General features: G+C 45.4%; 3 protein-coding genes and 1 pseudogene across 4 annotated transcripts; 3 read left to right on the forward strand and 1 right to left on the reverse strand.

Annotated features, from left to right (window-relative positions):
* Positions 1–337: 337 nt before the first annotated feature.
* TMC7 (transmembrane channel like 7) lies at positions 338–48,648 on the forward strand (the record flags this gene model as incomplete). Its single annotated transcript, XM_082857445.1, has 16 exons — positions 338–419; positions 14,329–14,572; positions 15,422–15,570; positions 19,219–19,386; positions 22,955–23,037; positions 26,616–26,761; positions 30,387–30,534; positions 31,691–31,864; positions 33,108–33,265; positions 37,104–37,221; positions 37,526–37,623; positions 39,270–39,456; positions 41,386–41,516; positions 44,944–45,099; positions 47,632–47,710; positions 48,574–48,648. The coding sequence occupies exons 1-16, from the start codon at positions 353–355 to the stop codon at positions 48,646–48,648; spliced, it is 2,181 nt and encodes a 726-aa protein (XP_082713571.1). The 5' UTR covers positions 338–352.
* LOC309973818 (mitochondrial fission factor-like) lies at positions 34,637–35,329 on the reverse strand (annotated as a pseudogene). The gene has a single exon. The product of its transcript is annotated as a mitochondrial fission factor-like (transcript).
* Positions 48,649–56,230: 7,582 nt separating the features above from the next.
* On the forward strand, positions 56,231–65,877 carry COQ7 (coenzyme Q7, hydroxylase). The gene is made up of 6 exons (XM_082857606.1): positions 56,231–56,336; positions 62,050–62,228; positions 63,383–63,497; positions 64,366–64,505; positions 65,144–65,212; positions 65,646–65,877. Exons 1-6 carry the CDS (start codon positions 56,264–56,266, stop codon positions 65,721–65,723), a joined length of 654 nt encoding a protein of 217 aa, XP_082713732.1. The 5' UTR covers positions 56,231–56,263; the 3' UTR covers positions 65,724–65,877.
* A 27,120-nt stretch (positions 65,878–92,997) lies between these two features.
* ITPRIPL2 (ITPRIP like 2) lies at positions 92,998–95,143 on the forward strand (the record flags this gene model as incomplete). The annotated part of the gene is made up of 1 exon (XM_082856407.1): positions 92,998–95,143. The coding sequence occupies one exon, from the start codon at positions 92,998–93,000 to the stop codon at positions 94,594–94,596; it is 1,599 nt and encodes a 532-aa protein (XP_082712533.1). The 3' UTR covers positions 94,597–95,143.
* Between the last annotated feature and the right edge of the window lie 14,922 nt (positions 95,144–110,065).

Raw genomic sequence — 110,065 nt, forward strand, 5'->3', positions numbered from 1 at the left:
TTTTATCACACTTTTTAAAATCTGGGAGGTCTCCCCTCCTCGCGGCCGCTGGACGGAGCTGTCCCGGGTCTCTCCGGCTCTCCAGCCGCGCCTCATGGGTCCCCGACGCGGCGGAGCCGCACCCTCCCACTGCCTCCTGGCTACACCTCGCCTCCCAGCGCAGGGCTGCTCGGGTGGTCCAGCGGGGTCGGGCGTGGGAAGGGCCACCGGGACGCCCCGCCCCCGCCCCCGCCCCGCCTCTGTGACGTCGGCCCCGGAATCTGGAATCCCGGCTCCGGGAGGGAAGGCCGGGAGGCGACGGCGGCGGCCGGAGCGGGTCTCCGGCGGCATTTCGGGGGCGCGCGGCGCAGCCATGAGCGAGTCCCGTGCCAGTACGCTCCCGCCCGGCAGGCCCAGCAGGCAGGCCTTCATCCACCAAGGTAGGGCGGCGCGGACCCGGCTCCAGGCGGCCGGCGGGTGCAAGCGGCCGCGAGGTGCTGGGAGCTCGGCGCGGGCCCGGCCCCCTCCCCACCTCCCGGCTTGGGGGAAAGCGGATCTTTCTTATTGCTGGTCTCCCTCCTCCAACCCATCCTCACCCAATTCAGAGAGCCCATGCCCTACCAAAAGGAGCACTAGAATGGGAGTCTCGACAGTGGTGAGTTTGCCTTCCCAAAGCTGGTCGAGGGATCCTGGGCAAGTCTCAAAATAATCTTAGATGTTAAATGAAAAGATTGTGAGATCCCTGTCAGCCCTAACATTCTGATACCAGGTGCCTGCCTCCCAAACATACGAGGCTTTACAATTAGATGGACTTAGAACTGAATTCTGCCTCGGCTATTTATTGCTGTGTGATCTTTGGTAAGTGACTTGCCCTCTCTGAACCTTAGGTTCTTCAGCAGTAAAATGGGAATAAGATGGTGGTGGGATTAGTTGAGAGAAAAATGTGTGAAGTGCCTAGCACAGTGCTTGATACAGAAAAGGTACTATCAGTGGTAGCCAGACAAGTATATGCTTTTCCCTTTTTTTATTGGGTAAAACTTAAGAGTGAAGTGTACAGCTCTGTGAATTTTAACATAAATGTGTACAACCGCTACTCAGTCAAGATAGAAAAGTTGCCAGTACCCAGGCAGGCTTCCTTGCAGCATTCATATCTTATATTTGCCCTTAAGAAAACACAAGACCCCACTGTGAGGTTTTGTGTGTGTGTGTGTGTGTGTGTGTGTGTGTGTGGACAATGCTTCCAATACCTAGTACCTTGGCTTCAACTTCCCCACTGTGAGTTTTATCTGCAGCGTTTTTTCTATTTCAATTTGAGAATAGAGATTTTGTTACAAGGATCTACAGTAAAGCATGAGTGTAGATTTGGGCTTTGGGCCCCTCTGATTGGATTGATCTCAACATCTAGAAGAAGAAAAAGAGAAAAACATCTAGAGAGACTCAAACTCTGGGAACTTGCTCGGGAATCAGAAAAAAGACTGGGTTTGATGCTAATTATTTTCTAATGCAGTATTAATAGTGCTGGCCTCAGCTCAATTTCAGCCTTTCAGTAGTAGCTATTCAAGTCTTTTCCACATGATTTTTTATCTTTCTCTTATTTAATCACACTTCATCACATTTAAGATGCCAACCCTGGTTTCCCATACAGAAGGCAAGGAGATTCCTCTTCCTTGGATCTTTGCTGGGTGTTCAAGGGGATCTCTAAGCATCTTTTTATGAGTATTGTAACTAGCGCCTCTAATCAAAAGGTTCTCCCTGTCCCTTGGACAGATGATATTTTATGACCTTGTACCCACCAGCATGAGTGGAAGGCTCAGAAGGGACTGTGTTTATAACTTTGCAGCAGTTTGTAAACCATGACGCACTGTATGAGCATCTCGGGAGGACAGCTGGAGGGGGTCAGGAGACACAGGGCGTCTAGTTTACAGAATTGGGAAATGTGTATCCTTCTTAATGATAAAACAGATCACAACATTTGCCTTCTTTTTTTTTTTCTTTTCCATGATGGTTTATTACAGGATATTGAATATAGTTCCCTGTGCTATACAGTAGGACCTTGTTGTTTATTCATTCTGTATATAATGGTTTGCATCTGCTAGTCCCAAACTCCCAATCCATCCCTCCCTCAACCCCCCTTCCCCTTGGCAACCACAAGTCTGTTCTCTGTATCTGTGAATCTGTTTCTGTTTCGCAGATAAGTTCACTTGTGTCATATTTTAGATTCCACAGGTAAGTGACAGCGTATGGCATTTGTCTTTCTCTTTCTGACTTACTTCACTTAGTGTGGTAATCTCAAGGTCCATACATGTTGCTGCAAATAGCACTATTTCATTCGTTTTTATGGCTGAATAGACAATAATTGCCTTCTTAATTAAAACTTTTCAGTGGCTTCCCACTGCTCTGAGAACAAGCTCCAGGCCCTAACAAGGCCAGCAAGGACCCCAGCCCACCTCTGCAGGCTCTCATCACCTACAGCCTTACCTTAGCCCATGCTGCTCCAGCTACACTGACTGCCTTCTCATTCCTCCAACATATCAAGGTCATTTCTGCCTCAGGGCCTTTGCACCTGCTGTTCTCGTTGCCTGGAGTGCATTTCTCTTTGATCTTCATATGGCAGCCTCTTTCTGCTCCTGTCAGGTCTCTGCTCAAATGTCACTTCAGAGAGGCAGACCTCTGGAGTCATCTTGTTTGGAGAAGTACCCCCCTATCTCTTACCCTGACCTTGCTTATTCCTTCAAAGCACTTAGCACCATCTGAAGTCATGTGGTTTGATCATTTCCTGGTTTATTAGCTATGTCTCTTTCTAGAATGTGGGTGCCATGAAAGTCAGGGGCTTTTTCTTGTTCCCCTAGGACCTAGAACAGTGTCCGGCACGTGGTAGGTACTAAACCTGTGATGAATGAATGAATGATGGAGTATACCCACAGCCATGCTGGCAGCTATAGTGTAGTGGTTTCAAGTCTAGACTCTGGATTCTCAGATGCAAATCCTCTTTTTCCCATTCACTGGTTTTGTCTTTGGGAAAGGCAGTTAAGTGCCTGGTTTCCTTATGTATTAAATAAGGTATTTAAATAAGGTATTTCCTTATGTATTAAATAACGAAAGTACCTACTTCAGGAGGTCATTATGAGGATTCAGATAATTTATATAAATAACTTACTTACATAAATAAACTCATAACTTACTTATATAAATAAGTAGATGCTTAAGTTAGTTATCTGTGCCTTGGAACAAATTATCCCAAAATTTAGAGGCTTAGAACCCACTTACCTCAAGGTTTCTGTGGGTCAGGAATTGGGGAGTGACCTATCTAGGCTTTTCTGGCTCAGTCTGTCTTACAAAATTGCAGTCATGGTGTCAGCCAGCCATGCAGTCATTCAAAGGCTTGCCTGGAGCTGGAGGATCCCTTCCAAGATGACTCGCTCACATGGATGGCGAGTTGACACTGGCTGTTGACAGGAAGCCTCAGTTCCTCTCCATGTGGACTTCCCAGAGGGCTGCTTAAGTGTCCTCGAGACGTGGTGGCTGGCTTCTCTCAGAGCAGATGATCCAAGACAGAGGAAGGCGGAAGCTGTAGTGTCTTTTATGAGCTGGTCTTAGAAATCACACTGTGTTGTTTTTATTGTTCACATGGGTCAGCTCTGTTCAGTGTGGATGGGGCCTGTATAGAGGCGTGAATATTAGGAGGGGAGGGTCACAGGGGGCCATCCTGGGGAGTGGCTGCCATGGCCCATGTAAGTGTTAACAGTTGTTATGATGTCTCTGCTCTCCTATTAGATGGTAAGCTCCAGCAGGGCAGGGCCTGGGCCTGTTTGGCTCACCATGGCATCCCCCTGCTTAGCCCAGTGCTTGGTGTATAGGAGGCCTTCAGTAAACACTAGTTGAAAGGATGCCCTTAGTGATTTGGTCCCCATCTTAGCTCCCATCTCCACACACACACCCCACCCCCGCCTGACGGTTCCCATGCTACTTTTTGAGCCTGAGAAGCTTCTGCTGTTCCCTCTACCATGAGGCTATTACTTTACTTCCTTTTAAGGCATACTATTTTTCTCATCTTTCAGTCTGGTGTCACTTCCTCCTGGAAGCCTTCCCTGACTACCTCCCCTCCCACAGGCTAGACTGTGTCTCGTCTCTGTACCCACAGAGTCTGCTAGCCTCACCCTGTCAAAGTATCCCTTGAACTGTATTCTCACTTCTCTTGAGTTGTATCATTTTTAAGAGCAGGGATTTTGGAATTAAGCAGACCCAGGTTCAGACACCGACTTGGCCTCTTATAAACTGTGTAGCTTTGAGCAAGTTACTGCCCTTTCTGAGCTTCCGTTTCCTCATCTATAAAGTGGAGATTCTGAAAGGAATGGAAGCCGGAGGACCGCCTTGTTCCAGGGCCTCTCCACCTGCTCCCCACCCCTCCCAGGCCCCAGAGCTTCCCTCCAGGTCTTTGCAGCCTCTGTTCCCTCTAGCCGGCACACCCTTCCCCCTGCTCTTCCCAGGGCCAGCTCCTCACACTTCTGCTCTCAGCTGGAATGTCCCCTCCTCCCAAGAGGCAACGCCTCCCCACCCCCTGACCATGAGGCATTTTGCCCTCTTCCAGGGCTTTTCGCCCCTCAGCCCCATCGTACCTGGCACGTTCTGTGTTTATTGAATGGAGTGACTCTGCACGGTTTTTTCCCTTTGTCCAATATTTACCATATTCCAGTCTGTCAGTACTTCATACCAGTCAGTAAATGTATGTGTACAGGATGTGTAGTATAACTACAGGCTCATTCCTGTCAGGAGTCCTTCGGCTAGCATGCATGCAGTGACTTTTTGGGGGCGGAGATCGAGGCATAATTCACATAACAAAATCAACCATTTAAAAGTGTACAGCATTTAGTGCGTTCACAATATGGTACAACCATCCCCTCTACCTAGTTCCAAAATATTTTCACATACCCCCATCTGCTAGGGTCACTGAAAGGATTTAATGAGATAAGCACGTCAAGAATCTGGCACCTTGTGGGCAGGCACTGTGCACTTGAATGGTAGCTCTTGGTATTATTATGATTATGATTATTAGGGCCTTTTCTAGCCCCAGTATTATCAGGTTTGATGACTGCATGTGCTCTGTGCCTATACTCTCTGAAGGTATCTGTTAGATACTTATGTAGTTAAACAACTATTCCGTGGGCTATTTTAGTCTGACCGATTTTAGGAAATTTGAAGACAAGTAACCGTTTGACCTGCAGTGTTTTTTTTTTTTTTTAACTTTATCTGCTAAGTCCATTCATCCAGGTTACTCATCAAAGGTGTCCTGGGTGGGAGGGCTGTTGTGCAGGCCTGGACACAGGCCACAGTGAGCCAGCCTTCTGACCTGAGTTATTTTTTTCCCCTCCGTCTGGAAGAGGCCGAGCTCTGTCTGCCCAGCAATTCAGGACCGGATTAGGCCCAAAGGCCAGAGGCCGTGAGTGGCTTTTTTGTTTGGTTTTTTCTTCAGGAAGTGAAGAATTTAAGGGATAAAAGGGGGAAATGACTTTTCAGTGTTGTTAACTTTGTTGCAATCTGGCTGCTTTGTAAAAGAGCATTGTTTGGCTGTGGGACCACCCAGCCCTTCTGTGTTTTCCCACTCCCACCAGGAGAAGGTGGGGAACTGATCCTGGGCCAAAAGCGTGCACCAGGCGAGGGGCCTAGGGACGAAAGAGGCAGGCAAGGGACGTGCTTTCACAAAGCTTCTAGTCCAGCAGGGGAGACCCTAAACAGGTGGAGGGAAATGGGTCAGAGACAGCTAGGCATAGGTGCTGAGAAGGAGATAAGCAGGTGATGAGATAGAGAGGGGGAGCGGCCCGCCTGGACAGCCCTCCCAGGAGGGGACCGCTGAGCCGAGGCCCAAGGATGTAGAGGAGCCAGCGCAGGTGAATGGGAAGCCCCGGTGGGAAGAGTGTTCGGAGGGGCTACAGGAAGAGCAAAGGGCAGAGGTGGGAATGGCCTCCATGTATCTGAGGAGGCCTTGGGCTGGAGCTTGGAGAGGAGATGGGACGAGGTCAGCTAGCAGGAGCTGGTCCCTGAGGGTCAGAAGGCTCCGTCAGCAATTTGATTTGGGACTCAAGTGGGTAACTTTCTTTAATTCCTCAGAGCAACTCAGTGTAGTAGGTGTTATTTGCTCATTTTATCCCCCTGGAAACTGAGGCCCTGAGATGTTACTTGACAAGCTGCTGCAACAGAAGGATGTTAATGTTGTGAATAGAGCTACCGTGTCCGTGTATTAATTTGACATGTTTTTTGAGTCCCTGTTATGTGCCAGCCCCATGCTAATCACTAGGGGTGTAAGAGTGAGTAAGACATGCTGAGGTCATTGCCCTCATGGTTCAGACCTTAACTTGACCTTGGAAAAAGGTCCTGTCTTCTCTGAACTTTCCATATTGCAAAATAAGGGTAATACATAAGAAGGGCCCATCCTGAGGCTCACAGGAGATAGCTAGGTGAAGGATTTGACATCATCATGGCACACGGTAAATGCTCAGTAAGGGCGAATTTTTGGTTATTGTCACCTCCAGGAAAGTTGGAAGCCTTTTTTGGAGAGGTCCTAGCCAAGGAAGATGAACACTCCACATAGGGAGTAGCTTGGTTCTTAGCAAGAGGACACCCCCTCCTCCCCCTTGCCACTGCAGATTTAAATCTTCATGTACATTAAGTTCATCAATAAATAATCAGAGTCCTGGCTTCAAGTAGGTAGCACGATGTGCCAGGCACTGCCCTAAGCCAGGGGTCTGCAAACTACAGCCCATGGGCCAAATCTGGGCCACCATGTATTTTTATAAAGTTTCATTAGGAAACAGTCATGCATTACGGTTGCTTTCCTACTGCAGTGGCAGGTTGAATAGTTGTGACAGAGACCGTGTGGTAAATAGTATTTACTATCTGGCTCTTTACAGAAAAGCTTTGCTGCCCTCTTTTCTAAGCACTTGACATACAGTAGCCATCTAATAGCCTTAGGATGGCTGTGCGAGGTGGGAACTACTACCCCTATTTTACAGGTGGGAAAACTGAGGCACAGAATGGTCAAGAAACTTGCCAGGTCACACGGGTAGCAAGTGGAGCCGGGGTTAGGATCCAGGCAGCGGGCTTGGGAGCCCGTGCTCTTAACCACGTGTCGTGTCACCTCCTCAGACAGACAGAATCACCGTAACAGCTCCATGGACAGTCCACCGGATGCTCTACTGGCTTCGAAACCAGGAGGCCTGGGTTCTGGGCTCAGCATAGATCTGATTGCTCAGTTAGTCACTGCTCCTGACGGCTGTTTGCTTGTCTCGTCATAAAGCCTTGGGACCCAGTCGTTCCCCAGGCCCCACCCAGGTGCCAGGTGGTGTGACTCACGCAGGTCCCCCCAGCCCTGCGATTCTGAAGTCTGGCAGATGGAGGAGGCTCCCAAGGCCCTGGCTCCTCCCCTCTCAGACTAGGTTCTGGGTTCCTGAGGAAAAGGCCCCTCTGTGTTGTCCAGTACAGTAGCCACTAGCCACCCGTGGCTGTAAGATGTAAATTGAATAAAGTCTGATAAAATTAAAAATTCATTTCCTTAGTCTTACCAGCCACATTTCAGTAACCCAGTAGCCACAAGTGGCTAGTGGTCACCATGTTAAATAGTACAATTATAGAACATTTCCGTCATTGCAGGATGGTGCCCCTTGACACATGATGCCCTGCCATGGGCTGTAGCCATGCCGACCTGCGTAGCTCAAGGACAAAAATTGCCACATGGCTGCCCAGAGAGATCCTGTTAAATCTGAGTCAGATCGTTCTCTGCTGAGCACCCCCCTTGGTTCCCACCTTACCCAAGCAAGGTAACAACATGGCCCACAGGCCCCATGTGGCCTGGCCTGTTTCTCCCCGACCTCCTACCCTGCTGACTCTCCTTCAGCCACACGGGCCTTCTTGTTCCTTGAACTGACCAGGCACAGTCCTGCCTCAGGGCCTTTGCACTTGCTCTTCTCTGTCTCTACCTTGCTCATCTCTATCTTCTGTTGGATGCTCTTCCTCCAGATAACCACGTGGCTCTTTCCCTCCCTCCCTTCAGGCTTTGCTCAAATACACCCCTGCTTTATTTTTCTCCAGACATCTATCATCATTTGAAATATATTGTTCTTACTTGTCTATTGTCTGTCTCCTCCAGAGGCAGAGGGAGTTTGTGTGTCGTATTCAAGGCTGTGTCCCAGTCCTAGAACAGTGCATGGCACGTAGCAGTTGCTCAGTAAATCTTTTCAAGTGAATGGGTGAATGAATGGGTGGGTGGTTGGGTGGTCCTGCCAGGAGTAGGGCCTTGATGAGTCCCCTGGCCTCAGAGGTTTTTGAGCACTTGGTAGAAATGTCATAGAAGCTTTAACCAGATCCCCTGCACTGGGAGCTCCTTGGTTAAGACCCTTTGGCAGCTGTGAGCAGAAATTATTCAGGTGCCCCAGCTCCAGTTAGCATCCAAAATCAAAACAATGTCACACACACAGACATGAGTGGAAAGAAGTCTAAGAGGCTCTGAAATCGATGTCTACATTGTCTTATTGGTAACGTCAAACTGGGTGTACGTGCATGTGTCTAATAGGGCTGCCTTCTGTAAAGTACCTGAAGTAGAAAGGCTGTAATATACAGTCAACATCCCAATCAGTATTTTTTTGCCAGCTTTTTCAATTGTGAAATAAAAAGTCACCCCTAAAGAATAGAGTAATATTAAATGCTTAAATTCCTTACATCTTCTCATTTTTTTGGTGCCCCTCTTTTGCTGGTGTGCTAAACATATACTTTGGTCTCCCTGGTGGGTGAGCCAATGTTGCCTGTATCCTCAGCACGAAATTCATTTATTCACAGTTCATTCATGCATGCGTTCATTCACTTAACAAGTTTTTATTAAGCATCCGCCATGTGCCAGGCTCTGTCTTACAGCCTGAGGACTCCGTGGTGAAGGAGAGAGATGGGGTCCCTTTCCTCATGGAGGTCACAGTCTAATGGGGGAGGGAGACGGTCAGAGTCAATACGCAGGTAAACACATAGGGAGGAGGATGGGCTGATGACAGGGATGCAGTGGGCTGGGCACTTGGGAGATAAGTGCTGGTTGGACGAGGCAGGGGTAAACTCTTCGAGGCGGGAAGCAAGTCTGTAAACCTTCGTCGTCTCCAGAGCCCCTGCCCCCAGCCCAGAGTCCCACGCAGAGATGGACTCCATGCAAGGTATCAAACAGAGCTCATTGCCACAGCAGCTGGCCAGTTGCCTGGACCAGATGACCCAGAAGGTCCCTTCTTCCCCAGAGTTTCCATGATTCTGTGAGTGGGAAGAAAAACCCTGGAGTGAAGCCGGCACCAAATACGGTCAGGCTAGGTTCTCGGCAAGCCCCTGAGGGAGGCTGGCGGTGGTTTTGGTGCCATTTAGGTCACAGTTGGCCTGTGTCCACATTCTGGGAATGTTTGTGCTCGTTGGTAGGATTTGGTGTCCTGTGGAAAGAGCTGCCCAGCAAGTTGGGACGTCAGGATGCTCTCCAGATGTGCCTGCCTCTGCCCATTCATTCATCCATTCATTCATTCTCCAGATGGAGAGGTTTCTGTGAGCAAGGCACCGCTCTAAGCCTCAGAGAGACTAACTTTTTCCTTAACCTGGAAGAACAGCAGATACCAGAAGAAGTAGTTACCCCTGCCCCTGTCCCCATATCTCCTGTAATAATTACCCAGTCATCCTCCCACCTAAGTAACCTCCTGCTTGCTGAAATCTGACTCCAGTGGCCAACAGATTCTAGGCCTTCCTAGGTGGAGGCAGCCCAGTATCTGAGACCTGCTCCAGCCTCCCATGCACATGGTCATCAAGCAGCCTACACACCACAGGCTTAAATGATCAACTCAGGAGAACGTCCGACAGTAACTCTAGCGAGCCATTCTTATCCTCTCAGGATGAGAAAACCAAGGCTAGGAGAGGTGATGCCACCTGCCTTTCTAAGAATCGGTAGAACCAGGAGTCTGTCTTGACATCAAAGCCTTGGGCAAGCCGCCATCTCTCCAGACCTCGGGTTCCCTGTTGAAAAGCCAGGGCAGCAAAGCCTTCCCAGCACGGTGGTGTGAGAAATTCGGTGATGTCATGCTTTGAAAAGTGTGTGGTCCTATATGCAAAGGGTTGGAAGTGTACCAGCTACAAAAATAATGGTGCTTGTGTTCAAGGGTATAGTTGTGATTTTTCTTTTAACTTGAAGATGGAGAACTTCCCAAGGATGTCTGAAAAGGAAAAAGCATTCCTCTTCAGTGATGGCCATTTTGAAAATAGAGTTTTCCATCAGAGGCGGTTCCTGGGAAATGTGAATAGGATGTATCCTTCCTGTGGTGTGGCTGCAAGAACAATCAGATGATTAGTTTGTGTGGCATTTTATTGTTTACAAAGCACTTGCAAATCCATGGCCCACCGAGTGGTCTCATAGTAAAGACTACAGCTTTGGCATCTGACAGACCTGTGATAGGTTCCTAGTTCCAGCACTTCCTAGCTGTGTGAGTGGGCAAAGCACCTAACCTCTCCGAGCCTCACTTTCTTCATCTGTAAAATGGGATAATTCTGTTCAATGAGTAGCTCACAGAATTGCGTGTGGTGATGCATATCGTGTACTTCAAATAGCCTGGCGCAAGGTGTGCTCCCCAATTCCCAGCCAGTATTATTTATGTTGTTGGTACATTTGTCCTCACGATCACGCTGCTGAGGTCATGGTATTATATCCACTGTTCCTGAGATGAGAAACGTGTGACTCAGAGATGGTCTTTGTTTCTCCTGGGGTGGCCTGGCTAGTGGGTGACAAGCCAGCCCGTCTCCAGCTCCGGCCCTGGATCCCGCAGCTGCTGAATATTCAGTGGGTCAGTGCCGCTCCATATTCAAAGGCCTTTGTTCTGGTTCATAATAGCCCTTTGTTGCTGGCCAGAGGGAGGAGCGGTGGGCTTTGAGCCTCTAGCCTTCAGCCTCCACCCCAACCCCGGACCCCCGTGCTTGCTTAGGGAGCCATGTTACTAATGGAAGTGTGTCATGCCCTCGGGGGGGGGGGGCGGGGGGGGGCTGGGGCCGGGAGTAAAGGTTGAGCCGGGTTTGTTGGCTTGCGCTTGGTGACTGGCAGGGCTCCAGACGCGTGTCCGTGTCATCAGCAGTGGGACAGCTGTTCTGCTATGTGAACTTGCCCATCGGAGAGGCAAGGATTACAGTTCTGCACCATCAGACTCCAGCTCGGATCAAGGCCTTGGCCGGTCCCCTCCCCCCGGCGCGCCCTCGCTGTTAGCTGTAAGTACATTTACAGAGCCCACTGCGTGCAGGGCTGTGCTCAGTGTTTCTGCCTGCATGATCGCCTTTGATTCTCACAAGCTGGCACTCCTGTGATGGATCTCGTCTTTAGCCCTGAAGCCTGCAGAGTGATCCTTTGAAACGTGCTCCGATCACGACACGCTTTGGCCTAGAGCCCCGGGTGGCTGCCCGTCTGCCACATTGAAGGGTCATAGCACAGCCCACAGAGTCTGACCTGGTTTGTCCTGGCCACCTCTCTGATCCCTGCCTTCCATTCTTCCTGTCCCAGCTCCCTGTTGCTGCTTGATCGATTGCTCCAAATGTGATGACTTAAGCCATTTTATTGTTTCTGCTGATCCTGTGCACCAGGAAATGAGCAGGCTACAGAGGAGACGGTTTGCTCAGCTCTGTGTCCTATCTGCTGGGTCTGAGCATCCAGTGGCCTTTTCGTGCCCATGGTGGGGCCTGGCGAGGATGAGCAGCGTGGCTGGGGACCGGCTGCAACGGCCTGCTGGGGTCATAAGCCGGGACCTTGATCCTTACTGTCAGCCGGTTCCTTGGTTGTCCTCCTTGGAGCCTTGGGGCCTCTTTCTCTCCACGTGGTTGTGTCAGCAGCATCGCTGGACTTCTAACACAGCAGCCCCAGGCTCCCAACAGCACAGAGTAGAAGCTTCCTGGCCCTTTTAAGGCTTGGATCTGGAACTGGCAGAGTATCAGTTCTCTCGCGACCTTTGTTTAAAAACAAGTCATGGGTCCAGCCCGGATTCAAGGGGGGGAGACCACAGAGGGCTGGTGTGGCTCTTTGGGGGCCACCAACAAAAGAGCCTTCGAGGCTCCCATTCATTCACTCTTCCCCACTCACCTAGGCCTCCATGCTCTTCTTCAAGCATGCTGTGCATGCCCCTGCCTCAGGGCCTTTGCACTTGCTGTTTCCGTCTCCCAGGATGCCCTTCCCCAAATATCCACAGGGCTCACACACCCCCTCTATTTAGCCTCAGTGCCATGTGAGTAGGGTATTTACTTTGTTCACTGTAGTATCCCTAGCTCCAGCTCTGACACATGATAGGTATATTTGGTGAATGAATGAGTTTTTGAGATGAGGAAACAAGCTCAGAGAGGTTAAGTAATTTCCCCAAAGACACACAGCTGGTAATCGACAGACCCCAGATTCAAACCCAAGCAAGCTTTGCTGCCTGGAGGGGTAATTGCTTAGGTTATCACAGCTGCCTCCTACCTCCTCCTTCCATGTCCTGCCTCCACTCAGGATGGTCTTCCCAAACTAAAATCGGATCAGGTATAAAATACATCCTGAAAGTGGCATTCGTTCCTCACCTTCAACAGAAAGCTCTCCCTCCTCGGACCTCTGCACAAGGCACAGCAAAACTTGGCCTCCAGCTGTGGTCTGATGTAGCAGAGTGAATATTCTTTTTTTTAATTTTTATTTTTATTGAAGTATAGTTAATAGAGATTCTTGAGTTGGCAGACCTGGCTCTGTTTCCAATGCCCCCACCCCCAGGCTCTCTAAGCACGGGAAAATTACGAATGTCATCCACTTATCCATCTATCCAATAAGTATTTATTGAACTACTCTGAGCCAGGGATGCTGCTGGGTTCTGGGTTGCAATGGTGAGGAAATCTTCACAGTCCCTGCCCTCCGAGAACTTACAGTCCACTGGGTAAGACAGACATACTCACATGGTCACACAAAGAAATATAAGGTTATAGATTGTGATAAGTGCTGTGAAGGACTTACTGTGTGGGGGAAAATGTGTAACAAGACACCTACAGGGCTTCCCTGGTGGCGCAGTGGTTGAGAGTCCGCCTGCCGATGCAGGGGACACGGGTTCGTGACCTGGTCAGGGAAGATCCCACATGCCGCGGAGCGGCTGGGCCCGAGAGCCATGGCTGCTGAGCCTGCGCGTCCGGAGCCTGTGCTCCGCAACGGGAGAGGCCACAACAGTGAGAGGCCCACGTACCGCAAACAAACAAACAAACAAACAAACAAAAGACACCTACAATAGTGCAGTGAGGCAGGGTTGGTTTCCTTGAGGAAGTGGCATTCAAGTAGGAGCTAAGAAGTTCACTCCAGGCAGAGGGAACAGCAACGCAAAGGCTCTGAGGAGGAGGGAACACAGGCCCATTTTAGTATATGAAGGATCCTAAGAAATGTAGGTTGGAGGTCAGAGAGCCTGAGGAGCTGGAGAGGTGGGCAGGAGTCAGATCATGCAGGGCTTCGAGGGCTTGGGCAAGGGGTTGGAGAACCCATGAATGACTTTATTTTCTCATCTGTAAAATGGGGATGATAATAGTACCTACCTCAGTACGTGTGAGCATCTGTGGTCAGTTGGGCAACAGCTGGGCTGTAGGCTGGCCTGGGATGGTCTCGGTTGGGGTGATCATCCCTGCTCTACCTGGTCTCATCCTCCAGCAGGTTAGCTTGGGCTTGTTCACAAGGCAGCAGCTGGCGTCCAAAGAACAGCAGAAGCTGGCAAGGCCTCCTGAGGCTAGGCTCAGAACTGGCACAGCATCACTTCTGTTGCATTCTGTTGGTCCAAGCAGATCATAAGGCCAGCCCACATCCCATGAGTGGTCATGAAGCTCTTAACAGAGTGCCTGGTGCAAAGGAAGTGCTCCGTAAACGCCATTATTATTATTGTCGTTGATGATGTTGTTATCGCTATGCATTTGCAAAGCAGTTTATGCTTTTCAGAGCTTTATCCCATACAGTGGATACCCTACACTGTGTGAGGATAGTTGGGGCAAATGTCACTAGCCCTATTTGCCAAATGAAAAACAGAGGTTAGATTACTCAAAGCCACACACCTAGCAAGTGGCTGCAGCCAGACACTAGAATGCAGGCATCATGTAACTTAAAACACATCTGCTGAAAGTGAACCCTTTTGCAGATGATTTCATTGTCCTGAGCACCATCCTGGTAAATGAAATAATTAAGATACAAATACTTCTGTCAGTGGCCCAGGCTCCTGACTGTGAGGTTTAGTTAGGGTCTCTGAGATCTAAGTCTCCTACATAAGTTTTGGGTTTTGGTCCCCAAGTTCACTGGGGTGAATGGTGGTTTTCTTCTTTCTTACCCAGAGAGCCTCTCTTTGGACTCCAGTTGCTTTTCTTCTCCACCTGTGACTTTCCTTCAAGAATTGCCAAGCTACCGGTCTATTGCTCGTAAGAGGACGACCATCCTTTCCCGGGACAAGCAAAGTGGCACTTTGCTGAAGCCAACAGACTCTTACAGCTCCCAGTTGGAGGGAGAAATCACTGAAAACCTTGACAACCAATCCATTCGGAAATACGCACTGAACATCTCTGAGAAGCGGAGACTAAGGTTTGTCCAGCAGCCATCTGGAAGGCATATGGTGTATGTTTTGGGAAGAGGTGCTTTTTATGCATGGAATGCATTTCCTGAAGAGTTCACATAATTAAAAGTTTATTACTTAGGATAAGCTAAGCTGCTGTGACAAAGATACCTGCACAGGTAAAATCTCAGTATATTAGAAGTTCATTTCTTGCTCACATAAAAGTCCTGGGTTGAGGTCAAGGGGGAACTTTGCAGTCACCCAGGGACCCAGGCTGCTTCCATCTTGTGGCTCTGCAACCCCCAAAGCCTCATCGTTGTCTGTAGTCACTCTGTTCCCCTTCCCCCCAGCACCTGCCAACCATTAATCTACTCTCCGTCTCTATAGATTTGCCATTCTGGACATTTCATGTACATGGAATCATCCATGTGTCTGACTTCTTTCACTTAACTTCATGTTTTCAAGATTCATGTAAGTTGTAGAATGTATCAGTACTTCCGTCCTTTTTGTGGCTGAATAACATTCTACTGTGTGGATAGAGCACAGTTTATCCTTTGATGGCGATTTGGGTTGTTGACACATTTTGCCTATTGTGATTAATGCTGCGTTGAACATTTGTGTACAAGTTTTTGTTTGAGACCCTGTTTTCAATTCTTTTGGAGTATCTACCTACGAGTGGAATTGCCGGGTCATATGGTAATTCTGCGTTTAACTTTCTGAGGAACTGCTGAACTTCTTCCTAGTGGCCACACCATTTTCCATTCCCACCAGGGGTGCATGAGGGCTCCAGGTTTTCCACATCCTCTCGGCTGGGGTTTTATTTGGTGCTGAGGTTGATGACCCTGCCTTGTCATTGTCATGCTTGTTTCTCAATGCAGGGACATTCAGGAGACCCAAATGAAGTACTTATCTGAGTGGGACCAGTGGAAACGGTATAGCAGCAAGTCTTGGGAGAGGTTCATAGAGAAGGCTCGCGAGATGACAACCTACCTGGAGCTGTGGCGGAAGGACATTCGCAGCATAGAAGGTACACACCCCACACTGCACGTGTTCCTCCATAGAAGTCTCCTGCGCCTGAGGAAAGGACAGCTTTGTTTTCACTCACCCCCCAGCTGAAATGTAGCATTTCCTTCCGTGATGAACGCGAGCAACTAGCCACAGTTAGGATTAATAGAGCCTGTGTCTTCGTCACCAGGAACATCACAGATGTCTTCCTGTTCCTTCCAGTTGTTGCAGTTGTCTGGGAATAGCATCTGCGCTCATCACGACTTTGAAATTACAGCGGTGATTAGATCTGCCACTAGACCTTGTTATTTAATATGTTAATGAAAATGCTCATGTATTAATCTATCACAAATTTAGTTTATACAATAATGTTTTGATCATCATACGACCATTTGTATTTTGTGCGTTTAAAAATGTTATTCCAAGATGGGGCTCAATAAGCCTCATCAGACTGCCAAAGACACGCATCGCCCTGAAAATATTAATAATCCTGCTTTCCCGTAATGGTGAGAATTGGGATGAAGTACAGGCAGACCTAGGAGATACTGAGGGTTTGGTTCTAGACTACCGCAATAAAGCGAGTCACACGAATTTTTTGGTTTCCCAGTGCGTATAAAAGTTGTGTTTGCACGATACCATAGTCTATTAAGTGTGCAATAGCATTATGTCTAAAAAGTAGTGTACATAACTTAATTAAAAAGTACTTTATTGCTAAAAAATGCTAACCATCATCTGAGCCTTCAGTGAGTTGTAATCTTTTTGCTGGTGGAGGGTTTGAAGTATTGCGAGAATTACCAAAATGCGACACAGAGACAGGAAGTGAGCAAATGCTCTGGAAAAATGGTGCTGATGGACTTGCTTGATGCAGGGTTGCCACAGACCTTCAATGTATGAAAAACAAAATATCTGTAAAGTGCAATAAAGCAAAGCACAATAAAAGGTATGCCTGTCATAACAAAATCCATAGACTGGGTGACTTAAAGAATAGAAATTTATTTTCTTACAGTCCTGGAGACTGGAAGTTTGATATCCGGCCACCTTGTCACTCTGTCCTCAAATGACCTCCTCTTTGTGTGTGCTTAGGGAGAGAGAGCACGCTTTGTTGCTTTTTCTTCTAAGGGGACTAACCCATCATGAGGGCCCCACTTTCCTGACCTTACTTAGCCATGTTACCTCCCCAAGGCCTGTTTCCAGATACCATCACACTGAGGGTTTGAGTTCCAACATATAAATTTGCAGGGGGTGGGGGGAACAATATACAATTCAGTCCACAGCAGGTACACAAAAATTGGAAGTTATGACAAAATGTAAAATCAGAAAAAAAAAATTAAACATTTGGGTGACATAACTGAGCCAGGGGGAAAATACCTTTTAGGATTACCCGGTTTCTACTAGAAAGCAAAACAATTTACAAGCTTCTCCTCAAAACTGCTGAAATGGAAATTTTGTGATGTTTGTAAGGACCATGGCAGGATATGTGAAAAAATGTATTGCCCCCATTATTACTATTTTAAAACCTATAAAGTACCAGTGGTAATCTATTCAATGAACTTTTTTAGTTGTTTTATTGGGAGAATGTAAACTTATTTCCGGGGGGGGATTCATTAGAAACTTAGAACTTCAACCATCCACTTTAGAAGTTTAAGTGAACATCATCTTTGGAGCAAAAAAGTAATAAAAGCTAACCTTTATTGAGCCTTCACTGTGAACTGGGCACTGTGTTCAACATTTTACTCATATGATCTCCGTTGATCCTCACCAGAACCCATTTTTCACATAGGCATTTATCATGTACGTGGTTCAGAGAGATTAAAACACTTGCCCAAGTTCATTGGCTAGAACAAGGCAGACCCAGAATTTGAACCCAGGCAGTCAAGCTTCAGAACCCAAGGTTTTAGCCACCATGCCCAGATTCCTCTCTTGTTAAGTGGTGGCTTTTATGAAGATTTTCATTCATAAAGTGGCTTATGTGTTGGAAGGTAGTTTCTCCCCATGGAACTGGGCCCTTGATTTTCTCTTCAGTGACTCCAGTCCTGTGATTTCTTGGCTGACTAGGTACTCATCTGGCAGGAAGTGAAGGATTGATAGTTAAGCTCCTTACCTCCGTCAAGGAGAGAAGAAAAGATTGTGGGTCTCACATCTTCAGTCTCAGAATATAAGTTCTTTGCCCGCACCAAGACATCCTTATTCTTTGAGTGCTTTCTGTCTGTCCTTAGTAATTTAATCATTATTTGGTGGAAGGTTTGTTTTCTATTTGAAAAATCAATGAATGTAATTCACTGCCTTAACAGAATAAAGGAAAAAAATTATATGATTAACCCAACGGATGCAGAAAAAGCATTGGTAAAATTCGGTTCTCATTCTCAGCAAATAAGAAATAGATGGGAGCCTTCTTTTTTTTGTTGTTTGTTTTTGTTTTGTTTTTTTGGCCGCACTGTGTGGCTTGTGGGATCTTAGTTCCCCAACCAGGGATTGAACCCAGGCCACCACAATGTGAAAGAGCTAAGTCCTAACCACTGGACCGCCAGGGAATTCCCAGGAGCTTTCTTAATCTGGGAAAAAATATCTATAAACATTGTATAGCACACATCATACTTAATGGTGAAATATTGAAAGCTTTTCTTCTAAGATTGAGAATGAGGAAAAGACTTCTAATTATCACAGATTCTATTCAGCATTGTCCTGGAAGTCCTAGCCAATGTACAATGATGGGAAAAAAAGGGTCAATGACCAGAAAGGAAGACATAAGTTGTCTCTTTTTTTTTGCAGATGACATGATTTATTTGTAGAAAACAAAAAAGACAAACTATTAGAATTGAGGTAACTTTGGCAAGGTTGCTAGATATAAGATCTATATATAAAACCAACTGTATTTCTGTATACCAGCAACAAACATTTAAAAAATAAGTTATACAGTAGTATCATTGCACCTAGGAATATAACTAAAGAACTATGTGAAATGATTCTGCACAGAAAACTATAAAATATTGTTGAGAGAAATTAAAGAACCTAAATATACCATGTTCACGGATCAGAGACTCAATATTGTAAAGATGTCACTTGTTCTCAAACTGACCTATATATTCCATGTAATCCCAGTCCGAATCTCAGCACATTTTGCACATGCATGCATGTGTTTATGTGTGAAAATGAATATGCTGATTCTAAAATTTATATAGAAATGCAGAGGACCAAGGATGCCTGAGGAAGAAGAAAGCCTAAAGACTTAGAGCACCATATATCAAGTATTATTGTATCTGCAATAATGAGACAGTTCTGGTATTGGTGCAAAGATAGACAAATAGACCCATAGAACAGAAGAGGGAATTCAGAAACAGGTCCTTAAATATACAGTCAATTACAAAAGCACTATTGCAATTAACTAGGGAAAGGATAGCCTTTTCAATAAATGGTGCTGAGTCCATTAGATATTCCTATGAGAATACTGAGCCCTCTCTCACACCATCTCAAATTATTGATTTAAGAGTGATTGTAGATTTACATGTGAAAGTTTAAACTTAATAATTTCAAGTAGAGCCTTGAAATTATTCTTCCTCCCTCCCCCACTAAGAGCCTCCAATTTCAGTTCAGCCCTCTGTGGCTGATTGAACCTACAGTGGGTACTGTATCAATACTCCTGGTCAGTGATGTCTGGATTTCTTTTTTCCAGGGAAATTCGGCACTGGAATTCAGTCCTACTTCTCCTTCTTACGGTTTCTGGTATTGCTGAATTTGGTGATATTTCTGATCATCTTTATGCTGGTTTTGCTCCCAGTCTTGCTCACCAGATACAAGATCACCAACAGCAGCTTTGTGCTCATTCCATCCAAAGGCGCGGGTGAGTGTAAGGCCTGATTTGCCATGAGGAGTGTTCTTTTCATTGTGTACCTAGCTACAATGCTTCTTTCTCTAGCAATCTTTATAATCTAAGTCTTGGGTGACTGTATTAGTCAGGATAGGCTAGGTTATGCTGCAGAAACAAATGACCCCATAACTCAGCACCCAGTAACCACAAAGGTTTCTTTCTTGCTCACACTGTATGTCCATCAGTGTTTGGTGGTGGCTTTGTTCCATGTTGTCTTCACTCTGGAGCCCAAGCTGAGGGAGCAGCCTCTCTCTGCCCATTGATAGTCACGATGGCCAAAGGAAAAAGAGCCATGGCAAACACGTGCTGGCTTCTAATGCTTCTGCCTGGAGATGACACACATCCTTTTCGCCACACCTTACTAGCCAGTGCAAGTCACTTGCCACTCCTGGGTTCAGCAAGGCGTTTGGGAGGAGCAATGGGGGGTGGGGAAGTGGACTATTCAGTAAACATAATACAGTCGACTCCAGTGACTTCATTTCAAGCTTTTATTTCAAGGCTTTTATCTCCGATAATGGTGATGCTCAGGCTGCTGTTTATTAAACCTCAGTCATCTGCCAGACGCTATGGCAGGTAATGGACCTGTGTTTTCCTACTGAATTCTCAGTGTAAGTCAGGTCTGGGCATCCTGTTTTTTCAAATGGGGATAATTTCTGTCATTCCAGAGATGTTTATTTACCACCCTCTAGTACCAGGCTCTGTGCTAGGAGCTGGAAGTGGAAACCTCCTGCTTCTATCACATGACTCCTTTCCCCAGAAGAATGCCCCGTCTGCAGTCACTTCTGTGGCTCTAAACATTCCTCCTCATCATATTTGTTTTTGTTTTAATTCTATTACACTTAAAAATCAAATAAGAATAACGTGGAAACGCTGACTTTTTGAGTGCCTACTGCCTGCCCGATGCTGCATTCTCATTTCTAATATGTCCATGTCACAGATAAATATCTCCTGCTGCTGTGTGAAAACGCTGGGTTCGGTTTCAAGGCCCAGCTCTGTTAGTTGATTAGATTTTGTGAGCCTCATTTTCCTTATCCGTAGAATGAAGGTGATGATTTAACTAGTGAGACAATTGTTTTCATTATTCAAATAATGTTGTACTACACTATTTAATACTTAGCTCATTAAAAGATAATAAATACTTATTATTTAAAGTACAAATAATTGAAAACAATAATATAAATTCTATATTATTTAATACAGAAAACTTAAGTAATGATTAAGCGCTACTCATAATTTTTCAATGAATATTAACTAAGATAATACAGTGCTTTGCCCATGGAAAGTGCTCAATAAATGCAGCTTTTTTTTTTTTTTTTTTTAGTATTATTTCTTTCTAGAAGAACTGAATGCTATTCTGTCTCACTAGACACCACTGCCTGTTCAGTTCTCCCTTTAGCCGTGAGCAGGGCCTTGGGCGGAGGGAGGCCACGCTCTTGGAGGAAATGAAGCTGGACTCTGAGCGTGGACACCACGCATCTCTTCTTTTTCCTCATTATTTCCTCTGACTGCATCGTCCTCCTGCACATGCTTTTTTTTTCGACTTACCTAGTAAACTTTGTCCCTTAAGATAAGGGTCAGAAGTCCCTTTCTTCCTCTTCTCACTTCCCTTCTCCGTTCCTTCAACAAGTGTTTATTGAGCACCTGCTGTGTGCTGGGCCCTGAGCCAGGCCCTGGGGCTACAGCAGGGACCGCCACAGGGTACTGCACTATAGCAGAGGATGGACGTTAGGAAGGGACCACACGAAGAGGTATATAAGCTATGAATTTGCCTCTGGGGGAGGGGAAAGGATAAGGTGCTGAGAGGTCAGACACCAGGACACTGGAGGCTGAGGGGTGCCCCAAGCCCTCTGTGAAGGCAGGGATATGTCAGGTGAGCCCAGGAGGACAAGGAGAAGGCAGCTGTTGGAGAGCTCGGGGAAGCTTCTTCATGCAGAGGAACAGCATCTGCAAAGGTTCAGAGCTGGGAATAACTCAGCATATTAGAGAAATGAAAAGCCAGGTGTGGCTGGTGGACACGTTCCTGGAAAGGGCCAGATAGTCAATATTTTAGGCTTGGCAGGCCATATGGTCTCTGTTGCAGCTATTCAGTACTGCCGTTGTGGCACAAAAGTGACCACGGAGAAACGTCCCAAATGGGCATAGCTGTGTTCCGATAACACAGTATTAACAAAAAAAGGCAGCTGGCCAGATTTGGCACAAGGGCCATAGTTTGCCGACCTCTAGGCTTGAGGACAGTGAGTGAGGAGCAGAGTGGCAGCTGTCTCTTTCCATCTTCCTGACTCTGCTCCAAACAGTGACCGTCTCCCTCCTCTTTGCCTCTAATACTGTGTTCATACAACCATTTGAGCACCTTATATACACCTAACTCCTAATTATCGTTTCTACCACTTGATGGTGAGCTTTTCAAAGGCAGGAACTATTTCTTACTCATCATTTTATCTCCAGCATGTACCTGGTGCATAGTAATTAAGAAGTGTTTGTTGAATGAATAAGTGAACACACATGTTAGGATTATAAAATGGCAGAGCTGGAATTGGCCTTGGAGGAACTGGTTCAACTCTCTTATTTTAACAAAGGGGAAACTAAGGTCCAGAGAAGGGGTAGTACATTGGATTATTTTCCCCAGTTTGTCACTCCCCTGTAATTGTAACTTTGCAAAGCTTCCCACTGTGAGCAGAGAATACTTTCTGCCCCCATCGATATTGCTCTTGGCCATGTGACTTCTTTTGTCTAGTGGAGTATTAGTTTGAAATGGCTTTACGTGGTTGGCCTGCCTTATGAGAAGAGCCATGAGGAGAGCATCCCCCCCAGGTAGCCACTGCCTCTCCAGTCTGGTCCCAGAGTGAAATCATGTAGAGCAGACCCCAGCCCAACTGGGAGCCTGGTGTCCATCCTGGCTTAGCCTGAATCAGCTGAGTGAACTCAAACTGTAGATCCATGAAGGAGAAAATAAATGTTTGGAGGTTAAATAATTTGAGACTTTAAGGTTGTTACACAGCAATAGCTGACTGATACAGAGGAAGTGAATTAGTTGTTCTAGCATAATGTAGTGTCACTAAAATTGCTGTTCAAAAATTTTCTTGGTCAATTATATGTAGGTAAACATATGTTTTTTTTTTAAGTGAAACTGCTTGTTAATTTACACACATGTAGAGATCTTTTAAAACTGGATTGCTTAAAATGGAATAATAATTATATCGACCACATCTTCCAAAACATGTGCAAACATGAACCCCAAAACGTAAAATACCAATACAATCAGAAAGCCTGTGCTGTTATTAGACCCCTATACGAAACGTATAGAAAAAACATATATCCCCAGGTATTTAGAGAATAGTGAAAGGGGAAAATGGTACTGTACTTGGTGCACTGGCGTTTAGATTGCAAATAGAAAATCACAGATTCACAAACATATCCATATATAATTGTATATGACATCTAAATGTATATACATATACAAGCATATATACACAAATTATGATAGACAAGTTATAGAGACTGAAGCTATTTCTACTGATGTTCTTGTCTTTGTTTTTTACAGATATTCAGTGCACAGTGTATCCAATAAGTAGTTCTGGACTCATTTACTTTTACAGTTATATCATAGACTTGCTTTCTGGCACTGTAAGTATTTAACATAATTCTGGATTTGGACCCTTAATGCTGAAATAGGTTAATTTAAAGACCAGGTTCCTGAATGTCTGCAGTGAGAATCAAAAACGAGTGTTGACACAGGTACCAGTGAAAGAAAACAGGATTTGCAGTGACCTTATCGGCAAGGATAATGTTCGTCCACCCCTGCTAAGATATACAGGAAATGTATTTTGTCACTTTCAGCCTTTGGCCTTTTCCTGATTCCTGCCACCTTTGTATTGACCTGCAACAAGATCTGAGTTCCCCTGTAGAAAGAAGTTTCCGTGAAAATAAACCCAGATAGAATTTATTTAACTTGTCTGACATTGAAAGACCTTAACATATTGTAATCCTAGACCACCCGGATGAAAGCTGTGACTCCTCTTCCCAGCAATTACGCATGCAGGTGTGCGTGGTACACACGTGCATACATGCCCTTACATGTGCACATGCACACACCGCACTTGTGCACACACATACGCAGTCCCTGAAATCCCTTAAAAGTCTATTAATCCCAAGTTAACCCTGCTGCTCTAAAGTAGAATTAATCTCATCCTTCCTATAGTAGTTCCAAACGTTTTTAATTCTTCTTTATTCTAAAAAATGTTTTTGTGTGCTTTCATTTTTTTTATCCCACTTTTTTCCAGCAAATAAGATTGCAGCTATGAAAAGTGGTGTCTCTGCCTTCTAGACTAGGGTTTCTCAACCTTGGACCTGACGCTCCTTTGCTGTGGGCCTGTCCTGTGCACTGGAGGGTGTTTACAGCATCCCTGGCCTCCATCCACTAGATGCCAGTAGCAGCCCCACTGCTGTGACAAGCAAACATGTCTCCAGACATGCCAGATGTTTCCTGGGGAACAAAATTATCCCAGGTTGAGAACCCCTCCTTTAGATGTTTTAAAAAATACAAGTATATAAAAATACCTTTCTGAAAGTTACTGGTATTAAAATGCCATGCTATTGAACATTTCTGAATCGATAGATAGAAAGCATCGAATTTGTCCACTGCATTTGGTTTTGAAAAAGTGGATTTTACGTCTCTGATCTCATGTTTTCCTCAGAACAACTGAGAGGAATCGTCAGGTGGGTGTTAAAATGTCCACTATACAAATGAGAAAACTGAAGCTTGCAAACTATGCAAGGAGAAAAGAAAGCCAGTGACTCACCCAAGGTCACATGCTAGTGAGATCAAATCCCAGAACTGCTGCTAGCCCCATTTCTTTAGGTCACATCCCATGAGAGAAGTTCCTTGTTGTAGGTCACCACACACCATGATCTTCTTCGTTATAGGAAAGATTTCACAGGAGACTTAGATGCACTTGATCATAAATGTTCAATAAACTATGCATGATAAAAAACAGCCCTGCCCCAAAGAATGAATTTTCTACAGTGATAAAAATGTTCTGGATCTGTGCTGTGAAATTCGACAGCCACTAACTCTTAAGCACTTGAAATGTGGCTAATGTGACCAAGAAACTGAATTTTAATTTAATTTAATTGTTGTTAATTTCAATTTATTTGTTTTCAATATGTGTTTTTAAAACCATTCTACATGCATTACAGAATGGCCATCATGTACATTCCCTGTAATATCACTGTTCTCACCCATGCAAGCAAGTAGCAGCCTTACACATATTTTTCATGTGTTTTTAAACACTTCTGTTCATGTTTATAGAATGAACAAAACAGCCACTCGCTGAACAGGGTTTTCTATGTAGCAAGCAAATACCACTTCAGCATATGTCTTACAAGTGTTTTTAAACATTTCTCTATGTATTACAAAATGACTGTCACATCCATTCATGGAAATAGCAGGGTTCTGTTCTCCATGTGGGTTGCAAGTCTGTAGCAGTCTTACAACTTCTCTCTCACACTGAATTTTAAAAACTTTTCTACACACATTACAGAATCGACATCCCATGCATTGACTAAAATAAAAGTATTCTGAACATATTGAGCAAGTAGCACTTTTACAACCATCTTTTTTCCTGTTTTTAAAATCTTCACTAATGCATTACAGTATGCGTATCACATTTATGCACTGAAAAACAGTCCTCAACCTAGCAAGTAAGTAGCATTCTTACATCTTTTACATGTGTGTTTTTTTAAAAAATTGAGATGTGATTGACATATAACACTGTATACATTTGAGGATGTACATGTTGGTTTGATACCTTTATATATTGTAATATGATTACTATAGTAGTTTTAGCTAATAACCTTTATCATGTCACATATAAATTTTAATGATAGGCCCAAGAGGGAGCTGGCCAGAGAGATTAAGCAGTGGCTTGTCTTTGCTGAAAACAATTGAGGCAAGCTCATGATCGTATCAGAGAAGTTATTTTCCAGGCCAGTGGACCTTTGTCCTGTAATGTAACTTTATTTTGTAGGAGAGATTGATGACAGTCCTGACGCCAACCTGGGGCAATAAAAACATGTTTTGTACAGTTGGGCAAGTTTTATGGCCTGTGTGCCCCAGCTTCAGGAGGGTTAAAGAAAAGATGGAGTCTTCTGTTTCTACATGTTTGTTTTTCTATTAAAAATTTACTTAAGTACTCAGTATAAGAATACAGGGTTATCATAAAAATATAAGACTTATAGAGTAAAAAATAAAATTACCTCTTCCCAGAGACCACCAATCCTTTAACACCATGGTTCATATCTTTCTCAACCTTTCTTGTGCACTTATATGGACTTCTTTTTTTTTTTTTTGCGGTATGTGGGCCTCTCACTGTTGTGGCCTCTCCCATTGCGGAGCACAGGCTCCAGACACACAGGCTCAGCGGCCATGGCTCACGGGCCCAGCCGCTCCGCGGCATGTGGGACAGGGGCACTGCTGTGCCACCAGGGAAGCCCCTCCTGTGTATTTTTAATGCTCAGGCTTTATCTGTGCTTTATTCCCCAAACTCTAGTTGAGCACCTCATATATCTATGGATTTTTTTTTCATTTTTTAAAATTGGGCTAAATTATTTTTAAAATTAATTTATTTTTTTAAATTGAAGTATAGTTGATTTACAGTGCTGTGTTAATTACTGCTGTAGGGCAAAGTGATTCAGATATATATACACATATATATACACACACACGTATATGCCCTTTTTTTATATATTCTTTTCCATTATGGTTTTTCATAGGATATTGAATATAGTTCTCTGTGCTATACAGTAGGACCTTGTTGTTTATCTATTCTATATGTAATAGTTTGCATCTGCTAACCCAGCCTTCCACTCCGTCCCTCTCCCAACCTCCTCCTCCTTGGCAACCACCTGTCTGTTCTCTATGTCCACGACTCTATTTCTGTTTCATAAATAGGTTCATTTGTGTCATATTTTAGATGTCACATATGTGATATCATGTGGTATTTATCTTTCTCTGTCTGACTTCAATTAGCATGATAATCTCTAGTTGTATCCATGTTGCTGCAAATCTGGAATTTTTCCAGCCTCTGGGGAATTCAGGGATGAACAGTGACACTGGAATGTGAGTTCCTTGAGGCAGAGACTGGTTTCCTGGTTCCCTGCAGTCAACTCACTAATCTGACCTCATGCCCTTGGCTTTGTTTCAGGGTTTCCTGGAGGACACCTGCCTCTTTTATGGACATTACACCATTGACGGGGTGAAATTTCAGAACTTCATCTATGATCTGCCTCTGGCTTATGTGTTAAGCACAGTTGCCTACCTGGCCCTGAGCCTTCTTTGGATAGTGAAAAGGTAAAGTTTATCTTGTCATTGTGTTCTCTTTGAATTATTCTTGATGGCTGGAGTCTCGTGGAGGTCCGTGGACTCCAAGAGCCATTGCCCAAAGGATGAGCAGAGTGCAGGGCTGAGCTCTGTGGAAAAAGGTTTGTGAGTGTGTTGGAGGCTGTGGACACCTGGAGGATGGGGCCAGCATCTGGGAGCTGGAGTAGCAGCCCAGAGTCTTCAGTCAATCATCAGTGAACACATTTGCCAGTACCATTCTGCCGACCTTATCTTTGTTTTTTCTTTTTAAATCTATCAAGCCTAAGCCCTTTATTTTTTAAAATTTATTATTTATTTATTTATATTTGGCTGCATTGGGTCTTAGTTGCTGTGCACAGGCTTTCTCTAGTTGCGGCGAGTGGGGGCTACTCTTTGTTGCAGTGCGTGGGCTTCCCATTGTGGTGGCTTCTCCTGTTGCGGAGCACAGGCTCTAGGTGCGTGGGCTTCAGTAGTTGTGGCACGTGGGCTCAGTAGTTGTGGCTCGTGGACTCTAGAGCACAGGCTCAGTAGTTGTGGCACACGGGCCCAGCTGCTCCGCGGCATGTGGGATCTTCCCGGACCAGGGCTTGAACCCGTGTCCCCTGCATTGGCAAGCGGACTCTCAACTACTGCACCACCAGGGAAGTCCCACCCACCTTATCTTTGATCCGGTATATATGTTAACCAGGTCTCTACTGGGTTGCGAGTGGCAGAAACCCAGCTCTGACTAACTGGGCTAAAGGGGAATTGAGTGGCTGAGAGAACCAAGGAAGGGAGGAAACTCCAAATTACAGGAAGGACAAGGATATAGGAATGGATTCAAAACAACCCAAAGCAAGGGCTCCTGCATCTCTGATTCTTCTGGTGGCAGCTTCCTTATGTGTACTCCCAGGGTCACAGGCTCAGAAATCCTTTGAAGAGACTTGCTGGCTCTGCTTCATTCAGGTACCCAATTCCGACCCTTCAGTTGTGGCCAGTGGGTTAAGGTCATATGCGAACGTGGCATTTCACATGGTAGACAGACATTTTAGTGGGAGGTGCCAATTCCCAAGAAAAGTGAGGATTATTAATTACTTTAACAAACAACTATCCCCTAAAGTACAGTGGCCCAACACGATAGAAGTTGTGTATCTTTCTCCCATGAAGTTCTTAGTGGGCCGCAGGTTAGTGTGGAAGACTCCTTCTCAGTCCTGCTGGGACTCAGGTTGACTGCAGCTCAGCCATCAGCATGTGGCTTTTTAAGCTGTTCCTCTTGAGGGCTGGAAGGGAAAACGACCTTGGAGGAGTATCACGTGGTAAGTGTTTCTGGGCCCAGCCTAAGAGGGATGAACGTCACTCACGTTCCATCAGCTATAGCTTAGTCACGTGACCACGGCTCACTGAAAGGGAGGCTGGGAAATGTTGTTCTTGGCTGGCAGCCGCTTCCCAGCACTAACGCTACACTATGAAAGGAGAACCACCCATTCCTGATGGACGGCTTACTGTCTCTGCCCCAAGGGGAATGCTTGGATGGGCACCTCTCTTACCCACTTCATTGTGCCTGTGAGAGCCGGGCAGTGCTATAAGCCATGGGGCTGTGAAGCTCCTTATCACAGGTGTAGAAGAGACCAGGGTTTTGGCGTCTGAGTCTGTCCTCCACGGAGACCAGGGTTCACCACCACAGAGAAAACCCCAGAGCCCAGCTGGGCACTCGTATCCTGAGTCAGGATCTGTGAGATGAAAATGAACTGGTGTGTGTCCATCCCCCACAGAAACGGGCAGCATACTGGCAAGGAGGAGCAGTGGCTCATCTTGAGGGCCGAGAGATGCTCGGTAAAGAACTGTTGGTTGATTGGGGTTCTGGCTTTGCTGTTGTGTGCTCACGGCAAGGGCAGATCCAAGTTTTACGGACCGGCAGTGTAGACCGTATGGAGGGGCCGTCTGTAAGACAAAGAACATGAAAGTATCTTTTGTAAATGATAAAAAATCAAAACAAGACCATAGGAACACATTGCTAGAGGCGCTCCGGGGGCCTTGGAAGGGGCCCTGAAGAAGAAGCTTTATCAGCTGAACGGTGAAGCCGCCTCCGGGTCCTGCTCAAGCTTCTGCACCTCCGGGCCTTGACTGCTTCGTGGGGAAGCCTGCAGGGAGGGTGGCTGTGAAGCAATGGGGAGCGACCTACCCGGAGAGGAGGAAGCGCTACAGGGTGGCAATGGGGGTGGACTTAGGGGTCAAGAGACCAAGGTTCAAATGTGGCTTGACCTCGGTGAACCTCATTTTCTTTGTCTGTGAAATGCACACACCTAGAAGGGTTGTTGGGAGGATTAACCGAAACAAGGCAGATGAAGAACTTAGTACTGGGCCTGGCACTTAGACGTTTATTAAATTAAAATCATCATCGTCATCATCATCATTGTACTAGCCCCAGTTCTGCCACTAGCTCTTTGGATCTAGGGAAATACTTTTTCCCTTCTCTAGATCTTAGCTTTCTCAGACCATTCAATTGGGGTGAGACCTCAGAATCACCATGGAGCTTTATAAATAGCATATTTCTGGACCCCCCCCCCCGCCATGAGACCTACTGAATTAAAAATCTCAGGATATGAAATCACCTGGGAGTCTGCATTTTGGAAAAGCACCCCAGCTGGATCTGACATAAATTCTTTGCTGTGAACCTTTGGCAGAACAACTGATTGCTCTAATTCCTTTCATTTCTATTGTCTTCACAACTCAGTAGCAAATCCTAAAAATACCCTGGTTTGTCTACAGAGTGTGTGGCATTTGACGTTTTTATGTCAAGTGCCAGAGTGTATTTTTTTCCAGGAAAGCATTTGAATGAGTAATGATTATGAACCTGTGCAACAGAGTGGCATCTGACCAAAACAGGTGCTCGCTAAATATTTGGTTATTTTACTATTTAAGTCATTTATTCATGCATGTATCCATGTATCCAGTATCCATGGTTAGTGGCCATATTTATATCCAGGCATTCCAGATGTAAAGGTGGGAAGACAGCCAGGGTACCTGCCCTCAAGGAGTTTAAAATTTAGTCAGGGTAAGGGGCTACAAGCAGTAAACACATAAATGAGATGATTGGAGATTAGGTTATTGCTGTGAAGGAAATTAAAGAGACTGGCTGGAAGCAGGAGTCACAACTTTAGATGGGATGGTGGGGAATCTGTGGAGGGGATATTTGAGTGAAACCTGAGGGATAAGAAGGAGGCAGCCATGGGAAGAGGAGAGGGCAGAGGGAACTGCAAGTGCAAAGACCCTGAGGCTGGAGGAGAGGTTCGTGTGTTTATGGATAGGAAAAAAGCCTTTGTCATTGCAGCAGAGTGGCCCTATGGGAGGAAAGATGGCGCCGTGCAGGGTCACGCAGGACCTCTAGGGTGTATTAAAAGAGTTTGGATTTTATTCCAGCTGTGAAAGAAGCCACTGAATGGATGAAAGGAAGTGATTTTCAACAATGAGATGCCTGGTTAGCTGCCACATATTTAGAACGATCCAAAACTTGACCAAGCATGTCAAAATGGGTGGAAGATGCAGCTATGTGTAACTTTTTAATTTTAGACAAAGCATATCCGTGGGCCTGTATTTTGTTGTTCTTATAAGAACGATAAACGTGTTTTGGGGTCAGGTCGGTGGAAGGGTTCAAAAGTAATCTGATCCGGAGCGAGGAGCACTTCCAGAGTTACTGCAACAAGATCTTTGCGGGCTGGGACTTCTGCATCACCAGCCGCAGCGTGGCGGACCTGAAGCACAGCAGCCTGCGCTACGAGCTCCGCGTGAGTGCCACTCAGTTTTCTCTTGGTGGGAGGCGGGGTTACAGCTTGCAAAGGAGCTGGTGGGGGCCAGGCTGTCCCCAGTGCTTAGCTGTGTAGCCCTATGTAGTTTTCAAGAGCTTTTTGCAGAGAACCACTTCCTGGGGTTGATCACCTGAGCCCCAAGCATGAAGCTGGTGAACTGGGGCTGGGAAAAGAGGTGGTATCTTCCCTTCTCCCCCATCACCTTGTACTATTTTTTGTTTTTGTTTTAATTTAGAAAATTAAAACAAAATTTAGAAATTTTAAATTTCTAAAATTTCTAAATTTTAATTTCTAAAATTTCTTTAATTTCTAAAATTAGAAATTTTAATTTCTAAATTTTAAATTTCTAAAATTTCTAAATTTTAATTTAGAAAACTTATTTTAATCCTAGTTGAAGAAAACTGTTATTCTTTTTTTTTTTAATTTTACTGGAGTATAGTTGATTTACCATATTGTGTTAGTTTCAGGTGTGTGGCAAAGTGATTCAGTTGTACATATACATATATTCATTCTTTTTTAGATTCTTTTCTCATACAGGTTATCACAGAATATTGAGTAGAGTTCCCTGTCCTATACAGTAGGTCCTTGTTGGTTTGGACGGTTATTTTTCTGCTTGATGAGAACCTGTCATAAACATCTCTTAAACCAGGAGAAATAGGACTAAGAATGCTATGGTAATAAGGTGGAGTGGAGAGAATATGAAAAAGCGGAATTTCCAAATTAATCAGGAGAAAAGGAGTAACAGATAGCATCTTGATCAAACCCACCGAAAAAAGGAGGAGACAATGATATCAAAAGTTTAATGAAGTGAGATGGAAGGAATCAAATGAAGTGTATTATCTGTTTAAAGAAATAACATATTGGTAATAGTAACATATAGGTAATGTCCTGAATAGGTTATAGTTCTGTTTTCACATTTATTGTGGAGTTTCATTTCAATCTTAAATAGAAGGTCTGCCTTCATGTAGGAGACATGGAAACTGGTTGGGCTTGGTCCAGGAGGGTATCCCTGGGGGAGATGAATATTTAGGAAACTTTAAAGATCCAGAGGGAGAGTATGACGGTGAGTCCCAGTTTCCACCCCTAAATATCCCTTCATCGCAGTGCTCACAAATGAGCTTTCTTTTGTTCTCAGGCAGATCTGGAGGAAGAAAGAATACGGCAGAAAATAGCAGAAAGGACCTCAGAAGAAACGATACGGATTTACTCTTTGAGACTGTTTTTGAACTGCATCGTGCTGGCCGTTTTAGCGGCATGCTTTTATGCAATCTATAGAGCGACTATATTCTCTCAAGAACACATGAAAAAAGTAAGTGCTCCGTGAAAGTCAATTTAACTTTTAGTCCCGTTGGACGTTATGTATGCTAAGTGTATCGCAAACCTCTCAGGTGGATACTATCATCATTCTGTTTTACATATGGGGATATAAGTTTGGCTGATATGACAGAGAACCTAAAATCAGAGTGACTAGTTTCCACTTGCAATAGAAAAAAAAAACAAAACATCCAAAATAGAGTGTTTGGGGTTCCTCCTCCTCCTGGAGTTTACAATGTTCAAATCCAGGCTGGACTGCCTGGATCTAACCCCCAACTGCACAGCTTACTATCTGGGGCCTCAGTTTACCTAAAATAACAGTGGTTTTAAAAATCCAAGTTGGGGACTTCCCTGGCAGTCCAGTGGTTGAGATTCCACGCTTCCACTGCAGAGGGCACGGATTCAGTCCCTGGTTGGGATATTAAGATCCCGCATCCTGCAGCACAGCCGAAACAAACAAATAAATAAATAAATAAAAATCCAGGTTGGTCTAGTGGCTCTGCTTCATGAAATCAATCATCAGGGGCCCAAGTTCCTTCCATCTTGCAGCTCTGCCACCCTTAGAATGTGGTCTTCTTCTGTATGGTACCAGGTAGCTCACCACATTCACATTCTAGCCAATGGGAAGGAAGTGAAGGGGATGAGAGCACACCCCTTCCCTTCAAGGGCAGGACCTGGAGGTTGCACTTAACACTTCCTCTTATATCCCTTTGGTCAGAATTTAGTCAGAGAGCCATTTACCTAGGAAGACAGTCAAATTACTTAGGAAATTTAGTTTTATCTCAGATAGCCATATATGTGACTAAATAATCTGTAATTATGAAAGGAGGACAGAATGGCTGTTCCAAGTCAATTAGTTCAGCCTTGAAAATGCTTTCAGTTGCCCATTGATACAGAATACATGGATTTTTTATATTTCACCTTAATAAATCCAGTAGAGCTCAGTTTTCTTCTAGTATGGTACTAGATCATGGTTCCTCCGTTTGAACACCCAAGGAAGGAGATGACTTAGTTTTAGGTGCCATGTTGAATGAAACAAATGTTTTGTTTTGTTTGCTAAACATGTTTGGGGTTGTTTTCTCCCTTACAGTTCTAATGAAATATAATTGACATACAATACTGTATAAGTTTAAAGTGTTCAGCATATGACTTGACATACATACAGTTGAGTTCTTTTAAGGTCAGTTTATTTGTGATGCAAATTATTATACTCCTGACCAGTTCTGTTATCTTCATAGGAAATTGACAAGATGGTTTTTGGAGAGAACCTCCTGATACTGTACCTGCCTTCTATTGTGATCACGCTGGCCAATTTTATCACCCCAATAATCTTTGCCAAGATCATCCACTATGAGGATTATTCCCCAGGCTTTGAGATCCGGCTGACAATCCTTAGGTAATGCCTAGACATGCGAAGCACGTCACCACTTGTCCCCTCCCCTGCCCACAGCAGACATGGCTAATCCATTGTGGTACCTTTCCCTGCTGAGCCAAGAATCCTCTTCAGCCTTCAGACAGCCCCCATGAATGAATCAGAGTTTGCATATGCAGGGAAATCTCTTTGACTTGAGCGTCTATATTTTTTTCATGTATTAGCACATCGACAGCTGAGGGCATAGGGTGGGGCCCTTGGAAGAAATGTTGCTCTTAAGATATTAGAAAGACAAGTGTATACCAGCAGGAGAGTGAGGAAGTGAGAGAGAGAAGGGAAGGCACCTTATAAAGGGTATGTTATTTGGCAAGTTGCAACTGGGGCTCAGTCCTATGGGACATCTCTGGGAGTTTGCGTGGAAAATATCTTAGACTTTTCCTATGCAGGAGTGTTTGTCCTCCAGCAAGTATTTGGCCTCCCCTGCCTAAGGGTGGCTGGCTCCCAGGGGCATTAACTCCCTCACACTTCTACCCCACTAGGCCCATGCGTGGCCTTGGGACGAGAGTTACAGTAGGAACTTGCAGTAGGAACCTGAGACTTTTGCTGGAGTGAGTGCTGAGAAAAATGTGGCCCAGTCACCGACTGTGTGTGCTACCATTGACTCTTTTTTTTTTGGTTGACAGTTTATTAAATACACTACATTTGTACCTTATTCTGTAGTTTTTTAAGTCATTCACACATGGACTTAGTAAAAATGTACTTTATAGAAAACCATCTGCAAAACTAAAATAAAAATGCACATTTTGCTCACATCTTAGATAAACTGCTGAAAATGTTAGGAATTATTTTATTGAAGGTGATCATGAAACATGAGGTGGCTTGAGTTTAGTAAATCTGACACCAGACCATGACTTCAGTAGTGTTAATGTTGAAATGTGGATGCAAAAATGTCTATTAACTAAACTGTTTAATCTAACAGTGTTTGAGAAACAGGACAAAATAAAGTATTATTTTTCCTTTACAGACACTTCTCTAAATCCAATTCCTATACACTTTTTTCTCTCCCATTCATAGAATTAGCTCTGCAGATTGATGAGGCAAAAAAAATTCCTTAAATAAAACCGAAACAAACTAGATCCTATTTACAAAACATGAAAAGGGAGAATTTTAAGTAGGTCTTATGGCAAAACTGGTTAAAACTATATACAGTCAAGGGACAGAATATACCTTTACTTCTGCAAATATAAATCTTTCCCCACCTCCTTTCTGGGAGAAATACATTTTCAGGGCATGGACTGTAAAACGGCATACAATGCAAAGACAGAAACAGAGAAGTTTGCGAATTCTTTTTATTTCCAGCTGTTGAAGCAGTATTTTTGAGAGTTGGCGTTACCTCTAGCGGTGAAACCAGAGCCAGCTATTAAGCAGGCAGAATGCTACAGTAATTGAATACATGACCATTTCTCTTTTAGCACGTTCTTTGTTCTCCTCTTCCAGAAGTTGTAGACGTCTATCTAGTTTGATTATCTTTCATCTTAATGAAGCTGCCTCTACAACGGTCATGTCGTCTGAGGTTCCTTCAATCGTTGTATCTGTATTTGAAATGCCGTACATGGAGTCAGTCCTGACCAGCTGTCCGTTTAGGCGAACAGCATTTTCACTCATAGAGCGCTCTCTTTTTAGCCTGCCAACTGCGTGGATTTCTTCATTTTGAAGGGTTGGAGGAAGTCTTTCTAAATCCAGAAAATCTAGTGGTCTTTCACTTAGCGTAAGCACGCGAGGTGGTGTTTTTAGTGCCAGAGGTTTGAAGGGAGTTGACTGTATAAGGTCAGGATCTGCTGGTCTTGAAAATGGAATGTCTTCATTATTTCCTGCTGCAACAATTCTCTCTGGCACCTGCATAATCACACTAACATTTGAAACTCCTTCTTGGAATCCTTGTTCCAGGTCAGCACTTGGTGGTGCCCCCTTTAATTTTTCCGAGACCCTCATTCTCTGACTAATAATACCTTCGGTGTATTCCATTTCATCCTGAGCTCGACTGATTTCCGCCATCTCAGCAGCAGTGGGAGAAGGAAATGCTGCCCCACTCACTAAATGTGTCCCAACTACTGCTTGCTTTTCGGCTATCTGCTTCTGTGCTTCATATTAAATCCTTTCACTTGCTTCAATGTGCACGTGCTGGATTTAGAGCCATGCTTGTCCCCCTGGGCCTGCTGGAGGGTCCCCGGCGAGGACTGCTGCCCGCCGGCTCCCGGGGCCCTCGCGTGGGCGCTGTCAGAGGCCGTGGGCCAAGCTCATGGAGGCACGCGGGCAAATCACCAGCCTGAGAGGCCCGCAGCGGGCTACCACTGACTCTTTATAATTTGTTGTAATGTCTCTTCTCATACTAAACAAATATTCAGTTTCCTAAAAAAATAAAATAAAAAATAAAGAAATGGCAGGTGTAAAGCTGGGCCCAGGGAGTTAACACACATGAGTTAAGGAGGACCAGGTGGGGACTGTGTGACACTGGAATGTTTTCTGTCTGCTTCTCAAATGCCTCAGATGGCATTTGCATCTTTGTTTAAACAAATCTTTTTATTTTGGAAATTTTCAAACAGGACAGTATAATGAACCCCCATGTGTACCCATCACTTAGTTTCAACTATTTACCAACGTTTTGCTAGTCTTGTTTCATGCGGTCCCCCCCACTCTGCTGGATTATTTTCAGCAAATCTCAGGCAACATGTCATTTCACCTGTAAACAGCTCAGTATATCTCTAAGTGACAAGAACTTTTCTTTTTAAACATAATCGTCATCACACCTCACACAATTAAGTCAGTCCCCTGATGGAGTTGCAGAGGGCTTTCTATGGTTGGTTTATTCAAACCAAGACCCAAAGAAAGGCAGCATGCTGTGTTGGATTGTTATGTCTCTTAAGTCCCCTTTATTCTTTCAAGAATTCCCCCATTGTATTATGCTGTTGATTTGTGGGAGAAGCTGAGGTGTTTGTCCTATAGAATGTTCTCTACTTTGGCTTTAGTTCATTGCTTCGTCATGGTGTCTTTTGTTTTCCTGTATCCCTCCTCAAATGTAGATTCAGACTTTTTATTAGATTCCGTTTCAGTTTTTAGTTATGGAAACCTCTTCGGTGGTGGTAGGGACTCACGTCCGCCCCGAGGGAGGCCCAGTACGTCAGGTGGATGGGTGGGTTTGCTCCCCTACCCACACACTTTTTAATGTTTCTATATCATTTCTTTTTTTTATTACAAACCAAACAATAGATGAAGCATCTTCAAAAAAAAAAAAAAAATGAGCCCTCTGCCCTCCTCTCTTGAATCCATTTTCCCCCAGCAGCCCTCATCTTCACGGTTCCTATTGTTCATGCCAACGTTCACATGTTTTGTTTTTTTTAAAAATAGGATTGTATCTACGTGAAACTCTGCAGTGTAGTTTTTTCACTTCTCAGTGTATCAGCCATCTCTCAAAGCTGATACTTAGAAGATTCAATTAGTTCTTTCCAGGAATTGTTCTCAGCGTGGCTACGTCATCTTGGATTCAGGAGTTCCCAGCTTTCTGATCTGTTTTTTTCTCTGCCATTTAAAAATTATTGTGGTAAAATACATATAACATGAAATTTACCATCTTAGTCACTTTTAAGTGTACGATTCAGTGGCGTTAAGTACATGCTCAGTGTTGTGCCACCATTGCCACTGTTTGGTTCCAGAATTTGCTCATCATCCCAAACAGAAACTCTGTGCCCATTTGTAGGTTTGCTGTTAAGAAAGGCAGCTTCTCTGCACCCCAGCCCTGTTCCAAGGGGCCCGCCTGCCCTGAGCCCTCCTCTTCCCATCCTATCTCCTACCCTCTTCCCTGCAGGTGTGTTTTTATGCGGCTGGCCACCATCTGTGTGTTGGTGTTCACTCTGGACTCCAAGATTACATCCTGCGATAACTACCCGTGTGAGCTCTGTGGCTACAACCAGAAACTCTACCCGGTGAGGCTGCGGGGATGGGCATCCTGCTCGGTGGGTCATTTGGGGGTGGTAGCATTAGGGTCGAGAGAACAGCCCGTGAAGCCAAGGGTTTGAATCCCAGTCGATCCTCATTCTTGCTGTGTAGCAGAGTCTGGCATGCCAGGCACTTCTAATTCTAAGGGCTGGAAAACCAAAGTCTGTGCTGGAGCTCAGAGGAGCATCCGCTGATGCCTTCCAGAGGCAGCAGGATCGGGGGCTGGAGATGGCATTGGGAGAACCTGGCTTTTTCTGCTCCAAGTCAGGCTCGTTTCTCTCTGGGTTTCAGTGCTGGGAGACCCAAGTTGGGCAGGAAATGTACAAGCTGATGATCTTTGACCTCATCATCATCTTGGCTGTGACCCTTTTTGTGGATTTTCCTAGAAAGTAAGTGTGAGGGGTACCCCTCTTTTCTTCCCCTACCCCCTCACCCTTTCCCTCATCCCCACCACAGATTCCCATCACAGCTGCTCTTCACTAAGTGCTGGGTGATTCTGCATCCTGGGAACCACTGACAGCCATTGGTGACTTTGAAAAAGCTCCAGGCCATCGCCTCCCCCTGGTCCATGATGTGCCCCATGGAAAGGCAGCACGAAGCAGAAACGGTGCTGCTTTCTGCGGGGCTGCCGTGGGGTGACGTCTTGCCAGCCCCTCCGGGCTGCAGTGGATGCCACATTTCCTAGTCTGGGTTCAAGACCGCTTCCTAGTCATGTGACTGAGGGCAAGTTATTTAAGCTCTGTGCCTGTTTTCCTACCTGTGAAATGGGAATAGTAGCAGTGCCCACCTCATAGCACTGTTGTGAGGATTAAATGACAAAATGCAGATAAAAGTACTAAGAACACTCCACGCCACAGAACTCAACAAAACATTAACTATCACCATCAGGATTGTCATTACTATGCTGTCATTAAAAAAGAAAATTATTCTCAGCATCTCCTTGAGCCTTAATTGAAACCCTGTTCACTTAGTCACTTTTATACCCACATGTACAAATTCTCCTGGTATATGCCAGAAGTCCAGTAAGCCCTTAAAAGTCAACATTAAAAAAGAAACTGTCCTTTTAAAAAATTACACAAATATGAAGTGAACATGTGCCTATTAAAGTTTTTTTAATATTTAAACTTAAATAAATACAGAGATCCAGAGAATAGTGAGAATTGTCTTTTGTTACCTTACCCCTACTTCCCAATCCCACCCCACTCCACGGAGGTGACCCTTGTTCACACTTTGGGGTAGATCCAGCAGTCCTTAAAACTAAAGGCACACATTTGTATAAATACATGTGTAAGTAAACACACAGTCTTGCTGGAAGTGTTCTTTTTTGCCCCACAGATGGGATCGTGGTACATCCACATGGGTCCGCAGCTTGCGTTTTCTCCCCCATACAAACAAACTACCGTGAACAACTTTCCCTGTCAAGGCACGTGGACTTTCCTCTCTCGCTTTAAGGACTGTATGTTATTCCACTGTACCCATGGCTTCTGATTTGTCGATGCAGCCCCTACTGCTGGGCCTTTAGGTTGTTTCCAGTAGTTTTGCTAATATGTGGTCATGTTACAGTGAACAGCTATGTGTGTTTATCTCAGGCCCCTGGTCCTAGGGTTTTTGTAGAGAGCTTCTAGGATTCCAGGGAGTAGCGTGCAGGGTGGTAGGTCCCCATAAGCCACTTTCTGTGCGGATGCACAGTAGCTCAATACTTTTTGGGTTGAGTGGCAAACTAGAGCACAGAGACTGCCCGTGTCATTTACTGTCAACTGCAACGCAGTGAAGTAGGCTGCATTATAATGCCCTCACATTCCAGATGAGAAAAATGAGCCTTATCTAACGTTGTTTGGCCGATAAGCTGTAGATCTGAGACTTGGACCCTGGTGTTAATGATTCCAGAGTTCACTGCATTCTGCATCTTCTAGACATATGACTCACCAGTTTCCATAAGAAGTATGTGTGGAAACAGCCCTGATTTTGTGGATGTGGTTCTGTGGCCTTGGCAGACACTGTAGTCCAGGTGATAAATGGTCCTGTTTGTTTCCAGGATCCTCGTGACCTACTGTTCCTCTTGGAAGCTGTTTCAGTGCTGGGGACAGCAGGAGTTTGCTATCCCTGATAATGTTCTAGGGATCGTTTATGGGCAAACCATTTGCTGGATTGGAGCCTTCTTCTCACCCCTTCTTCCTGCAGTTGCAACCTTGAAGTTCATTATCATCTTTTACGTGAAAGAGGTAAGGAGAGGTGGGGTTGAGGGGTCAGTAACTGAGACCATCCTTGACCTTGCAAGACCTTCGGCACACATGCTTGGAGCCCACCCACATCCCATTAGATGTATCAAAATTGCATCCCTTATTTGATACATATTTTTATTCTGGAAAAAAGGCTAATGGATTTTCGCACTTTTGTCATTTTGAGAGTTTTGTTAAGAATGATTTTGCTCCTGTGATTTTAAAAAATGTTTTTTGTATGTAACTACGAGTTGCGTTGCAGTTGATCAATCAGTTGACGGTGGTTCATTTTGGTGATGTTTAACAAAAGGTTTATTAACTAAAGTTTTGTAGTTTTCTGTTTGGATTTTGGAGCTGGTGCATTTATTTTCAGTTCTCAATTATTTGTGTAGCTCCTCAAACGGCTCACAGGCCCTAGGCATTGTACCTGAACTAAGTGCTTAATGGGTGAAGTAGCTCTATAGACGACTAACTTATCTGGGCTTATTAACCAAACTTTTTCTTTATTGTAGAGGCAATATATGTTCACTATTAAACATTTAAACAATACAGATATGTATTCCATCCCTTCTTCCAGAGGTAGCCTCTGTTAATAACCCCTGACATTATTGATCACCTATTATGCCAAGCCCTGAGGATTCATAAATGGAAGTAATGATAGTAGTCATAACAATAACAACGATACACCCTTTGAAGTAGGCACTGCTAGTAACCATATTTTATAAATTAGGAAGCTGAAGTTTAGAGAGGTTAAGTAACTGGTCCAAGCTCACACAGCTTATAAATGACTCCTGGGATTTGAACCCAGGTTTACCTCACTCCAGAGCCTAAGCTCTTAATCCAGTAGGCAGGGCCTTGAATTGGGTCATACTTTCTACCTGGGTGTTTTGGCCTTTGAAGAATGTTCTGATGCTTTCATTTGGAAACTTAAATTGGCTGAAGTCACCAAGGGAGAGATGGATGCGAGAAAGCTCAGAGGAGCTTGTTCTTCCAGAAAATAGGTTAGGCAGTGGTTTCCTAGCGTGTAGCCCAGGATAGACAGCGTAGGGGTAATGGAATGGGTCACAGGTACTGGACTTAGTTCTGACACCCCAGTCTGACTGGCCACCTGCCCCCAGACACCCTAACAGGACACGAAGGGTCCCTGGTGCTCAGTGCCCTCGGCTCACAAGATGTTCCAGCTGCTGCAGTCACAGGAACTTGATGCCCCTTCCCGAGGCTGTACCTTTCTAGAATGTTAAGGAGGAATTGGATGCCTGTTACTGTACCCCTCTCCCCGTCCCCACCTGATTCCTCCTTCAAGTCTTTTTTCCCTCAGTGGAAATATTTATTTTTAATATATAGGAAAAATACATATGCTTGTACAATTCAAGCAAATATCTCCTGTTTTGGTGTGTATATATTTAGTACCTGTTTAAACCCCTGTAGAGAATAAATACTTTTCGAATTCTTTCAAATCATCACATTGTATGCTCTTAAGTAGCTTACCATTTTATTTGTCAATTATACCTCAGTAAAGCTAAAAAAAGAAAGAAATTTACAGTAAAATGTTTAAAAAAATACTAAAAAAAAAACTTAAACAAGATCATACAGTACAGAGTTTTGGAATCTACCCTTTTCATTTCACAGTGCCGTGTAGGATATAAAGCTTTTCTAAGGGCTATGTGATTTTCCATTGTGTAGATGCACTTTAACCTTTAAGGGACCCCTTGGGTAGCTACTTAGGTTGCTTTCAGTTATTCCCTGTTATTAACAACCGTAGCAGTAAATATCCATATACTTATTTTTTGACCCATTTTTAAAATTTTGGTCTATTCTGCTGACTACTCTAGAAAGATTATACCGATTTACATTCTATAATACATGACTGTGCTCATTTATCCTCAAGGAAGCTGTGCTCTTAATTTTTCCTCTTTCTTCCTCTCCCCTTAGATAAGTCTTCTTTACACCTGCAGACCCTCTCCGAGGCAGTTCAGAGCATCTAATTCTAATTTCTTCTTCCTGTTGGTGTTACTGATTGGGCTGTGCTTGGCAATAATACCTCTGACAATCAGCATTGCACGGTAAATATGACTTTGTCTTCTAGAACATTCCCTCCTTGACATGTCCGTCTTTTATGTTAAAGGCTTCATTGCATTCTTTATTGGCTTTCCTCATAGTGCTCCACCCGCAGAGGTCAGTAAGTCACTCCTGGCTCAGCCAGGCCCACCTTTGTTTCGGAATATCTTGGGTCACTTCTGAACTTGGGCTTGCAGGGTTCTCACTGTGTTTGAGAGTGTCGGTTGGCTCTATTCTACCCAGATCCCTTTTCCTAGTATCTCTCTTCTAGTCCCCTTTGGGATTGTTTCTTTGTTTCTGATTATGAAGTTAATACGTGGTCACTGAGAAGACTTGGAGTGTCTTTATTGCCAAGCACTGTGCTAGCTGCTAGGGGTATAAAGACAATTCAGACATGGCACAAGGAATGTAGTGTCTAGTGTGGAATTTGGAAAAAGCAGAAATGCTCAGTCCTGAGGATGGGAAGTTGAGGGTTCAAATCCCAGTGATGCCACCCCCTAGTGTTCTAACCATTTATACCAGAGGCTGGAAAGAGAGTAAATGATTTAGGTTTTCTGGGCCGTATGGTTTCTATAGCAACTATTCAGCTCAACTGTTTACATATCATCTATGTTGCAGCCATAGATGATATATGAACTAACAGGCATGACTGTGTTCCAGTAAAACTTCATTTATAAAAATTAGGCTTGGGACTTCCCTGGTGGTGCAGTGGGTAAGACTCTGCGCGCCCAGTGCAGGGGGCCCAGGTGCAATCCCTGGTCAGGGAACTAGATCCCACATGCATGCCTCAGCTAAGGAGCCCACGTGTGGCAACAAAGACCAGGTGCAACTAAATAAATATGAAAAAAAAAACAAAAATAGGCTGTGGGCCAGATTTGGCCTGTGGGTTGTAGTTTGCCAACCCTTGACTTACAGTCTCATGGAATTCCATTTCTTCATCTTTATTGTATTTTATCTTATTTTTTTCCATTTCTTAATCTTTAAATGAAAAGTCTAGAACTTTGAATTCCTCTCTCAGGTTTTATTATTTTTTAAACTAAATTGAGTCTATATATTTTTATTGTAATAGTGGTATGTTACATATATTGAAAAATTCAAGCAGTACAGAAAAGGGTATAAATTAAAGAGAAAATACTACTCCCCATTCCCACCTCTTAGTCCTACTCTAAGAGGTGACCACTGTTAACATTTTATGAACCCTTCCAGAAAGTTATTATGAAAAATGTATCTTTAATGCATCTGGAATAATACTGTTTGGCAGCTTAAATTTTTTTTTCAGTTTATATTGTGCCCTTTTCCAGGCCAGCACATAGAGAGCTCTCATTCTTTTAAAGTAATTTTTAGCTTTGATTTTTTTAATAAGAAATACATTCACATGGAACAGAACTCAAAAAGTATAAAAGAGGGCTTCCCTGGTGGCGCAGTGGTTGAGAGTCCGCCTGCTGATGCAGGGGACGCGGGTTCGTGCCCTGGTCCGGGAGGATCCCGCGTACCGCGGAGCAGCTGGGCCCGTGAGCCATGGCCGCTGAGCCTGCGCGTCCGGAGCCTGTGCTCCGCAATGGGAGAGGCCACAACAGTGAGAGGCCCGCGTACCAAAAAAAAAAAAAAAAAAGTATAAAAGAGTATATGGCGGAAGTTCATTCTCCAATTCTATTTCCTAACTACTTAGTTTCTGTCTAAGGCAGTTATATCTGTATGTGTTTGTCTCTCTCTCAGTGGTTCTTTATTCTCTTGTATGAATGGATCATAAATTGTTCATCCATTGCCTTAAACAACATTTAGGTTGTTTCCAGGAATCTATTTTTATCCCTAAAATAGAGCTGCAGTGGAAAATTTCCTACATAGAACTTTATGATAAGAATGTAGGCAATTCCTGTAAGCCTTAATTTAATTTTTTCCATTGTAATTTTATTTTTCCCTGCTTTTTATTTTGAAAAATTTTAATCTATAGAAAAGTTGAAAAAAGCAACAATGAAAATTTATATACCCTTTACCTGGCTGTCCCAGCTGTTAACATTCTGCTACGTTTGTTTTCTCTCTGTATATACATACGTTTTTTGTGTGTGTGATGATGAACCATTTGAAATTAAGCTGTAGGCACCATGACATTTCATTCCTAAATACTTGAACATGCAGTTCCTAAAAATAAGGACATTCTCCCTTCTATATATCCACAATAACATTATCACACCTAAGAAAATTAATGCCAATATCATATTCCTGCCATTTTCAAATTTCTCCAGTCCCAAGATAGTCTTTTATAGCTTTATTTTTTAAATGAAGATCTTTCAAGTTTTGCCCATTACTTTCGATTGTGATGTCTCCTTAGTCTTTGATTCTTCACACAGTTTCCTCACCACTAAATTAAGAGACTGAAGGGCAGACTCCCCACATTCTGGAGTTGTCTGATTGCTTTCTCACAGTGTCATTTAACTTGACCTTCTTCTTCTTTTTTAAATTTCTGGTGCTCAATTTATTGTTGTTCTAAAATATCACCAGAGTAGCTATCTTCAAGTAACAGGTTCTTTTTTCTTTTTGAAGTATAGTTGATTTACGATGTTGTGTTAGTTTCAGGTGTACAGCAAAGTGATTCAGCCGTATATATATGGCTTTTTCTTTTTCACATTCTTTTCCCTTTTAGGTTATTACAAAATATTGAGTATAGTTCCCTGTGCTATACAGTAGGTCTTTGTTGGTTATCTGTTTTACATATAGTAGTGTGTATCCCAAACTCCTAATTTATCCCTACCCCCCGGCCTTCGCCTTTGGTAACCATAAGTTAGTTTTCTATGTCTGTGGGTCTATTTCTGTATTGTAAATAAGTTCATTTGTATCTTTTTTTTAGATTGCACATATAAGCAATATCATATGATATTTGTCTTTCTCTGTCTGGCTTACTTCACTTAGTATGATAATCTCTAGGTCCATCCATGTTGCTGCAAATCGCATTATTTCATTCTTTTTTATGGCTGAGTAATATTCCATTGTGTGTGTGTGTGTGTGTGTGTGTGTGTGTGTGTGTGTGTGTGTGCGCGCGCGCTTCCTATCCATTCATCTGTTGATGTATACTTAGATTGCTTCCACGTCCTGGCTACTGTAAATAGTACTGCTATGAACATGGGTGTGCATGTATCTTTGTGAATTAGAGTTTGCTCCAGGTATATGCCCAGGAGTGGGATTGCAGGATCATATGGTAACTCTTATTTTTAAACTTGACCTTCTGTCCTGAATTTCCTATAAACTGGAAGTCAGGTCTAGAGACTTGATGAGATTTCAGGGTAAGCATTTTTGACCAGAATATTCCAGAAGGCTCATGAGGTCAGGCGGATCCTTGTGGGGCACTGTTAACAAAGCTTTGTGGGTACGCAGAGGAGGGATGCGCAGCCTGTGCTGCAGGCCTGGCCCTGAGCCCCGTGCTCTGTGTCCTGGTAGCATCCCTTCCTCCAAAGCCTGTGGGCCCTTCACCAACTTCAACACCACCTGGGAGGTGGTCCCCAAGATGGTGAGCACCTTCCCCAGCTCGCTGCAGTCTCTGGTCCATGGCATCGCGTCGGAAGCCTTCGCAGTGCCTTTCTTCATGATCCTCTGGTGAGTGAGAACCACCTGGATTCTGCAGGTATTTTCCACTGTGGCTGGTGGGCTCCTCTCCGCTGGAAAATGGAGCTCACCCGCGCCTCTTGATATGGTACCAAACCTCTCTGAGCCACACTTTTCCATCTCTAAGATGTCAAAATAAGACCAGTAGTAATTCTTTCAGAGGGTCACTGAGCAGGTTCAGGGAGATCCCACTTGTAATGGGGATCTGTACTTAGCCAGAAGCCTGAGTTATAAAATATAACCCAAGAAATGTTGCCTATTATTATATTACTGATTATTCACAAACTTAGTTGCTCTTTGGAAAAGGAACTGATAACTGGGCTGAGAGAAGAGCACCAGACTAGAAGCATGCACTTGAACCCTGGCTCTACCACTTACAAGCTGTGTGGCCTCAGGTCATCACATACCCTCTCTGAGCCTCGATTTCCTCACCTGGAAAATGGGAATAAGAATGGCACACACCTCATAGGGCTGTGAGAAGAAGGACACATGGTGAAGTGCTTAGCAGAGGACCTGGCCTTTAGTGAAGGCTCGATAAATGACAAGTGTCGGGTGCAGGGGCGACGAGGGTTTTTGTGCAGTGATTCACTTTGAGTGTAATTCTAATCACAAATATCTATTGAGGACTTACTTTGTACTAGGCATTGTTCTAATTATAGCCCATTCTCATTATGCATAAATTCCGTAATTTTTTTCTGTATTGCAAATGTGCTTACTAGCTAAAATATTTTTGTAACCCCAAAATCAGTACTAATGGTGTTGTTTTTGGTGATTATTTGTAGACATGCATAGAGTAGTAAAAAATTTGAGTTGCCTGATGCACAGTGTCTCAGTGCCTTTGGGCTGCCATAGTGAAATATCATAGACTGGGTGGCCCAACAACAGAAGTTTATTTCTTACGGTTCTGGAGGCTGGAAGTCCAAGATCAAAGTGCCAGCATGGTCGGATGAAGATCCTCGTCCTGCTTACAGACTTCGTGTATTCTCATATGGCAGAAGGGACTAGGGTGCTCTCTGGAGTCGCTTTTATAAGGGCACTAATCCCATTTGTGAGGGCTCCTCATGACCTAATCACCTCCCAAAGGCCCCACGTTCTAATATCATCACCTTGGGATAAGGATTTCACAACATATGAATTTGAGGGGGACACAAATATTCAAACCATAGCTCAGACTGTAACTTAAGTGTCCTTTTTGTGATCCATTTAGTGCGATGTTTCTTGCATTTTGTGCTTTTGGTTGGTGATTTCACTGTTCACGCGTAGAGCTGAAGTGCTGTCTAGGGTTCCTAAGTGCAAGAAGGCTGGGATGGGTTTTATGAAGAAAATATGTGTGTTAGATAAGCTTCATTCAGGCACGTGTCATGGTGCTGTTGGCTGTGAGTTCAGTGATATTAAATAAGGTGTCTTGAAACAGAAACAGGGTTATGTATTAATAACCTTCTCTCTCAAGAAACATAAAACACGGTATTGATCAGTTGACAAAAATGTTGTGACCAGGGGCATAAAGGAACCTATTCTGTATTTCCCCCTGGGGCACTGGTTCAGTGTTCCTGGAGACTATAGAACAGAAGAGAAGTACCACAAATCACTGGAATTGATTGTAGCTTACATGTATTAACTCATGCAATCAGCACAGTTATCCTACGATATAGATATTATTAGAGGAAAACCCCACCATAATGCAAGAAAGTGGTTAAAGAATTCATTTGTTAAAGGCAAATGATATTCGTAAAATGATGTGGGGTTGCAGCCAGTTAGCCTGGAACTGCAAGGATCCCAGAGTCCAGCGGTTCCATCCTAATCGATTCACCCCAGCTGTGGCTTGGCTGGCACCATCTGGTGGTGGTTACCTGATCTGGCTTCCACATCTTCGGGGGTCATTCTTGTCCTTGGCCATGAGGACTTCCAGAAGAGAAGACTGACATCACTGATTCCCGTGGCCCTCAGCCCTCTCTGGGGAGACTGGACAGGCAGCCACCTCCCCTGCACAGAAAACAGGAACCAGTTGCCAGTTGCTTTTATTCAAAATGGTATTATCTTAGGCTTGTTATCACTGGATTTTCCTCTATTATCCCCATTTTATAGATGAGGAAACTGAGGCCAGGGAGGTTCCACAGTGATCATCCACAGCCAGTTCTTTCTGTGCTGAGCTGGCCTTCTGGCCCGTCTCCTCCTCTCTCCCCTCTCGTGTGTGTGCCAGGGGAGCCTCAGCAGCTTTTAATATTAACTCTAGAAAGCAAGGCAGGAATCAGTCTCTGCTGCCGCTGCCCAATAAAACCCCTCTGGCTGTTTCATTTTTTCTTTTCTTTTCTTTTTGTTGGAGTATAGTTGGTTTACAATGTTGTGCTAGTTTCAGATGTATACCTCTGGCTGTTTCTGATGCCCTCTGCTTGGGAGACGTGAGGGTTTTCTTTCTTTTTTTCTAACAAAAGTAAAACTGTTCCAGGCGAAGTGTGTCGGGTTGTTTTCCAGTGGCCTTCAGATGGTACAAACTCCCTAGTGACCTCTCGCCTTTTGTTGCAGTCTCGTTATGTTCTACTTCATCGCCCTAGCAGGAGCGCACAAGCGGGTGGTTGTCCAGCTCCGAGAGCAGCTGTCCCTGGTAAGGAAGCACCGGTCCCAGGGGCAAGGCTGGGACATTTACCCAGGACACTGAAAGGAATGGGGAGCTCTTCCCAGGGAGAGGGTGGGATTTCCCATCACCACTCCCCCAGAACCCTGCCTTCAGGCTCGGCCTCCTCCAGCCCCATTCATTCCCTGACTCATCCATTCCCTCAACGTTTGTATCCTCATACTGTGCTGGGATACACAGGTGAAGAAGAGGGACAAGGCTGCTTAGTAGTTAAAGAAAAGAGATAAATTTCAATTGCGATAACTGGTATGACGATGATACAGAGAGGTAGTTAGAGTGGTGGGTGGACCGTCTGCTGCTGAGATGGTGGCCATGGAAGGCCTCTTTGGAGGCGGCGATGGTGGAGCTGAGACTCGAATGATGAGAGGAGCCAATTATGGGAGGTCTTGGGCATGAGAGTAACAGGCAGAGGGTGCATCGAGGAGTGAGCCGGGCACTGCTGGGCCCAGGGGGAAGGGCGGTGTGGCTGGAGGGTGCAGGATGATGGGGAGAGGCAAGGCGATGCTAGAGTCACAGCATAGCTGGGGTCACAGCATCACCTGAGGGCTCTGGTGGGAAGTTTGGGTTTAATTCTGAGTGTGATGGGAAGCCATTGGAGGGTGGAGGGTGGTAAGTAAAAGTCTGATGTTCATTTTTAAAGGAACATTTTTACAAGGCGGCTTTGTGGACGAGGGGCTGGGGAGGGAGGAAGAGTGAAAGAGGCAATTTGGAGGTCATTGCCATGGTCCAGTGGTTATTACCTACCAAGTCTGATAGGTAATTTCTTAGGTCGAAATAATGATATTTGTTTCCAAATATATTGAATGTGCTCTTGAACCTGTCTGTGTTTTTAGGAAAGTCGTGACAAGCGTTATCTAATCCAGAAACTCACAGAAGCCCAGAGGGATATGAGGAACCGGCTAGACTGACGGGGAGATGCTGCAGCGTGCGGTTTACAGGCTGGCCTGGTGACCTGCCAGCCTACACCATCTACCTGAGATTTTAGCAGAAATTTTTAAATATATTTTTCTGGAATTTGGGCCTTTCCTGCAAGTGGCTCCATACGTGCAGCTCCAGTGCCTGTGTTTACATAACCCAGCCCCTGTTTAATGCTTTAGGGACTTAGAAAAGTAGGTTTGCCTGAGGCCCAGCAGCTCAGGCTCAACCAAAACGCTGAAGCCATTGAAGGTTTTCAACCAAAATTGCGGAGAGACCATTTATAGTTCTACAAGCTTATTTGTATTGTCTTTTAAAGTTAACTGTAGAGGTCATCTATCCATGAGCCTGGGTTAGTTCTTTGGAGCCAGGTTCTGGGGGTTTAGGCTGAGAAGTGTTCCTTAAGAAGTAGTGACTCTCTAGGATGGTTCTGTAGACTTAGAATGGAGACTCGATTTTTTTGAAATGGAGAAACCCTTGAATTGTGATGTTTGGACCAGATGGTGGGAGCATGAAGAGGATGGTTATGTAATTTCAGCTACATGAGAATATGTAATATGAGAATAATATTATAGGAGAGAAAAGCCCTTCCTGCTGTGCGAAGGAACAAGGCCCCGAGTGCCCTGGATTGAGCCCTATGAGGAGGGGAACAGCGGCAGGATGGCAGCCTGGATTTCGTAGCTTCCTGGGCATTTTGCCACAGCTTTGTTACTCAGGGCAAACTGCCTTTAAGGGCCTGGATATCCACAAAATTTCCGTCCCTCTAGTCCTGGGTTTGGGGACTTGGCAGAGTGCCATCCATATGGAGAGGCAAAGTTTGTCTCTCAGTCTTCCAAAAGCCGTTTCCCTTCCTGCACTGAGGTCTCTCAATCACACTTCATGGTTCGGAGCCAGGCTGGAAAGGACCGTTGGGTCTTTGAGTGTTTCGGCGTGTGGGTTGCAGCATCAGGCCAGCCTGTGCCGGTGTACCAAACTAGCTGAATGCTGGCGTCTTAAATGTACGTATTCATATTTGTAAGGGCTGTTGTTTCTCTTGTGCTTAAAATTTTTAATTTTATTTTACAAAACATGCAGAGTATCTCTTCAGATTTCCGTTACCATAAAAACCGTCTGCGATAAATACCTCATCACTGAAACTGATAGCTTTAAACCTTTTAATATAAGCCTAGATTATGGTGGGTTTTTTTTTAGATTATGGTTTAATGTAAGCAGTTTTCATTCTAATACCTTCAGAATCTTTTTCAAAGTACTGTAGTTTTGTAACGACCGTGTGTACCTTCCTTCTATGGTGTTCCTTCCTTTCACTGGCTCTAAACCTTTCCTGGGGGTAGCCTGGAATTTAAAGGTGGGTGCAGGTTTTAGAAAGCTGCTGCTGTGAAGCATATTTCCCCCCCTCCCCCCATTACTCAAAAATGATTGACTCCTTGCTCTGAGAAGCAAAACAAGCTCACCATAGTTAACATACTTCTGTGTACTTGTCCCTTTGCCAAAGTTTTTTTTTTTCTGCTCTTCTACAGGTAGTATTAACACAGGATATTTTTATACCTATAAAACTGATGAGGTTTTCTTTTCTTATCTTGTTAAGGTTTATGAATTTTTAAGTCTAATAACTAGTATCATGGAATTTTGAGCAAACGGAAGTTCATTCCATCCTCACTTTTAAAAAATTCTAAATTGTTGGCATTTTTGCCTAGAGAATTTATATGTATAACATTCTTGCCTTCACCATGCTTCTGAAAACAGTCAAGTTTTCTGTGGGGTGTGTGTGTGTGTGTGTGTGTGTGTGTGTGTGTGTGTGTGTGTGTGTGTGAGTGAGTGAGATGGAAGCTCTGTTTTCTTTCCCTATTATTATACTGAAATATGCTAATATATTCATTTTAGTTAAATGCTGCTAATTTGCATACTTCTTACTTGAATGTTTTTATATATTTTGATAACTTTAATAACTGCAGATGATGTCTGTATAATTGTTAAAGTGCAGCTCTCGCTAACAAATGTGCATTACAACTACTGATTAAACTATGTCTTGAAGGTTTTAAAATGTGATTCTGTGTATTTGAATTCTTGGAGGCGTCTTGTTAGCAGTCAAGTGATCATGAAAGCTCTAACAGTTTGTAAAGTTGCTCTTTACCTTTTCCTAGAATCAGAAGGAAGAAGTGTTTAATTATAGAAAATCATCAAATGAGTGCTTTTAAGACTTGCTTTTAAGCCAAGGAGGGATGTGTGTGTGTGTGTGTGTGTGTGTGTGTGTTTTAAACTTAAAAGACATAGAGTTATTTCAAGACTCCCCATCCCACCTCCCAGAGGGAAACACTGCTAATAATGCTTATTTTATTCTCCCAGAAAATTATATATTCAAGCAGATATGTATCTGTAGTTGTATGTGTGATATTTATTTATTTATGAGCTTTTCCATTTTTTCTCCTTAATAACATCTTGAAGATCTTTATATGGAGAGTAGCTACTCATTCTTTTTAATGACTACAGGGTATTCTTCCATTGTGTCAGTGTATACTTTCATAATCATTCACCAATACTGGATACTTAGTTTTCAGTCACTCCCTCCTCCCATCCCCCTGCCCCGGACCCCACACACACCTCATTACAAGTACTCGGAGCTGGAATTTTGAAAGTACATGCAAACATTTCTCTTTTCTCTGTTCTATCCCATTGGCTTCAGGTTCTTGTTCTTTATCAAGGTGGCCTTGCACTTTCTTGCAATCACAAAATATTCTAATTCCAGCAAAGAGAAGAATCCAGTTTGGCAAGTCTTTAGTTTGCATTAACTCTTAAGTTAGCAAAGTAAATTCTTGCAGCTACATATCTGATTGTAGATACCCACTTGAGTAAGTATTGGAGAAGAAAGGAATTAATTTCCTGGGATGGCACTGCAAGGTCTGATCCCTAGGAAGATAGAACTTCTGAATGTGTCTTCTTTATATAGGGTGTTGCTTTATTAGTAAATTCCATTTGGTGTATTGTCTTTCCAATGCATGGGATGTGCTGGGGACATAGAATGGCTTTGTACTTTGTGTAATTTTGTACAGGTGTCTTTACCACTGTGAGATAAAGATCCCTTATCTTTAAAATGGAAAAATAGGGCTTCCTTGGTGGCGCAGTGGTTGAGAGTCCGCCTGCCGATGCAGGGGACATGGGTTCGTGCCCCGGTCCGGGAAGATCCCACATGCCGCAGAGCGGCTGGGCCCGTGAGCCATGGCCGCTGAGCCTGCGCGTCTGGAGCCTGTGCTCCGCAACGGGAGAGGCCACAACAGTGAGAGGCCCGCGTACCGCAAAAAAAAAAAAGGAATAATAAGCCTTTTCTTTATGAAATTTTGTATTCTCGTTACAAAAATACTTGTTTATTATAGAAAATAAAGGGAACGTTGAAAGCTACAGAGAAAACAAAAGTAAAAATCATGTATGAGCAATATGTGTGGACATCCACTGTTAGTCTTGGCAAATTCCCTTTAAGGTAGAAAGAACAGAGTGAGGGAGGGAGGATGAAAAGAAGAGAAAGAAAAAAATTGGTATTCTCATTTCTTTTTCATAAGTGTTTTCTCATCTTATCCAAAGTTCTTTATAAGCATTTCAGTAGGTTACATAACATCATACAGATGGATCACAATTTTTTTAAAAGTTTTTGGCCGTACCCCACGGCATGTGGGATCTTAGTTCCCCAACCAGGGATCGAACCCACACCTCCTGCATTGGAAGGCAGAGTCTTACCACTGGGCCACTGGGGAAGTCCCCACATTTTTTTTAACATTCCCTTGCTGCTTAACATTTTGTTTTCAAATGTCCCTGACAATAAATGAGACACACAAATCTTTTACGCGGGCCTCTCACTGTTGTGGCCTCTCCCGTTGCGGAGCACAGGCTCCGGACGCGCAGGCTCAGCGGCCATGGCTCACGGGCCCAGCCGCTCCGCGGCATGTGGGATCTTCCCGGACCGGGGCACGAACCCGTGTCCCCTGCATCGGCAGGCGGACTCTCAACCACTGCGCCACCAGGGAAGCCCGAGACACACAAATCTTTGTCAATATATATATTTTTTTTTCTTTTGAGACAGAGACCTGGAAATGGGATTACGGCCAAGATTTTAAGGCTTTTGAGAGCTAGATTTATACTCAAAAGCTTTACATGAGAATGTTACAACACCCTCACTTTCACCAACTATTTGGATTTAAAAAGGTATATAATAGTCAATCATAATTTTAAATTACTGCAGTGTGTTAATTTGAAAACAATTAGGAACACTATTTTTACAATGGCAGTGTATCTTAAATATTTTATAGTAACGGGTAATTGAAACACAAAAGACCCTGAATAGCCAAAGCAATCTTTTTATTTATTTATTTATTTATGGCTGCGTTGGGCCTTCGTTGCTGTGCGTGGGCTTCCTCTAGTTGTGGTGAGTGGCGGCTACTCTTTGCTGCAGTGCGCGGGCTTCTCATTGCGTTGGCTTCTCGTTGTGGAGCACAGGCTCTAGGCGTGTGGGCTTCAGTAGTTGCAGCGTGCGGGTTCAGTAGTTGTGGCTCGCAGGCTCTAGAGCGCAGGCTCAGTAGTTGTGGCGCACGGGCTTAGTTGCTCTGTGGCATGTGAGATCTTCCCAGATCAGGGCTTGAACCTGTGTCCCCTGCATTGGTAGGAGGATTCTTAACCACTGCGCCACCAGGGAAGCCCATAGCCAAAGAAATCTTGAGAAAGAAAAACGGAGTTGGAGGAATCAGGTTCCCTGACTTCAAACTATACTACAAAGCTACAGTAATCAAGACTGTATGGTGCTGGCACAAATACAGAAATATAGATCAATGGTACAGGATAGAAAGCCCAGAGATAAACCCACACACATATGGTCACCTAATTTATGACAAAGGAGGCAAGAACATACAATGGAGCAAAGATAGCCTCTTCAGTAAGTGGTGCTGGGAAAATAGGACAGCTACATGTAAAAGAATGAAATTAGAACACTCCCTAACACCATACACAAAAATAAACTCAAAATGGATTAAAGACCTAAATGTAAGACAGGACACTGTAAAATTCTTAGAGGAAAACATAGGAAAAACACTCTTTGACATAAACCACAGCAAGATCTTTTTTGAACCACCTCCTCGAGTAATGAAAATAAAAATAAACAAATGGGACCTAATAAAACTTAAAAGCTTTTGCACAGCAAAGGAAACCATAAACAAGATGAAAAGACAACCCTTAGAATGGGAGAAAATATTTGCAAATGAAACAACGGACAAAGGATTAATCTCCAAAATATACAAACAGCTCATGGAGCTCAATATCAAAACAAACAATCCAACTAAAAAATGGGCGGAAGACCTAAAGAGACATTTCACCAAAAAAGACATACAGATGGCCAAAAGGCACATGAAAAGATGCTCAACATCACTAATCATTAGAGAAATGCAAATCAAAACTACAATGAGGTATCACCTCACGCCAGTCAGAATGGCCATTATCAAAAAATCTAGAAATAGGGCTTCCCTGGTAGCGCAGTGGTTAAGAATCCGCCTGCCAATGCAGGGGACATGGGTTCGAGCCCTGGTCCGGGAAGATCCCACATGCCGCAGGGCAACTGGGCCCATGAGCCACAACTACTGAGCCTGCGTGTCTGGAGCCTGTGCTCCGCAACGAGAGGCCGCGACAGTGAGAGGCCTGCGCACCGCGATGAAGAGTGGGCCCTGCTCGCCGCAACTAGAGAAAGCCCTCGCACAGAAACGAAGACCCAACACAGCCAAAAATAAATAAATAAAAATTTATATTAAAAAAAATCTAGAAATAATAAATACTAGAGAGGGTGTGGTGAAAAGGGAACTTTCCTGCACTGTTGGTGGGGATGTACGTTAATACAACCACTATGGAGAACAGTATGGAGGTTCCTTAAAAAACTAAAAATAGAACTACCATATGACCCAGCAATCCCACTATTGAGCATGTACCCTGAGAAAACCATAAATCCAAAAGAGACATGTACCACAATGTTCACTGTAGCACTATTTACAATAGCCAGGACATGGAAGTAACCTAAATGTCCATCAACAGATGAATGGATAAAGATGCGGCACATATATTACTCAGCCATAAAAAGAAACAAAATTGAGTTATTTGTAGTGAGGTAGATGGACCTAGAGTCTGTCATACAGAGTGAAGTAAGTTAGAAAGAAAAACAAATACCGTATACTAACCCATATGCATGGAATTTAAAAAAAATGGTAGTGATGAACCTAGTGGCAGGGCAGGAATAAAGACGCAGACATAGAGAATGGACTTGAGGACGGGGGGGGGGGGGGGGGGGGGCTGGGGGAGGGGGAAGCTGGGGTGAAGTGAGAGTAGCGTCGACACATATACACTTCCAAACGTAAGATAGCTAGTGGGAAGCAGCTGCATAGCACAGGGAGATCTGCTCAGTGATTTGCGACGACCTAGAGGGGTGGAATAGGGAGGGTGGGAGGGAGGGGATATGGGGATATATGTATGCATATGGCTGATTCACTTTGTTGTACAACAGAAATTAACACAGCATTGTGAAGCAATTATACTCCAATAAAGATATATATATATATATATATATATATATATATATTCCAAGGGTGTAAAGTAAAAAATGAAAGCCCCCTTCTCACTATCCCAACCCCTTGAAGTTACCATTATTAAACGTTTTGCTGTACATCCTTTCAGGTATGCACCTTGCCCTCATATACATTACACATTCGAAAAATTATTTCTGTTCCATAGATTCCTAGAAGTAGGATTGGTGTATCAGTGGATATGCATTTTTTAAAGTGTCCAAATTTTTTTTTCTTAAGACTTTATTTTTTTTACAGCAGTTTTAGGTTCACAGCAAAATTGAGGAAGGTACAGAGATTTCTCATATACCCCCTGCCTCCACACATGCACCGAATCCCCCACCAGAGTGATACATTTGTTACAATTTATGAGTCTACATTGTCAGATTGGATATAGACTTAAAAGTAAGAAATATGTTGCTAAACCTTCCCTTCCCAACCCTCCCCTTAAGAAACCAATTTGCGCCAATGTACGTTCTCACTAACAGTAAAGTGGAAATAATAATAGCAATAATAAATGTTCTCCGTAGAAAAACTAAAAATAGAGAAAAGGAGTAGGAAGAAATTTAGTATGTCAACCCCAATACCTAGAGATAACACTAATGACCATGTGGTGAATTTCAGAACGTAATTTCTACTATTTTAAAGTGGTTACAAATAGAGAAAAATCTCCTATATTGGTAAAGCATAAAACACAATGGCTATGCCAGTAAACAATTCCTTCCTGGTCCTCCTTCCCAGGAACTGAGTAGAGAAATCTTTACCCCGTCGGGATCTTTGAAAGAACAATTTCGCATTCTCATCTCCGTGGCAACCCTTTACCCGGTCGGTCTGAGTGATTGATAGTGATCTCATCCAATAGAATCTTTTCATTTGACGTTTCCAACCAATCGGGTAGAAGCAGGTGGCCCAGGGCGTTTCCACCGAGGCAAGAGCGGGTCTTAAATGCCTTACGTCGGTCGAGCGTCATCAGTCTGCGACAAGGGCACGGTTGCTCTGTTCAAGAAGTGGTTCCGCTGTTGCGGCAATGAGCTGCACCCGGGCGGCGGCGGCTTGCTGTCTGTGGCAGCTGCGCACGGGCGCCCCGAGATCCCTCTCAGGTAAAGGGGGAGCATTACCGTGGCCCCGCCCCGTGCCGGCGAGCCAGGGAATTTTCTCCTGAGGCTTGGGTCGGAGAGGTCACGGGGAGGACGTTCACTACGTCACAGGGCTGCGACGGAGCGCGACTGAGCGGCTGGAAAAGCGGGGCTAGGCCAGTAGTGCGCCGCGGGTCCGCTGGGCGGGAAGTGGGGTGGTTTTCCGCAGTAACCGTCTGGAGCGCCGGTTCCGGGTCGGCGCATTGGGGATGACCTAATTGCGCACCTGTTACGTGACGTCACTGCAGGTGTGGTCGGCGTTCCGGACTGAGGACAGTTGGCGACCTTAAAAGTTTAGCGTCCCGGGGACGGGGGGGTGGGGGGTGTCCTCCTCGTAGCCTTTGCTCAGGGCCTCGTAGGTAGTCCTACGACCATCAGCGTCCGCTTGCCCCCGACACCTCCACCCCTCACCCCGGAGCTTGTTAGAAACGCGGATTCTCAGGTCCTTCCCCTGACCTACTGGATCGCTATGTCAGTATTTTAACAAGACCTTCGAATGATTCGTGTGCATTTGCAAGTTTGAGAGGCACCGGGGTATTAGAAGGAGTATCGAATTGGGAGTAGGGAGACTTAGGCCTGGCTCCTGGCTCCTCCTTTCCTCATTTCATCCGAGCTGCCTCAGAAAATTGTGAGGTCATTTTCTCAAAGTTACATCATTCGTGTACCACCTTGACGACTTTTGCCTTATAGCAATACCACTTGTATTTTGATTACTAAAGGTTTTTTTTTTCCCTAAACTGTGTCCCATTTTAAATTAAGTAATTTCACGGAAACTAGATTCTTATGGTAAACAGAAAACCAGTATCGCCTGTCCCAAGAAAAGTAATCATAAAAAATAAATACGCTGAAAACAAGAAGTTATTGTGTTAGATACTGTTGCCTACCAAGGCTTGAACCCAAGATCATCTTTCTTTCTGGTAAGAAAGGGAGGTTAGCAAGTGTTAGGAAGACGTTTAAGATGTGTCAGCTGTAAACTGAGACCATCTCCTTGATGAAGACAAAAAAATTGGAAGAGAATAACTCTTGCTGAAAAACATGGGTGTTATTTAATGCATGTTCATAGCCACTTAAGGTCTTCCTATAAACCACATGAAACCTCCTAGGTACCATCATAGGTATGTGTTTCACATTTTGGGAAAACATGAATATAAAGTGATGCATTTGAGAGCTTCTAGCACTGGGCCTCAATTTTATATATTATTTCTCAGTTTTATTTTAAAGTGTGTGACAGTGCAGGCAAAACTCAGAGGACTGTTGAACATGATTTTTAATGCTCCTTAGCTGAGCCAATACCAGAATAAGAATCATTGTTTTTCATTTAAAGAGTTACTTTGCTTCCTGTGTCTCATTTTACCTTCATGATAACTCATTAAGAAAGGTTTTATTATTGCGTGTTTTCCCTTAAAAAGGAAATAACCTGATCATTCCCAATTTTATATGTAAGAAATGGAAATTCTGAATTGTCTAAGTCTGTGTTAGAGACAGGATATGTATTTTCTGGCTCTAACTCTGTGCCCCATCTGTGATCCATACTGTAGAAATATGTTGCTAAATCTTCCCTTCCCAACCCTCCCCTTAAGAAACCAATTTGCACCAATGTACGTTCTCACTAACAGTAAAGTGGAAATAATAATAGCAATAATGTTCTCTGTAGAAAAACTAAAAATAGAGAAAAGGAGTAGGAAGAAATTTAGTATGTCAACCCCAATACCTAGAGATAACACTAATGACCATGTGGTGAATTTCAGAATGTAATTTCTACTATTTTAAAGTGGTTACAAATAGAGAAAAATCTCCTATATTGGTAAAGGAGATTTTTAGAAATAATGTTTTGCCAATCTGTGATCCATACTGTACTTTTTTTTTCCTTTTCCATTATGGTTTATTACAGGATATTGAATATAGTTCCTTGTGCTATATAGTAGGACCTTGTTGTTTATTTTATATATAGTAGTTTGTATCTGCTAATCCCAAACTCCTAATTTATCCCGCCCCCACCCCCTTTCCCCTTTGGTCACCATAAGTTTGTTTTCTATGTCTGTGAGTTTGTTTCTTAAGTTCATTTGTTAATTTCTTAATAATTTCACATTTTAGATTCCACATATAAGTGATATCATATGGTATTTGTCTTTCTCTGTCTTACATCACTTAGTATGATAATCTCTAGGTCCATCCATGTTGCTACAGATGGCATTATTTCACTCTTTTATGGCTGAAGAGTATTCCATTGTGTGTGTGTGTGTGTGTGTGTGTATAGGTAGATAGACCACATCTTCTTTATCCATTCATCTGTCGATGGGCATTTAGGTTGCTTCCATGTCTTGGCTATTGTAAATAGTGCTGCTGTGAACATTGGGGTGCATGTATCTTTTCGAATTAGAGTTTTGTCCAGATATATGCCCAGGAGTGGGATTGCTGGATCATATGGCAACTCTGTTTTTAGTTTTTTGAGGAACCTCCATATTGTTCTCCATAGTGGCCGCACCAGTTTACATTCCCACCAACAGTGTAGGAGGGTTCCCTTTTCTCCACACCCTCTCCAGCATTTGTTATTTGTAGACTTTTTTTTTTTTTTTTTTTGTGGTACGCGGGCCTCTCACTATTGTGGCCTCTTCTGTTGCAGAGCACAGGCTCCGGACGCACAGGCTCAGCAGCCATGGCTCACAGGCCTAGCCGCTCCGCGGCATGTGGGATCTTCCCGGACCGGGGCACGAACCCGTGTCCCCCACATCGGCAGGCGGACTCTCAACCACTGCGCCACCAGGGAAGCCCATTTGTAGACTTTTTAATGGCCATTCTGACGGGTGTAAGGTGGTACCTCATTGTAGTTTTGATTTGCATTTTTCTAATTAGCAATGTTGAGCACCTTTTCATGTGTCTGTTGGCCATCTGTTTGTCTTCTTTGGAGAAATGTCTGTTTAAGTCTTCCACCCATTTTTTGATTGGGTTGTTTGTTTTTTTGTTATTGAGCTGTATGAACTGTTTGTGTATTTTGGAAATTAAGCCCTTGTGGGTTGCATCGTTTGCAAATATTTTCTCCCAGTCCGTAGGTTGTCTTTTCATTTTGTTTATGGTTTCCTTTGCTGTGCAAAAGCTTATAAGTTTGATTAGGTCCCATTGTTTATTTTTGCTTTTATTTCTATTGCCTTGGGAGACTGACCTAAGAAAACATTGGTGTGATTTATGTCTGGGAATGTTTTGCCTATGTTCTCTTCTAGGAGTTTTATGGTGTCATGTCTTAATATGTAAGTTTTTAAGCCAGTTTGAGTTGGTTTTTGTGTATGGTGTAAGGGTGTGTTCTAAATGCATTGATTTACATTTGGCTGTCCAGCTTTCCCAACACCAGTTGCTGAAGAGACTGTCTTTTCTCCATTGTGTATTAATTGGCAAAGATTAATTGGCCATAGGTGTGTGGGTTTATTTCTGGGCTCTCTATTCTATTCCATTGATCCATATGTCTGTTTTTGTGCCAGTACCACACTGTTTTGATTACTGTAGCCTTGTAATATTGTCTGAAGTCTGGGAGGGTTATGCCACCAGCTTTGTCCTTTTTCCTCAGGATTGCTTTGGCAATTCTGGGTCGTTTATGGTTCCATATAAATTTTAGGATTATTCGTTCTAGTTCTGTGAAAATGGCCGTGGGTAATTTGATAGGGATCACATTAAGTCTGTAGATTGTTCTGGGTAGTTTGGCCATTTAAATAATATTAATTTTTCCAATCCAGGAGTATCCATCCCATACTTTTTAAAGAGACCTTGCAGAGATTATGAAAAGATAGAAATAGCAAATATTACAATACCCCACCCTCCACACATACTCCCAAAAAGCATTTATTAGGTGCCTGAATCTGGAAGAGTGTTGCAGTGCTAGGGAAAATTCAAGTATGTTTTTAATAGAAATATAATTCTACCCATCAGAAGTCAGATGTGCGTTTGAACTCACCCTCATCCTATGCACTCAGCCCCTTGCTATTTCTCAGTAAGTGGTTTCTTAAAAATGAGTATTGAGGGATTTCCCAATGGTCCAATGGTTAGGACTTGGCACTTTCACTGCCGAGGGCCTGGGTTCAATCCCTGGTCGGGGAACTAAGATCCCGCAAGCCATGGGGAGCGGCCAAAAAAAAGAGTATTGAGTTGTCTTTAAAGTTCTTTCCCATTAACACGTTTCTGGATGGGAGTAACAAAAGAAAAGAACAAGCAAACAAGATTACTTTAAAAAATAGAGTCTTCTCATCGTTTTCAATTTTAATTGGGCCCCATCTTTCTATAAGGAGGCCAGACCGATGGAAGCACAAGTCCTTGGACTTGGAGGCAAAAACTTGAGACAGGTTACCTTGACTTTGTCAAATGTCTCAAATTATTCTCCACATAAAAACATGGCCACGGACCACAGTGACCCACTGTCTGATGGCACAGATCTGAGTGGTACCTTACATCTGGCAGAACTTGGGCTCCATCCAGTTTCTTGAGTCAGATATGCTCGGTGAGATGGAGCAGGTTATATGTGGAAGACTGGATCACAGCGGGTCACCATGCTTCGGACCCCTAATATCCACTGCTCCTTTGTTTAGTCATTTAAAATCCCCTGCCTGAAAAGTTCAAATGCAGAACCCCCTCATATTTCATCAGGCCTACCCCATCACTGTGTCCAAAGCACTCAAGCCTTTTTTAATGGAAAAACAAACAAACAAACTATAGATGTATCCAAAGGAAACTTTCTGCACATTGTGTGGGTGTTCAAGTTAGCCTAAATGAAAAGAAGTATCTATTAAACACACAGTAGTCATACATAATAGCCTTGAAACACATCTCAAGATGATATCAATACAGGTCAAAGGTCACATTCCAGACTAAATGGTCTCTCCGAGTCTCTATTTCCATATCTTCAAAATGAGTTGATAACACCTTATACATCTAAACATGTTACAAAACTCTTCTCTTAGGGGAGAGAACTTTGGGAATGCCCTAATATAAGCCTCAGAGATTACAGTCAAGGTGTTGCTGTTTGGAGATTTTTTTAAAAGACAAAATCTAATCTATCCTGAAGAATTTATATTTTGAAAGCAAGAAGAGTTCAGTTGAATTAAGTACCATAATGAGATGAAACCTAAGCTCTAAGGCTAAATTCTCAAAGTCAGATGCCCACGGGTGCAGATATTTTTAGGAGAAATTAAATCTACAGTTCGTAACCTTGGCTGCAGAGAGGATTTGTGCACAGAACTTTTCAAAAACATCTGTGTCCCCTCCCAGAGATCAACTGGGGAGGAGCATCCGTGCTTTTGAGAGCTCCCTAGGGGTTCTGTGCAGCCAGGGTTGGGAACAGAGCAAGCTGGCACGAGTGGGTGGACTGGAGAACCGTGCCCATCTAGAGGCAGCTACCACGTTAACTGCCTGGTGAGAAGGCAGGATCAGTATTTCTAGATCATCGTACACTTAGATTGAAGCCAGAGTCCAGATCTTTAGTTAAAATCTTCTATGTTTTAAATATTGGTAACTAATTTACTTCAAAAAACAAAACAAAAACCATTGCAGGTTAAACAGAATACACCCGTGGGCGTACCCCACCTATGGGGAGCTTATTTGTGACCTTTGCTCTAAGGTGCCTCTTTCTTCTGTCTATGAAGGAAACAACTCAGTTTTACCCGAGAGTAATGGAGAATAAACACTTGCGTTGCAGCTTATGGAAGAAGAAGCAGTGTCAGATTTTGCAGTTCGGGAGTGACCTTAGACAGTATCAGTCGGGCAGCTGTGGATCGAATAATCCGGGTGGATCATGCAGGTGAATATGGAGCGAACCGCATCTATGCAGGGCAGATGGCCATCCTGGGTCGGACGAGCGTCGGGCCGGTCATTCAGGTGGGCGCCTCTTTATCTGAGTAATGAATCGCATTGGGTCATGCCTTCTCAAGGGAGATACTGTTGTCCCCAGGCAAGCAAGAATTGGTTGTGCGGGTGGGGATGGAGCAGTAAAAAGCTTATTATTATTTTTTTATCAAGCACATACATTTAGTACATAAACACATACAGTATATCTGTAGTATTAAAATGTCTTGGTGGGGGGGCGGTGTGGGTGATAAAAAAGGGCTGAGAGTCAGCGTTAAGTAAAAGCGCCAGTTGTGAGACGTTGTGGTCCCGCCCATAGTGGAGACCAGTGGAGACATTTTATATTGAGAGGCAGACGGTCGGGCCTGGGCTTTGTAGTCACACAGACTATAAAGGTTCACATTCCAGCTCTCTCCCGGTGTGACCTGGGGGAAGTCACATGACCTCTCCATTTCCATATCTGCAAAATGAGCTGTTAACACCTCATTAGGTTTTGGTGAAGAATAAATGAGCTGGTGTAGAGCGGCTAATACCATGCCTGGCATGTAATAGACACTTAGCGCATGTTAAATTGCCTGCTCTGAGCCCTTGCAAGTTACTTAACCTCTCTGTGCCTCACTTTCTTCGTCTGTAAAATGAGGATAATAACAGTTTGTCCTTCACAAAGCAGTTGTGCAGATTAAGTTAATTACGTATGTAAAGCTATTTGACAGTACTTGGCTATAGGACATACTCTTAAGTGTTAGCTCTTATAATCATTCTCCCTTTTTTCTTTGATGTAAATGATACATTTCTGGCTCTCTGAAAGGAACTTATATAAAATGTAATATTCTGCCCTTCTGATTTTGAAATGGGCTACACATCTCATTTCTTTTGGGTGCGCACTCTTGTCCCTGAATAGGCGCGTTGTGGGTCGGAGGAGCTGCTTCTGGCACCATGGTTCGGGGTCCGCTTCTCTGGAATTAAGATTACAGATGCTTCTTTTGGTTTGCTGTCACTCTCTTCTCCGTAGCCTGATGTTTAGGGTTTTTCTTCGACAATTCAAGGGGAATGGGAGAAATAGCAGTTCTCATCATTTTGCCCGTTTTGCTTCCTTTACCGCACATGGACGGGCATTAGTTTCCTTGCTATATAGCAGGCGGTCTCTGTGGAATGCTTGCATGTCTTTGTTTTTATGTTTCTTACAGAAAATGTGGGATCAAGAAAAGGACCACTTGAAAAAGTTCAATGAGTTGATGGTTGCATTCAGGGTGCGGCCAACCATTCTGATGCCCTTTTGGAATGTGCTGGGCTTTGCACTGGGTATGTGTCTGTCCAGAAGAGCCTGTGTGAGCTTAGGGATCTGGGGTGATTGAATCATTAAATAACCACTTCTACAATTCTTGCTGTGTTCTCTTACAACCTTTTAATTCACTTAATATTTTTCTGAAGTTAAATTGACTTTTTTTTGCTTACATTTATTTAAGATAGAATCTTAAAATCAGAACTTTTATAAATAGAGGGTACAGTGAAAATAAATACAACAGAGACGAAAAAAGCTAGAGCAATTCAATTGTAGCCAGATGGTGTTCCCTGATGAAGGTTCTAAACCTGAGATCTGCTCACTCTTAAAAAGGGAGAGTCAGGGAATTCCCTGGCGGTCCAGTGGTTAGGACTCGGCGCTTTCACTGCCTGGGTTCCATCCCTGGTCGGGGAACTAAGATCCCGCAAGCCACGAGACACGGCCAAAAAAAGAAGGGTGGCGGGGGGAATCAGTGGTATAGAGGAACCCAAAACACACTCACCCTCAGTGAAGACTCACTCCTGCCATAATCGGAAGGTTAGAAAAAGCATTGAAAAAAGAACATTCTTACTATGTGATTCAGGGTTTAACACTGTGATCTGGTACCACCTAAAACCGTGGTTTTCAAGGGGAGCAAGTTGCTCCTGAGGATGCTTGGCAACATCTAAAGACATTTTTGGTTGTCACAACTGGGGATGCCACTGGCACCTAGTGGGTAAAGGCCAAGGGTGCTGCTAAACAGCCCACAGTGTTCAGGACATTCCCCCGTAACAAGGAATTATCCAGCCCCAGAGTCCAGGGTGCCAAGGTGACAAACCCTGGCCTCAGCTGATCTCCATCCCCAGTGGTATCAGCCCCATCTTTGCCTTCTGGGTCTGACAATTCCAGGTGCGGGAACTGCCCTGCTTGGGAAGGAGGGCGCAATGGCCTGCACAGTTGCTGTGGAAGAGTCCATAGCACACCACTACAACAACCAGATCAGGATGCTGATGGAGAAGGAGCCTGAAAAGTATGAAGAGCTTCTTCAGGTATTTGACTGGCTCTGGAAGGGGCTGCTGCGGGGGAAGGGCAGATATGCAGTTTGGTAAGAGGAACAAAATAGAGTGTTAGGGAATTGCGATGCCTCAGAAACCTAGGGCAGCACCTCATTTTAAAAGCAAGCAAACCGAGGCCGCTGAAGCCGTATGCCCTGTCACGTGCTTGGGCAGAGCTGGGACTGAAACCCGTGTTTCCTGAGCCCAGACCTGTATTCTCTCTGCTTCTGGATCATTGATAGATTCTGAGCAAATGCCATGAGTACAAACCCTTCAGATTAAATAAATAAATATCCTCAGAAATTTTCTACAGCAAATAAGGGAACTGTTTAATTTTTTTTGAAGCTAAGTCAGTGGCCAACCACCTGTTTCTGTAAATAAAGTTTTGTTGGAACACAGCTGCACCCATCTGTCTACATGTCCATGGCTGCTGTCCCCTCTACGATGGAAGAGTTGAGTTGTGACAGGGACCTTACAGCCCCAAAAGCTTGAAGTACTGACTCTGGCCCTTTGTAGGAAAAGTTTGCCTACCTGTGTCTTAGATGATAATATGAGGCTTTAGTCTCCAAAATAAGTCAGAACAGCAGGGAGCTGGTAGGCTGACTTGCTTCCATTTCTTTTTCCTTAATCAGGTGATAAGGAAATTTCGGGATGAAGAGCTTGAGCACCATGACATAGGCCTGGAACACGATGCAGAACTGGTGGGGACCCCCCTTTACTGTTTGCTTGTGGTGACCTTATTTGGAAGGATGAGGGGTGGGAAGGTTTCTGTTCCCAGAAAGATACAAAGTGGCTGTCAGACAAAGAGAACCAATACATTGCCTGACAGAAAGCCAGCAAATGCCTTTCTCCCAACTGGGAATCTTATTTCTTGCTTCTCTTCCTTATCCTTTTACCCAGCACTTTCTCCCTCTCGGGTGAGAAACCAGTTGGGTCAAACGTTTTGGATGCAGCAGAGGCATTCCAATCTTTTGAATAGGTTTTTTTTTCCCCCCAATTAAAATAAGTTGTTTCTTAGATCTTATTACTTATCCAGAGAAGTCCCAACCCTGCCATGCCAGGCCTGTACCTTACAACTGACGGTGAACATAGAGCAGGTTTCTTTGGGTTGCTTATTGTTGTTGTTTTTAACAGGCTCCAGCGTACGCTGTTCTGAAGAGCGTTATCCAGGCTGGATGCAGCGTGGCAATATATTTATCAGAAAGACTGTAAAGTATGTCCACTTTTCCTTGTGTATAAACGATGATAGTAATTTAACAAATGACAATAGCAGAAAAGGAAACGTACAGTTACTGTTCTGTGAATTTGTTAATAAACTGCGAGAGGTTTTTTTGTTAATAAAATTCTCCAGTGTTGATTTTTCTTTTTTTTTGCGGTACGCGGGCCTCTCACTGCTGTGGCCTCTCCCGTTGCGGAGCACAGGCTCCGAACGCACAGGTCCAGTGGCCATGGCTCACGGGCCCAGCCGCTCCGCAGCATGTGGGATCTTCCCGGACTGGGGCACGAACCCGTGTCCCCTGCATCGGCAGGCGGACTCTCAACCACTGCGCCACCAGGGGAGCCCCTCCAGTGTTGATTTTTCTCTGTGCTGCTTTAATGCCATAAGGCTGACAGTTCACCAGGTGCATTCAGATTATAGCAAAATAAGCTGGTCCTTGTTTGGTCTGTAGTTAATTTTTTCATAAAGCATTAAGAATGAATCATTAAGAAAGTAACAGAAATCTTCAAGAGAAAAAAAAAAGAGTTTACTGGTAACACAAAGTAATTTAAAACACAATGATGTTTAAGATTGACCAAGCAAGACTGCTGAGCCCATCAGGTAAGCGGAAGACTGACATTGTTTTGTTTTGTTTTGTTTTTTTTAACATCTTTATTGGGGTATAATTGCTTTACAGTGGTGTGTTAGTTTCTGCTTTATAACAAAGTGAATCAGTTATACATATACACATGTTCCCATATCTCTTCCCCGCCGCGTCTCCCTCCCTCCCACCCTCCCCATCCCACCCCTCCAGGCGGTCACAAAGCACCGAGCCGATATCCCTGTGCCATGTGGCTGCTTCCCACTAGCTATCTACCTTACGTTTGTTGGTGTATATATGTCCATGACTCTCTCTCGCCCTGTCACAGCTCACCCTTCCCCTTCCCCATATCCTCAAGTCCGTTCTCCAGTAGGTCTGTGTCTTTATTCCTGTCTTACCCCTAGGTTCTTCGTGACATTTTTTTTTCTTAAATTCCATATATATGTGTTAGCATACAGTATTTGTCTTTTTCTTTCTGACTTACTTCACTCAGTATGACAGACTCTAGGTCTATCCACCTCATTACAAATAGCTCAATTTCGTTTCTTTTTATGGCTGAGTAATATTCCATTGTATATATGTGCTACATCTTCTTTATCCATTCATCCGATGATGGGCACTTAGGTTGTTTCCATCTCCGGGCTATTGTAAATAGAGCTGCAATGAACATTTTGGTACATGACTCTTTTTGAATTTTGGTTTTCTCAGGGTATATGCCCAGTAGTGGGATTGCTGCGTCATATGGTAGTTCTATTTGTAGTTTTTTAAGGAACCTCCATACTGTTCTCCATAGTGGCTGAACCAATTCACATTCCCACCAGCAGTGCAAGAGTGTTCCCTTTTCTCCACACCCTCTCCAGCATTTATTGTTTCTAGATTTTTTGATGATGGCCATTCTGACTGGTGTGAGATGATATCTCATTGTAGTTTTGATTTGCATTTCTGTAATGATTAATGATGTTGAGCATTCTTTCATGTGTTTGTTGGCAGTCTGTATATCTTCTTTGGAGAATTGTCTGTTTAGGTCTTCTGCCCATTTTTGGATTGGGTTGTTTGTTTTTTTGTTATTGAGCTGCATGAGCTGCTGTAAATTTTGGAGATTAATCCTTTGTCGACTGACATTGTTTTTATTGTGAATTGTGGGTTTAGAGCAGGTTGCTTCCATCAGAGAATATACTAAATTGTGGATTATTTGTGAAGTTGAATTATAATCATTTCCTTTAGGTCTGTTCCCAAAAGAATGGGCCAAAACGGACTATAATTTTCATACTTTGTTGAAATCGTCTATGATTTTCAAATTGTTAAATTTATGAAAAAACCTAGATCAGTGGTATTCTTTTCTCTGGCTGCACATTAGAATGTCCTGAAGAGCATTTTAGAATTTTTCAGGTTGTGAAGAAAAAATTCTGACTGAATTAGGGTGGGGCCCAGGATCAGAATGGTTTCGAAAGCTCCCAGGTGATTCTGGGGTGGGTCAGGGCTGGGGACCCCTGGACTAGATTGTCAGCTCTCGTGGAGAAGAATCACATCACTGGGTCTTTGCCTCCCACCTAGCGCCCTGTGTTTAATCAGTACCTCGTGATGGGCCGACTCGCCACAGTGGGTCCTGTTTTGAAGGACTGTGACACCAGGATAGTGTGGACTAGTCCTCTACAACCTCTTTTTTCCTAAACAGAACATGAATTTAATCTTATGGGATCAAGTGAATCAATCTTCTGATAATAATTAAACATGGGAGGGAAGCGCTGAAGACAACTGAATTCCCAACTCTTGTGCTAGGTTACAAACAGATGTCTGTAGTATAGTTAGTGTAGTTGGTTAACAACTGAAAAGCCAAGTTTCCTACTCAGTTATTGCCTATATCTCCATTATTTTATAAATGTGCATTTTATGTCTTTCCTGTAAAGACTATGAGTTTATTGAGGGCTAAACATCTTTTCCGGTTCCTGGTACATAGTAGGTACCCATTTAAAGGGAGGGAGGGACAAAACGTACATAAGTAGCTACCAGACTGGTAGGAAAATGGCCTCCATGGCTGTTCCTCTTCTCTGGATCTCAGTGCCAGAGTTTCCCAGAGTGTGGTCCCTGGCTGTGTTCTGTCCATCATCTTTTTCTTGGTATCTCATCCTGCCTGTGGCTGACTCCTTCACAGTTGTATCTCCAGTCCAGGTTTCTCATTTTCAAATATCCATCTGCCTACAAGATCCCTCCACTTGGAAGTCAAGAGAATCCCAAGCTCCACACACCCCAAGCTGAGCTCCCTGCCTCCCCTCCCCCAGTCCTGCTTCCCCAGTGGCCTCCCCATCACAGGGAATGGCAACTCCATCCTTCTGGTCCTCAGGCCAAAAGCTCTACAGTCACCTTTGACACCTGCCTCTATTACAGTCCCATCAACCAGGACATTCTTCAGGTTCTACCACATCTTCTTCACTGTCTCAACTGCTGCCACTCAGGTCCCTCCCACCCCATCTCTTACCTAGATTATTTTAGAAGCACTCTAACTGTTCTTCTTACCCTTGTCCTCCCACAGTCCATTCTCAACCCAGCAGACGGAATGACCCTTTGAACCGTAAGTCAGATCACAATACTGCTCAGCTTAGAACCTCCCAGTGGCTTTCCCCAGTTACCACAGAATAAAAGTCACAGTCCCTAAAATGGTGTACAAGACCTACGTGATCTGGCCTTCTCTGACCAGTTGCCCTTCCTCAATCTGCTCTGGTCATGCCGGCCCCCTTCCTGTTCCTTGAAATGCCAAGGCATGCTTCGGCCTTGTGGCCTTTGCAGTGGCTGTTCCCTCTGCCTGGAATCCTTTCCCCCAGATATCTGCATGGTCAAATCCCTCACTAACTCCTAATATTTTGTTCAAATGTCACTTTTGAAAGGACCCCTTTTTCAAAATTGCAGACCCCACCCCGCCACATGCCTCATCCCCCTTGCTCTGCTCTGCTCTGCACTTTTCCCCCACAGCACTTACTGCCTTCTAGCATATTATATAATGTACTTGCTATGTTTTTTTGTCTGTTTCTCCCCAAAAGAATGTAAGCTCTGTAGGGCAGAAATCTCCGTTTTAATCACTGACACATAATGGGCACTCAATAACTAGTTGTTGATGGGATTGAATGAAGAAATTGCTCTCCCTTATTAGAAGTCATTTTTAGATAACTAGTAATTCAGAACTACTCCTGTGTGCATGTCAGCAAAATTCAGTGGAGATTTATTGAGAAGATGCTGAGCTGGGCCCCTGGCCCCCTGGTCTGTACAAATTGTTTTGCTGTAAAACAGAATCTTTCAGCTGGGTGGTGGGGCCGGGGGTTGGGGGGAAATGCTACCAGGAAACCAAAGGAAGGCCATTCTCTACGTTTCCTGCTGATGATTTCAAAATTAGAGGCTGGAGTTTTGCATGTGAATCCACATGCAAAAGAATGAATTTAGAGCTGTACTTCACAGCATATAGAAAAATTAACTCAAAATGGACCACTAAATCTCTAAAGCTCTTAGACGAAAACATAAGGGTAAATCTTTGTGACCTTGGATTAGGCAACAGTTCTCTAGATATGACACCAAAAGCACAGGCAATGAAAGAAAAAAATAAAGTGGACTTCATCAAAATAAAAACTTTTGTTTTTGGAAGAACACTATCATGAAAGTGAGAAGACCACCAACAGAACAGGAGAGGATATTTGCAAATCATATATCTGATAAGGGATTTGTATCTAGAATATATAAAGAACTCTTACAACTCAACAATAAGACAGATAGTCTAATTAAAAATAGGCAAATGGACATGTTTCCAAAGAAGATACACAAATGGCCAATAAGCATTTGAAAAACATGCTCAACATCATTACAGAAAACCACAATGAGATACCACTTTACACCCACTAGGATGGCTACTGTCAAAAAGATGGAAAGTAACAAGTGTCGGTGAGGACGTGGGGAAATTGGAGCTCTCATGCACTGTTGATGGGAATGTAAAATGGTGCAACCCCTTTGGAAAATAGTCCGGCATTCCTCAGTTAGTTACACATAGAATTACCATGGTACAGTTAACTCCTCTCCTAGGTATAAACTCAAAAGAGATGAAAATGTGTTCAAATAGGTAGTGGTACATGAATATTCACAGTAACATTGTTCATAATAGCCAGAAAGTAGAAACAACCCAAATGTCCATTAGCTGATGAATCAATAAACTAAATGTGGTATATTCATACGATGGAATATTCATCCATAAGAAGGAAGGAAGTACTGATACATGCTGTAACATTGAGTATATGCTGAGTATATCAGCATGTACTGATACATGCTGTAACATTGAGGAACTTTAAAAACATGATGTTTGGTTACAAAGTTTCAGTATGGAAGGTGAAAATAGTTCTGGAGATGGATGGTGGCCATAGTTATGCAACAATGTGAATGTGCTTAATGCCACTGAACTCTACACATGAAAATGGTAAGACAGTAAATGTTATGTATATTTTACAGTAATAATTTTTTAAAAACATGCTAAGTGAAGGGAGCTGGACACAAAAGGCCATATATTGTATGAGTCCATTTATATGAAATGTCCAGAACAGGCAAATCCAGAGACAGAAAATAAACTAGTGGTGGCCTAGGACTTCAAGAGATGGGGGGAATGGGGAGGAACTGCTAATGGATTTTGGGTTTCTTTTTGGGGTGATGAATGTTCTAGAATTAGATGGTGGTGATAGACCTGTGAATATACTAAAAACCACTGGAACGTAGGCTTTTAAATGGTGGATTTTATGGTATGAATGATAGCAATAAAAAAAAATACAGGATTTGTAGTTTCATGCTATATTTGAAAGGAAATTCAGTCCAGGCTGTTGAATGGGGAAACAATTTCTTTAACGTACAGCCTTCAAGCCAGCAGAGCATGTGGAAGCCTTGATCTTCTGAGGTGCTGGTGCTGTTTCTTGCCTTCCTGTATCAAAGCTCATTTTGTAAGTATTGCAGTCAGGAGTCTTAGTCCTATGAAGGGACTTTGTTCAACCCTTATTAAAAGCCCAGATTTGCTGCTGTGTGCTTGGCATCCCCTTCAGAATTGATGTCTGATGTTTTATGCTTCTGAAATCTTCTAGAACAAGGCCAGAGAGATTTTCTGAATCCCTCTTTGATTGTTTTTAATTCCATTACAGCTTGTCCTCGTGTATTAACAAGGTAATCTTGTCTTTCTCTTACTTTACTGCTCTGATCTTTCAGAGGAAATGTGGTTTTAAAATGGGACACCATCCAAAGATCATGCCAGGATGACAAAGGATATTATTCATGCAAGCAGTGCAATTCCAAAGATGTGATCTGAGCTATAGTTCTTTGCATGTTTTTGATTCCCTTTCTACTCAGAAGTGGTCCACAGGGCTTCCCTGGTGGCGCAGTGGTTAAGAATCCACCTGCCGGGCTTCCCTGGTGGCGCAGTGGTTGGGAGTCTGCCTGCCGATGCAGGGGACGCGGGTTCGTGCCCCGGTCCGGGAGGATCCCGCATGCCGCGGAGCGGCTGGGCCTGTGGGCCGTGGCCGCTGAGCCTGCGCGTCCGGAGCCTGTGCTCCACAACGGGAGAGGCCACAGCGGTGAGAGGCCCGCGTACCGCAAAAAAAAAAGAAATCCACCTGCCAATGCAGGGGACACGGGTTCGAGCCCTGGTCCAGGAAGATCCCACATGCCACAGAGCAACGAAGCCCGTGCACCACAGCTACTGAGCCTGCGCTCTAGAGCCCAGGAGCCACAACTACTGAAGCCCACGTGCCACAACTACTGAAGCCCACGCGCCTAGAGCCCGTGCTCTGCAACAAGAGAAGCCACTGCAATGAGAAGCCCGTGTACCGCAACGAAGAGCAGCCCCGACTCGCCGCAACTAGAGAAAGCCCACGCACAGCAACAAAGGCCCAACGCAGCCAAAATTAAATTAAATTAAATTAAAAAATAGAAGTGGCCCACAGACCAATAGCAGTGGTATCACCTGGGAGCATGTTAGAAATGCAGAATTTAGGGCTTCTCCCCAAACCTACCTAATCAGAATCTGCATTTTAACAAGATGTGGTGGTTTTAAAGTATGTCCACACATTCCTTGATATTCCTCTGTTTGGTGGAGCCTAATTCCCCTTATCTTGAGTGTGGGCTGTCCTTAGTGACTTGTTTATAACAAACCATGAGGCAGAGATGGTGGAGTGTGACCTCCAAGGCAGCTAAGTCATAAAAGACCTCTCTCTAGGATCTCTCCTCCTTGGGGAAGCCAGAGTTGCCATGTGGTGAGAACACTCAAGCAGTTAATCTGTGGAGAGGGTCACATGGCCAAGAACTGAGGCCCCCTGCCAACAATCATGTTGCACAACATCTCAGAAGTGAATCCTCAGCCTTGGTCAAGACTTCAGACGACATAACTGCAGCCAACATCCAGCCTGCAACCTTATGAAGACCCAGAGCCAGACCCACGCAGCTGAGTCACTCCTGAGCTCCTGACTCTCAGCAGCTATGTTAGATGATAAATGTTCGTTGTTTTCAACTGCTGGGTTTTGAGGTGAATTGTTATACAGAAATAACCAATACACAACACTTCCAGGTGATTTGGAAGCACATTACAGTTTGAGAAGCACCGAACTAGACCATGAACTCCAGGAAGGTAGAGACCACTTAGGCATTTCCTTATCTTTAGGGCTTGGTACAGTGCCTGACACTCAGTGAATTTTTGTTGGGCTAAATACAAGGTTAAATTGCCCTGTATTTTTAAAAATTAAAACTATTTTTGTAATAAATAGTGGATGTATGCACATGGTGAAATATTCCAAGAGTTAAAGGGTATTTACAGTGACAAGCATATCTCCCTGTTTGTTGATTACCAGGAAACTGAGACCACTTGCCTTACCTTGTGATTAACTATTAGCAATCTGCGACATTCCCTTTCCCCCTCACTTCCAAAAGTAACACTTGCCTCAAAAACAATATAAACTAAACTAAAACAAAACAAAACCCAAAAACCAACAATATAAACTGCCTGTACATTAAAAAGAAAAAGAAAAAAAAAAGCACCCCTTTCAAACTTATTCCCTAAAAGTAACCACTATTAATAGTCACTGTGTTCATTTCCAGACTCAAATCAAAAAGTCTATCCATACGTATGCAGTTTGGGGTTTGTATTGTTCCCCAAACGGAGTAATACTGGGCATCTTGCCTTGACACGTGCGTTTTCCACTTCGTGACCGATATTGGCCACCTTTTCAAGTCAGCCCCTGCGATCCACCTCGCCCCGCCGGCTGGCTGCTGCCTTGCCTTAGGGCCACCTCCGTCACGCGGCCCTGCGCCAGCGCTACCCACAGGCCCACCTGCACTGCCCTACAGCTGCACCCGGCGGCTCCCACACCGCCCCACCCAGCGCAGCTCTCCCGACCTCCGCGCCGCACAGGAGGAAACGCTAGGTGCTGGAGAGGCTAGAACTTAACCACGAAGCCCCTCCGCCTCTTACGTACTCTCGACCCCCAGCGGTGGGCATTTGGGGTTATTAACACAGAACTGGGGGACCTCTAATGCTTCAGGGACCACCTCTGAACACAGTCTGTATGGAATTTCCAGAGCAGGGACCCCTTGGGGTGTTTAACCTTTCTGGAGATCCCAGACTTCTTTGACCATATAATAAAAGCTCTGGATCGTCACCCCTGGGCCTCCTTAAGGTCTCTTGATCCGGGTGATTTGGGGAGAAGAAAACGTGACCTTTCCCAACCGCGAGGAACAAAAGAAACCTTTCCTCAAAATCGCTCTCTCTGGCTCTGCAGGAGCACAAAGCACTTTTCTACTGAATATGTTTTCAAAGGTTTAAAAGGCTCCTTTTGCCTTCGGGGACGTGCTTCCTCCCACTCCCGTTACCGAAATGGCAGCCCGGCAGGGCTGTGACTGAACCCCACGGGCCTTTGATCCGGATCCTGTAGGTAGATCTGCTCCCGGGCGCGCCAAGGTTGAGGAAGGTCTCGGGCTTTCCGGCGCCCGCCCGCCGCCATCACCAGAGGGCGCCCTCGCGCCGGCATTCCGAGTCCGCGGCCGGCCGCCGACCCGCCAGGCCCTGCCAGACGTCACGGGGACACGCCCGGCGGGCGAGACCAGGTCATTGCTAGGAGTGCTGATAATCCGGCCTCCGGATCTCCGCTGTAGGACGGGAGTGGAACGTCTCGTTCACACACTGCGAGATGCGGCGGGCTCACCTGGCTGCTCCTGTCTGCGCGGGCCCACTGACTTTAGCGTCCTTAACAGGGAGGACGCAATTTCTTTTTCAGAAAAGGGAGAGGAAAACACAGGGGAGGTCGATTAGTCTCCCTCTAGGGGTACCACACGATGAAACCGGCTTCAAGCGTCAAGCAGTGTCCGAGGAGTCTCACTGAATGTTTATTCATTAGGTCGTGCTGCTCCCTGGACACACGCCTTCCTCCCACCCACGTGCTCAGCGCTTTGCCTGATGAAGGCTATTTGCCCTTCTAAACCCCCAGCTCATAGGGGAAGTCATACCACACCGCATCTCCCATCCCCCATCCCTCAGCTTCTTGCATTTGTATTGCATCCCGTCATTACCTGCTTTCCTACCATCTCTCCAAGCTGGCAGCGAGCTTCTCAAAAGTCAAGGGCTGTCCTTACACCTGGAGCTTAGCAGGCCCTCAGCTGACGTTTGATAAACTAATCTACGCTAAAAAATCACGTGGACTCATAGAATGGAGCAAAAGTACTTACAAGTAGTAACACGATCCTCCTGATCTCAGTATGAGCACACCTAGAAACTTCTGGACGTAAGTATGAAGTGGGGAGGGAGGGTCAACCTTGTGAGTGCCCTTCAGTCCTCTTGTCCATCTGCACCCCAAAGCCTGGCAAACACGTAACACATGACCATGTCTCTACTCTTGTCCTTTGAAACGCTTTTTATTCATTGCTGCTGTGGTTTTTGTTTGTTTATTTTATTTATTTATTTTTGGCTGCGTTGGGTCTTCATTGCTGCACGCGGGCTTTCTCTAGTTGCGGCGAGCAGGGGCTACTCTTTGTTTTGGTGCGCAGGCCTCTCATTGCGGTGGCTTCTCTCGTTGTGGAGCACGGGCTCTAGGCGCGTGGGATTCAGTAGTTGTGGCGCGCGTGCTCAGTAGCTGTGGCTCATGGGCTCTAGAGTGCAGGCTCAGTAGTTGTGGCACACGGGCTCTAGGCACGTGGGATTCAGTAGTTGTGGTGCGTGGGCTCAGTAGTTGTGGCTCGTGGACTCAGTAGTTGTGGCTCGTGGGCTCTAGAGCACAGGCTCAGTAGTTGTGGCACACGGGCTTAGTTGCTCCGTGGCATGTGGGATCTTCCCGGACCGGGGATTGAACCCTTGTCCCCTGCATCGGCAGATTCTTAACCACTGCGCCACCAGGGAAGCCCTGTGTTTTGTTTTTTGAGAATTTCTTTTCATGATGCTTTCTTCCTTTTTTTTTTTTTTTTTTGTTAACCTCAGCATTTCCAAGGTTATACAGAATTTCATACTGCTTCCTCCTGGAGTTCCTAACTGGGCATGCACATCGGAATAAACTCTTGAGATTTAAAAAAAATTTACAGATGCTCCCACTCCACTCAGTCCTAGTGAAGCAGAAGCTTCTGGGCGGGGCCTAAGGTAGGAATATAATTTAAAAACGCATACAGCGGCTCTGATGTGCAGCCATGGTTAAGAATCAACGGTATAATTCCACAAGGACTTTATTTTAAACCTGCCTCCAAATGGATGCCTTTACCCTGCTTTACATCCTATTTTTCTGGGCTGATTTAAGATTTCCACGCTGCACCACTTCTCCGGCACTGCCTTCTGCTAAGATGTGACTTGTAGTTCCAGTTTTCTCCAGCCCATTCAGTGCCATGACAGCTGGAAACATATTCCAGACCAAGTTGTCTTCATCAGGTGGGAGCAGTGGTGAACAGCAGTGCTCCCTGTACTGCTGGGCAAGCAGCCTTTGTGCGGTATTTTCCATGCCTAACTTCCGACTGGCTTTACTGAAACAATAAAAAATTGCCTGGAGATGCCACCTGTTGCACTTACTTCCTGTATGTGTGCTTAAATAAGACAACATGGGCATTAAAAAGAATAATTATCTCAGTCCTCTGGATGCTTTAAGGTAGCATATTATTCTAAGTACTGTGGAATAAAGGAATTTTAGGACATGAAATTCACACTCCTCTTTTTATATTATTTAGAAGAGACACAACACAACATCTCACCTTTGCTTTAATAGGAAGTTGTTAGTTCTGCTAAATGAAACATCCATAGGGTGTTCTTCAGGTATGGTTTGATCCAGGAGCTCAAACTAAACACTTGGCTTCTCTCTCTCCTCTCTTTGCTTTCCACAGGGTTGATATTAGGCTCATGGTGGCCCCCAAGTCCCTCAAGTATGGCCACATAATTATTGTTATGCAGTGTTTCCATACATCACCTCCTAGCATTCCTCCATCCAAAAGAAGGATGAGGGTCTTTTCCTCTAGCTTCTGCAGAAGAAAGAGAAAATTTTGTTTGCCCAGAATCCAAAATACAGCCCTCCTCCACCTCTAGCTTCATTTTCCTCCAATCAGATCACATTCCTGGCCCTCAACCTGGCCTGGAGGATTGAGACTAATCTCATTGGCCATGCCTGGTTACGTGGTTGCTCCTGAAGTGGGTGGAGTGGGGACGACTCCACCCAAGCCACATGGGTCAAGAGTGGGGTAAGGTGGTTCCCCCAAAGGAAGCCAGAGTCCTCTTACCAGAAGGGAGAACAGATGTCGGGCAGATCAAAAGGCCTGATATCCCCTGAGCCCAGGAAGTCGTGATGGGACAAGACTTGAGTGGATGCAAGTGGGGCCGTGGGTTCCAGATGGGCTGGAAGACTGAGACCAGGGGGGACATTACTGTAGCCTCCCCTGATGTTGGATGACGACCTGGGTGGGGACTCTGGGTTGACAGGCAGCATAACAAGATGGTCTACACCACCTGGGTCTGAATTCTTGCTCTGCCACTTACCAGGTGTTGCCTAACCTCTCTGTGCCTTAATTTCCCCACTTGTAAAAAGATGGCACCAGGGCTGTCATGGATGAACCCGAAAACAATAAGCCAAGTGGAAGGAGCCGATCGCAAAGGCCACATAACGTATGACCCACTTACGTGAAATGTCCAGAACAGGCACATCTATAGAGACAGAGGGTAGATTAGTGATTGCCTGGGGCTGGGAGGAGTGCAGGGGGGGGGGTAATGAAAATGTTCTAAAACTGACCCTGGTGATAGTTGCACAACTGTGAATATACCAACAGCCATTGAACTGTACACTTTATATCTGTGAATTCTATGGTATGTGAATTAGGCCGTGGAGGTTTTTCAAGGTAGTGTGTGGCAAGTGCTTTGAGCCGTGCCCGGCACTTCGGGCTTTCCCAGGCCCTTGGGGCTTCACCATCTTGAGTTCTGAATAATCCCACCATTCACCTCCCTTCCGTTACCCCTTGCTGCGTGTCCCTCTCTCTCCTGCCGGGATACTGACTGCATAGGAAGCTCCTCTCCAGAAGAAGAGCTGGACTTGTTGGCTAATCAGAAAGGACTCCTGCTGGTCAATCTTATGTGTCCACTTGATCGGGTCTCGGGGTGCCCAGACCTTTGGTCAAACATGATTCTGGGTGTTTCTGTGAGGGTGTTTTTTATTGAGATTAGCATTTGACTCCGTGGACTGAGTGAGCAGGTGCCCTCCCCAAGGTGGGTGAGCCTCATCCAGTCAGCTGAAGGCCTGAATAGAACAAAAGGCTGACTCTCCTGAGTGAAGACTCCTCCTGCCTGGCTGCTGAGCTGGGACAACAAGCTTTTCCCGCCTTTGGACTCGAATGGAAAACACTGGACCTTCTTGGGTCTGAAGCCACCAGCTTCTACACGGGAACCACACCATCGGCTCTCCCAGGTCTCTGACTTGCTGACTGCAGATCCTGGCCCTTGTCAGCCTCCCTCATCACATGAGTCTCTTCCTTTCTCTCTACACTTCCTCTTGGTTCTCCTTCTCTGGAGAACCCTGACTAATACAGAACCTAAAAGAAAGATGAGTCAATGATGAGTTTCAGGCTGAATGACTAGGAAAACAATCAGAACGTAGGACAGAAATACGGGAATCAAATCAAGGAAGTGACTGGTTTGGGGGGTCTTTTTCCTTCACAAATACGTACTTAACATCTGCCCTGTGCCTGATAAAGTGCCAGTTGTGGGAGGTTAAAAGATCTACCAGTTGCCTAAACTAGAGGCCAGATCCATCCTTGCCTCTGTCTTTAGCCTCACCCTCAACATGGAATAATTCTTAAGATCTATAATTTCATCCCCTTGAATTTCTCTCAACTCCATTTCCTTGGCAGGTAGAAAGGGCTCTCGGTGAAATCACCATCCCCCACCCACCCTTTAAGAGCCACAACATTTAGTAATGATTTCACTTAAGGTTCAGGAGGACCATGGAAATATTTGAGGTATTTGAAGAGTTACTATATGTGAAATTAAGAAATAGAAAGTTATTGGTATTCATCAAAGTAAAGGGACATAAAGCATATTTTGCAATTCCAAGCTACTTAAGGTGATAAGGATGTTACTAACAGTGTTAAGTGTTTGCTGGGGGGATGAGATATTGTCCAAAGGAAAATTATCTGCACATTTTCAATTTAATGCCATCAATTAAAGCCCAGCCTAAAGTATAGGAAAGATGGGAGGGGGAGAGAGGAGAAAAAGACACCCGTCCTGGGTGGCAGCTAAGGCTGAGAGCCCGTCGTCCTGAGAGTCACTTCATACCTCTTACTTTATTCCCATCTGAGGGAAGGGGACCTTAAGAAAGCCACACAAAGGGGCTTCCCTGGTGGTGCAGTAGTTAAGAATCCACCTGCTAACGCAGGGGACACATGTTCAAGCCCTGGTCCGGGAAGATCCCACATGCTGCAGAGCAACTAAGCCCGTGCACCACAACTACTGAGCCCACATGCCACAACTACTAAAGCCCGCGCGCCTAGAGCCCGAGCTCTGCCACAGAAGCCACCGCAATGAGAAGCCCGCGCACCGCGTCGAAGAGTAGCCCCCACTCGCTGCAACTAGAGAAAGGCTACGCGCAGCAATGAAGACCCAATGCAGCCAAAAATAAATAAAGTAAATTTATTTTTTAAAAAAGAAAGAAAGCCACACGAAGAAGGGACAGTGGACCACTGTCAGGCTGAGCTGGGGAGGAGGTTTGGGCAGGCTGCTCCGGAGATCGTTGGCGATACCGGCGCTCAGAGACTTAGAAATCACATCTACATCTGCGATGGGTTCACACGGGTCAGGTGAAGAGAGTCAGACCCTGGAGCGAGCGCATTCCAAGTTGCAATTGACCAAAATGCCCCAAAGGCTGAGAGTTGCTACAGTTACAGAGAAAGTGAGCAACATGCTCCCCATTCTTTATGTGGGGGTGCCATGGGGGAGGGTCCAAGGCCAGCAGAGGCGGTGAAACGCACAAATTGGCAAAGATACCCTTGAAATAGTTTCTTAAATTCCTGGAATATACAGCATGGTTCTGCCTCCATACACCCAGCTTATTTTTTCCAAGGCTGGAACCCATCACTGTATTTCTCTGGTTGAGCACTGTAAGGGGTTGTTTCTTGGGACCGTGTTGAAGGGAAATGGCAAGCTTTAAATATGTAACCCCCAGCAGGTGGCAATGGGATAGGGTGAGGGGACAGCGGATTTCCACCTTCTGTCTTACACTCACCGAGAAGGAGGCATGTGCTGCAGACCCAAGGGTAGATGGGCGGGTCCCCTGCAAAAGTCACATAAATGAAAAGTGCTCCGACTGTATTCCAGACCTTAACAGTTTCCATCCACTTCCATATATTCTAACTTCGTTTCTAAGTATGGGGGTGGACAAAAAAGTTCATTTGGGGTTTTCCGTAAGACATCAACAGAAAAACCCGAACAAATTCTTGTGCCAACCCAATACTTTCTTTTGAACCACCTTAGAGGTTCAAATGGCCAAATTTTAAACATTGTGGGGTTCGGTTTAGGGATGGGGCTTCTCTGTTCGACTCATAGGAAAACTGTAAATGGTAGAGGTTTGGATCCCCGTGAAGAAATTAAGCTACCACCAAAAAAGTGACCAGTGTTCAAAACCAGGCACCTTTTCCAGGTCAGATGTTTCCACCAGATCCGCTCATCATTACATTAGTATGTTACAACACTTTTAGCATCTTTTCTGAAAATCCCTGCAGTCTTGGCAGTCCCGGGCTCCTCTCTGCTGTGTTTCTTTTCGGAGTCTCTTTTACTCCTCATCTAACAGAGATGCAAATCGCCAGTGACCCTCCTTTGGGTGTCAAAACACACAGGGTCCTCTTGGCTTTTGAGGCGCAACACAGAGCAATGCTTTCTCTCCTTGTGGGAAAGACATCCCAAGTGAAATGTACGGAGTGTGTGTTGCACTGGGGCATCCTGGCCAGGCTGCCGTTCTGCTCTTGCCGGTTGGAATGCCTTGATCACTATGTCCTCAAACAGATGATCACAGGACGTCTCTACGGGGCCGACCACAGAGCAGCCCATGCGTTCAGTAATGACTACTTGCATCTTGGTGCAGGCTTTTCTTCTCCCCAACCCTTCAGATTTCACAGGCCTGTAAAATGAATTCAACAAATATTTATTCAGTGGGTGACTCTAGTGCCAGGCATTGGGGAAATAATGGGGCATGAAACAGATAAAAGCCCTGCCCACATTCGAGTGGCCCGGGATTGCCAACTTTTCATTTTTCTGTTAGCATTTAAAGAAAGAAACCATGGGCTTCCTTGGTGGCGCAGTGGTTAGGGATCTGTCCTGCCAATGCAGGGGACATGGGTTCGAGCCCTGGTCTGGGAAGATCCCACATGCCGTGGAGCAACAAAGCCCGTGCGTCACAACTACTGAGCCCGTGTGCCACAACTACTGAATCCCGTGCTCCACAACAAAGAAGCCACCGCAGTGAGAAGTCTGTGCACCACAACAAAGAGTAGCCCCCGCTAACTGCAACCAGAGAAAGCCCGTGTGCAGCAATGAAGACCCAACGCAGCCAAAAATAAATAAATAAAATAAATAAATTTATAAAAAGAAAGAAACCACCATCCCATGAATATCATTACTACCAATTTCTCCTTAGAAGAAAATGATTACTTTAACATGCAACAGAGTGGAAGGATGTGCTTTTAACGGACAAACTTTTAAAATGACTATATTAGAACCATATCATATGTAAGTTTAAGTTGTTGATGAAAAAATTTAATCAGTCGTTCTAAGAAAGAAATGGAAAATTTTATTTGAACCAAACTGAGGACTGTAATCCGGGAACAGCCTCTCAAAAAGCTGAAAACTGTTCCCTTGGTTAGAGGTCAAAGCACAATTATATAAGTTTTTGAGACAGAGCGCTGTACCTTAAATGGCGTATTATTGACAGTTCCACAATTTAGCAGTAGCAGAATAGTGGGTCTTGGGTCATCATGACCCCTTACAAGATTAAGAAGGAATGTTATCTCCTAAGGAATTGTCTTGTTGATGCTGGGAGAATGCTGCTCTGTATGGCTGAACAGGTATTTCTACCAATAGGGAGGTTTGGTTGATACCTAATGCAGATAAACAACGCACCGTAGAGGGGAGAGAGGAGGCCAAAAGGGCAGAGAAAAAGGTTTTATGTTTAAATTTTTCTTGTCTTGCCATAAAATATGAATTTTAATTCACAGCTACATAAACATGCTTTGGGGTGTGGGAGAGAGTTCTTTAAATAGCATCGACAACCTCGTTCATCACTTTACTTCAAGCTGGGTGGCTAAAGATATATATTATTCCTACAATTTGGCCCATGAACTCAAACCAACTCCTTCATCAGGGGCTCAGCTGCTGAAACTTTGGTTTCAATGCTGGAGAAAACTCTGACTGTGATGGCCAATGGGAGACAATATCAGTTTCCACAATAGCTACTTCCTAAAAGATTTTCAAATGTATTTTTTTCTCTCAACATTATATTAAAAACGTTTTTCAAATATACAGAGAAACCGAAAGAATTGTACAGAGAACATTGATGTACCCACCTCTTAAATTCTACCATGAATGTTTAACTTGACTGCTTTCTCTCTTATCTCTCTGTTCATTCATCCCTCTCTCCACCCATCAATCAGTCCATCTTATTTTCTGATACATTTCCAAGGCAATTGCTGAGGCCGTACACTTCAGCATGCATATCACTCATTAGAATCCAATGTGTGTTTGTAATTTTTTTGAGGTAAAATTTAGATACGGTGAAGTGCCTGAGTTTGGAGTGCACCACTCCATGAGTTTTGACAAATGTGTGATCCGAACCCCTATGCCGATCTATCGTGGGTAATTTGCGCTAAATTAGATTTTGTTCTGCTATGTGCTGACTTTGAAATGTCCCTACCCTGCGAGACGAGACGCCCACTGGGAACTGAGCTTTATGAAAAATGCCTTTCACGTGTCTTATTTTGCTCTGTTGCCCCAGACCCTGGAAAACATCACCAGATGCCCACTTGGAAAGAACTGACTACAGGCAGTTTGTGCGGTGGTTAAAAATACCAGTACAGGAAGCGTGGGTTTGAATCCCAGCTCTGCCACTTTCTGGCGCTCTGACCTCACGCAAAGTATGTATCCTGCGTCTAGGCCTCAGTTTCCCCAGCTACACAATGGGTAAAGATAGGCCTCCCTCATAAGGTTGTTCTGTGTGGTGAGGGCTGAATGGGTTACATCATGTAAAGTGCCTGAGTAGAACATTGCCTGCTGAGTGGGGAACACTCAGGAGAGGCTGACCTTATCACCAGCTCTAACAGCAGGAGGCGGGGATGAGGGGCACATTAACTTTGTGCCTACTGAAGCCGGTGATTTTATGTCCACTCAGTTCTGAGTCTCTTTGGCCCCGCTGGCCCTCCAGCCAGAAATGTAATGACTGTCAAAATTCTCACCATGACGTCACCAGGCAATGTCTGTGGGAAGTCTGCGTCCATAAAATGACTCAAACCAGAGGAACTGAGCACGTGGGAGATAGGGTTCTTACTCTCTAATTGTGTTGGATTTATAACGTAAATCCCACGGCCTTGAATTTAATATCGCACCATTTTATTGGCACCAAATTGCATTACAGACCCATTAGCTCTCTCCTAGCCCTTCGTCTCTGCCAGACGGAAGCTTCCCTTTGACGGATGTCGGTTTCATTATTCATGACTCTTTTATAAACAGTGGCTTTGAAAATGGAGATCAGGAAAGAACATTTTCTAGTGAAACGCTCTTTATCAGTATGGGACTACTATGCCGGACTCCTGAAATAGATTCAGTTTCTTTACTCAGTCAGTCATTTAACAATTAGCACTGAGCATGCGCTGGACAGATGTAGCACCTGCTCACAAAAAAATCCCTCAGGATATATTTAGAAATACAAACATGTAATTAGTAATCACATGAATAATGCCTCACAATTAGGATGGAGCCCATAGAGCAGATAATGTTGTTTGCCTGCTATGCCAAAGGCTGATGACTGCCCCCTAACATTTATTCTCTTTCTTTTCCATAGTAATAAAACACTTATTTTTAGCAGGATGCTTGCTATCTAGGATAACGACTACATTTCCCAGCCTCCTTTGCTGTTATATGTGGCCATGTACAATGCTGGATTGGTACAATTGGTACCAATTGTACAATTGGTACAATGCTGTACCAATTTCAATGTGTGGAGAGTTTTTTTCCCATACCTCCAAGCAATTTTCAGGCACCAGCTGGGTGTCCTACAATTCAACTCAATTCTGACATTATCTGCCTGGAGATAGTGCCGTATCCCACAGGTTAAGGACTCAGTTTCCTCACCATGCCCCACATTCAGATGCCAATTGCAAGTCCAGGTTGTCACCTGTGCTTCTGACTAACCAGCTGTAGATCAGAGGTTCCAACAACCCCCATCCCCACCTTGGGTTCAATTAATTTGCTAGAGCGACTCACAGAACTCAGAGAAACATTTTACTCGCTAGAATCAGTTTACTATAAAAGGCTATAACTCAGGGACCGCCAGATGGAAGGGATGCACAGGGCAATGTGTGTGGGACAGAGCACGGAGCTTCCAGGCGCTCTCCAAGAGCTCCATGCTCTCTGCACCTCCATGGGTTCATCAACTGGAAAGTCTCCAAACCCCATCATTTTGGGTTTTTATGGAGACCTCATTACATACATAGACACGATTGATTAAATCATTGGCCATTGGTGGTCGAACTCAATCCCCAGCCCGTCTCCTCTCCCTGGAGGTCGGGGGGGTGGGACTGAAAGTCCCAACCCTCTAATCATGAGGTTGGTTCTAGCAACAAGCTCCCACCCTCAGGTGCTTCCAAAAGTCACCTCCCTAACAAAACAAGACACCTTTGCCGCTCTCATCACTTAGGAAATTCCAAGGGTTTTAGGAGCTCTGTGCCAGGAACAGGGATGAAGACCAAATATATATTTTTTATTGTAAGTCACAATATCACACATGAGACTAAGTCCTGGCCAATGTAATGTGCAGAAGCAGAATGTGCAATTTTATGTCATACTCTTAAAAGGAAGAGAACGCCTTTTCTTTGTCCTTTTACTCCTTCCCGTGGGCTGGAAGGCAGGGGCTGGTGTACCATCTTGCAGTATCAATGTCAGGGCACCACCTAGGCATAGTGGATCGAGTTGGAGGGAGCCTGGGCTCCTGACTCTGTGACTGTTTCATGAGAGAAAAACTGCTCTTTTGTTTCAGGTGCTGTAATGTCAGGTTTCTGTAACAACAGCAGGACTGCTATCCTAATTAACACATCTACCCATCACCTAGTCCCCTTCTTCCTTATTAAAAGAACCCCAAATTTATTCAAGTATCAACTCTTAACAAAGGTGACTGTACCTCTAGCTCAGAGGTAAATCCTCATTAATATAAACCAATCAGGGCAATCCATTTCTCTTGCCAGTGACCGGTTTGGGCCTGGACAAGATGCAATTCTAGGCCATGAACATTGCCAAAAGTTCTGCTGGGGAATTTCTGTGAACTATTTCCTTGTTCTAAAATAGAGATCCCAGGGAGATAACCACCTCTATAAAGTACCAGGCAGGGTGTTAGGTCCATCTTCTGATGGATGTATCTGAATGTGATGCTTGGAACTGTGGCAGTCATTCTGTAACCAGGAGGAGAGCTAGTCTGTAGATGGTAGAGCAGAAAGATGGAAGGAATCTGATGGCATGGTTGAGTCATTAAACTAAGCAAGCCTGGAGCCACTCACCTCCAGACTTTCAGCTTGTGAGGTTGTAACATGTCCTTGTCAATTAAATCAGCTGAACTGGGGGGTCTTCTATGAACCATAACCAAGAGCATTTTAACCAGACAGCCTGGTACACGAGGCTGTGACCAGCTCTCCAGTCTCATCTCTCAACATTTTTCTCCTAAGCCCCAAACTTCAGACTTACTGGAATCGAAACCATGCTTTCATTTCTCCAGGATTCCATACATGAAGGGACTTCTGCACAGTCGGCTTTCTCAATCCCTTTATCAGGCAATAATCAATTCATCCTCCAAAATCAGCTTAGCAGACACTTCCCCCAGGGAACCTTCTTACCAGACCCAGTTTCCCCAGATCCATTCAGCCTCATCTGCATATGCGGGCCTCGGCCTTGCTTCCTGCCCAGAGCAGCCCTAGCCACGACTCACTCCATTCTCACAGCTGGAAAGAGCCGGTTCCTGTCACAGCCACTGACCAAGGACTTCCTTTGCATGGTGCCGACTGAGAAGGAGAGACTGCCCGCAGGTGCTCAGACTGGGCTACACCCACAGAGACCCTGGCTGCTCTAGCAGCCCCATGACACAGTGGGGAAGTGTGGTCAGTTAGTGCCCCGTGGGCATACTTTGACAGATGAGGGACAGGAGATGGGAAGGAGACATCCCTTCAATTGTCTGCCCTTTTCCTCCCTAACTATTTAGAGATAAAGAGGCTCTGTGCAGCCTATTGGGTGACTGGGGAACCAGTTGTGTTTGCAGCAATGCGTGGCCAGCTCTGTGTGCAACATATTGTATGTGTTCCCCTTCCTTCCCTGCTTCACTCCCCCTCTGCTCTCACTCTTGCTGCCTTGGGCTTGCACCCCCAATAACACATTCATACACAAGCTGTACTCTTAGATTCTGTTTTCCAGGGAACCGGGCTAAAAATCCTCCCCAGCCCTGAGTCTGGGTTGCAGGGAAGAGACACATTCATATGATCTCAGAGCCCAGTGGGGATTATTATCAGGTTCCACAGGAACTGAGGCAGCTGCTCATCAAACAGGAGGGGGCCTGGAATTTTCTCTGGGCACCGGCAGCTGTAGTGCCCCAATATCAACTCTGACACTCACCATTCTCAGGTGAGCTGCTTACTCTCCTGGCTTCTTCCTACCCTCCCCTGACCTGCAATGGTTTCTGTTTCCTCAAGGCCTCTGCCTATTCCATCCTTCTGCTTATATATGGCTTCAGCTTAATTCTGAACTCTGCTTCCTCACGGCTTCTGTGTCCCATTCAGACTTTCCAAGACAGAAGATAGGTTTGAGTCACTTGGTCACCGTCAAGTACTGGATGGCACTGTTGGCAAAGCTGGGTGTCAGTCTCCCTTGTTACTGGCCGCCCTGATCCAGTCACTTGATAGAAGTGTTCAGGCACATCTGCATCAGCTTGGCCTTGCCTTGGCATTCACCAAAGTGACTGATGGGCACATCTCTCTGAAGAGAGGATAGACCCATGTGGGTATTCTGAGTTGCATGACGTCAGCTGTGCAGTAGTCAAGCACAGTAGAACACACAGGAAAATTTAAAAAAACGGCAACAGATCATTTATCACAGATACTTTCAGAACCACTGGGAAAACTGCAGGAAAGGGCTCGGAGCCCAACTTCCAGAAAAGATTCCTAAGCCACACAGCAGAACCGGGTCACCAAGGGAGCTGCTGCCTCTGGCCCCACTGCTGCCTGTGGAAGGCTTGTTGGAAGAAGGCTGGAATGGCTGGCCAGTGAATGCCACAGTGTCCATTCACAAACACCAGACATCGTAACAACATTGACATCCTGTTCACCCAGCTGTCACATGCTCCTAGAGCATTTGCACATTTTGTTTCCATTACCTGGAATGGCCTCCCTGAATTTCTGCTGGTCAAAATCTCCTCCCTTCCCTCCTCCCTTCCTTCCTCCCTTCCTTCCTTCCTGCCAAAATCTCCTCCCTTCCCTCCTCCCTTCCCTCCTCCCTTCCTTCCTTCCTGCCAAAATCTCCTCCTTTCCCTCCTCCCTTCCCTCCTCCCTTCCCTCCTCCCTTCCCTCCTCCCTTCCTTCCTTCCTGCCTTCCTTCCTTCCTTCCTTCCTTCCTTCCTCCCATAAAGCTCTATAAAGTAGCAGGCATGATGTTGGCTGATGGGGATACCAAGATGAATATGTCCCTGCCCCCAAGAATCTCATCACTTGGTTAGGGAGCTAGAGACAAACATAAATTAACCTGCCTTCCCAGAATGCGCTCTTTCTGTCCTATACGGGCACACCCCAGAGAGACCGCAGGTTCAGTTCCAGAACACTGCAATAAAGTGAATATCGCAATAAAGTGAGTCACACGAATATTTTTTTTTATCTCCCAGTGCATATAGACATTATGTTTACATGATACTGTAGTCTATTAAGTATGCAACGGCATTATGTCTAAAAAAACAACGTACATACCTTAATTTAAAAATATTTTATTGGGCTTCCCTGGTGGCACAGTGGTTGAGAGTCCGCCTGCCAATGCAGGAGACACGGGTTCATGCCCTGGTCCGGGAAGATCCCACATGCCACGGAGCGGCTGGGCCCGTGAGCCGTGGCCGCTGAGCCTGCGCGTCTGGAGCCTGTGCTCCGCAACGGGAGAGATCACAGCAGTGAGAGGCCCGTGTACCACACACACAAAAAAAATAATATTTTATTGCTAAGAAATGCTAATCATCATCTGAGCCTTCAGTGAGTCAAAGAAGTAACATCAAAGATCACGGATCAGGGCTTCCCTGGTGGTGCAGTGGTTGAGAGTCTGCCTGCCGTTGCAGGGGACACGAGTTCGTGCCCCGGTCCGGGAAGATCCCACATGCCGCGGAGCGGCTGGGCCCGTGAGCCATGGCCACTGAGCCTGTGCTCCGCAGCGGGACAGGCCACACAGTGAGAGGCCCACGTACCGCGCCAAAAAAAAAAAAAAAAAAAAAGATCACAGATCACCGTAACAAATATAATAATAATAAAGGTTTAGGGACTTCCCTGGTGGCACAGTTGTTAAGAATCCGCCTGCCAACACAGGGGAACATGGGTTCAAGCCCTAGTCTGGGAAGATCTCAGATGATGGGGAGAAACTAAGCCCATGTGCCACAACTACTAAGCCTGTGCTCTAGAGCCCATGAGCCACAAATACTGAAGCCTGTGCACCTAGAGCCCGTGCTCCACAACAAGAGAAGCCACCACAATGAGAAGCCCGTGCATGGCAACGAAGAGTGGCCCCTGCTCACCACCACTAGCGAAAGCCCGCGCACAGCAATGAAGACCCAACACAGCCAGAAATAAATAAATAAACTTTAAAAAACGTGAAATATTGTGATAATTACCAAAATGTGACAGAGACACGAAGTGAGCAAATGCTGTTGGAAAAAATGGTGCCGACAGATTTGCTCACAGGGTGACCACAAGCCTTGTTTGTTATAAATGCAACATCCATGAAGCACAGTAAAGCGAAGTGCTGTAAAACGAGATGTGCCTGTAAAACCCTTTACAATGTGAAAGGGAGTGAAACAGAGGGGTTCAGAGTCCAGCCTGGAGTCAGCCTTGCCAGCTGTGTGACTCTGAGTAAGTTTCTTGCTCTCTCTCTGCCTCACTTTGCCCGTATGTAGAATGGCATTGATAGCAGCACCTCCCTCACTGGCCTGGTTCTGAGCATTTCAGGAGCCACCACAGGGGAAGAGCTGCGTCCAGGAGGAACACGGTATTTCTCAAAGGGCTCCCGGGACTCACGCCTCAAGCATCTTTGCACAGACATTTCCACAAGCATTTTCACTGCGTAACTAATTGGTCATGAGGCAATTTTGCTGTAAAAGATAAAATAACTGGATGACAGTTTGGTTTGACAGTTTGCTTTCAATTGGTTGACAGTTTGGTTTTATTTCTCCACTGACATAGAACTCTCATTTTAATATTCCATCAATCTCAGCCCTCATGATGGTTTGTACAGTGATGAGTAGACGTGGCGGTCTTAAAATAGAGGATGATAACAACTACATACGTGAACTTGATCGAAAATATGGTGATAAAAGTTACTGGAAGTGTGAAGTAAGACAGTATGCCAGAGCACATACTGTACCAGAAAATGATAACATATCAGTTTGCAGATCCTTCAGTGATTTGAAGGCACAGAGTTGAACCTACACCTTTCATAGAACTTTGGAACGTCTATCAGTAGACATGTGACAACCTGCCAAAAACAAACAGTTTTCCCAACTCGATACAAAGCTCAGGTGCAAATATGCATCCTGGTATTTGGAAGCTGATGCCCCTCTTAAGGATGGAAGAAATTTTAGAGAAAAAGTGCAACGCTGAATGGGGAGATGAGTCAAAAGCAAAATCTCTCTAAAATACTATCAACAAAAGACTTGAAAGGCAATTGCTTAGGGACAACCTACAAAACAAAATCAATTATCTGTGCAGTATTGCCATAAATTGACACACGTTTTAAATGTACTCAATATTTTTGCATTTTACAATAAAGTCTTTTTAATTTTGTTATTCATTTCTCATGTTTCATTATGTCCTTTTTAATGCCCCTCTTTTGGTTTTCATTATTTTATCTTTTACAGCAACATTGCCTTAATTAAGGCCAATTAGTTATGTGATGAAAATGTTTGCAGTGGAAATATCAGACATGCTATCAAACACACTGTCCCTTCCCATCCTTCAAAGCCTGATCAGATGTTCCCTCCCAGGAGCCTTCCCTGGGCCTCCCATGGGAAATGTCACCACCTCGTTCCCTTTTCCCCTCATCAATGTTGCCATTCTTCCTCCACAGGACACACCTCCGGGATATCAGAAATGTTGGGAGGGGTGTGTATATATATTTGCTGAGCTGTTAAAAAACCCAGGAGTGGCCTTTGTCAACTATTAAACATTAAAGGAGATTTTTAATGAAATAATGATCAAAAGTCAATGAAACAGTGGCAGTTTTCTGACTCCACACTGTGTGACGTTTTAGTCCATAAGTGTAGAGCCCCGTCTTTTCCGTCACATCCCCCTCTGCCTGGCACATGGTATGTTGGGTAATAAATTAATGAATAAATGAATTTGTACTTGCTCTGAAACATACAGTAGATTTTTCCAAGAGCAAAGTTCTGAGGTCTGTACCTTGAACTCTCTGGAGGAAATGAGCTACGGAAACTGATTACAGGCAGAGAAGATAGTAACGGTAATACAGTACATCATTTACTGAGGGTGGCTCCCCAAAAATATTTGCCCACATCCTAACCCCTGAAACCTGTGAATATGAACTTAATCTGGGGAAAAAAAGGGCTTCAACATATGAATTTTGAGGGGACACATTTCAGTCCACACACCACCCTAGGCCAGGCTAATCAGTGCATTCTCTTACTTGGTCACTTTTAGAGTAGGACCCAACGTTATCCCTAGGCATGACATCTGCTACAACTCTCAGGCAACCGAAGCTCTCTTTTCCTCTTCATTGAGGAAAACATAAGGCTAGAGCAGCCAGGGGCCTATGGAGAGAGGCTCGCAGAGAGTGCAGCCCACTGAGAAGAAAGCAGAGCTAAGGAGTGGATTGAGCGTACCTAGATCCAGCCATACTGAAGCAGGAGCCCCATGGACGTCTCAGTTAATAGGACAATAAAATGCTTTCTAAGCTGTGTTTCTGTCACCTGCAACCCAAAGAATCCTGACTAATAGACCGTGATCTCACAGCTAATAGTAGTGGGAATGGGGATCTGAAAGCATTTCTGCTCAGCTCTGAGAGGCTTTCCTGGGAGTCATCTTGGTGCTTAAGCCAGGAGCATCCCCTGAGTCCTGATTCCCAGATGGCATGTGGGTTCTGACATTTTTAATCTATTTACCCTTGCTCTCTGGGAGCAAGGAAGGTGCAAGAAGCGTAAATAAGTACAGTTAATTGTTTAAATAAATTCGGATAATTAAATAAATGCCGATCATTTCAGGGAGCGCTCCCTGTTATGAAACAAAACAAAGCTTCCTGGACTGAGGTCCCAGGGTAGGTCCTGACAAAGGACACTTCTCAGCAGTTGAGGAAGGGACTCCCCAGTCCCCTTCCCTGAGTCCTGCCTCCCAGCTTCTCTGGAGACAGGTGTTCAAGGCACAGCTCTGCTAAAAGCTGTGTGACTTTGGGCAAGGGGTGAACCTGCCTGCACCTCAGTTTCCTCATCTGAAAAATGGGGAAAGTAATAGTGTCCCTTTCATAGGATGAACTGGGGAGCGAATGTGTAAGGTGATCAGCACAGTACGGGCACACAGTATGACGTTTGTAAAGGCTGTGATTATTACTTCAAGGCTGGATCCTCCTCATCCAGGTCTCAGGCCAACTGTGGGTCTCAGACCCACAGAGAGCCTCAGGCTTCCACAGGGCAGCCCCTACCTTCACACTCCCTCACACAGTTTTGTTTCTTTCAGAGCATTTTCTGCTGTGGATCCCTTGTCTTTCGGTTTCCTTTTCTCAAAAGGCAGTACGCTTTATGGAGGGCAGAAGCCTTGTCTATTTTGTCAACTGCTATTTCGCCAGCACCTGGTCTCCCGCCTGGCACATAGTAGGTGCTCAGTAGATACTGGTTTGAATGAAGGACAGCGGCACACTGGCAAGGGCAGCTTCCGTTCCAGGGCCTGCCACGCCACCAACACCACGCCACCACGACTTGCTGGGGGGGCGGGGGATGGACGGTTCCGTCGTGCGCTCTTTTTCCCTCCTTTCAACTTCCCAGTGTAACTTTGTGTGAATACAACTGCAGAAGCTCCCTGGACAAGGCTACCGCCCCGCAATCAGAGCCTTCCTGGTTCTGCCTTCGGGGAGGGAGGATAGGGGTGGCCCGCGGGAGGCCAGTTGCCAGCGCGTCCTGAAGTCCCTCCCGCCGCCTCGCGTCGCTTTAAGGCGGAGGCCCGGGAGGGGGCCGACCCCGCCCGCCCGCTCGCCCGCCTCGCGGCTCCAGACTTCGGCATTTCCTCCCCGCTAGCTGGCGCGGCCTCGCCTCCCCTCGGAAGAGGAAACTCCCGTGGCAGAGTAACGGGAACAAGAGCGGAGGGGAGCAGCGGGGGACTCCGGGGACCCACGGCGCCGGGAGGGCGGCCCGAGGTAGGAGGCGAGCGCAGCGGGACCAGAAGCTGGCCGAAGGCGGCGCGCCGGGGAGCGGGGCGGGGAGGACCGCCGGGCCGGACGCAGCGCGCAGTCGGCACGGGGCGCGGCTGGGAGCTGGAGCGTGCAGGGCGGGCCGCTGCTGGAAGGAGCGCTTGAGCTGGGAGAGGAGGCCGAGCTGGAGGGCTGCTTTCCCCGGCCCTGCGACGGGGTCGCCGCCGCGGAGGCGAAGGGAACCGGGACAGCGGGGCTGCCCGGGCGCTGCGCGCATGCTGGGCCTGGGACGCCGCCGGGGCTCGCGCCCTGGGCTGTTCGGCCGCCGCTGCCCCGGGCGCCCGGCATGTCGGTGCACTACACCCTGAATCTGCGCGTCTTCTGGCCCCTGGTGACTGGCCTGTGCACCGCCCTCGTGTGCCTCTACCATGTCCTGCGGGGAAGCGGGGACGCCCGGACCGAGCCCCCCGAAGGCGCGGACGGCGGCTTCCCGCTGCTCAAGGTGGCCGTCCTGCTGCTCCTCGGCTACATCCTCCTGCGCTGTCGCCACGCTGTCCGGCAGCGCTTCCTGCCGGGGTCTCCCCGCCTGGGGGGCCACTCCGCCTTCTCTCCTAGACACTTAGGAGAGCCCAGCCTCGACATCTTGCTGGAGAGTTATTACGAGCACGAGGTGCGCCTGTCGCCGCACGTGCTGGGCCACAGCAAAGCACACGTGAGCCGGATCGTGGGCGAGCTGGTGCGGGCTGGCCGCGCCCGAGGGTCCCCAGGCCCCATCCCCGGGGGAGCGCTGGCCTTGGCCTTTCGCGGAGATTTCATCCAGGTAGGCAGTGCCTACGAGCAGCATAAAATCCGCCGGCCCGACGGCTTCGACGTGCTGGTGCCGCTGCGCCTCCCTCCCCTGGTGGCGCTGGAGCCGCGGAGCCTGGGTGCGGAGCCGGCGCTGGCCCCAGCCTTCCACGGCTGCTTCGTGTGCGCACTGAAGGCGCCGCCAGGGGCTTCCGGGGGCCACTGGCTCCGGGACTGCAAAGCCTTCGCCGACGGCTTCTGCGTGGATGTGCGCGGGCGGCGCCATCTCTCGGCTACGCTGGTACTGCGCTGGTTTCAGTCGCACCTGCAGCGCTCCCTGGCCACCGTGCGCTACAGCCTGGAGGGGCGTTGTCGGGTCAGCCTGACCCCAGGCGGCCTGGAGCAGCCCCCTACCCTACACGTCCTCCCCTGCCGCACCGATTACGGCTGCTGCCGCCTTTCCATGGCTGTGCGTCTCATCCCTGCCGTCCACTTGGGCGACAGCGTCTTCCTGGTGGCCCCACCACTGCCACCCTCACCCGTCGGGCCCCTGTCGGAGCTCCCGGGAGGCCTGCGCGCCGATGCACTGTGGGGTGTGAACACGGCGCGCCAGGAGCAGAAGCTGCTGAGCTGGCTGCAGGAAAGGGCCCCTCCAGGTGCCTGCTACCTCAAGTGCCTGCAGTTGCTTAAAGCTCTGCGAGACCTGGGCGCCCGCGGGCTGGACCCGACGGCCGCCACCCAGTGGGGACGCATCCTATCCTCATACGTGCTCAAGACAGTGCTGCTGGCGGCGCTGCTACGCCAGGGGGCTCCCGCACAAGGCTGGGACGAGGCGCACCTGGGCGAGCGCTTGGAAGAGCTAGTACAGTTCCTCAGGGATTGCCTGCTGCGACGCCGTACACTCTTCCACTGCCTCCTGGGCCCTGGAGGGGCGGCCGCCGAGGTGGGCCCACTGCCCAAGGTACTGCGTGAAGCCACCCCGGTTGACCTCCTGGCCACTTTCGACAGGCAGGCCCGGGAACTCGCAGCGGCACGGTTGCTGTCCACGTGGCGAAGGCTGCCCCAGCTTCTCCGGGCCTATGGGGGTCCCCGCTACCTTGCCAGGTGTCCCCCACCCCGGAATCAGCGCCCCCAGGGGTTCCCTGAAGATGAACCATAAACCCTGCCAGAGCCCCAGCCTGGCCTGGTGCTCCTGAAGCCCCACCCACCAGGTGGGGGTGGGGATGGCAGTGAAGCCAGTTTAAGGCAAGGAAGATGACCTGCAGAAGGTGTTGGAACGTTCAGAGGATGACATTTGGTGGCTTCAGCGTCACCCCCTGGCTCCACAATCCAGATAGCTGTGGCATCTTTTTCACGCCCACCAGAGTGTCCTGGGCAAGCTACGGAAAGACGTTCAACGTTAGCAGCTAAGAGTTGGTCCAAATGTTGGTTTGTGTGGAATGATTCTGTAGAAGGATCCAGCTTTTAGGGAGGATCAGGAAAGGAAGGGATTGTGGGTTGTTTGGACAGATCTCTCTGGCCCCCAAATTTAAAGAAGCTAATGTTTTTTGACACAACTACTTGGTAGGTCCTGGGTTCCTGATTGTCTTTTTAAAAATCTACAACTGGAATTGTAGTTCTATTCTAGAGGCTTATGTTCTGAAGAACATAGTTTCCACTGTTCAAATTGGTATTAATGTATTTTTTAAAGGCCCATCACAGGTGTTTGACAGGATTATGAAGAATTAAGTCACAGGTGTTGAAAGGCAGTCGGGAGTTGGTTAGTGAAACTTCCAGAGCAAATAGCACTTTATTTTGATCAGTTCTTTCATTTTGTGGTAATAGCTAGTGCCAAGTGTGGCATCTGAAAGGGAGGCCAGTTACATCGACTATTAAGAAAGGTGCAGTCTTGAGGAGCAGGTTTGCTCCACGTCCCTCTAGGCACGCGCTGGGATGTGCACCAGTCAGCGCTGATTCATTGAGCGTCTGCTGTGAGCCAGTCACAGTGCAGAGTGGCAACAGGATACGTGCTTCTGACAACACTGGTGAGGGCATGAAACATGTTGGGTCTCGAAAAAGATGTATTGATATTTCACTCTTTGCCTAGCAAGATGTCTCACCAGGGCTTGCTGCTGGCTGGAGACAGAAATCTTTTTTTGTTTGTTTTAAGTCTTTTTGGCAAACCCCTTTGCATGGAGATTTCTTTCTGAGTTTAATGAGATAATGAAGAGGCAATGCCTGCTCTCAGCCAATGCTCAGTGATCCTCCGTAGTTGGGAAGTTTTGCTCTCATTGCCCAAGCGGCCTTTAATTGGCCCAAAGCCCACCTTTGAGGAGTGGTTGATTCAGCACAGGTCTTGCAATGCATTTCACTTAGAGTTCAGTATCTTGGGCTCTGTGCTTGAAGATCAGTTATTTCCCAATCAGCTGACAGAGGAGAAAGACAGCAGAGGAGGGCAAGTTAGGGGGAGATGGAGGGAGACATCCTTTGTCAGCTGTCTGTTCTTTCTTCTCTCTGGGCATAAATATCACCAGGCTGGGTGTATTTTGCAGCTAGCGCATTCTGAAATCCCTCACCGTCCTCCCAAATTTCTAACAGCTCTCAGTTGCATCAGTCGACATAAAACTCAGTTGAAGTTTAGAATGGTCCATCATCTGCTGAATAGAAAATGCAGCCAATCCCAGTGATATACTTTGGGATTTTTATAGCTTTGGGATTTTTTTTTTTTTTTTTAACAGAGACTCTTAAAGGTAAAACTTGGAAGACAGAAGTAGCCACATGAATTGGGCCATTGTTTAATTTCTGAGCTATTTTGAGGGAACTCTTTAAACTTTCTTTCTTTAGGGGACCTACTTGGCCACTGTGGGGAAATCGTTGTGAATAAATGATTTATAGGGAATCCTTCTCATCAGAGCTACAGAGATTTCTTATGTCCTTTGCAACCTTGGGCTGTAAGAGAAACAGTTGCAAATGTTGTGCTGTGTCTTTGAGGTTGTTTGGGGACATTTCCCCTTGATACCACAAAGTCATTCCTAGCTTTTGAGGTCAGTGTTAGGTCATAAGGTACTGCATTTAGCACAGGAATCAGTCTACCAACTTCCTGCGAAGATATAAACTGCACAGTGTTTTTTAAAATTATTTTTAAAATAAATTCCAAGAGTAGGTAGATCTTTATATAAATATATATATTTATAATGTTTCCATACTCAGCTACAATTTCCCCAGTAGTTGGAGTGGGGGAAAGCGAGGCTATTAGAGGGATTATAAAGCTTTAAAAGCTGAATTTTCCAAATATTTCTAGCTGGGTTGATAGGTTCCTCTTTTATCTGAATAGCATTTTGAAGTTTGAATCCGGTAACATACAGTTCTTGTAGTTTCTTTGTGGGTTTTTTTTTTTTTTCAGGTTAATTACCCAAAGCCTCATCCATCCTCAAGATTTTTAAATTTTATTTTTTTTAATGAATGGGGCATTGTGTTTGTGAATTTTTAAAATATTAATGTTTTATTTAAATGCCATGCTGAGCAATTGTTCTCCGTACATGGTAACCAAAAACTTAGAGATTGCGATCAATTTTGATCAATGTTTAGTAATCCAAAACATGTACTGTGTACAAAGAAAATAATATGGCACATTAGTCAGGTGTGATGGTTGCCCAAGGCACTTAAATTAAGCTCAATTCTGTATTTTTTAGGGCTCCATCACGTCCTTGATCTGAAATATATACATTTTTGGTGTATACTTGGTACTGGAGGTTCATGTATTGCAAATATTCTCATTACAAGAAAGCTCAGAATTGTTCGTGCTTTTAAGAAAAGATTAACTGTCCAGCCAGTGTCCGAAGAAAGTGTTTGGGGAGATGACTCAGCCATTTTGCCTTAAGACACCCTTCAGTAACTCCCACTGACCAGTCTTGGGAGTCATCCCGGAATGCTCGTGGGCTGAGAGGAGGAGACTGTGTTTTTGCAAAATGAAACTGAAGCTAAAAGGGAAAATGTGAGCAAACCAAGAGAAATCCGAAGATTTCAGGAAGGAGGACTTAAGATGGACGTGAAACGAAGAGCTGGGCAGAAGGGGAGATGGGGTGGAAATCACATGAGGGTGCGAGAGAGGTCTGGGTTAGGAAACACATTTTCTAGATATGTGCTACTTCAAACCAGGGGTCGCAAACTCAGCAGCCTGCAGAAGCAAGTTAGGGAGGTAAATAAGAGAAGGGTTGGGTGGTGATGGGGGACTGTGCCGTCTTCAGGGGCCACATGGCTCAGCTCCATGCGGGGAAAAGGGTAGGGTGGGGCTGGAAATAGAAAAAAAAAAAAAGAAACTTTCTGATTTTTAAACAACATAATTTAAAAATATCCAAAACACAAGTGGGCCAAAAAAACACATTTGCTTGAGCCTGGGGGCCACCAGTTTGCGACCCCTGCCTTAGATGGTAACCCCTCAAGTATGTATAAGGTTATATTTATTGTTATGGATATGATGTTGTTATACATGGTGGGGGGGCATGATATTTCAAGTCTGCTTTATCGCTCAGAGCTAAGCTTTATTGTAGAAACAAACCCCCCAAATTAACACGGCCACAGATAACACTTAACTCACAATTCCCGGAAGGATTCTCCACCCTGGACCCGTAGGAGTCAGATGGGACATCAGACCACTAGGGGCCAGCTCTTGGCATTTCCTTCCTGGTGAGTTGGGGCCAAACTCCTTGGCTCTGTCAGAGTCTGCAGGTGAGTGATCAGGAAGGATTGCAGAATAACTTGTTTTCTTCTTTATTTGTATTTTATTTTTATTTTTAAATTAATTATTATTTTTTTAGTAGTTTCCTAGCCTTTGCAATGATGGTTGGTGGCCGTGAACACCAGCAAAGTAGTGCTGGGTCTCCCAGCCAAGCTTCTTAGGCTTGTTACCAGCCCCAGTGCCAAGAGAACTGTTCTGATCATATGTTTCTATCCCTTTCTGACTCCGTGGCTCCCACCAAAACTGACATCCTAGCCTTCTGAAGGAATGAAACTAATAGCCTTCCAAAGTGTCTCCTTTAACCTCATGGAGTAAGTCACCTTTTCCGTAAAATGTGGCATTTGACCGTGACGATGACTTATCGTATCCACGTGGAGGAAGGTTATTACCTCCCTCCCCAGTGGTGGGAAAAATGAACCTGGTGAACATTCCCAGTATCCCTTGGGAAGGAAAAAAGTTCAGTGTTATCATTGTGGCGTTTGTTAGTTTTTATAAAAAATTGCATGTCTGTTTCTTAGACACTACTGTTTATTTTTTCTGTACCTACATAGCACATGATTTGGTGGGGATGAAGCAAGTATAAGCTGGGAGAGGACAAAGATGTATGTGAACATCAGTACAGAGAGAACAGACTAAAACATGCAGCTAAATTATATGTAATCTGGTTTTTGAAGTATCAGATATTCAGGAATATTTTTAGCACCCTTTGCTTAAAAAAAAAATGCCTTGATTCAGTCACTTGACTTTAAAACATTCCTCTTATTTTACTGTTATTTTTAGTGTGGATTTTGACCCCAAACTGTGTATTATGATGCAGTCTGTTGGCTGTGGTCATAGTGTATGTTTTGTTCCATTAACAGAGACCAAAGAGGTAATCAACTATGGTTCAGCTGCTACAGTTGTGTGATTAAAAGGCGTTCTAATCACACCAGATTTCCACGGCCCAATAGTCGAGGCCGGCCATTTGTTTTCTATTTCAGGTTGGAGTAAATTTGCACTTTTAATCATATGGGTCATTTGGGGACCTTGTTCTTTCATACTTTGCTTTATTAATAAAGGAACTTGTAGAAACCTGTGAACTGAACGTCAGATTTGGGGAGGGTTGTCGTCTTCCTGGAGAGCAGCCTGTGGCTACACTGGCTTGTGAGCCCTTACACAGGCCCACCTGCTTTCAGTGAGTGGGTGTATGGGACTTTTTCCCACACAGCAAAGCTGGGATCATTGTACAGAATTGGCACCGTACACAGGTGGGAAAGGATGCGAGTTCATGGCTCTGTAGGCACCCGGGGGCCTGCCTTCAAGTCTTTTTCTGATCGAGAACATTCTGACCCTGCCCTTCCTCTGTCACCCACCTCCACCCCCTCCACCCTCGGCTCTCACACACCAGCCCAAACACAACTCAAGTCTTGGCCTGTGGCTAATTTATAGCTCAAGAATTTTGCCCAGAAATCTCTTAGGCCCCCAGGTCCTCTCCAAATGGTAAACATTTGCTAATACGAAAACCCACCAGGCTTCATGAGAGATGGAATCTTGGAGGCCACGTAGGACTCTTCAAAGCCTCGGAGCCAGGTGGAAGTTTGGGGAAACCTGCAGCCACTGGCGGGCTAAACTGCTGTGGAGAGCACTCTCCCAGGGGAAAGGTGTGGCGGGCTGTGTTTTGTTTAGTTTTCAACAATTAGTTCTTGAGTGGCTGCTGTCCCCAGGCATTGAGGACACACAGAGGCAACCACAGATACGGCCTCTCATGAGCTCACAAACTGCTGTGAGAGGGCAGGCAGTTAAAGAAGTCATTTCTGTGCAGTGTGGTGGGTGCTAGGTGGGGGAGGGGTCTGGAAGCGCAGAAGAGGGGCGCCTCATGCAGTCGGGGGTTTCAGGGAGGGCTGCTCGGAAGAAGTGTCGCAGTTGAGATCCAGAGATAGATAGGAGTTTGCTGCGTGAAGGGAGCTGGGCTGGAGCGAGGAGGCTCCGGGGGCAAAGGACGAGGTGGGAGAGGTAGGAAGGCACCAGGGCACAGGGGTTCTGGAGGCCAAAGCTTCTCAAACTCGAATGTGCAAACCACTTGGGCGTCTCGTCCGAATGCAAGTTCTGATTCCGCAGGTCTGGATGTGACCTGAGAGCCTGCCTTCCTAATAGATAATGGCAATGCCACTGATGCAGGGGCCACTCTTCGATCACAAGTTTGTAAACCACACTGAAAGTCTGGACTGGTCCCCAAGATACTGGCAGTCCACCTTAGGAAGGAATGACAAGGTCACATTTGAGTTTGGCCCACTCTGGCTGCAAGGTGGAGAATGGGTTGAGCAGGGCGTGGCAATTCATCTATTTTTGTAAATAAAGTTTTATGGGAACACAGCCACACACATTCATTTACATACTGCTCTGGCTGCTTTCTCTCTCCATTAGCAGGGTTGAGTAATTGCAAAACAACACTGAAAAGAATTACTATCTGGCCTTTTACGGAAAAGTTGGCTGGACTTAATCAGACTGGAAATCATAGATGCTGCAGTGGTCCAGGCCCAGGCAGGGGAGTGGGGACAGAGACACAAGTTACTCTGGAGACAGACCAGTGTCATGTTAGGGCCAGCACTTTAACACCAAGAGGCCTGTCTTCAAGTCTTGCATCCTGCACTTCTCATCTGTGTGTCTCTCTGCAAGTTACCCAATCCTGTCTGGACCTCAATTCCCTCATCTATAAAATGGGATTAATCATAGGACCTCCCTCATAGGAGTGAGTGAGATTAAGTTGATTGTGCCTGCAAAGGACTTGCCGCACATTAGGCACGCAGTGTGCATCAGTGTGGAAGCAGTTTTCGGGGTGGAATTTTCATTTAGTCAGTGTCTCCAACCTCTTCCTCTGCTCCCTTTGGGCTCATTCTTCCTCCTCTGCAGGGTGCATTTCCCTTTTGTCCACCCAACCATCTCTCTGCTACCCAGATTTTGTTTATCTTGCTCCTTGATGCCCATGGTGTTCCCCTGAAGGAAAAGCTCTTACTCTGGCTACCATGTAGCCTGATTACAAAAGTAGCCGCCCCTGTTCTCCAAAGCTTCCTATACCTCTGCCCCTGGCGAAGTGACTTTGCAGTCTCTCCCGTCACGAAGGAAGCCTTTTTACCTACACGTTGAAATTGGAATGGCTTTGTGACTTTCTTTAGCCAGTAGAATGTGGCGGAAGGGGCATTGTGCTAGTTCCCGGCCTAGGCCTGTCTGTCTCTGATTGTTCTCTTGGAAGCCTGCTGCCCCCACATGAATAACTGGCCTTGCTGGAGGATGAGGGACCACGTGATCCTGTCGCCAGAGCTGACAGCCGCCTTTGACACACGACCGAGACCATCCCAGACCAGCTCCGTTTCCCCTTCTCCCCCGCAACTGACCAGACAACAGAATGATTGAAACACTTGAACGAGCCTGGCCAAGACCAGCCGAGCCTGGCCCAGATCAGCAGACCCACCCAGCTGGCCCATAGACTCCAAGCAAAAATGAACACGTTGTTTTAAGCCACTGAGTTAGTGGTAGTTTGTAGCTCAGCTGTAGCTAAATGATTTGGAAACTTAAAAAAAAAAGAAGAAATCTGGAGAGGCTGCCGGTGGAGTAAATACAGGCAGTCTCGACTTCTGTGCATTTGACGTTCAGACAGCCAGACTTTGATACAACCCACCTTCCTGCAGTGAATCCAGGTTTCCCTCATCTGCTGAAGCACGATGTTGGCTGAGTTGTGGCAGTGTTGCCATCTTTTGGGGGGCCTGTTTACACGGCTGTTTGTGTTCCTGCATTTGCCCTGATCTCATAAAAGCAAGTGGAAGCTGGAAAATGAAAGTGCTGATTCAGGTGACAACATGCCATAGGTCTCAGAGGTAATACAGTTGAGACACTGATTCAGTGTCCCCTCTTGGTTAAGATTCAGCTTCAGTCAGGTACTGGCTGGTGTTCAGCTGGTGGGTGGCGTGTTCAACTGTGAAGGAGAAGAACAGCAATGATAAAGGGCATGTGGGAAACTGTATCATTTAGGAAGACATTTGGCCACAACTTGTGAAAACCTAATCTATAGTGACAAATTCTTTTTTCTCATCATCCGGAAGCCTGGAGGTAGGCATCCAGCAGTTTAGGGATGAATCAGGGATCCAGGCATCTCTTTGCTCTGTCATTCTGGGTATTTTCACCTTTATCTTCATGCTTGTCCTATCAAGATCCCACAATGGCTACTACAGCCATGGAGAAGAGAAACTGGATTAAGGAATGCAGTAGACTTCCCTTACATCTCATTGGCCAGAATGGTGTCACATGACCACTCCTAGCTGCAAGGGAAGCTGGAAAGAGAGCCCGGCACATGGCACACAGCAGCCCTGAGCAAAATATGAAAAAAGAATGGGTATTAGTGAGTAAATAAGATTCTGCCACAGAAATGCTAGAAACAAATAGCAGAAGATTATGTCACTGAAGTGACAAGTAATTGGGGAATTTATAATTCCATAATTATATAATTTATACCCATCCTGAGTCCTAGCATATAGTAAATCCTCCATAAATGTTAGGACTGAAGTCCCAGCTCTACCATTCCCTGGCTGTAATCTTTTAGGCAAGTCCGTTAAGTTTTCTGGACATCAATTTCCTCATTTGCAAAATGGGGTTGATAATCCCTCCTTTTACAGGCTAATCGGGAGAATCAAAGAGTAATGCACATGGGATTGAGAAGCACTACCAAACGTTAGTTGCCGTATCTTAGGAGTGGTGCCCCAGCATCTTTGGAACAACAGGAAGGTGAATCCGTATCTTAAGGGGTGGGGGTCACCCTCAGGCACTCTGCTCAGAGCCTGCCCATCACCAAACTTCCTTTCCCACAGGACTGTGAGTGAGTTTGCACTTATGAATATTTGTTGTTCATGTTCCCAGGAGGGAGGACATCCAATGAGAGAAATGACCACCCTTATATCTCTTTCTTTCTTTTGAATTGTGTCATCTTCTAAGACTTCTCCCCACTTCATTTCTCAAATGATATTTGAGTCCTGGTGGAAAGCTCAGGCTAGTAGTTCTCAATCCTGGCCCTGGCTATACAAGGGGCTTTGTAAAATTATCCATGCTCAGGACTCTACCCTGGCCCAGTGATGTCAGAAACTCTCCAGGTGCAGCCCAGGCATGGATACAGCTCTGTGGACGATTCTAGAATGCAGCCAGTGTTGTGAACCACTGACTTAGGTCAGATGGCCTCTCTGGAACATTTCAGCAGAGAGACTGGGATCTCCCCACCAGGTGCTGTGGAACCACCAGCTGGTGTGTGTAAGGTTTGCTTTGGGACAGAGACAGGCAGCTGAAGGGTTGGCGTTGGTGGTGTAGGAATAAAACCCTAGGACAGAACTCTTCAGCTGGGGCATACAAGGCAAAATATTGCTAAGCAGACGCAGGATTTAATCCCACTAGCAGTTCCCTTTTTCTACAACCCCAGGGATATGAAAACATTTTTTTTTTTTAATTTTGAATTTAAAAAAATGTCATCAGAGTCACCCTGAAACTTCCCAGCAAAGAAAAGCCTCTATAACAGAAGTGATAGTTCCCTCATTCTTTTTGTCATCTAGCCTGGAGAGGACATACATCATATACAGCCTAAGTTCACAAAATGCTGGCGCTTTTCATGAATATTCAGTGGTTTCTCCCACGCTTTGTCTCAGTGTCTCCCCTCCCCCCACTGCCATCTTAGATGCAGTGACTTTAAGCCAGCACTTAAGAAAAATTACAGTCCATCAGGTCACCTTCCAATGAAACCAGGAAAAAAAATACTAGGTATCCCACTGTGTGCCAGACTCAACCAAGAGCTTTTAAGGACCTTATGTCATCAAAAGATTTTTATCTTTATCGTTTATTTAATCATTGGTCTCCTTGAATTAGGAGCTCAGCCTCTGATGGGCGGCTGTCGATCCTTATCAAAGTGAAACCATTAAAACGTATTTCAACTGTGGAGAAAAATGCTTTTGACATTTGGAGATGGGGGGCCCTCAGGGTCTTGCATGGCAAGAAACTGCACTGAAAACACTGCTCCGTATTTTAGGCAAAGGATCTGTGATGATTGGTTATTTTTCCTCTGATAAATACCTGATTTTCAAAAAACAGTCTGATTAGTAGGAATCTCCACTTTCCAAGCCTTCAAAATGCATTTGGTAGTCCTCACACCAGGGCCTGGGAGACCTGTGAGTGGCCAGCCAAGAGTCTGAGCCCTTCCTACATGTGGCAGAGACTCTTCCGCTACTTGCCGAGTAGCCCCGAGGAACCCAATATCTCCCAGCGCCCCTGCAGTTTGATGGGGCTGACTGACTGGTTCTGACCAGTAGGCAGGGAGCAGAAGGGACTGGTTATGATCCTGCAGAGGCAGTGAAGGCCACACACGAAGATGCCAGCAGCACAAGATGGAACCGAGAAGAGCTGCCCTTGCCAGTCACCCGATTCATACTGGCCTTTGATTGAGTTAGAAATCCACCTGTGTGCTGTTAGGCCTCTGAAACGAAATGTCAGGGCTCTTTGTTTCAGCAGCATAGCCCAGCCTAACCTAACTAATACAAGAGGCTGCGGAAGAGGGCTCCTATCCTAACCCCGTTTTGGAAGACCCTATCGGAAGCCTCTCAAATTCATGTGTTGATTAAAAATGAGGAGATGTTCTTCCCTAGAGCCCCAGAAATGTCCAGATTATGAAGTTTTCCATCTCCATTCACACTCATTCGGTAACTCATCATTGAGTGCCAGGCCCTGTGCTGGCCCTGGGGACGGAGTGGTTAGCAAAACAGACACCATCTCATTTGGCTGCAGCTTTCAATCTGCTGGAGGAGGCAGAGGCTTAAGCCTGCCAACGAATGCTGAATAACAAATAGAGGTAGAAGCTTTGAAGGAAAGAAACAGGTTTCTATGACACTGTAAATCCAAAGGAGTTTAAGGCAGCCCCGGGGGGTTAGGGAAGACTTCCTGGAAATCTTGGAGCCCAGCACAGGAACCCATGGGGTCTGTGTCAGAGTGTCACCTTGCAGAGCATTTACTGTGTGCAAAGCTCCTTACCAAAGGCTTGATGCACAGTATCTTCATTTGATGGTTGTAACAGTCCTAGGAGGTGGTGCTAATATCATCCCCATGATCCAGGTAAGGAAACTGAGGCTCAGCAAGATGAGGCTGAATGCCCAATGCCACTTAGTAAGCAAGTGCGGACAGGGATTTGAACCCACATCTACTGGCTCCCAAGCTAACACTTGATGCATTTCTGGCCCCTGCAAACTGACCCAAGACGGTTAGTCATGCAGGAAGTAGCCCCTCTGGAGTCCCACAGTGGGAGAAAAAAACGAAACCAGCAGGCAGATGTTTACAGGTTGCCTAGAAAAGCCACCCCCCCCACCACCCCCTCCACACAAAGGAGCCTCCCCCCAAGCCCCTCCTTAAAAGCTCTAGAGTTCCTTTTTCATTTTTATGGCCTCCCCTCCCCCTCCAACCAGAGAGCTGACTTCACCGTCCTTCCAGCAGACAGGAAGGCGTGGGTGTCACGCTACAGTAGCCCAGATGCAAACCATGGGACAGGCCAGCTCTCTCCTCTCTTGATTTTCTCTGATGCTTTGCTTTCTCCTCAGAATAGAAGCAGGAACCCCGGGTGGAGGTGCTTTGAAACGTCAGCTGGTACGGGCTAGTTGCTGTGTTTTTACAGAAGGACTAAACAGATTCCACACACATTTCCACTCATCCAGTCACATGCAGACACGTGTGTACATGATGCACTCACAGCCGTACACACTCTTGAACTCATACACGTGCACCCATAGCTAACACTTCTATAGCATGTACTGTGTCCCAGGCAGTTTTCTAGGTCTGGGCCAACAACTGCCTGTGGGCCAAATCCAGCGGCTGCCTGTTTGTGTAAATAAAGTTTTATTGGAACACAGTCACCCTCATCATTAATGCACTGTCTTAGCTGCTTTTGCACCGCAAAGGCAGCACTAAGTAGTTTCAACAGTGACCATATGGCCCCCAAACCTAAAGTATTTACTATCTGGCCCTTCACAGGAAAACTTTGCTGACCCCATGTTCTAAGTGCTTAAAAACTCTATATAGTATCAGTTATCCATTGCTGCATAAACCACCCTAAAATTTAGTGGCTCAAAAATAACCACCACCATTATTATCTCTCATGAGTCTGTGTGTTAATGAGCTCTGCTGGCAGTTCTGCTGTGGAACTGAACTCAGGTCCACAGCACAGCAAAGCCAATCGACTGATACCAGCTTGCAGTGAAGGAAAGTGCAGTGTTTATTGCAGGGCAGCGAGCAAGGAGAATGGGCAGCTTGTGCTCAAAGACCCAAACTTCCTGATAGCTTTTAGGTGAGGGTTTTTTGGTTGTTTTTTTTTTTTTTTTTTTTTTTTTGCTGTACGCGGGCCTCTCACTGTTGTGGCCTCTCCTGTTGCGGAGCACAGGCCCCGGACGCGCAGGCTCAGCGGCCATGGCTCACGGGCCCAGCCGCTCTGCGGCATGTGGGATCCTCCCGAACTGGGGCACGAACCCATGTCGCCTGCATCGGCAGGCGGACTCTCAGCCACTGCGCCACCAGGGAAGCCCCTAGGTGAGGGTTTTTAAAGACAACGTTAGGGGTGAGGGTTGCAGGGTGTGTGATCAGCTTGTGGACTTTCTCCTGATTGGTTGGTAGGGAGGTAACGGGGGTGTTTCAGGAATCTCAGTCATCAGCCTTCTGGTTCCAGCCAGTCTGGGGCCCACATGCTTGTGGTCAGCATGTATCACCATCCTTTACCCGGTTGGTGGGGCGTATCTTAGTTTTGGCAGAACAACTCAAAGATGTGCATCAGATTGTTATCTGTACCCCTTCAGGAGGAAACCAGGAGTCCTGTGACCTTATTGTTCTCATTTCTCCGGTCATTAACTGTTGAGCCTACTCTTTGGAACTCAGGGAAGACCTAGGAGACTAAAGCTTTTTCTACAAACAAGAAGTGGGGACGTCGAGGGGCTTGTACTCAGGAGGGCCCTGAGGGTCCTTCTCAGTTTCAGTTCTGCTCCTTGTGCTGCCAACTGGGACCACAGGCCTGTCCGGGAGGGCTCACTCCTGTAGTGGGCAGTTGGTGGTCCTGTGGGCTATGCACTCAGCTGGTGCTGGACTGGTGTGCCTCAGTTTCCCTCCATGTGGCCTCACCATTTGGCTCTAGCTTCTCATGGCTCGGCCACTGGACTCTTCCAGGGGAGGTGTTCCACGTGTGCAAATGCAGAGCTGCAGGTCTTGTAAGGCCCAGATTCTGTTGGTCAGAACAAACCACAGGTCTAGCGCAGGTTTAAAAAGAAGCGACATGGACTCCACCTATCAGTGGCAGGGGTATAAAGAGCTTGTGACCACTTTTAACCTACCACGGTAAGTACTTGTCTTCATTTTAGACATAAGGAAACTGAGACACAGAAAGGTTAAACAACTTGCCCACCAGCACCTAGTTCACCCTCAGGCACACACCCTCATACACACTCTCTCACACAAATATGCCTGTGCATTCATAGTCACACATTACCATTATACATATATATCCATCACATATGTCCACAATTCACATATATACATACACTTACGTCCTCATATAGACACAAAATCCTCCTGCAAATTCATATATACACACATTCATATTCGCACACAGGCATTCACACATACACACTCCACCGCATACACACACTCCTGGTATATATGCCCTCAGAGACAACCCCCCCCCAGATGTGTAATCACACCTATTCACATACATGTACACACATATGCCCACACTGTTTCCTCCCTCTCCACTGACCATAGTAATTTCCACCAGTGACTCAGACGACCTTTTCCTCCCCTCTTTTGCACAGGGTATTGTTCTAATGCCAGAAAACCCTGCTGCCTTAGCACCATTGTGCAAAATCTCTCTCTACCACAGCAAGGCCTATGGGTCCAGGACCCTGGATCCCCAGCCCCACTTGGAATGTCCATAGGACTTGGGACCCAGGCACCTCAAGCTGATGTTGACATGGAGGAAATCACTGACTCACAGGAAGGCTAAGTATATTGCCCAGTGTCACACAGCAGAAGCCGTCCCCCTGCAGCACACCCTGATCTCCCAGCATGCAGCTGGGTCAGGCACTGGGTGCTCAGTGGTGCCTGATGAATGAATGGGTTGGAAGCACTTCTTCAGTCTTGATTAAAAAAAAAACAACCAAAAAAACTTCATTCTTTTAGAGGCAGTTATAGATTCACAACGAAATTGACTGGAAGGTATAGAGATTCCCATGTACCCACTGTCCCCACTCCTTCCTTATCAACATCCCTCACCAGATGGTACATTTGTTACAACTGATGGACTTACACTGACACATCATTATCACCCAAAGTTTGCATCAGGGTTCACTCTTGGGTTGTACATTCTTTGGATTAGGACAAATGTCTAGTGACATGTACCCACCGTTCTAGTATCATACAGAGTATGTCCACTGCCCTAAAAGTCCTCTGTGCTCTACTATTCATCACTCTCCCCTCCCCCCACCCCCCGATCTTTTTACTGTCTCCATAGTGTTGCCTTTTCCAGAATGTCCTATAGTTGGAATCATATAGTATGTAGCCTTTTTTCCGATTGGCTTCTTTTACTTAATAACACGCATTTAAGTTTCCTCCATGTCTTTTCATGGTTTGGTAGCTCATTTCTTTTTAGTGCTGAAAAATATTCTGTCATCTGGATGTACCACAGTTCATTCAACTACTGCAGGACATCTTTGTTGCTTTAGAATTGATTTTTATTAGTGGCTGTAAAGAGCAGGTAGAAGAGAAATGCTCTTCAAAGCTTATAAGTCAGACACCAAGGGCGTTTTAGAGACACACCAGGTGTGGCGAAGAAATGTCCCCCTTTCCTCCTTCATCTGGTCACCCACTGCATCTATCTTCAGCCCTAGCCAGACATTACAGCAACCTGTGGAGATTAAAAAATACAGCAACTCCTGAGTCCCACCCTCAGAGACTATGAGTCAATTGTTGTGGGCTGGGCCTGAGTATCAGGATTTTGTTAAAGCTCCCCAGGTAATTGCAGTGTAAGCTTGAGAACTATGGGTCCACTGGACTCTGCTGTAGGTAGACAATTGTTCTGGTGGCTCTAGAGTAGGAGTTGAAGGTTGCCTGTTGGAAGTTTAAAACAAGTGGCTCTGGTCCGATAGTGCAGCACTGCTTGTTATGTTTATTTCACCTGAATATGAGGGTCCAGGTGGGACACGCTCTCTTCATCTGTCTGCTCTCAAACACCATCTCCTACTGCCCATTGCGGGCAACTTCAGACATTTAGGTACTGGCTTGATACCTGGAGACATTTGGTTTTGCCGCCAGTGGGACCTGGCTTCGGCCAAGGTAACCAACACATCTCAGTTTGCCCAGGGCTTTCAAAGGTTTATCACTGAAAGTCCCATGTCCCTGGAACACCCTCGGTCCTGGGCAAACTGGACAGTTATTTACCCTACTTTGATCCTTCTTACGAGAAAGTGAAGACAGACCTCAATCTTAGCTGCACGTTGAAATCGCCTGGGGAGTGTTATTATATTAATACTATTGCCGGGCCTCCAGTATTATACTCCATCCTACCCCCAAGTTACTATTACACCCTCGGAGATTCTGATGCCATTGATACAGAAGCAGCCAGGAAACAGGATTTTTTAACGTTCCCCATATGATTCAAACGTGAAGGCAGGGGCAAAGAGCCCTCGGCAAGGTAAGTGAGAATCAGCTCAGAGAGGGACCACGCAGGGAGGTGACATTGGACTGAATTCAGACTTGAGGGAAAGACGTGCCAGGCAGAAGATGCAATGTGGTTTGACTTCAGATCCTTGGGGAAGTCCCTTTGCCTCTCTGAATCTCATTTTCCTCATCCGTAAAATGGGAACCTCTCTCTCAACCAAGCATG

The sequence above is a fragment of the Leucopleurus acutus genome, assembly GCF_964270905.1.
Source record: "Leucopleurus acutus genome assembly, chromosome: 16".
In the NCBI taxonomy this organism is placed as follows: Eukaryota; Metazoa; Chordata; class Mammalia; order Artiodactyla; family Delphinidae; genus Leucopleurus; species Leucopleurus acutus.

Coding starts and splice junctions, on each gene's coding strand:
- COQ7 (XM_082857606.1), top strand. CDS start 56,264: ATGAGCTGCACCCGGGCGGCGGCGGCTTGCTGTCTGTGGCAGCTGCGC. Junction 63,498..64,365: donor TGTGCTGGGCTTTGCACTGG/GTATGTGTCTGT, acceptor TGACAATTCCAG/GTGCGGGAACTGCCCTGCTT. Junction 65,213..65,645: donor TGGAACACGATGCAGAACTG/GTGGGGACCCCC, acceptor TGTTTTTAACAG/GCTCCAGCGTACGCTGTTCT.